At 48.0% G+C, this 143,199-nt stretch overlaps 2 protein-coding genes and 3 non-coding genes across 11 annotated transcripts; 2 read left to right on the top strand and 3 right to left on the bottom strand.

Moving 5' to 3' along the window:
- Positions 1 to 35,623: 35,623 nt before the first annotated feature.
- Positions 35,624 to 68,860, bottom strand: NSUN2 (NOP2/Sun RNA methyltransferase 2). Its single transcript, XM_055554686.1, has 19 exons — positions 68,623 to 68,860; positions 68,378 to 68,535; positions 66,962 to 67,066; positions 61,373 to 61,478; positions 58,074 to 58,145; positions 57,224 to 57,308; positions 55,262 to 55,454; positions 53,330 to 53,404; positions 50,126 to 50,256; positions 47,174 to 47,247; positions 46,460 to 46,590; positions 46,028 to 46,124; positions 42,034 to 42,218; positions 41,671 to 41,763; positions 40,804 to 40,939; positions 39,761 to 39,841; positions 39,403 to 39,541; positions 38,320 to 38,359; positions 35,624 to 36,631 (listed from the first exon to the last, which is right to left on the bottom strand). The coding sequence occupies exons 1-19, from the start codon at positions 68,710 to 68,712 to the stop codon at positions 36,256 to 36,258; spliced, it is 2,367 nt and encodes a 788-aa protein (XP_055410661.1). The 5' UTR covers positions 68,713 to 68,860; the 3' UTR covers positions 35,624 to 36,255.
- On the bottom strand, positions 52,149 to 52,282 carry LOC129633511 (small nucleolar RNA SNORA70). Its single transcript, XR_008705090.1, has one exon. It is a non-coding gene; the product is annotated as a small nucleolar RNA SNORA70 (small nucleolar RNA).
- A 415-nt stretch (positions 68,861 to 69,275) lies between the features above and the next one.
- Positions 69,276 to 109,816, top strand: SRD5A1 (steroid 5 alpha-reductase 1). Of its 7 annotated transcripts, XR_008704832.1 has the most exons (8): positions 69,284 to 69,742; positions 94,162 to 94,230; positions 96,620 to 96,786; positions 100,300 to 100,401; positions 102,229 to 102,379; positions 103,049 to 103,133; positions 105,250 to 105,474; positions 107,716 to 109,816. XR_008704832.1 is itself a non-coding variant. In XM_055554783.1 (7 exons), exons 1-7 carry the CDS (start codon positions 69,456 to 69,458, stop codon positions 107,725 to 107,727), a joined length of 873 nt encoding a protein of 290 aa, XP_055410758.1. In that variant the 5' UTR covers positions 69,287 to 69,455; the 3' UTR covers positions 107,728 to 109,816. The 7 variants fall into 7 exon arrangements, 4 of the variants coding, with proteins under 4 accessions (XP_055410761.1, XP_055410758.1, XP_055410759.1 ...); XM_055554783.1 differs by lacking the exon at positions 105,250 to 105,474 and having other exon boundaries at positions 69,287 to 69,742; XR_008704834.1 differs by lacking the exon at positions 103,049 to 103,133 and having other exon boundaries at positions 69,289 to 69,742.
- Positions 109,817 to 122,835: 13,019 nt separating this feature from the next.
- LOC129633471 (U6 spliceosomal RNA) lies at positions 122,836 to 122,942 on the bottom strand. Its single transcript, XR_008705056.1, has one exon. It is a non-coding gene; the product is annotated as a U6 spliceosomal RNA (small nuclear RNA).
- Positions 122,943 to 128,715: 5,773 nt separating this feature from the next.
- LOC129633472 (U6 spliceosomal RNA) lies at positions 128,716 to 128,822 on the top strand. The gene has a single exon (XR_008705057.1). It is a non-coding gene; the product is annotated as a U6 spliceosomal RNA (small nuclear RNA).
- The last annotated feature ends 14,377 nt before the right edge of the window (positions 128,823 to 143,199 follow it).

Here is a 143,199-nt window from a genome sequence, read left to right as displayed (position 1 = left end):
TCCAGTATTCTTGCCTGGAGAATCCCATGGACAGAGGAGCCTGGTGGGCTACCAGGCTACAGTCTATGGGGTCACAAAGAGTAGGACACGACTGAACAACTAACGCTTTCTGAGTATTCGGTGCACACATCTCAAACTCCCTCCTTCCCCTCGCACTGGTCTGAGGTGTTTTCCAGATTCAGCAGGAGAGCACTTGGAAAGCTGCGGGGGATCAAAAGCCCGGGAGGGACGGAGCCCCAGAGCCACTGCCACCGCTGGTTCTGCGACACGGATCGGGCTGCCCACCCCCATCCCAGCCTCCTTCACTGCACCGAGGTCATAGACCCAGACCTTCAGAAATGTGTCCGCACTAAGAACGCAATAAGCAAGGTATCAGAAAGCATGTGTATCTGTCACGACTTTGAGAAATGCTAATAAAGTGGCCGTGTCCAGGTTATGGCGGGCCGGCTCCAATTTCCAGAGCAGCAGCAGAGGAAAGGAGAGAAAACTTTTATTACAAACTGGAAATTGGAACAGGTAGGAAATTATTCCTCAAAGTCTTCCAAAATGAATATTTTTCCTTTTCTACTGGAGCTGTGAACACAGTTTAGTAAGCTAAGGGAGGAAGTATTCTTCCTGGGAAAACAGCTATCTTTCAATGCTGTCTTATCACTTCTGTTACTGTTCAGTTGCTCAGTCATGTCCAACCCTTTGTGACCCTGTGAACTGCAGCACGCCGGGCATCCCAGTCTTTCACTATCTCCCAGAGCTTGCTCAAACCCATGTCCATTGAGTCAGTGATGTCATCCAACCATCTCATCCTCAGCCATCCCCTTCTCCTCCTGCCCTCAATCTTTCCCAGCATCAGGGTCTTTTCCAATGAGTTGGCTCTTAGCATCAAGTGGCCAAAGTATTGGAGCTTCAATTTCAGCATCAGTCTTTCCAATGAATATTCAAGGTTGATTTCCTTTAGGATTGACTGATCTGATTGCATTGCTGTCCAAGGGACTCTCAAGAGTCTTCTCCAACACCACAGTTCAAAAGCATCAATTCTTCAGTGCTCAGCCTTCTTTGTGGTCCAACTCTCAGATCCATACATGACTGCTGGAAAAAACCATAGCTTTGTTGGCAAAGTGATGTCTCTGTTTTTTAATATGCTATCAAGGTTTATCAAAGGCTAAATGAAGCCATAAAATGACATGAAAGTCGCTCAGTCATGTCTGACCCTTTGTAACTCCATGGACTATACTCCATGGAATTCTCCAGGCCAGAATACTGGAGTGGGTAGCCTTTGCCTTCTGCAGGGGATCTTCCCAACCCAGGGATCAAACCCAGGTCATTGCAGGAGGATTCTTTCCCAGATGAGCCCCAAGGGAAGCTCTGAGGTCATAAAGGCGGGGCCCTAATCTAGGACAGAGCCACCGTAAGAATAGATCAGGTCTCAGACATGCACAGGAGGAGGGCCACGGGAGGACACGGCAGGAAGGTGACCATCTATGCACGGAGAAGCGAGGCCTCAGGAGGAGCCAGCCCTGCCCTCACCTCGATCTCACACTTCCCGCCTCCAGAATGGTGAGAGATGAAGCTCTGAGCTGTCAACTCCTGCACCTGCAGTTCTTGATTCCCAATGAGCCAAGGCGCGAGGCCTGGAGCAGGGCTGGGAGGGTCCACTCGTGAGGCCCTGGCCTTGGGAGCACGGGGCTGGGGCTGCGGGGTAAGAGGTCCAGGGAGGGGTGCTTGCCCGTGGTGGGGTGGGGGGATGCTGCATTTCGGGGGTGGGGGGTGGGGGGTAGGCATCACCAACAGGGGAGCGAAAGCAAGAAGGTGGTGACTTCGGCCTCAGGGAGATTTCCACCCAGGGAGAGGTGAAAGGGAGAGCCAGGACCCCTGCTGGAGCCAGAGCCAGGGAGACCCAGGGCGCAGAGGAGGCTGACACCCCTCAGGGCCCTCCTCTCCCTCGGGGACTCCTGCATTCCGGGCTCCCCGGGGTTGAGCCCCTCTGCCTGTTCCCGTCCACCTGCACTTCTCCTCTGATGGCATGGGGGTGTCCTTGGGGCTCCGTCTGTCCCCCCAGCTCTGCCTCGCCGCTGAGCTCCAAGGAGATGACCGTCTATTGTTCCCACTCCCCCGGGGCTGTCCCTTCCATAGCTCGTGTCCCGCCACCCAGCAGGTGCTCATCACGGAAAAGCCAAGCAGAGCCAGGCATCCCCAGCCCCCTGCTCCTCACCCAAGTCTGCTGGATCCCTCCTCTGGCCACCCAGACTCTCGGGCAGTAACTGAACTTGGGGTCTCCTCCATCCCACCCAAGCCATGCCCACCAGTGTGAATGCCTGCTGGGCCGGACTCAACTATAACCATCACTCTGCTTCTCCTCCCCCCGCTCCCCCACGGGCCTGGGCACTGGGGGCAGAGGTCAGGCCTCTGGGACCACTTTGATCCCAGCAGTCAGGGCATCCAGCAAGCTGTCTAGCACCTAAGAGAGGCGCATCAGTCAGTTTGGGGGGAAAAAAATGAATAAATCCCCAAGAGAAGCTACAGTTCATTACTTCTAGACAATTCTGAAAACCACGCATGAGCATTCTGCTGAATATTAACATTTTAATGTTTACATAAATAAAATATTGATTGCTCTACGGCTAAGAGACTTTCAAAGTGTCCAAGAAAACTAAATTCTGAGTGAGCTTTTTAACATTTCACGGTGTGTGTGTGTGTGTGTGTGTGTGCTAAGTCGCTTCCGTTGTGTCCGACTCTTTGAGAACCCATGGACTGTACCCGCCAGGCTCCTCTGTTCACGGGATTCTCCAGGCAAGAAGACTGAAGTGGGTTACCATTCCCTTCTTCAGAGGATCTTCCCAACCCAAAGATTGAAGCCGGGTCTCCTGCTTTGCAGGAGGATTGTTTACCTGATGGCTCAGTTGGTAAAGAATCCTCCTGCAACGCGGAAGACCTGGGTTCGATCCCTGGATTGGGAAGATCCCTTGGAGAAAGGAAAGGCTACCCACTCCAGTATTCTGGACTGGAGAATTCCATGGACTCTATAGTCCATGGAGTCTCAAAGAGTCAAACACGACTGAGCAGCTTTTGCTTTCTTTCATTTTCTGAGCTACTGGGGAAGCCCCAGGACTGGCGGCTCCCAGAAATGCCAGTTCTGGCTGAACCCAAAACAAGCCTCAGCATCCAGGAGCTTCCGGTTAACGCCTGGAGCCTGACCTCTCTCCTGCCTGAGCCAGTGACCAGCAGAGATGGATGGAGGGCACCGTCTCCCTGGAGAGGAGGCAGCCTTCCCAGAACCCCACTCCTGTCTGGGAGGGTTTGGGGTAAATCAACGCTGAGAGCAGCTTCATGATCCAGACCCGCCTGCCACCTCCTTCCTCCTGTTTGAAGCGGGCCCTGGGTCTTGGCAAACCGGGCTGTTCAGACGCTGGGCCTCTGGCCGAGACAAACTGTTTCTCTAAAGGATCTCGTGGCAGTCCTGGCAGAGATGAAAGAGAACGGCCTTCCTGCAGCCCGGCCTGCCCGGTAACGCTCTGAAGGGCCAGTGACTCCGAAAATTGCCTGAAAGGTTTCCTCCCACTAAGCCTTCGGGTGCCCCGGTTTCCCCCAGAAATCCCACTGAGGCTCAAGGTCCATGATACCAAGAATACAAGGAGGTGAAACCTGACCCGAACCTGAAGTCTGTCCCAACCAGACTCCCACAGGACCCAACCCCCACCCCTTCTGTCACTGGTGCACATGTGATGGACTCAGTCATCTGCAGAGGAGTTGCTGCATTGGCCCCTGGGCTGAAGCCCCTGCCCGCTGAGTGCTCGGGGCGGCAAGCACGTGACACTTAGCGGAGGAACCCGGCGAGGTGGTGGGGGAGGTCGTCTCACTGCTTCTCCCCAGGGCTGTGCAGGGACTGGTCACCTCCTTCCCACCTTAGCTGAAAGGGGCCCTGGAAACACTGATTTTCTTCAGTGGATTTCAGGTTTCCCTGGGTAGGGAAGGCAGAGGTGAACACTAGACAGACAAACAACAGCTCTGCCCCAAAGGGAGAAGGCCCTTTAGCAGGAAACGGGTGCCTAGTGACTCTGCTGCAGGGGTGGGGTGGGATTGGGGGCAGGCTTTCCATCCCCAGAAGGGCTGCAGTGGATACAGGTGACAGCCTCGGGGTGCAAACGGAGAACAGGAGAGAAAGCGCAGTTCCTGGTGGCCAGGGTGGGCCGTGAGCCTTCTCGGGACAGTAATCAGGATGAGGGTCACAGCGTCCTGATGGGGGGCTGGGGAGCTTGCTGGGTGGGGGGCGGGGAGGCAGGGAGGTGGGGAATCGATGACTAATACCCTAAGGACGGGCTTCCCCGGTGGCTCAGGGGTAAAGAATCCGCCTGCCAATGCAGGAGATGGGGTTCAATCCCTGGGTCAGGAAGATCCCCTGGAGGAGGAAACAGCAATCTGCCCCGGTGATCTTGCCTGGGGAATCCAATGGACGGAGGAGCCCGGTGGGCAACAGTCCATGGGGTCGCAAAGAGTCAGGAGCGACCGAGCACACAGGCTTGCAACCTAAGGATGAGGGGGCGGTGGAACCCACCCCCAGACGAGTGCAGGAGGCAGGCCTGGGGCGCTGAGCCTCTCCTTGGGAGTTGGCGGTGGGGGGAGTCAGTGTCTTACCTTCCAGCTCCACCCCAGGGTCCTCTCCCTCTCCCTCTACAACCTCACTTGTAGGGCTTGCCCTGGTCTCCAAAGTGTCTATTTTCAGGCCAAAGCCCTCCGTGTAATCTGTCAGGCCCCAGGGGTGGAAATGGGGGAGAGCGATACCCACGCCTTCCATACCAAGTCTCAAGGTACATCGTGGTTTCCTGGAGCAAACTGCAGTCAAGGCCTGAAGGCCCTTGAGCCAGACGCTGCGGTCTCCCTGCAACTCATCCCTGCAGCATCCGCCCCCCCGCCACCCTCCCTTGGCCCCCCCCAAGCCCTCCAGCTGGGGGGTTCCCGGCAGAGAGATGGGATTCCCAGGCTGTGCTGACCCCCAGACCCCAGCTGGCGCCGTCCATCTGTCCAAGGTGCTTGGGGAACACGGGACCTGACTCACTCCCTGCCTCTCCCCCGTCTCCTGAGTCCATAACGAGGCCTTGGTGTCACTTTCAGTTTGGCTCGATGATCTAACTGACCACCTGGATACACTGGATTGTTCAACAAGCTCTAGTTTCTCACATTGACCTGGGGCCTCCAACCTCCCACGTTGGGGCAGAGATGCTAGGAGACCAGCTGATGGGGAACCAGCCTCAGGATGGTGAGTGGGGAGCTTCCCGGGGCGGGGGGCGCTCAGTGGTTAAGAGCCTCCTGCCAACGCAGGAGACACGGGGTCCATCCCTGATCCAGGAAGATCCCATGTGCCCCGGGCAGCTAAGCCCGTAAACCACAACTGCTGAGTCTGTTCTCTAGAATCCAGGAGCCCTAAGTATACATCCTAGCTCCCGTCCACAGCAGGAGAAACCCGTACAGCGTAACTCAAGTGTAGCCCCCTGCTCGCCCCAACTGGAGAAAAGCTTGCAAGGCGACAAAGACCCAACATAGCCAAAACTAAATACAATTATTTTTTAAATATAGAAGGGGAGCACCGTGGTCCCAGCTGCTCTGCCTTGCAGCCTGAGCTGTTCAACAATAAAAGCTAGAGGAAATTGTCAACTAGTAAGTGTTGCTGAAACTGACATAAGAGCCCCTCCCCTGCCCACCCTAGAATCTGCCCAGTGAGCTGTTTTTCTTATTGTTTCTTTAGTTGCTAAAGAAAGCTGAGCACCGAAGAACTGATGCTTTTGAACTGTGGTGTTGGAGAAGACTCTTGAGAGTCCCTTGGATTTCAAGGAGATCCAACCAGTCCATCCTAAAGGAAGTCGGTCCTGAATATTCATTGGAAGGACTGATGCTGAAGCTCCAATACTTTGGCCACATGATATGAAGAACTGACTCATTGGAAAAGACCCTGATGCTGGGAGGTACTGGGGGCAGGAGGAGAAGGGGACGACAGAGGATGAGATTGTTGAATGGCATCACCGACTCAATGGACATGAGTTTAAGTAAACTCCGGGAACTGGTGATGGACAGGGGGCCCTGGTGTGCTGCACCAGGAATGCAGCAAAGAGACGCAGGGTCGCAAAGAGACTCGACTGAACTGAACTGAACTGAAGTCATATCCAACTCTTTGTGACCCCGTGGACTGTAGCCCACCAGGCTCCTCTGTCCCTGGGATTTCCCAGTCAAGAATACTGGAGTCAGTCGCCGTTCCCTTCCCCAAGGGATATTCCGAACCCAGGGATCGAACCTGTGTCTCATGCTCAGCAGGCAGTTTCTTTACCTCTGAGCCACCAGGGAAGACCGCTGAGCTGTTTACTTCAATACAAATGAGTTGTAGCTCTTCTTAGCAAAACGGCAGGACTCTCCTTTCACCACTTTGAGTCTCTTTTGAGAAATAGCGCCTACACTGTGGGCCAGAGCAGAGAAGCCAGATCGTTTAAGGCATCTTTAAATTTTAAAACGTCCCTTTGCAATTGGGCCTGCAGGCTCCTCATAACAAATGTCTCAGAGAGGTGACTCCCTTTGTTCATTAACACAGTATGCTCTGCCTGGCTCTCTTGGAGCAACATGAAACTGTCTGCTCAAGGCCCCAATATTTGAGCAGGAATGGGTCGCTTTAATAATTGATAATTAGATAACTTTAATGTAGAATGAAGTCAGAGTGAAACAGAAGGTAAAAGCATGAGTAGAAATGAACAGGGTTAACAGCATCGCTGCAGAACAGGCTTCGACTGCCCAGCTGGGCAAGAAAAGGCAGTCACCGCAGACTCCTTCAAGAGGGTCAGAGCGCAGTCAGTCAAGATCAGGGAAGAGAGGGGGCAGTTTAACGCCCAGGAAGGAAGTTCGCTACATGTCAGCAGGGATTTCTTCTTCTGCACACAGAGCACAGACTGCGGCCTCATTTATAGGAAGGCTTAGGGCTTCCCCAGTGGCTTGGTGGTAAAGAATCTACCAGCTATGCAGGAGACACAAGTTTGATCCCTGGGATGGGAAGATCCCCTGGAGGAGGAAATGGCAACCCACTCCAGTGTTCTTGCCTGGGAAATCCCATGGACAGAGGAGCCTGGTGGGCTACAGTCCATGGGGTCGCAAGGAGTGGGACACAACTGAAGTGACTGAGCGTGCGTGCATAGGAAGCCTTGGGGACGCAATGCTACTTCTAGTGCCAGAAGGACCAACGGAGATACTTCCAGGAAATTCTGACAGCAGCCTGACAGCTCCGTGCAGAGCAGCACAGGATAAAAGGGGCATTTGCTCGGGGTGGGGGTGATCAGGACTGTCTGGAAGACGTTTCAAGCCTCATAACACATTTCAGTCTTTGTCGATACACACCCGAGTCGAGAATGTCAATCTCGGAAGATGGATTTAGAAACAGAGGCGAAACCACAAGATTTATAAACCGAGTGTATGTTCCTGGGCTCCTTGGCATTTGGTAGCACAGCTAAAGTAAGGTTTTGCTCCTCTTATTCTCTCTTTTCTTGAAAGTTGGACCTCAGATGCACAGAACTGGGGTCCGTGCATAAGCCCAGGTTCAGGTTATAATGTCATCACTGGTCCATGTACGGCTGTCTTGTTAGGTGTGTCTGTCTGTCTGTATTATACACTGAACACCCTGAACTTACCAGCCACCTGTGTGAGGCCGTTGCAGACGACCAACACGTCCAGACGTGTGCTTTTCCATACGTGCTTATTACCACGTGGCCTCTCCTTTTCCATATGTGCTTATTACCACGTGGACTCTTTCCTCGGAGGCAACTACTGTCTTGCCTTTGGGGTTCCTCCTTGGTTGGGGTGGTGGCGGTGGTGGCGGTTTCATGTCTAAGTCATGTTGATTCTTTCGACCCCATGGACGGTAGCCTGCCTGGCTCCTCTGTCCACGTCATTATTTTGCTTTAAAAAAAACTACTTTGTGGAGTAGGAAGTGGCAAGATACTCCAATATTCTTGCCTGGAAAGTTCCATGGACAGAGGAGCCAGGCAAGCTATGGTCCACAGGGCTGAAAAGAGTTGGACATGACTGAGTACATGCATGCACACCCACCCCCCACCTTATTACTAAAAATTAAAAAGAAATCAAACGGGATAGGAGTAGCTTTGGTCATTGCGTAAAATGCATTCTTGGTTCAGCCTCCTTATTTTGAAACTCACCTTAGAAAGCACCCCAAAGAGGCGAATATGTGACATTACAACACTTTAATTTGACTTTACAGAAAGACCCGAAATCCAAAGGCCTTCAGAATCTCTGTTGGTGAGCTCATTCGTTTGGCCTAGTTACAGCTTCAACATTTGAAGCTTTTCGTGGCAAGGAAGTTCCCTCTGTGTTACTTGGTATGAGGTAAGAGGCTAGCATGAATATGGAATTATCAAGTTGAAAGTTGAATTTCCTCCAGGTAATGGCACCCCACTCCAGTACTCTTGCCTGGAAAATCCCATGGATGGAGGAGCCTGGTGGGCTGCAGTCCATGGGGTCGTGAAGAGTCAGACACGACTGAGCGACTTCACTTTCTCTTTTCACTTTCGCGCATTGAAAAAGGAAATGGCAACCCACTCCAGTGTTCTCGCCTGGAGAATCCCAGGGACGGGGGAGCCTGGTGGGCTGCCGTCTATGGGGTCGCACAGAGTCGGACACGACTGAAGCGACTTAGCAGCAGCAGCAGCAGCAGCAGACCATGCTTTCTACTCTCTAGTATAGTTATAAGGGAGAACTGGCCATAGAAACTTCTGGGTTAGTGGGCTTCTGGCATTATTATGAGTAGAGATTTTAAAAAACGCTTTATTGAGATATAAATCCGCTTATTGTATAGTTCGCCCTTTAGAGTGCCCAGCTGAACGAGCTTCACTGTACTCACAGATTAGAGCAACCATCACCACGGTCATCTTCAGAACTTTCTCATCACCTGAAGAAGAAATCTGCAGGAATTCCCTGGGGGTCCAGTGATTAGGACTTGGTGCTCTTGTTGTGGGGGTCCACGTTCAATGTCTGGTCAGGATTTAAGATCCTGCAACCCACTCGGCACTGCCAAAAGAAAAAAAGGAAATCCTTTTAGCTGTTACCCTCCTGTTCCCCTGCAGCTGCCCCGTCCAGTCCTAAGCGACCACTAATACCATCTTAGTCTATGGGTTTCCCTATTTTGAACTTTCATAGGAATGGAACCATATGGAGTATAGTCTTCTGTGACTGTTTTCTTTCCCTTAGCATGATGTTTTCAATACTCATCCATGTTGTTGCATGTATCAGTACTTCACTCTTTTTTATGAGTGAATCATATTCTATTGTGTGGATATCCTTTTATCTGTTCATCTGTTGATGGACATTTGAATGTTGCCACCTTTTGACTATTAGAAATAATACTGCTATGAACATTCATGTACAAAAAGTAAAAAATACTCTGACTTCCACACAGAGTCCTAAATATTGTGTAGCTGTGCATTTTAAAAATTATATAAAAAGGCTCTCTTACTATATGAAGTCTCTGGCGCTTGCTTTTTCATGGAACCTTACGCTCCCTCGAGGCACCATGTTTTGTGGGGTTTGGGGGAGGTTTTTGTCTGTTTGCCTGATAGCTGTTAATCTTTGGCCGCACCACATAGCATGAGGGGAATCTTCGCTCCCTGGCCAGGAATCGAGCCCGCGTCCCCTGCAGTGGTCCATTTCTCTGGACCACTAGCCATCAAGCTTCCACTGTGGCTGCTCTTCATTCCTTTGTATACCCCTGGGCAGTAGTTTAGTGTGAGTGGACTCCAGTTTGTACAGGCCGTTGGGATGCTTCCAGTTTGTTGCTACTAGAAACAGGATTGCACATTCTTGTTCATGACTTGTTAAACACACTTTCGGGCAGCTCTCTCTTTTTTTTTTCTTTCTTACTATATTGTTTTCCTTTTCTTTCTTTTTTTTTTTTTGTTTGTTTGCTTGTTTTGTGCAAGTGAATCTCTTGATGCTTCCTAGGACTGGAATTGCCAGATTGTAGGGTAGGCTAACTCTTGCCTGGAAAATCCCATGGACGGAGGAGCCTGATAGGCTGCAGTCCATGGGGTCTCTGAGGGTTGGACACGACTGAGCGACTTCACTTTCACTTTTCACTTTCATGCATTGGAAAAGGAAATGGCAACCCACTCCAGTGTTCTTGCCTGGAGAATCCCAGGGGTGGCAGAGCCTGGTAGGCTGCCGTCTATGGGGTCGCAGAGAGTTGGACATGACTGACGAGACTTAGCAGCAGCAGCAGCAGGGTAGACTAATGTCCAAATTTACACAATTGATTTCCTAAATGATGGTAACAATTTACACTCCCACCATATTTTTGAGCCGTTATGTTTTCCTGTTCATGAACAAAATGTATTCAGCCATGCCTTTGGTCCTTCTTTAAGGATCTTCTGTACAGATTGTATGCAAATGAATTTTAAAAATGATTTCTCAGATTTGTTCTAAAGAAACATCAGATTTTTTTTTACTATAAATTTTTTGCTATTCACTTTTGAAAATCAATTTTATATCTAGCCACCTTGCTGAACACCTAATTTTTCTAGTAATTTATAGATTTTTGTTATTGCTGTAGATAATCATAAGCAATGACGTAAATATAAATATTTGCATATTTGTAAATAATGACAAATTTATCTTTTTCTATCCTATGCCATTGATTCCTTTTTATATGTAATGTCAATAAGAAGCATAGAGATACGTGTCAGCCTTGCCTCGTTGATTTTAAAGTGGATGCGTCCATGTTTCATCATTAGAATGATTCATTACGTATATTTAGGTACGCTTCATCGAGTGAAGAACACTAAAACTAACCCTAATTCCTATTTCAATGAGAAATTTTTATTTTTCCATCATGAATGATTAATTTTATGATGCTTTTTCTAACTTCTAATGAGATAATTTTCTCTCTCAAAACAGTGACATTTTCAGATTATCTAATATTAAATCTTCCTTATATTTGTAGGAAATTCCTAGATATTTGTTATTATCATTTCTATACATTTAGGGGTTCAATTTGCTAATAATCTTTAAGGGATCCATCTTCATAAGTGTGATGGCCCAGCAATTTGGCTTTCGTATACTATCCTTGGTTTCAAGGTCACACCTGGCTTATAAAATGAACAATGGCCAGTTCTTTCAAATAAATTAATTTTCTGTCTCCCCTGGTTGACATTCTCAAGCTAACGTGGCCAGCTCAGTAAGCAAGTAAGCAAGATGGGAAGTTCAAAAAGAGGTGAGAGGAGCATTTTAACAAGTTGTTAAGATATAAACAAGTACATGTTTTACAAAGACAGCTTATTTCAGAGTTTCTCAACCTTGGCTGCAAATTAGGGTCACTGGAGAGCTTTAAAACAACGCCTATGACAGGCACACCCTTGCCAATCAGACTCGAATCTCTGGGGTTGAGCCCACTGTATTCACTAAAAGCCCTTTCAAGTAAGTCTAGCAGTGGCCAGGATTGTAAATACTGACACTTAAGAATCTGGACTTTCCTTTCCGTGAGGCAGCCTCACAGATCTTCATCTTATTAAGAGATGAGTCCATTAAGTTAGCAACCAGTGAGAGTTTGCTGGCATTTTCCGAGCGGTGGCATTGGTGCTGATCACAGCATAAACGACACAGACACTCGCCAACTCGTGATGAATAAACTATGGTTCTTTTATTCAGTGAGGCCATCCAAAGAAAGTTCTACGGAGATGTTAGTGATCTGGAGTTCACGCTGATTATGAAATAGGAGGTACTGACCATGACATTGCATCACATATTTAGGGATAAGAAAAAGTTGTGTGGATAAGCAACAAATAACCTCATTAATTGCTAATTGTTGAGAGTAGGAATTGTTTCAGCTTGTTTTTATGGGTTTCTTTTTTTTCACCGGAGGCAGTCTAAAATGCATCAGATGTTCTTGCTGCTACTGCTGCTAAGTCACTTCAGTTGTGTCCGACTCTGTGCGACCCCAGAGATGGCAGCCCACCAGGCTCCCCCGTCCCTGGGATTCTCCAGGCAAGAACACTGGAGTGGGTTGCCATTTCCTTCCCCAATGCATGAAAGTGAAAAGTGAAAGTGAAGTCGCTCAGTCATGTCTGACTCTTAGTGACCCCATGGACTGCAGCCTACCAGGCTCCTCCATCCATGGGATTTTCAGATGTTCCTAGGCAAAAGGAAAAAAAACAATAAATGCAAAAGATGAGACAGTTACATAGTAGCTTATTTTATTGAAGACAAATTCCTTTCAGGGACAGATCCACTCCTGTTATTACTAGCTCCAGCTTCTGTGTGTGGTGCACATACACTCAGGAAGTGAGTGATGTCAAGCTGGCATAAAACCACGACCCCCGAGTTCAGGTGCAGCCCCTTCTCTGGGCTCCTGTCTCCCTCTCTGAGGACCTGCTGCTGCTTCAGAATCCCCAGATGTCCTGTTGGCCCAAGTCCTTGCCAAGTAGCCATGGGGGGATTCAGACTTCGTCATGGCCACACAATCTTTGAATCCAGGCCAGCCCCTTGGGCAAATTGCTAAACCTTCTCAAGGCTTAGTTGTCATCTGCACACAGACACACAATGGGACAAACTCAAATGTTTCTAACAAAGTCCCTGTTGGATCAAAAATATTCAGCCAATTTGAAAAGACCCTGATGCTGGGAAAGATTGAAAGTGGGAGGAGAAGGGGACGACAGAGGATGAGATGGTTGGATGGCATCACCGACTCAATGGACATGAGTTTGAGTGAACTCTGGGAGTTGGTGATGGACAGAGAAGCCTGGCGTGCTGCAGTCCATGGGGTCGCAAAGAGTCGGACACGACTGAGCGACTGAACTGAACTGAACTTTCTACAAAATGTCAAGTGTTATTACAATGGGGCTTCCCAGGTGGCGCTAGTGGTAAAGAATCTGCCTGCCACTGCAGGAGACCCAAGAGACGGGGGTTTGATCCCTGGGTTGAGAAGATCCCCTGGAGAAGGAAATGGCACCCCACTCCAGTATTCTTGCCTGGAGAATCCCATGGACAGAGGAGCCTGGCGGGCTACAGTCCATGGGGTCACAATGAGTTGGACATGACTGAGTGACTAAGCACCTTATTACAATATTTGTTGATGATGCAAGATTAAACCTCAGCATTTCCCAGGAGGCAGAGGACAACAAGCACATTCTGGAGGACAGCAGCATGGACCAGCCTCAGCCTCAGGAGGGCCAGGGAGAGAGGCTGCTGTGCAGAGGGGAGGGCGTGGCTGGAAGGATGGGCTCCCGGGAGGGTGGATGGGTGGGCTGCTGTGGAAGGACCAGGGCCACCTCTGCTCACACCATCAGGCCCTTGCTACGTGCCCCCTCCATTGGCCCATCAGACTTCCAACCTCTTGCTCCAGGAAGGGCTCAGTCCCTTGGTGTGCTTACCTGATTAGGCCAGGCCCACCGGGCTGCCTTGCCTTTTGATTAACCCAAGCTCAAGTGCTCAGTAACCTTCTCACAGGCACAATATTCCATCATAGTCACAGTTTCTGCCTGCAATCTGGGGGTGGAGTATAAAGCACAAGACCACCAGGGGATGGGAATCTTGGGGTAATTTTAGAGTTCTGCGGTGGCACATGCCCACATGTATTAGAAGGCCCACTAAAATAGGATTTAGCCTATGATACCCAGGTGGTACCCTTGCGGCTCTCCGCTTGGCTTGAGGAGCCTCCTGGGGAAGAAGGTTTTACTGTGAGACATAGAAGGAATGAAGAAGTGGGTCTTTACCCTTCTGCAGCGCCCGGCTGGCTTTGAAGACCTCAGGGGCATCATCTGCAAGACACAGGCGGCTGGAACGTGGGGGCTGCCCTGTCTCTCTGTGAAAAGGAGCCCCTTGTGGTTCTCAATTAGCTGTGCTTACTGGCTTCACAGTCTGCTGCCTAGACTTGAAGGTATAAAACTGGGTCACAGGAAATGATTTCGGGCCTGCGGAACAGTTATCTCTGCGGGCCAGCCTGTCTGTGCTCTGGATGCTGTCAGAGCTAGGAGGGGGGTGGACGGTGGTCTTCACCTAGGCTGTCCGTGAGAGCCACGGCGGACAGCTAGGAAACTGGGGCCTGGGCCCCCTCCACCCGGATGGATCACAGCACATTCTCCTGTGTGATCTCAGCGCTGCTCAGGGGTGCTAATGGGCAGCCTGCAGGGAGAACCACTAGACTGGGGAATCACTTGGGGAACAGGTCCTAATAAGACAACAATTAGCATTCAAACTGCTCTCGTTGGAAGGGGATTCAGCCTGTTAGAGCAGAACTGGCACCACGCAGTGCATGGGAAGGCAGCTTGGAGAGAACCTGGCTTTGTGCCATGGGAGATGGGCAGCTTGTTTCCGGGACGTCCAGGGTCAGAGGAGGGTTCACGGGCCAGAGACCAGCAGCAGAGCCGTCGGGAGCCGTGGGCTCCTGGGTGCGTCCGGTGGCCACAGGACGGGTCCGGAAAGGGCTCGGATCCTGGCTGGGTTTTCCTTGTTTTTTTAAAAAGACTAGAACACAACAGGATTCAATGCTGCGGTCTTGTGCTGTTCAGGTGAGAAAACTGTATCATGGTGCTTTAGAGAAGACACACCTTTTTCTCTGGGAATTAATGAATAAAATCATAAACTGTCTCAGGGTTGCTTTAAAATCATCTGGGGCAGATGTAGGGGTGTTTCTGTGTGTGTGTGTGTGTCTGGGCAGGTGTAAAGGGGTGTGTGTGTGTATGTGTGTGTGTCTGGGGCAGGTGCAGGGGTGTGTGTACGTGTGTGTGTGTGTGTCTGGGGCAGGTGTAGAGGGGTGTGTGTGTGTGATCTGTAGACAAAACAAGATAAGGCCCGAAGTGACCTCGGAGTTGAGCGCTGGTTGCCTGCAGAAGGTTCATCGTACCGTTCACCCCACTTCTGTACATTTGAAATTTTCTAGAATAAAAAGTTAACAAAATTAAATTTAACTGATGAACCAAAAGACAGAAGAATAACATACCAATTAAAACTTCCAAAGTATGTTAGGAAGAAGCAGCGGAGCCCTGCAGCTGAGTGAGAAGGCCCCGGAGCCCTGACCTTGGAGACCCGTGCCTGGTGACCTGTCACCACGTGGGAGCCCGCGCGGAGCTGGGTGCTGCAGCCTCGGCTCCCAGCGGGAGACTGCGCTCTGGCCAGGCCCGTCCGCCCAGAGCTCCGACGGCAGGGCCGGGCCTGCAGCGCTTCCACCCCGACGGGGAGACTGCGTCTGGGGAGGGCCACCCGCCCAGAGCTCCGACCGCAAGGCTGGGCCTGCAGCGCTTCCGCCCCTGGGCGCCGAAGTGAGCCGCACAGAGACGTGCCTGGAGAAGCGCTGGGCCTTCACAGAACCAAAACCCAGCCAGCCAATCTCTTCTGCTGCTTCCAGGCCTGGTCAGGCCCTCGCAGAAGACACAGCCCCCTGGGCATCCCCGCTTCCCGAGGATGGAAACGCTGAACAGGGTGGAGACACTGAGACAGCGGGACCGTGGCAGGGGAGCAGGCCACCAGCAGACCCGCCCGGATCTGCGCGGTCTGGGCCAGGGCGGCCGGTGTCTCTCCAGGAGGCGCCTCTGTGGACCAGGCGTGAGTCACGTTAGGGGTGCTGAAGGGGTCTCTGGGCAGTCATCCCCTTCTGAGCACACCGCATGGCGCCGGGCACGTAAGGGTACGTGGTGGAAGGAAAGAAGGAAGGGAAGAAGGATGGCTGGATGGAAGGAGGGAGAGAGAGAGGAGGGGGACGGGAAGGGAGGAGGGGAGCAGGGCTCCTTAGAGGAAGTCACGATATATTCCACACTGGAGACCTTCTATAGAAGACAGACACCATCCAGGATTTGGACAGCTGAATTGCAGTATTGAAAATTCAGGACTCAAGCCCATCCAGGAGAAGTGAACCTTGAAGGAAGAATCACTCAGAACTTATAATAAAAATAGAACTCTGGCCCACAGCCCGATGCAGCCAGCCCCAGAACCAAGGCCTCATCTGCAGTAAGCCGCCCCAGAAGCCGCCTGCAGGATCCACACCGACCATCTGGGGAGCAAACATAATCCCTGTGACCCTCAGCCCCACGTGGACAGCAGCTGACGAGTAACTGGCGGCTGCCCTAACTTTTTTTTTTTTTTCCCACCCTTTCCTACTTAAGCCCAGCCGGAGAAAGCCAGCCGTGCTCCCCTGACCAGTCACACTGGTCCCCCGCCTCCGGCTCTGAGCAGCAGCCTGTGCTTTGCTCACGCCCTTCTGCAGCCCTCACCCAGACCCCTCCTCCGGGCCCTGCCCTGCTGGCCGCATGTCCCCTTCCTCCTCTGTTGCTGCTCTGCGGGTCACACACTGTCTGCCCCTCGCTCCGACCTCTGGGGCATCCCCTCAAAGCCCCTCTGTCTCCCCGCTTCCCCGCCTCCCTGACTACCCAGTCCAGTTCCTTCTTCCCCCCTTGCTGGTCCCTGGACCGAAGTTACCTGATAAAATACAGATGGGAGTCAACTTTGGATTTCAGAGAAACAAGTAATTTTTTAATATACATATATCCCAAATATTGCATGGGAAAAATGTATGCTTAAAAATAAACAGTCATGCTTCATTTTATTGCACTCCTCAGATGTTGCATTTTTAACAAATTGAAGGGTTGTAGCTCTGAGTTGAGAACGTCTATTGGCACCGTTTTCCCCACAGCATTATTTTTAAATTAAGGGATGTGCATTTTTCAGGCATAACTGCGATTGCACACTTAGACCACAGTATAATGTAAATATAAACGTACATGCACTGGAAAACCAAAAAATGTGTGACTCACGTTATTGCCATGCTTGCTTATTGCAGCAGTCTGGAATGGAACCCCGATGTCTGAGGTCTGCCTGTATGCGTGTGGCCTGTCTGATGGTCAGATTTGACCAGGGGTCCTGTATTCTTATTTTCCGAGGCTGGTGAGCCCGCCTTGTGCTCCCCCCGCTGGCCATTTACGCATCCCTCCTCCAGCCCAGTGATGACTTGGGTCAAGAATGAAAAGGCCTCTAGCAGCAGGGCCTATGCTCCCAAGTGTTTCAAACAAGGAAGCGGAGACTTTGGGCTCCGACTACACAGAGGAAGGCGGGGGAGGCGAGCCCCGTGCTAGAAGCCGCAGGAATCGCACCATCTCTGCACCCACCCGCCTGCCCACCCCTGCAAGCCGGGGAGAGGGCTCTGCTGGCTGCTGGAGCCACACACTCATACACGTGTCATGAATGATCCTCCAGTAGACACCGTGTGGTCATTTTTCCACACATTTCAGATGGGGACGCCGGCCTCATAGCAGGGCTGGACCCTTGCTCTGGCACCTCATCCAGGTGACGTCAGGCAGCACACACAGCCCCCTGCTGGCCCCTGACATCGCAGCTGTGAGCTGGGAAAAGGGGAGGAGGGAGGACCCTGACGAGAAGAGAGGCTCCGAAATGCAAGCGCATCCTTCAGCTCACCTGCCAATAGTTACCTCTGTGCCTGGAACACGCGTGCTTTGATTAGAACCACACTTGGAGATGCAGGCAAGTAACTTAGGACCCCCAGGTGACACCTGTTGGGTAGAAGGGATATCCCAGAGCTTATGCCAGGGCTGTTGCCCAGTTTTGCATCTCATCTCAGGCTTCCTCCAGCACCTGCTTCCCAGCTGACTGTCTCTCTGATCCTCAAATGCCCATTAAACCAGCTTCACCTCCTGGTCGCTCTCCTCGCTGCCAAGTTCTAAGAATCATCAGTGAATGATGTGATCAGCAGTGGTTATCCAAGTTCACTCCACACTTGTCTCAGAATCACGCTTTGAAGTTTTTGAAATTACACTTGGATGGACCCCATGACAGCATGCTTGTGCCAACCAGGTTTTTTATATGCAGCAAATCAAGCCATGTTTCAAAAAAAAAAAAAAACATACAGTAAAGGTCTGAAGCTAAATTAGTCTATCAGTTCAGTTCAGTCACTCAGTCGTGTCCGACTCTTTGCAACCGCATGGACTGCAGCACGCCAGGCCTCCCCGTCCATCACCAACTCCCAGAGCTTGCTCCAGCTCGTGTCCATCGAGTCTGATGCCATCCAACCATCTCATCCTCTGTCATCCCCTTAGGCAGGACCCTAATCCCATACTGGGAGCTCTAGTCTCATGACCTAATCACCTCCCAAAGGCCCCATCTCCAAACACCATCATTTTAGGGGACGAGGGTTTCAACACATAAGTTCCGGGAGTACACTAACATTCAGCCCAAAGCAATTGTATTACTTTTGTGTTCTATCCATTTTTAGCAAGTAATACACACAGGACAAAATTTCAAAGTATTCAATGCATTCCCCTCTGATTCCCATCCTCCCACACACTTGTCATTCTGGACACAAGCACAGTGGCAAGTTCCATGGTCATTCTCCAGAGATGTCCATGTAAAGGGGGAAGAGCTGGCAGGAAGAGCTGCCTGGCGTAAGCTGGCAGGGCCATTGTGCACCTTACTTTTCTGCACTTAGTGAGGTATGCTAGAGATGGGTGCGTGTGTGTGTTCAATTGCTCAGTCGTGTCTGACTCTCTGCAGCCCCAAGAACTGCGGCCCGCCAGGCTCCCCTTTCCATGGGATTCTCCAGGCAAGAAGACTGGAGTGGGTTGCCATGCCCTCCTCCAGGGGATCTCGACCCAGGGCTCTAACCCGCATCTCTTGTGTCTCCTGCATTGGCAGGCGGGTTCTTTACCGCTAGTGCTACCTGGGAAGCCCGAGTCTTCTGCCTTGGAGGCAGATTCTTTACCGCCTGAGCCATCAGGGAGCCTCACATTAGAGACACACAACAGTAGATATAGAGCTGCCTTATTCCTTGAGCAAGTCTTATTCCATGGTGGACACACAACAATCTGTTTAACTGATCCCCTACTTAGCAGCTGGTTTCCAATGCTTTGCTCTGACCACAGTATTGAATGGTATGGTAATTAATGGTAATGCCATGGTAATTAATCTGAATACACACCTTTTTCCCCACTTACCAAAATATTTTATTGGATAAGTTCCTGGAAGGATAATTCCCAAGTCAAAGGGTATACGGATTTTGGACTTCCCTGGTGGTCTAGTGGTTAAGAATCTGCCTGCCCGTACAGGGGACAGAGGTTCGATCCCTGGTCCGGGGAAGATCCCACATGCCACAGAGCAACTAAGCTCCTGCACCACAACCGCCGAGCCAGGACTCTAGAATCCAGGCTTCACAGCAAGAGGAGAAGCCAGCACAAAGAGAGGCCTCACGCCGCAACCAAGAGTAGCCAGCCCCCTGCTCGCGGCAACTAGACGAACCCTGGGCAGCCGCGGAGACCCAGAAGAGTCGAGAGGAAATAAATCTCTTTAAAAGGGTACAGGAATTTTAAATTTGACAGGGGCGGTCCAGCGGCCATCCAGAGGACTGAATGTGCACCCCTTCAGCAGGATATCAGGGCGCCTTGCCAACAGTGTTGGGGGGGGAAGACAAGCTACCCCATTGCTTCGGTTCACATTCCAAGACTGGGCGTATTCCACATGCTTGCTGGCTATTAGTATCTATAGATTTCTACTTATTTCTCTGCTTGGTCATCTTTTCCTTTTGATTTGGAGGCAATTTATTAATGAAACTAGCCCTTTGATTGGGTATGCCAATTTATCTTTTGTCTTGACTTTTTTACAGGTTTTTTTGTTTTTTTTTTTTCCCCATACAGGGGATCTTTATGTAGCTGGATTTCTGAATCTTTGCTTTCATGTTTATGAGTATGGGGTCGTGTTTTTTAAAACCCCCAAGTCTGTAAAAATCAACTGAGCTTTAAATGCCCCCTGCATACACACACACACACACACACACACACACACAGACACTCACACACACACATTCACACTGTATTAAACGTAAGTCTACTGCAGTCACATTGCTTAATATCCAGCAATGGAATCACCGATTGCTAGACTGCTGCTGCTGCTAAGTCACTTCAGTCATGTCCGACTCTGTGCGACCCCATAGACGGCAGCCCACCAGGCTCCCGTCCCTGGGATTCTCCAGGCAAGAACACTGGAGTGGGTTGCCATTTCCTTCTCCAATGCATGAAAGTGAAAAGTGAAAGTGAAGTCGCTCAGTTGTGTCCGACTCTTAGCGACCCCATGGACTGCAGCCTACTAGGCTCCTCCATCCATGGGATTTTCCAGGCAAGAGTACTGGAGTGGGGTGCCATTGCCTTCTCCAAGACTGAAGGGAGATCAAAGGTCAACAGGTCTGGCCCCTTGTTTCCATAGTGAGGGAACTGAGGCCCATGGGGTGACCGTCACCATCTGCAGTCGCACAGGCAGCTGGCCATGCAGCTGGGTGAGCAGAGGCCACAGGGAACCCACCCTCAGTCTCCCCAGGATCCTGCCCAGACAGCCAGGCCCGTCTCTCTGGGGAACCAGGAGAAGACCTGGGGTGTAGCTTCCGTTTATACACTTCAATTTGGTTTCTGGGTGAAATTCAATTGATACTTAAATCATGCAGTGCCTGGATTGGGAACTTTGGCAGGAGTTTCAAGATACAGATAAAATCCCAGGAAACAAAGAGGAGACATGCTTTTCCTGCCAACTCTTTTTCTGGAGGATAGAAACACGCGTTCTTGAAATGCCCATCCTGCCGCGTTTTTCCCTGGAAGAAAGACACACGGGCCAGGACAGGGTGAGGAGCTCAGAAGAGAACCAGTCTGCTCATCCGCAGGCAGAGCTGGGAGGGGGCCGGTAGAAGTGGGGAGCACGGACCTGAAAGCTCTTTTGGATGCTGGGACCCAGCCCAGTTCAGTTCGGTCGCTCAGTCATGTCCGACTCTTTGCAACCCCATGGACTGCAGCATGCCACATCTCCTTGTCCATCACCAACTCACGGAGTTTACCCAAACCCATGTCCACTGAGTCTGTGATGCCATCCAACCATCTCATCCTCTGTTGTCCCCTTCTCCTCCTGCCTTCAGTCTTTCCCAGCACCAGGGTCTTTTCAAATGAGTCAGCTCTTCGCATCAGGTGGCCAAAGTATTAGAGTTTCAGCTTCAACATTAGCCCTTCCAATGAATATTCAGGATTGATCTCCTTTAGGATGGACTGGTTGGATCTCCTTGCAGTCCAAGGGACTGTCAAGAGTCCTCTCCAACACCACAGTTCAAAAGCATCAATTCTTCGGCGCTCAGCTTTCTTTATAGTCCAACTCTCACATCCATACATGACTACTGGAAAAACCATAGTCTTGACTAGACGGACCTTCGTTGGCAAAGTAACCCAGTAACTCTTCTCACCTAAGCGAAGCCCCAGCCTTGTCTATAAAATAGAGTTATTCATTACCCATCCCCAGGGGCCAACCATGTCCTAATGCCTCTAAATCAAAGAGCGGTGCTAACTGTCTAATGTGGGTGTGCTCAATCATGTCCGACTCCCTGCAGCCCCATGGACTGCAGCTGCCAGGCTCCTCTGTCCAGGGGGATTCTCCAGGCAGGAATACTGGAGTGGGGTGCCATTTCCTCCTCAAGGGGATCTTCCCCATGACTCAGGGATGGAACCTGTGTCTCTTGTGTCTCCTGCATTGGCAGGCGGATTCTTTACCACCTGGGAAACATGATCTAAAATAGGTTCCTGCGCCCTTCAGCTCCACTGCAACTCCTGGGTGCCCAGGACTCAGAGGGTGGGCCCAGCACCCCAACTCCATGAAGGGAGGGCAGAGCCACCCCCATAGGGAGCTCAGGCCTCTAGTGACCCTCCCTGGACCTGCTTCCACCAGGCAAAGAGGAAACTGGGATGGGAGACTGGAAGCCGGGAAGGGAAGGTTTGTTCAGAGGCCAGCGTCAACCACTGGCCCGATCTTTATTAGTCACGGCATCAGGGTGCCCTGTAGCCTGGAGGCTGTCCCTGTTCTGCAGGAGTTTTAGCCCATACAAGAACTGGTGCCCTTCTAAACCAGAGCTAGGCCAGTCCCAGACAGCAGACACTGGTCCATTATGGAAGGAGCCTCAGGATGCCTCCCGGGATGCCCTCGCCCACCCCACCCCGGTGCAAAGGTCATTAACCCACTCCTGGCATGCCCCAGGGGCTGCTAACAGCATCCAGATGGGGGCCCACCTCCAATCCAGCCTCCAGTTTGCAGTGACTCAGAGGTGCCCCCTGCTGTCCCCTGGCTGACAGCCTGGGAGCTGTGCCAGCCGGCAAGCCACCACGGGCCACAAGGTGTGCTCACCAGTGCTGGGTGGGCATCAGGGCAGCCCCCGGGCCAGAACATCACTTGTTTCTGGAGACACAGGCTGAGAGGAGGGGGTCTCTGCACGTCAGGCACGGCAGGGACCCCCAGGCAGCATGTTTCAGAGAAGCCTTTGCCCTTCCTGTAGGCACCTCCTGCTGCCCCTTCCAGACGGTGAGAGACTCAATCCCTAGGCAGGTTGATAAGAAGTCTGGGGTTCCCCAGGAGGAGAAAGAGGTCTGGGGCTCCCAAGGAGGAGATAGGTGTCTGGAATTCTCAAGGAGGAGGAAAGGACAAATATTCTTTTTCTACATTCCTTAGTAAGGATTATATAACAATCATGCATCCTGCTTGAGGACATGTTTCTCCCTCCTGAAAACCTTCTGACTAATCCTGCTACCTTAAAATGTATATTATGGGAGTAGGTCTAGTAAGATCTTTACAACCTTGAGACATCCTTTTGACTTACTGTAATAACTAATTTAAAAAGGATATAGCTCCCTTGCCAACACTAGCGAGGGGGCACTCTCCACCCCCCGTCTGATGTCTGTGTCAGAAGCTTTCCCTGTCCCTCTCATACTTTAATAAAACTGCTACACAAAAGCTCTTGAGTGAGCAAGCCTGGTCCCTGGTCCCGAAGCTAAATCTTCTTCTTCGGAGATCGCGAATCCGACACCTTTCACCGTAAGCTATCAACAGCAAAGAGGGAGAGGTGGTCAAGGGCTCAGGGAAGCCTGAGACCTACCCAGACTCAGGTGCTGCAGCTCCAGGGGGAGTTTTAAAGTCCTCTGGCTGAACTTGACAGCTCTCCCCTCACTCCCCCTCCTGGAGGTATTGATACTCTGCCTGTTCTGGCGATGGGGATGGGGTGACAGGGTGGGGAGTGCAGGCTGGGAGGAAGGGTCTTCTGCATAGTTCCATCTGCCAAGATTCAGATGAGCTTCATTTTCTGCAATTAATGATTTTTTTCAAGTTCTTTGCATCGTGTTCCAAATGTAAATGCATATTCATAACGCTGAATTTTTGTCATTGTTTTTCAGTTGCTCAGTCGTGTCCAACTCTCTGTGACCCCATGGACTGCAGCACGCCAGGCTTTCCTGTCCAACACAAACTCCCAGAGTTTGCTCAAACTCATGTCCATTGAGTCGGTGATGCCATCTAACCATCTCATCTTCTGTCGTCCCCTTCTCCTCCCGCCTTCAATCTTTCCCATCATCGGTGTCTTTTCCAGTGAGTCCATTCTTCACATCAGGTGGCCAAAGTATTGGAGCTTCAGCTTCGGCATCAGTCCTTCCAATGAACACTCAGGACTGATCTCCTTTAGGATGAACTGGTTGGAGAGTCCAAAGGACTCTCAAGAATCTTCTCCAGCACCACAGTCCAAAAGCATCAGTTCTTCAGTGCTCAGCCTTTTTTATGGTCCAATTCTCATAGGCTGAACAGATAACTACATCCCCACGTGAATCCACAGGGAGTCTCTCACCCTCCATGTGTCGCCCTGGTGAGTCAGGAGAGAAACCCCAGCTCTGACTCTGGGTAGAGCCCTCTGAGAGCTCCCCCTATAACCTCATCCTGAACATGTCAGGCAATGATGCCTCCTGGTAGCCTGTCTCTGGGACTTGCCAGGTGGCACTAGTGGTAAAGAACCCGCTTGCCAGTGCAGGAGACATAAGAGACACAGGTTTGATCCCTGGGTCGGGAAGATCCCCTGGAGGACGAAATGGCAACCCACTCCAGGACCCTTGCCTGGAGAATTCCATGGACAGGGAAGCCTGGTGAGCTTCGGTCCATGGGGTCACAAAGAGTCGGACATGACTGAGCGACTTAGTACAACCTGTCTCCGTGTGAAAGACTTACAGACCCTCAGCCGGTGTCAGCTCAGATGGACGGGGGACCGTGTCGGGGCTGCCCGCCAGGTAGATGCTTCCCAAGCACTGCCTGGTTCAGGCTCCTTGAATCTCATGATAGACTGGTGCCCTAGGGCAGGGGGCCGGGGGCTTGTCTAGCCCCTTCCCTGAGTCCTGTGGCCAACTGGGCAAAGACCACCTCCCCCCAACACACATAGATGAGCAGAGGGCCAGCCTCAGTCCCCCCCCCCAACCCCTGTACATCCACCAGGCCCTGGGGAGGGAGGGGGCTCCCGGTCCTGGTGAAGCCTCTGTCCAGAGACCCAGACAGAGGGAGCCAAGCAAGCGAGCTGAGCTGCCAGAGGGCAGATGGCAGGACAGGAGTCAGAGCCGCCGGGGGGGGGGGGGGGAGGTGGTTCTACACCCCAGGTGAGCGTGCGGGCGGGACCTTGAGGCTTCAGCAGGTGGGAGGGCTTGGCAGAGGGCTCGGCTGACACCTGCCGGCATCGCTGTGGGTTTTGCTCTGATTCCTCATGCGTTATCGTTCCTGGAGAATCCCATGGACAGAGGAGCCTGGCAGGTTACTGTCCACGGGTTGCAGAGGGTCGGACACGGTTGAAGTGACAGAGCACACACGCACATGATGCTAGTGAGAACCTCTACCGAGATGGCCACTTCTGGGGGTCACAGCCAGCCAGGGAGAGGCTGAACTCCTCCCCCCACAGACACACCTGGCCACCGTCCAGAACCGTGAGAGGATACGGAAGACCCCTGTCCACCTGACTCCCAGGCCCAAGTCCTGAAGCCGTCGAATCCCCCGAGATCCACACACCTGACCCAGGCCTTACTCAGCCCAAGTCACAGTGCGGTGCCCACAACACGGCCTCCCCTGGAGTCGGAGCGGCGCCCGGGGCACGCCCGCCTGCACACACCCGTTTCCCACCACCATCACCCCCAGACATAATTACTCCTCCAGCTCTGGTCCCTTCAGTGAGTGAAAGACTGGAATTCCCGGACACCGCAAGCTTGAGTTTGTGCTCAGTTGCACAGCTGTGTCTGACTCTGCGACACCATGGACTCCCCGCCAGGCTCCTCTGTCCACAGGCTTCTCCAGGCAAGAATACTGGGGTGGATTGCCATTCCCTTCTCCAGGGGATCTTCCCGACCCAGGCCTCTGGGTCTTCTGCATTTCAGGTGGATTCATTAGCACCTGAGCCACCTGGGAAGCCCTCGTTGTTACTCTCACGTCTCATTTTTCAAGTCTGAGTGGGGCTGTCCAGGGCCTCATGTACGTCTTTTTCTGCAAATGACCTGTGTCTCTCGTTTCTCTACTTTTCTCTCAAATTGTTCTCTTTTTCGTACTGATTTGAAGACGCTGTTTGCAGATCATGGGTGTGATGCGCTGGCCGTTACATATACGGCAAATACTTGCTCCCAATGTGTCCTTCTGTAAAAATCCTTATGATGTCTTTCATCTTTATTAAATCAGTAAGCTATTTAATCGAGTTTTTAATATCTTTCTAGTTCATCCTTTTGAATTTTCATACATAGATAATTATCTGACCTGCAATAAAGGCAGGTCAATTCTTCTCTTGGTCTCACTGTACCGACCAGGACTGTTGATGTGAACTGAGACAATAGTGAGCAATATGTTCGTTGATTCTAGTCCCTAATATTTTTACCATTAAGTATAATGCTTGATTTATGATTTATGATAAGTATCCTTTTATCAAGTTAAATAAATTCCCTTTTATTCTTAGCTTGTTGCCATTTTTGAAGAAATAAGTCTTGAATTTCATTCTCCTTTAAGCACTTAATATTCCTCTTGATTCCTTATGTAACTATGTATACACTCATGTATAATTTAAATATATACATTCATATATAATTTATTTTATAAATATATAACAAATAAATGTAAATAGGTATATATAACTATATATACATATACATATATATGCACTATATGTATATATAATATGTATATTATGTGTGTATATAATATAGATACACATACTATACATGTATATAAATATATAACATGCAAACTTATAATAACTAACATCTGCAGTATTTATAATATATATGTAATCATAGAGAGACTATAAATCCTTGTGCCCCATGACTACGTCACAGTGGGCCTCTTATTTTAATTCCCTGCTTGTCTGGTCTCTTCCCATTCACTGTAGCCATGTATCGGCAGCTGGGTTTTCCATTCTGTTTTCTGTTTGACCATTTGACTGGGGCAACGTTCTGGCTTTTTCTATGAAATGACTTTAACACAGAACACAGGGGACTCCTGAAGCCTTGCAAAGCTCGCCTGGCAGTCTCCCTGGGCCTCTCCTTGGGGCGAGGGGGTGGGTGCACCTCCATTGCTCTTCCCCTTTGTCTGCGGCTGTTACTCCTGCTTCTGTCTCTCTCCTTTTCTTGGAACAGTGCCGCTGTTTTTATTCCTGCGTGCTTTCATTCACCCACGTCTTCAAATCTCAGGCACAAAAGGAGCTGGGTGTGTCCTCGTACACTTCCGTGTCTGTCCCATCGTGCTACCGGCTTCACTCACTGTCTCTTTCTTCCGTGAGCAGTGGCTAAAGAGGTGCCTGTTTTACTGGTCTTTCCAAAGGCTTCTGAATGACCAGTCACCACTCATGAGTATGTGTTCTGTTTCATTACTCTGTTTGCTCAGGCGTGTTAACTGATACTCACATCCCTATGTTTCACTTTCGATAGATGCTGTTGTCAATTTCCGATAGATGCTATTATTAAAATGTTTTAATATAACTGTGGATTTGTCAGTTTCTTCTCCTATTTGTAATATTTTTGGCATTTTCAGTATTTTGTTGTAAGGTTAAAGGCTGCTATATGTCCTTGATACATTATGCCTTTTATAAATATAAAATATATGAAGTATTACTGTTTTTCCCATTTAATGTGTCTTCCAATGAATTGTTTTGATATCAATATCAAGATATATGGACTTGTGATAGAGTTGGACATGACTTGGTAATGAAGGACCAGAAACAACCCAAGCATCTATTTATATGTTCAGTTCAGTCGCTCAGTTGTGTCCAACTCTTTGTGACCCTATGGACTGCAGCACACCAGGCTTCCCTGTCCATCACCAGCTCCCAGAGCTTGCTCAAACTCAAGCCCATCAAGTCAGTGATGCCATCCAACCATCTCATCCTCTGTCGTCCCCTTCTCCTCCTGCCTTCAATCTTGGCCAGCAGCAGGGCCTTTTCCATTTAGTCAGTTCTTCACATCAGGTGGCCAAAGTATTGAAGTTTCAGCTTCAGCATCAGTCCTTCCAATGAATATTCAGGACTGATCTCCTTTAGGATGGACTGGTTGGATCTCCTTGCAGTCCAAGCGACTTTCAAAGAGTATTCTCCAACACCACAGTTCCAAAGCATCAATTCTTTGGCGCTCAGCTTTCTTCACAGTCCAACTCTCACATCCACACATGACCACTGGAAAAACTATAGCTTTGATTAGACACAGCTTTGTTGGCAAAGTAAGGTATCTGCTTTTTAATACGCTGTCTAGATGGGTTTGGCTAAACGGGGGGTGGATCCTCTGCCCTTTAAGAAAGAAACGAAGCTCTGATGTAGGAAATAACTTCCAAGCTGTGCTATTAAATAAAAACAAATGCTAGGAGCAGAACATTCTGTATATAAGTCATATTATTACTTGTATAAACCTCTTTGGAAAGCTATGTCCAGCTTCTTGCAACCCCATGGACTAAAGCCCGCCAGGCCCCTCTGTCCATGGGATTTTCCAGGCCAGAATACTGGTGTGGGTAGCCATTCATTACCCCTCCAGGGAATCTTCCTCACCCAGGGATCGAACCCACATTTCCTGCTTGGCAGGCAGATTCTTTACCATTGAGCCACCAAGGAAGCCTTATTTGTACAGAAGGGAGAAAACACTGGGTTGGCAAAAAAAATTCAGGTTTTTCCATAACATTGTACAGAAAAACCTGAATGAACCTTTTGCCCAACCCAATACCCACCTGGAATCTCTCTGGAAGGATATACAGAAAATTACCAATGCTCGTGGCTGCTACAGAGAAGAACGGGGCCAGGTGAGGATGGAAGAAGGCATCTTGTGGATCTGAACCTCCCAAATATCAAATTCTGAGTATTGGGCTCTTTCAAACAACACTAAAACAAAACACCCACACCTCCATCTTTCATGAACACTTGCCTGTGTCCGTCTCATTTCAGTTTTGGGGGCTGTTTTGTGTTTTCTGTGTTTCCTTGTTATTGCTATTCTTTTTTCCCTTTCCCCTCCTTCCTTAGACTGATGGAATTCTGTTACTTTTTCCCTCTAGTGGATGGGAAGTCAGTTCCCATTTGTGCTTCTCTAGCATGTTGACAAAGACGGTTCAGGGTGTCGGGGATGCACCCTCCTCTGCTCAGGCCAGACAGTCCAGCCCTGCTTCCTTCCCTGGGCCTTGGGTGCCGATCCAAACTTCCCTGTGTGAAAATCTCCCCCCGGGCTCTGTTTCCCAGGGGACCTGACTACACCACGCATTTGCCGAATCGGCCTTAGAGTTGATGGAAACTGTGACCTCTCTCCCAAGCAGGACAGGTCCTCGGGACACCCCGACCTTCCTCCCTTGCAGGACGTGATTTGCTGAAATCATCCAGAAGCAGAGTCCTGTGTGCGTCTGCATTTACATGTACTTTTTGGCTTCGCCTCTCCAAAGACTGGGTCATGCAAATGGCTCAATGCTAATAATGAAGGATGATCGGTTATTAACAGGTGTATCAGACTGGAGGTGAACATCTTTTGTTAAACTTATCCCCATTCATTTCCCTTCTTTGGATGCTGTTGTAAATAAATACAAAATTGCAAATTATACTACAGCTTGAGGTTTCAAAAAACTGTTGCTTGTTTACAGAAATAGGATAAAGTTTTCTACATTGGTCATAGTATTGTTACTTTATTGAATTAACTTAGCTCTGCAGTTGTTACTTTGGCTTTTTGAAGAGTACTTAAAGTTTTCTATGTATATGATTAAGTATGCTTTTGCAAATAAAAAAATAAATTTTATTTGTTAAAAAAATAATGTCATCATAGTATCATAAAGCCAGTTTAATTTTTTTTTTAAAGGCATATCTGAATGTTGGAGCTGACAGTGTCCCATTAGTGCAGGTTCTGGACACTTTATACTGTTTGTGCTTGTCACTGTTTAAAACTGGCTGAAATATTTAGACACTTTGTTATTGGAAAATGCTATTTACTGCAACAAAAATCCACCTGGAGAAACAAACCACAGATATTTAATTTTAGTTTAAAAAGTATAGTTGTTCTCCTGACACCAACAACAATCTTAACAATATTCTAATCAGAACACAAATTTGCATAATTTCACAGGTGCTCAGATACTTTTAATGCAAGGCTGATATTTTTCAGGTTTTAGGAGTCTTTCATTCATGACTTTCAAACAGTCTTCGATGGTAAATGAAGTTTGACTTTGAGGGTGGAAGGAGCTGATAATGGAAACCAGTTTGAAACCAGAGTAGGGTTAGTGGGGCTTCCTTGGTGGTCCAATGGCTAAGCCTCCATGCCCCCAGTGTGGGGGACCCAGGTTTGACCCCTGGTCAGGAAACAGGATCCCACATGCTGTACCTAAGACCCTGCGTAGCCAAGTAAGTAAAAAAATTTTTAAATGGGGTCCATTACGCCATCCCTATTTCCTGCCAAAACCAGTTCCTGAGGTGCTCCCCTTGACATGAAACACCCCCTCCCTGAGCCTGCAAAAAAGAGGTAAGAGCAGGATCCCTGGAGCCAGGCGACAGGTGCTGGGTGGTCCCCTTGCTTTGCCTCCACATCTGACAGCGTTACTCACTCCCGAGACCGAGGACACAGCCTGTAAGCAAGGCCACGGTTTAAGCTGCCTGCACGTCTCCCAGGTGATCTGTCTGCCCTGTGCATGTGTACTGAGTTACTCAGTCACATCCGACTCTTTTGCGACCATGGACTGTAGCCCGCCAGGCTCCTCTGTCTGTGGGGTTTTCCAGGCAAGATTACTGGAGTATGTTGCCATTTGCTTCTCCAAGGGGATCTTCCTCACACAGAGGTCAAACCGTTTCCTGCATTGCAGGCAGATTTTGCACCACTGAGTCACCTGGAAAGCCCCTGTCTGCTTTGATTGAAGGTTTCATCCAAGAGCAAAAAGAAACACTGACTTAGCAGTGAATGCCTAAGAAGCTAAAAAAAAAATCAGCCTCCACTTTGAAACACTTGCTATCCCACACTGTTTCAGCTTCAGTCTTATCAGGTAGGTGGGTGCCGTCACTCTGTCCATTTCACAGATGAGGAAATGGAGGCTGAGAGATGTTAAGAAGCTGGCCCAAGGTCACACAGTCAGTTGTCTCTAAGTGACTGTATCAGTTATCTGCCACTGTGTAACAAATCACCCCAGAATTTATTTACATTTACTGTCTCATGGCTTCTGTGGGTCAGGATGCCGGATCTGGGCTGGGTCTCCAGCTGCAAAGCGTGCCAAAAGGCTCTAGTCATCTCAAGACTTGACTCTGGAAGGCCCGGCATCCAGGCCCCCCCACCCCACCCTGCACAGCTGCTGGCAGCATTCAGTGCCAGGTGAGTGGCTGCCAGGGTGGAGGTGTGGGGGGAAGAGCTGACCCGGTGGGGCTGAGACCGCTGACCTCAGCAAGGCCTGCACTCTGGGCTGCACTCCAGGAACTTGGATTTCACGAGTGTCCCCTCCTGCCCTGCTCAAGCTGATGGGGAGGGTGTATGCAGATGGTGTCTTGAACACCTGCTTTCCTTGTGGAAGGCTGTGATTTTGAACGAGCCAGGCAGGGGTTCAGTTCAGTTCAGTCACTCAGTCGTGTCCGACTCTTTGCGACCCCATGAACCGCAGCACGCCAGGCCTCCCTGTCCATCACCAACCCCTGGAGTCCACCCAAACCCATGTCCATTGTGTCATTGATGCCATCCAACCATCTCATCCTCTGTCGTCCCCTTCTCCTCCTGCCCTCACCCAGCATCAGGGTCTTTTCCAATGAGTCAGCTCTCCACATCAGGTGGCCAAAGTATTGGAGTTTCGGCTTCAGCATCAGTCCCTCCAATGAACACCCAGGACTGATCTCCTTTAGGATGGACTGGCTGGATCTCCTTGCAGCCCAAGGGACTCTCAAGAGTCTTCTCCAACACCACAGTTCAAAAGCATCAATTCTTCTGTGCTCAGCTTTCTTTATAGTCCAACTCTCACATGCATACATGACCACTGGAAAAACCGGTGGAGGTGCCCTGGTACAAACCCTGGTCATGGGGTATCTGATGACCTTCCTGGTGACACGTGTGTCACAACTGGCTGGATGATTCGGGGCGCCCTGTGCTCCTCCACCAGGAGAGGACTCTTGATTTCCTCCCACCATTTCAATGGCATCAAGTGTTCCTCTGTTGTCGTTGTTGTTCAGTGGCTCAGCTGTGTCCGACTCTTCGCGACTCCATGGACTGCAGCACGCCAGCCTTGCCCGTCTTTCACCATCTCCCAGAGTTTGCTCAGTGGTGAGGGATCATTCATTTCACGGGTGCCCTGGCCACGGACGTCGCGGTCTTTCTGGTTTTCTGTTATAAACAATGTGGCATCAATGATGTGGACACAGCGTTTTGCTCATATGCAAGCACAGGAAGTGGACTCCCTGGGTCGAAGTTATGTATATTGTCATTTTCTTTTTAGGAAATTTATTTTATCCATCTTCTCAAAGACGGATTCCACAGTTCAAAGGAAACAGATGCTTTTAAGCTTTTAAACCTTGCTCTCTCAGTGGCAGCCAAGCAGCCACTATTTCTGGATGTGTGGGTCTCATTCAGCCACGTCCGCTACGTCCTCAGGGGAGGGTTTGTGTCTGGAAGAGAAACCTGTCTTAGGCCAGCTCTGTCTTTTCTCCTTCAACATTCTTCTTTTAGAACAGAAACTCCTCAGCAGAATGTTGATTAGAATTGGAAAGAAACCTTCAGTGGAGCATTCATGTGAAAAACACCCTTGTTAACTTTTATTTTTGGTTTTAAGGGGTCTCATCAGGCTTAGTCATACACCGTCATCATCAAACCTTTTTTTAAAGTCTTTATTGACTTTGTTACAATACTGCTTCTGTTTTCTGTTTCTTGGCTGCGAGGCTTGTGAGATCTTCACTCCTCGACCAGGGATCGAATCCACAGGCCTTGCACTGATTGGAAGGCAAAGTCTTAACCCACTGGACCACAAGGGGGGTCCCCAACTTTTTTAATAAAAGGGACTCTTTTAAAGAAGCTTTCTCCTCCCTGGAAAGTCTGGGCTTCTTCCTGTTGTTTTTTTTTTCCTGCTTGCTTTGATCTCTGTGTTGGATGCCGGAGGTGGTTTCCGAGGCCTGGGACTCCCAGGCTGCCCCCTCTGGGCTACTCGAGGGCTCCAAGGTGTATCAGCTACACGGCTGGGGAGACATGCCAGTTCTGAGGGCAACTCCAGGGGTGCCAGCTCTGGGGAACCCCAAGGCCAGGAACCCTAGATCTTTCCTCTGGAGCTGGATAGGTTCCAGAGAAGAGTCTTCCACAGGTAGACTGTCTGCCCCGAACATTTGGGAGCCGAGGGAAGGGCCACATGTGGCTGGCTTCTCGGTTCTCATCGTGGGCTTAGCGCTTCCCTCTGGGTTCTCTTCTTACTATCTGTCCGCCTGCTTTCCAGCTTCTGAAACCGTGTTGCTTCTGCACTGCCCTCTCTTTTGCTTTTGTTTGCTAAAATAGTTACTGTCGTTTTTACTAGCGTTTGGGGAGGGGGTGCTGTGAAATTAGATGTCTGGATTCAACCCATGCCTCAAACTAGGCAAAGTCTTCTAATTTCCTGCGCTTTGAGAAAAGTGCTCACGTTTCCATCTGACAAAAGCAGCTCAGAGGTTTTAAATAGGCTTCATTTTAAAAGAAGCCAGAAAACACACACTCAGGTATCACATTTGTACCTCTGGAGGTCCACTCTTCTCTGGCAGCTTTGAAAAGCAGCTGAAATCATGAAAACGTGGTCACTGAAAAGCAGCCAGTGCAGCCAGCCCTTGAAAGGGGAGGTGTCCTGAGATGCTCCTCCTGTGGGTCCCACGCCTTTTTAAAAATTGGAATCCTAAAAAAAAAATAAATAAAAATAAAAATTGGAATCCTGGGGACTTCCCTAGTGTTCCGGGGGTTAAGGATCAGTCTTCCAATGCAGGGGACACGGGTTCAGTCCCTGGTCGGGGAAGTAAGACCCCACAGGCTGTGGGGCAACTCTGGAGCCGGCAGGGCACACGGGACCCACCTGCTGCGGCAAAGGCCTTGCAGGCTGCACTATGATCGGATGCAGCCAACAAATACTTGAAAAACTGGAATCCCAGCTTTGTCGCTCACTCTGTGGTATCTGGTAATTACTTAATTCTTTGCTGCAGTTTCCTTACCTGTAAGTAGGGGTAATAATAAGCCCCCCTCCCTTCGGTTGCTGTATTGAATGAGTCACATATCAGTTATCGATTCCTCACCTCAGGGCTCCACTCATCCAATCATCGTCCTCACCTGGGCCCTTGAGACAGTTCTGCCAGTAGAGGGCACCAGAGAGGCACTGCGGGAAGGAGAGATCTTGAACTGTGGTGTTGGAGAAGACTCTTGAGAGTCCCTTGGACTGCAAGGAGACCCAACCAGTCCATCCTAAGGAGATCAGTCCTGAATATTCATTGGAAGGACTGATACTGAAGCTGAAGCTCCAACACTTTGGCCACCTGATGCGAAGAGCTGACTAATTGGAAAAGACCCTGATGCTGGGAAAGACTGAAGGTGGGAGAAGAAGGGGACAGTTCAAAAGCATCAAATTTTCGGCACTCAGCTTTCTCTATAGTCCAACTCTCACACCTGTACATTACTACTAAAATAGCCACAGCTTGGACTAGAGCTATTAAACATTTTTTCTTGTCCCGTTTGCTTCCTTATTCATTTACTTGTATCATGAACTCAAGGATTCCTGTTTTGTTCAGGAAGGTGTATTACTGTCATTGTCCCAGTTTTGGCTGCTGGGACCTGCTTCTAATCGTGACGTCCCTCATGTATCTGTCATGCGGAGTCTCCCCCGGGTCCCTTTATCCTTGCAATGGAATCTGGTCGTTAGAAGCCAAGGTCTGGTATTAGGAGTGCTCACTGCTGCTGGGGTGCTGTTTCGTATAAACCCTCACAGCAGAGAGAACTAGGAAATCAACGTAACTGTCGTGCACACACTGTGTTATGCGTTACCTCTACGTTGTTTAAAACCCTGTCACACCAATACCTCTAGTTTCAACCCGACCCTGGGTTCTCCTGTAGCCCCCTTCCATGTTTACCCTCCCTCCTCTGCCATGTAGGCCACAGAGCCCTGAATTTCCTGTTTGTGTTTGTTTAACATTTGAAGGGACTGCATCACCAACTCAATGGACATGAGTTTGAACAAACTCCAGGAGTTGGTGATGGACAGGGAGGCCTGGCGTGTTGCAGTCCATGGGGTCGCCAAGAGTCAAACGCAACTGAACTGAACTGATGGTAAAAAACTGGTTCAGGAAAAACTACCAAGAGTAATTAAAGTCTGATAAGGAAGAGGGAAGAAATGTGCAAGCAGCTTTAACCTCAGTAAAACTTAACTAGGAAAATCTGTAAGATCACTTCAGGCATTATGGACATTTTTAACATTACTTCTTCCAACCCACGAGCATGGAGTATCTTTCCATTTATTTGCATCTTCAATTTCTCTCATCCACGTCTTAACAGTTTTCAATGCACAGAATTTTCATGTAAGGTATCTCACTTTAAGAAACCGTTACTGTCTTTGGTGTCAAGTTACTGAGCTTATTTTCTAAAGAGAAAAACAGTCCTTATCTTTTGAATTGTTAGAAACGACCTACTTCAAAACAACAGAAAAAGGTGGGAAATAAGCAGAGGTACTAAGACGACTGTGCGCACTGTGAAAGCCGTTGGGGACCTGAGTGTTCACTGTACCGTAATCTTTTTTTAAAATTGACTGCCTTGAAAAGCGGCATCCCCAGCACCCAGAGCTCTGCCTGGCACCCGGCAGGGACTCAGTTAACGGATTAACTGATGCAGCCAGACGGCACTTGCCAGGCGAGCGCAGTGCCCCAAGGAGCAGGCTGTCAGTCCCCAGGCTGCTAAGAGGCCCTTCTCGGCCAAGCCAGACTCACTGCGCTGCAGCGTCAACACCGCCCTCTAGAGGATAAAAGGTGACGTAGGCAAGTCCTCTCAAGTGCTCTCACGCCCAGCCTTGGACTTCATTAAAGAGCTGGACTTCCCCTGTGGCTCAGATGGTAAAGAATCTGCCTGCAACGCAAGAGACACAGGTTCAATCCCTGGGTCGGGAAGATCCCCTGCAGAAGGGAATGGCCACCCACTCCAGTGTTCTTGCCTGGAGAATATCATGGACGGGGGAGCCTGGCGGGCTGCAGTCACGACCGAGTGACTTTGACTTCACGTCTTCACATTAACATTCCCTCCACCAGCTAAGAAGCTTTTAATTCTAACACTTCCATTTGCTCCAAAATAAGTCTGTTCCTTCTACCACACGAAGTGGAGTACAACTTGAGTCACACACATACATGTTTTCATTAACAATTCTTTATTTAAACTTTCCAAGGATCCCAAACCCCATTTAAAAAGTATTTAATTGCAGAGCATTCCAATCAAAGCACACGAAACCCTCATAACTAGTATCACAACTCACAATAAGCTCTTACTGTGAGATAGTTTGTTTTACCCTTTATTACAAAGGCACAGGAAGTCATCTGACACCTCAGATGTTAACCCCACCGCATACTAACGTCACACTCATGTGCAACTCAATACAATTATTAAAGCTGACAGTACAGTCTTCCAATGACCTGGAAATAGTGACAGACTCTCTCTATAAATAACACTTAAAAAGAGGTTCTGGGCCTTAAGACCAATACAGGCATAACAAAGGGGACCTGAAACTTCCTGCCAGGGCAGTTGCATTTCGTGGCAGAGTAAGACTTCTAATGATCCAAGTCTGTTTCTTGCAACAGGCACAGCGGATCAACTTTGCTCAAGATACAAAGTGAGCACTTACTAACAAGCTAAAAAGATACTTTCTGTCAGCTCCACGTGAAGGGAGTCCTGGGATCATTCCGAGACCAGGCCTCCTGTCAGCTCCGTCTTCACAGGCACGTCCTAGATCTGGTCTTCGGGACAACACCGGCGGGGCCCCCGCGGCTCACCGGGGCAGGCCAGCCTCCGCTGGGTCCCCGCCTGAGGAAGCGTCCGGGCCGGCCTCTTGTTCAGCACCGGCCCCGTCTTCCTGCTCCGCGGGGCTGCCGGCACCCGGCCCATCTTCCGGCTCCGCGGGGCTGGCCGCACCCGGCCTGTCTTCCGGCTCCATGGGGCTGCCCACACCCGGCCCGTCTTCCGGCTCCGCGGGGCTGGCCGCACCGGGCGCCGCAGCAGCGCCCTCTCGCTTCTTTCCCACCGGCACCTCCAGCCCCATCATGCGCAGGTAGTGCAGCCGCTCGTTCCTGGGCACGAAAGTCCGCACGGAGGCCTTGCCGCGCCAGCCGCACAGCACGATGGGGCACTGCAGCGTGTCCGGCTTCCTGCGCACAGAGCGGCTCCCGGTTAGCGGTCCTCGTCTGCTCAAGGCAGCCTCAGAGGCCAGCGCAGACGACCGCGGCCACAGCTACCCCCAAGCCGGTCTGCCGTCCTACGGGCGTCCCTCCTCCCGACTCGAATACCGCCAAGACCCTCAGGCTGGCCAGTGTCTCCCTCTACAAACTCGGGGGCGAGCCCCCAGGTCTGCAAACTTCCAGCACTCTCAGCGTGAGCATCTGCAGACACGTGCACCCTCTCAAGTCTGAAGGCCTATCCCTACGCCTCCCTGCCTACTGATTGACAAGGCACGCAGCCCTGTCCCTCACAGCCCATCCGGACACACGAGCACACCGAGGCCCCCAGAGGCTGGATGACACGGCCCGGAGCTGGGATGGCAGGAGCTCAGGGTCGGGGACCAGGGCACCCGCCCTCCCCACACTCGAGGCTCCTGACAACCCAGTCTGGGTCCCCACCCCTGACAACACAGCCCGGACGCACCGGCCTGTCCTAAGGAGGAGGGTGCTGACGGTCGGTGCCACTTGCGTGCCCCTTACCCAGCACCCTGCCTGTCACTGGGGGCCACACGCACTGCTGTTTCGCTCCTTTCGCAGGAGACTCTGGTCTAGTTTTTGAGCTCCTAAGGCCTCATTAAGTAAACACGTGTCCCAAGCCCACTGGCGACAGGCATCAGTGATGCAGGCGGAGCAAGAACCAAACAAGGGTTTAAGTAATAATTAAGAAAAAACAAACAGAAAAAGATGAGAAAGGCCTGAACCAGTAAGAAAAACCACTAAAAGAGAGAGAAATCTATTGGACCTTTCTATTTTTTTAGAACAATTTTAGTTGACTAAAAAAACGATGAGAGAAAAACCTAAGACAATCTCATACTCCAGTTTTCTTCCTTAAAAAAAAACAAACATCTAATTCCTGAAGCTCTTTTCACCTGTGTACTTCAACTGGTAGAAACCAGCGTATGTGGAACACTGAACCCACATCTTAAAACTGCCTATTTTAAATTTTCTGTGAGCCGCCTAAGTACTAATATCTTAAAACTGACCTGCCCCCTCCACCCCGGGCGGTGCAGAGCCCCCTGAGGCCAGGCCACCGCCCCGCTGGCTCCGCCTCAGGGGCTGGGCCCCCAGCTTCCCTCCCACCACCCAGACTCAGGCCAAGGCCCGCCTCGGGAGGAGCTGCCCAAACCGCTCTCCAGCCCAGGGCCTGTTCTCTCTCCTCCTCGGGAGGCGGCATTTTGTCAGAGGCAGCTGTTGAGTGGGGACCATCTGGGATGCAGATGCTGACTTGGCCACCCCCCACCCCGCTGAGGGCCCCAGGCTGGCACTCAAGTGCCCTGTCCCGTTTCTGGCAAGTGCGGACCACCCGGAACCAGACCCTCCTGTGAGGGGTGTCACGGAGCAGTGGTCCTGGGGGCCATGGCGGCTGGCACGGCCACCCCCACGGGCAGGGCAACAGTACCAGACACAGCCGGCAGGCGTGGGAGAACGCAGCCTCTCTCAACGGCCCATCTTCACAATGACCCTTCGCTTTATCCTCCGAACAAACATGCATAGGTGTTTCATAAAGAGTATCATCACGGTGACACCCGGGAACACTGCAGTTCTGAAAGGCTTCTAAGACACAACCCTGCCCTCCCCCACAGAACATGGAGGCTTCGAGGGCGGAGCATCTCACTTACGTGGGGTCCGGCTCGTACTTCAGGACGACGCTGCCCTTGGCTGGAAGAGAAACAGACACCGCTGGTTGAGCCCTCCGGGCCCAGACGCCTCTGCTGCCCTCGTTCATGGGCCCAGAGGAGAGAACCTAGATGCTAGGTCTCAGGGGTCTCGGAGGAGGCCAGAGGCCTTCCTTTAGAAGCCCACCAGGCTGCCCCACACCAGGTACCAAGTGGGGCCGTGGAGACAGTGGAGTCAGAGCGCTCAGGGATTCGGCTGCTCTGCAAGGCTCTTTTGGACGCAGGGAGATGGGGATTAACTGCTTAATTCTCAAAATGCAAGATTAAAAAGATAATTGGTCCAACTCCCAGAAACAGCGGGAAAGAACATATAAAAATTGTCAAAATCATACTGTAATCATCTAAAGGCAGGATTAAAAGGAAAAAAACAAAATTGACTCCAAGCAGTTCCCTTATCCTTGACAACAACCCCCACGGTGAACGTGGCTCCACCCGAGGAGTCGAACGAGGGGAGGCGCCGGGGCCTCAGGGCCGCAGCGTGCCTGCGCGACTTTAATACTGGATCTATACCGTCTCCCTCAAACTGAGCCAGAAACGCGGGTTCAGCGATAAAGAAGGAAGCGAGAACAGAAAGCAAATGCAATTAGAATCCCCGGCGGCCCTATTTTCATTCTGAGCTGAAAACCTCACTAGAGAGATGTAGGGTGGAAGGCTGGGAGACAGGAAAGCCCGGCTGAGCCTGACGCGCCCTGCAGCCCGGGGGGCTGGCCAAGACGCCAAACGAACCACATCCTGTGCTGGCTGCCCTCCTGGGCCTTGGCTTCCTCGCCCACAGATCCCCACCCCATCGGCCGGCCCCACACCTGCACAAGCTGGCCGAGGGGCGGGCCGGGGAGAGCAGGGACTAACCCCCCATCGGCGTGCGGGGCCTACCGCCTCCGTCCCTCAGATCCCTCGGCAGGTGGACGCAGGCCCTGAGAACCGAGCCTCAGCGTGCAGAACATGGAGGCGAGAAAGGCCCAGCAGGCGGGAGCGCCGAGCCGCCCCGGGTGAGGACGGGCTGCGTCTCCGCGTCAGGCCGCTTACCCATGTCCTTGACCTGGCTGTAGGCCTCGCTGCTGAGCTTCCTAAAGAACGGGTTTTCCTGGGTTAACAGAACTTGGACGTCTTCTATCGATACGGTGATGATTCTTGAGTTAATAAATGGATATAACGTATATATTCCCTGGGGGATACAGAGAGCCATCACCCTGACGACCAGTGTGAGGCGGTGCCCGGGGTCCAGCCCCTCACCGCGGCCCCTACCCGGGGGTGGGGGGACCCCAGTGACACGGGGGTCGCACAGGCAGACATACCCCCCAGCCCGGGAGAGCTCAGAAACCACGAGAGCTCCCGCTGGAGGCAGAAACCAGGCCGGCTCAGAAACACCCTTCCACACCCTCACCTCCTGTGCCAACCGGAAAGCACAGTCGAACTCTTCACCGCTGTTATTTCGACACCAGACTTTAATCCCGGTGTTAATCACCTGTGATGGAAAACACAGATGAAACAAATGCATGAAAGTGGAAGTCAGGAAAATCAACGGGAATACTCCCTTCCGTCAGCCCCCGAGGAGACAAAGCTGTCAGCAGCTGCTCAAAGAAAGAAAGAAGTGGCCGCCACGGTCCTCTGACTAAAACAGACACTCTCTCAGCCTGACTGAAATCCTCCAGCGTTCTGCTTTACGTGGCTTATACTAACACTTAGTACATGCGTGTGTACGCGCTCAGTTGCGAAGTCCTGTCCGACTTTTTGAGACCCCATGGACTGTAATCTGCCAGTCTCCTCTGACCATGGATTTCCCAGCCAAGAATACTGGAGTGGGTTGCCATTTCCTTTTCCAGAGGATCTTTCTGACCCAGGGATCAAAGCCATGTCTCCCACATTGGCAGGCGGATTTTTTTTTTTTTTTACCACTGAGCCACCAGGGAAGCCCAATAATTAGCACTTAAATAAGACACTAAAACTAGGAAACTCTGAGAACACAAGAAATGCATGCGGTCCACGGGCCATCAGGAGCAAGGCTGCCGTCACCCTGGAAACCCCGGTGGGCCCCCGAGAAAGGACAGTGTCCGAGCCCTGTTCTGAGAATATGTGACGCCCAGGACCTTCAGACCACACGGAGGTAGGCCGTGTGAAACAAACAGACGAGAGGGAAATGAGCTGGGAACACAGTAAAGCAAGTAAAACGCAGGCCCTAAAGGCTACCGTTAAGGACACATGAAACCAAGGCCCACAGAGCACCAGGCAGGCCCCTGTGCCCCAGGACACAGACTGCGGGAAGGACGCGGCCAGGCCGCCCGCGCCCACTGGCGGCTCTGAGACCCCCGGGCGGGCGGCCCGCGCCCACTGGAGGCTCTGAGACCCCCAGGCGGGCGGCTGGGCCCCGGCCCCTCCAACAAAGCGGGAGCAGCAAGAAAGGACGGCCCTCCGTGGCCGGGACCCCACCTTCATCCTCTCGCTGTTGTTCAGCAGCACGTTTCTCAGCTCCTTGGACACCATGTAGAGCTGCCTCTTCTTTCCTTCCGTGGTACGGGTTAACAGATTCGCCTTTGGGAACGAGGGGTCCAAAGCATAAAACTTCCTGTGAAAGAGACACAGTTGGTTTACGAGAGTTCAGCTCAAACGTGACGCCGGCCTTGTGGCGTCCCGCCCCCTGCACGGTCTAACGTCTCACGCTCATGTGGTTCAGGGCCGGGGGCTCTGCCCTGGACGCCCACTGTCTAATCCTAATGTCCCCCGTTTGGCCTGCACCTCCTGGATCCAGGACCTGCGTTCACAGGCACAGCGTCTCCCTCGAATTCCAACAACACACCTGAGAACACTCCCCCTTCACGGACATTTTAGGAGGGATTTTCACAAACAAAGGCAAAGGACCAGTCATCTACAGGACAGCATATGTGACCACTTTGGTTCACAGACGCTAAATTTAATAGACAAGGAAGAAGTGAACCCGACAGATATCCTGAGCACCTTTCCCCTGTGATCGACCCGGAAACCCCACCCGACCAACCCTCCCTAACCGGCAGCAAGGTGGGGCGCCCTGGCCACGGACCCCCACCGAGGGCTTCCCACTCAGGCCCCCAGTCCAAAGTCCCCATCTCTGTCATCTCTGCCTTCAGGGGTCCAGCATTCTCTGATGACTGCTCACCTTAAACTGAAGGGTTTGGTAAACACCCTCTAAAGCTTCAACCAGCTCTCATAGGCAATTAAAAAGGAGCTAAAAGAACAACTATGGTTACATGTGACCACGTGTGCATTTAACCCCACGGTAAACATAAACGAGGAATTATAACAGGACAAACAAATCCTTACTGGATAGGTGGAAACAGCGGGTCGTCTTCGGGAATAAACACAAAGGGATCTTCCTTAAACCCAAACAGCTTCATTTTCTTGGATGGAGGAGGGCTGAGGCGGGTTATGGGATGAGGGCATCCGTCAGCAAGGGGTCGCAGTAGTCCCTCCAGCCCACTCCTCCCCGCAGCCCCACCCCACCCTGCAGGGACGCGGGTCTGTTCCTTGCGGAGGACGGTTCGAGGCGTCCATCCCCTGGGGTTAGCCCTGGGGCCCACACAGCCAGGACCTGCTCGCCCCTGCGAAGCCGCCACTCGGACCCTGCTGAACCCCGAGGGCTGGGCAGACGCTGGGGTGCGAGGGCCACGACGCAGCGGTCCTCACCCGCACACGCCGTCCCTCTTACTCCCACTGTCGTCCACGTTCTCCGCTCTCTCCACTGCTCCTGTGTCGCTGATTCCAGGTGCCAGCTTGCTCTCCAGCTCCGAGGTGTTGGAGGTGCAGCCCGCCATGGGCTCCGCAGGGCTTGGGGGGACGGGGGCCCGCAGCTCCGCTGGCTCACCCTGCAGCTGGACAGGGACACGCTCGTTAACACCCGGACAGCAACCGCCTCTGTCCTGACACAGGCAGAGAAGATTCCAGGGCCACAAAACCCACCCGAACGAATACAGCAATTCACATGCAAAAGACAGACAACAGGATTCTTTAAAAAAGTATTTTAAATCTGCTATTATAAGCAGAATTCATGGGCACAGAGTCTAGTTTTAACTTCCTGTTTCTTAGCGGGGGCCAGCAACACCGGCCTGTCTTCACCCAGAAATTCTTCCGGGCATCTGCTCTGTGCGGTGAGTCACACACTTCCAGACACGCTACACGGGGCCGAGAAGAAAGACAAGGACTCAAAGAGAGGAGAGTGGAAACGCTCCAGGGCCCGGGGACCAACTGAAGAAAGATGAAGTGCACCTCCCATGATGGAGGGACCACTTGTCGAAAATGAGCAAAGTGTCTTACTGCCGTTACCTTTTTACGTATACCTTATATAAGATCTTAAGACAATAAAAGACCGCGTGACACACAGCACAGGGACTACTGGTAACAACGCTGCTTATATATTTCAAACTTGCTATGAGAGACCTTAAAAGTTCTCACCTTGAGAAAAAGACACACCACAACCAGGTATATATACACAGAATCACCTTGGTGCGCCCCTGAACTGACACGATGGTCTGTGTCCATTACACCTCAACTTGGTAAACTTCTTTAAAACCATATGTCCTTTCTAACAAGTCACCAGACTGGTAAAAGTGGTATTTCCCAACCCTTATGAAGTGAGTTTACAAATTAGGTTATGTACTCAGGAAAGTCCAACACATCCGTCAAGTTCACAAAGCTATTAAGCGGACAGGCTGGTAAGGTTCTGTAACGCTGTGCAACACTGCCTCCCAGAAAACGTGGTTTAATTGTAAAAGAAAAAGGCAAACAAAGAACAAACCCCCAAATCCTCTGCCAAGGTTAGCAAGGCTGTGTGTCCTTTCCAGCCCGCCCCTCACGTCTGGAAACCGCCTGCTTTCCAGAGCCCCCTCCTGCGCCCCTTGGCCCAGGAAGCTCCTTCTGTTGGGCGCAATGCTGGGAGCTGACCCGGCGCGCTCGCGGTGCCAGCAACAGCACTCTGCGCATGCCTCTCCCGCCCGGCTCCTGCAGCGCCCACACTCTGCACCAACCCGACAGCGGCGTCCCGAAGACCGAGGCCCCCAGCAACAGCACTCTGCGCATGCCTCTCCCGCCCGGCTCCTGCAGCGCCCACACTCTGCACCAACCCGACAGCGGCGTCCCGAAGACCGAGGCCCCCAGCAACAGCACTCTGCGCATGCCTCTCCCGCCCAGCTCCTGCAGCGCCCACACTCTGCACCAACCCGACAGCGGCGTCCCGAAGACCGAGGCCCCCAGCAACAGCACTCTGCGCATGCCTCTCCCGCCCGGCTCCAGCAGCGCCCACACTCTGCATCAACCCGACAGCGGCGTCCCGAAGACCGAGGCCCCCAGCAACAGCACTCTGCGCATGCCTCTCCCGCCCGGCTCCAGCAGCGCCCACACTCTGCATCAACCCGACAGCGGCGTCCCGAAGACCGAGGCCCCCAGCAACAGCACTCTGCGCATGCCTCTCCCGCCCGGCTCCAGCAGCGCCCACACTCTGCATCAACCCGACAGCGGCGTCCCGAAGACCGAGGCCCCCAGCAACAGCACTCTGCGCATGCCTCTCCCGCCCGGCTCCAGCAGCGCCCACACTCTGCATCAACCCGACAGCGGCGTCCCGAAGACCGAGGCCCCCAGCAACAGCACTCTGCGCATGCCTCTCCCGCCCGGCTCCAGCAGCGCCCACACTCTGCATCAACCCGACAGCGGCGTCCCGAAGACCGAGGCCCCCAGCAACAGCACTCTGCGCATGCCTCTCCCGCCCAGCTCCTGCAGCGCCCACACTCTGCATCAACCCGACAGCGGCGTCCCGAAGACCGAGGCCCCCAGTCTTCCCACGGGGCCCCAGCAGCGCCACGCTAGGTGGGCTCACGAGTGCTCTGACCAGGTCAAATGCGACCAGTGCAAAGTAAGATGGATCTCAGAGTGCAAAATTCACAGTTTTTAAGTCTCAGAACGAAAGCATACAAACTACTTCATTAGTAACACTGTGACTGCATGAAAATCACATGTAATGTAATCACATGTAATGTACGGCAACAGCTGCAAGATGATTCAGTTGCAGACGAGGTCGGCATTCACATGTTGAGCGCCCGGCTCTGAGCTCCATGCCTCCTCTCCTGACGGGGGGCGAGGGGCTGTGAGAGGCAGGAGCCCCGCCTCCAGGGGACCCTCTCCAGCCTCACGAGCCCCAGGACGACTGCTCGGAAGCGCCGCGTCACCTCGCCATGAGGCTGTGCCCGCAGGCATCTACCTGGATGAGCCGTACCCTAGAGAATGGTTGGCTTCTGTTTCTCCGAAGGCTATAAGCACCATTGGTCCTCATCTTCCCACACGGACCTGAAGGAATTAGAGCCCCAGTGACCCCAGGCCCCGGTCCACGGCAACGGGAGGCATGCTGATGGACGAGCTATCAAGTCCCACCGCACGCTGACAAAGGGGGGTACCGCGCTTCACACCACAAGCCCGAGTTAAGACTCAGAGGCTGCCCTCGGGGTTCCCTGGTGGCTAGGGGTAAAGAATCCACCCGCCAGTGCCGGGGACCCGGGCCTGATCCCAGGTTCGGGGAGACCCCACAGGCCTCCGAGCAACTGAGCCCGCAGGCCACGATTACTGAGCCTGCGAGCCACAACTCACGAGCCCATGCACACTTCCTGGAGCCTGTGCTCCTTGACAAGAGAACCTGCTGCAAAGAGACGCCCCCACACCGTGACTAGAGAAAAGCCCTCACGGCAAAGACGGCCCAGCACAGCCAAAAACAAACAAAATTATTTAAAAAAAAAAGCAGCAGCCGCCCTCTCCCCACCTCTCTGCCTCACGGCCTCCCTCACACAACCCTGGGGGCGGCTGAGGTTCGTTATGATGGATCAGCCCTGCCCACGTCCACCTGAGGCAGGCCTGGACAGCCTGGCATTGCCCCTCACGGCCAAGGGGAAGGCTGCCGGCCTGTGGCTGGCAGAGCTGTCCCAGCTGAAAACCACCCATGGGAACGCAGGGCTCAGACACCACCAGCAGGGATTCTGACTGAGCCACAGAGCGGTCTTCACGCCTCTTCAAGTTTTGTTAAAGAAGCAAGTTGAAGATGCAGAAGGAAGGTGTGTGTATGTTAAGTCGCCCGGTCATGTCCGACTCTGCAGTCCATGTCTACTCCAAGGACCATAGCCCATGCAATTCCCAAACTCCACATTTTCCACTTCCCTTATAAGGTGGCTCAGCTGGTAAAGAATCTGCCTGCAATGTGGGAGAGACCTGGGTTCCATCCCTAAGTTGGGAAGATCCCCTGGAGAAGGGAAAGGCCACCCACTCCAGTATTCTTGGGCTTCTCTGTGGCTTAGCTGGTAAAGAATCTGCCTGCAATATGGGAGACTTGAGTTCGATCCCTGGGTTGGGAAAATTCCCTGGAGAAGGGAAAGGCTACCCACTCCAGTATTTTGGCCCGGAGAATTTCATGGATGGTACAGTCCATGGAGTCACAAAGAGTCAGACACAACTGAGCGACTTTAATTAAAAGTTTTAAGAAACTGCTGCTTTTTGGAAAACTCAAAAATGTAAGGACACCATCACCACCACACACACAAGAACACCCAACTGCCCTCCACCCTGCAAACACGCTCCGTGGTCAGCTTCTGCCTCAACTGCACAGAAAGGCCACACAGCACGCTCTGCTGTCCTGGAAGACGTTTACCTTTGGGGGACGTTTATTCCATGGCATTGAAGAGTTCTTCACCAACACCGCCACAAAGAACCCTCCAGTGTTCTGATGATGTGGTAATATTCTAAGACTGAAAAAGCACACACATACACAATTTACCCTTTTTAACTGATCCAAAATATAATCTCACAACATAATATATTACTCACACAATACAATACACAACCCTCACCAAGAGAATGGCAGTGTGGCATCCGTAAGGAGTTAATAACGCAATGTCTAAAACACCACCATTTATGTTCACACCAGTTTGTTTTTTTAAGTTTACAACACAACTGCTTGCTGCCAGCAGCTAAGAGACACTGAGAACCTTACTTGCTGAAAAGTTCAGGTCCAGGAGTTCAGCCAAGGGCGCAGCACAGCCCATGCAGGAAATGCCCAAGACGCATCTCCCCGGAAACTCACCACCGCTCCAGGTGCATGGCCTGAAGCTTCTCGGGGTCCTTCGGGGGGAACATGGTCGGCCGGATCTGGGTGTGTCTGTTGTGGGGGACATCGTCCCAGGATGCGAACCACTGCCCATCTTTCGTCATCACCTGCAGGGCCAGAGGGTTGGGACTCAATGACCAGCCCATCTGAGAGCAGGGAAAGCCAGAGGAGGGGGTGGGGAAGCTCTCAAGAGATGGCACGTCTCATTTCTCCCCAAAGAGAGGAGGACGGTTTGCAAAGAAAGAAATGACACCATCTTTTATTCCATGAACCAGGACACTCATTCTATGAGGTGGCATTCTCATTTTCCAAGCGGGTTATTTTTTTTTTCTTTTATAAAACAAGCCTCAGACTGTTCCTGGGCTAACACTGAGAAGTGAATTGCTTCCTACTGGAAACAAAGCTTGGAATCCCAGCCAATTAAAAGGAAGAAAGCAAAGCTATACTTGTACATGAACAAAGCTGACTTGTGATTGCAGAATAAAGGCAGGAAAACTTCCACTGCCAGAAATATTTGTATAAACGTACCGTTTGTCATTAAACATAATTCTGAAACTGATTCTAAGTTGCATAATCAAATGAACCATTTATTCAAGTTACCCTAGAGTGGATGCTTTAAAATTCTCACGACTCTAAGAGGCCTAGTAAGTTGACCCGCCCTTTTGAGCCAGAGTCCTGGCGGGAGACTACCTTCCACTGCAAGAGCCCAGGCACCCACTTCAGTCCTGGCAACTCTGAGGACACGTCGGCGAGCTCCAAAGCACCTGCGGGTCAACAGCAAAACAAAAACTCCCGTTATCCCAGTGAAAGGAACAGCTGTAAAAGATCGCACACTGTAAGATCCTGTTTACAGAGACTGTCCCAGGAGGCCAGACCCACCCAGACAGAGCAGATCAGAGACTTCTGGGGTGGGTCAGGGACTGACCGTAAATGAGCTCTTCTCCACAGCGTAGTATCAAGAGTCACTCAAGACCACGGAACTGCACACTTAGAGCAAGTGCCGCCACGTGGGTAAAGGGCAGCACAGGAGCTGCTGCAGGAAGCGGCTGCAGAGTCCACGCTGCGCCCGAGATGCGGCCGCGGCAGGCGGCCTAGAAATGCACACAGGGCTGGACCCCGCGCTCGGCCGGTTCCTGGTCTCCAGTCACACCAAGGAATGATCTGCGTCTACATGCCTTTATCTCGAACAAACATACCGATCCAAAAAGCAACACGATGAAACTGTGGACATTTTTAAACATTCAGCTTCAGGTCCAAGCTGGTTTTCTAAAACGGCCATCAGGACGACAGCCCCCTTCTAAAGCGGTGTTCATAGGAGCGCCATTACAAGAAGCTCTACTCTGGGGCCGTTACAGGAAACCTCTCAGATGAACTACCCACCACAACGCACGGACAGATCCATGGACAGCCTCACAAAAAGGAAAATCCAACACAGCTCCGTGGAAGCTGTGAAAAATGCAGGGCTCATGAAAACAAAGCAGAAGAATCCCCAAGGCGGGGGTCCAACAGTGAGAAACCTTCGACAAAAGCGTCACGCTGGCCGCCACAGTACATCCAAATATTCCGGCTTCTAAATGCGAACACCAGGTAACAGTGCAAACACGGAAACTGGTTTTCTCAATCCAGCGCTGCCTGGGCTCAGCGGTGACTCTCTGCTAGCATCTGGGTCAGAAGCGAGCACTGACCGAATGCCTACTGGCCACCTGTCCCCCCTGCTGGGTCTGAGGATGTTCAGGTGGGGGCCCCACCCCTGCAGTTAAGATCCCCAGCAAATGCAGAGGACAAGACCCGGCAAGAGTCACTGTCTGATGAAGCCACGTCTACACACACGCCTCTGATGGAGCACGGGAATGAGACGCCCACGACGTGGGCTGGAGCAGCCGCGCGCAGAGACAGCGGTGACAGCAGAACGCAGACGGAAGGCCCGCCCGCCCGGAGAGGGTGCTCAGGGGACAGGGCCCTCGCCTACTGTCAAACTGCATCTCCCTCGACCTTCCTCGTCACAGGCCTCCTGAAACACAGCACCACCAATAGTGAGGAGCTTTTCCATACGGAAAACATGACACAGAAATCAAGTCCCAGATAAGAGTAGCGAAACAAAATACGACACAGGAAATTCAAACTGAAAGGACCGCAAAGGTGAGAACAGGAGGGCTGACCTCACAGCACAGGCCTTTCAGCCACTGAGAAGAATGTAACAGAAGCTGAGACAGTCGTGGACACCATCTCAGGAAATGCACACCAGTTTTAGGATCTACATTTCAACCTGTTTCATACGCAAGTAGCATTCTATTCAGGAGATGTAATTAGTTTTAAATTTCCCACTATTTGCTTTAAGGAGAATTTGATGGAAAAGGTTAACATTTCAGCAAAAACATAATAGGAGAAATATTTGACATGAAAACATGAAACGTTATGTCTGGTCCCTCAGCGTAAAACCGTGTGGTAAGACCTCCCTCCCATTGGGATGGTTAATATTCAAGAAAGCAGAAAATGGCGAGTGCTAGTGAGGATGCAGAGGAACTGGAAAACCCGTGCACTGCTGGTAGAGACATAAAATGGTGCGGCTGCTGTGGAAAAAGCATTGTGGGTCCTCAACAAACAAACACAGGATCACCACAGGCTGCAGCAATTTCACTCTCGTATACACCCAAAAGAACTGAGAGCGGGGTCTTTCAAGAGTCGCTGGTATAGCCAGGTGCAAAGCAGCGTTATTCACAGCAACTAAAATGTGGAAGCGACCCAAGCATCCACCGACAGATCAATGGATGAACAAAGTACGGTCTAAACATACAATGAATATCTTCAGCCTTAAAAACGAGGGAAATTCTGAGAGTATATCATCTAACGTGAATAAACCTTGGGGACATGATCCTAAATAAGCCGGTCAGTCACACAAAAAAATGCTGCATGATTCCGCTCAGAGGCGATACCTAGAGCAGTCACACAGAGAGACAGAAAATACAGCAGGGAGGGCAGGGGCGGGGGGGATATGGGGGAGCTGCTCAAAGGGCCTAGAAGTTCATTTGCAAGATCAAGAGCTCGGGAGCCTGGCTACACAAGAGTGAACACAGTTACGCTGGTGAACTGCATGTTTTAAATTAACTGTATAATTTCAAATTACGTGTGTTTTACCACAGTTAAAACTTTTAAAAAATGCAACGGTGTGGTAAAGGATCTGATACCACCTTTCAAACTTATAGAAAGAAAACAGGCAAAACTCATTTCTCATGAAAAATGACAAATTCATTATAGAAGCATGTCTGTAATCAGGGCTACCTCATTCTGAGGATTCCCAAGTGGCGCTAGTGGCAAAGACCCTGCCCGTCAATGCCGGAGACATAAGAGAGGTGGGCCTGTCTGGGAAGTTCCCTGGGAGGAGGGCACTGCAACCCACTCCAGTATTCGTGCCTGGAGAATCCCATGGACAGAGAAGCCTGGACGGCTACAGTCCATAGGCTTGAAAAGAGTCGGACCCAACTGAAGCGACTTGACAAGCACGCATACACCTCATTGTAGGGTTTATGGACTAATCATACAAGCTAATGTCCGTGAACAAAGTTAGAAAAAGTCTACAGGAGAACACACCACAGCAATAAAGGTTCTGAAATACATTTTCTTAAAGATCCGTCATGCACTTACCTTCACTCTTTTCCAGTAGAGACGCTATGACGGCTTCATCCTCGATGGGATTCAGCGAACACGTAGAGTACACCATCCTGCCCCCCTCCACTAGCTGCTCAGCACCCCGTGTTGCGATCCGCAGCTGTAAACTAAGGGCCAGATACCAGGTCACTTTACGCCAAGCACAACCACACGGTGCACACGTCGCAGGCCCTACGAGAGCGGGTCTTCATTAGTTCAGGACAGACTTGGTGGCTCAGACGCTAAAGCGTCTGCCTACAATGCGGGAGACCCGGGTTCGATCCCTGGGTTGGGAAGATCCCCTGGAGAAGAAAATGGCAACCCACTCCAGTATTCTTGCCTAGAAAATCCCATGGACAGAGGAGCCTGGTTGGCTACTCTCCATGGGGTCGCAAAGAGTCGGACACAACTGAGCGACTTCACTATGACAGACCTACAACAAAATACAAAACACTCTCTGTAAAATGAACAATGCTCATTATTATACCTTTTAAGGTTCTAAACGAAGGCAGTGTAAGCCTATTTAAGGTGCTTCGTGCTGATTAAAAACAAGAGTCCCCAAGCCCTGCATTGTCCCTCCTCCCCTTGCCACTGGTGACCACCAGTCTGCTCCCCACATCTGTGAGCCTGATTTCCACCTGTGACAGTCACTAGCTTGCTGTATTTTTTAGATTCCACATGTAAGTGGCATCAGGTGGCACTTTATCTGTCTGGCTTACTTCACCTCGTATGATCATCGCTAAGTCCATCCACGTTGCTACAAATGGCACTATTTCATTATTTTTAACACATCCCAATATAGTTCCGAGGTAAAATTATGGAGAGAATTTGGGAAACCAACTGAATTATTACAAAACTTTCCCTTTTCAAAATGACAATGAAATTAATAAAACCGGGAGGTTGAGGGGACAGAAGATACCAGGAACGTATCTGTAGAAATCCTTCATCTCCCATGTGGGGAGCAACCGATACCCATAAACCCAGAATGTGCCACTCACAAAAATAGTGTGTCCAATCTTTTACAAGACTTTCCTTTTGTTCATAAGGCTCTTCACAGAAGAAATACCTTTTTGAATATCAGGATTTTCAATGTAACTCCATTTAAAAAAAAATTTTTTCAACATAACTCCATTTTATGTTCCTCTGTGAAAGTAAATCCCATCTTCTAAGTCTATGTGACACGCTTCATTTAAAAGTGAATTCTGTGCACTCGCTCATTTTCACTTGAGTTCTGGCTGTGCTAGGCCTCTGTTGCAGAGCACAGGCTCTAGCGCGAGGCCTCCAGCAGCTGCGGCTCACAGGCTCAGCTGCCCCAAGGCACGTGGGATCCTCCCAGACCAGGGCTCAAACCCACGTCCCCCGTGTGGGCAGGCAGATTCTTCATCACTGGGCCACCAGGGAGGTCCAATGCGATGCGATTAATACACTTAACCTACATTCGGTGTGTATACGTGTATGCAGATGGTATCCTCTAAGTGTTGACTATGACTATTTTAGGTGACCTCTGTAATCCTGATACTAATCTATATTGTCTAAATCTATTACTTAACTATTCTGATAATTGAAAAACAAAGTATCTGTAAACAGTGTTGATACTAACCTATATTATCTAAATTTATTACTTAACTATATCAATTCAATGCTTCACATGAAACAGGAATTTAGGTTTAGAATACACCAACTGCTAATAGAAAGAAAAATCATGTATTTGTATGGTCTTTTTAATAGTGAAATTTTCCTAATATATTGAATTCAGTTGTTAGCTTTATGCTTTGCTTGTCCACATGTTGGGAAAGGTTAACAGAACAGTAACAACATTGCTTATGAAAGTGAAAGTGAACTTTCTCAGTCGTGTCCGACTCTTTGCGACCCCATGGACTGTAGCCTACCAGGCTCCTCTGTCCATGGGATTCTCCAGGCAAGGGTTCTGGAGTGGGTTGCCATTTCCTTCTCCAGGGGATCCTCCCAACCCAGGAACAGACTGGGGACAGCAGGCCAGTCATGAATGCCGACTAGAAAGAGTTGTCTCCAAGGCCCCTTAGGGCAACCTGTGCAGGGAACAGGTGCGTACCCTCCCAAGGAGGCTGCCGTCTGCAGCCACTGCACACTGGGCTCCCACGGGGAAACGGGCACAGTCGGCTTAACTGGCTGCAACGCTGCTTATAGATACTTTTTTTTACTTTCATTATTTTTTCTGCACCAGTGGATTTTGGTTTTTTCTCAATTATCAGCATATTTAAGTAATAAATTTGGATAATGTAGATAAGTATCAACATTGTTTACAGATACTTTTTTTTAACTTTAATATTTTTTTTCTGTACCAGTGAATTTTGCTTCCCACCTCCGCCCAATTATCACAGTAGTTAAGCAATATATTTAGATAATATGGATTAGTATCAGGATTACAAAAATATTCATTAGGATACTCTAGATCAGGGCTTCACAGGTGGTGGTTCAATGGTACAGATCCGCCTGTCAATGAAGGAGACTCAGGTTTGATCCCTGGGTGGGGAAGATATCCCAGGGAAGGAAATGGCAACCCATTCCAGTATTCTTGCCTGGAAAAACCCCATGGACAGAGGAGCCCAGTGGCCTGTAGTCCACAGAGTTGCAAAGAGCTGGACACAACTGAGCAACTGAGCACACACGCGTGCACACTCTAGGTCACCCACAGTTCTGCATCTGTGATTCTGATGTTAAATGAAATAAAAAACCAAAGCTCTGTAGATAGTACAATTTAAAAAATTCCTATGCACAGGGAAACACTACAATACACGATGAATTATAAAAATATATCTGAGTTATAAGATTGCCTTTTTCCTTTCAGTTTTAAGAACTTTTCAAAAAATTTTTTAAAGATAGCCATAAATATTTCTGAGATCAGATGTTAAAAGGTAAAATAATTCAACACAAAGAACTGAAAACAGAGAGGAGAAAGATTAGTAAGAAACGGTCTTTTCATGGACAACATGTTTAGAAAATAAAAGGCATTTTTGATACATGCGTACCTGAAATGTATACAATTTCGTGTCCTACTCTTAAAAGGTTTCAGAACCAACTCCTGACAAATATGCAGACTCAAGAAGGCAGCTCCGAGGCTTGCGTCAGCCAGCTGAAGCTCTGCATGCTCAGGGATTCGATCGTAAGCCTTCACTCACCTCCTAGTCGCCCAGGGCCACCAGGTAGGTACAGCTGACTTACCCATGCAGCTGCAGGCTGTTCAAAGTGCTCCACTTCTTCCAGACATCAATGTTTTTTCTCATTGTGCCATCTCCACTGCAAAGAAAGACATTTAAGAACTTAAAACTCTGTACCAGAGGATGACTGGAGCGTAATAATCCAAGCTAAAGGGTATTATGAGTACCACTTAGAAAACAATCTAATTCTCACAAGCCCCAATAAACTTCCTATTTCTCTTTGGAGGACACTCTAATGCATTAAACTTTCTAATTATATTTCAATTTTAATTCAACAAGGAAATAAAAGATATGAGTAGGAAACCTCGCTCAACAAAGAGACAGTAATTTGCTTCCATTTAAGAGAAATACCAGCAAAACACTATCTCCAGACCTAGGAAAGAACTCTGAACACAGATAACAATCTGATCCTGCTACTTAGAAACTTGCTGATGAACAGCAGCATTTTAATCAGAATTACATGAATAATGATAAACTTATAAAGGACTTCCTCAGCAAATTCAGTAAGCCAATTTAATTTCTTTACCACGAGTGTTCTCTGTATCAATTAAACATTTTAAAAATTTCTACTCCTATTTAACAGAAATCATTTCCATGTAAATTTCATAATACAGTTGATCAATTAAGTCTTTTTGTCCGGGTCTAATTTTGAACCCCAGATTTTTTGGAGGAATTCCTGTGTCCGCTGGCTTTCCCTGTAAAATGTAATTTTCACTGTGGTCTAGTCACAGGTCCTTGAGGTGAAGGCTCTGCAGGGTGGAAATGTCCTGTAAGATACAATGGCTTTCAAATGACATCCCCTGCTTGTACTGTGGGGACTAAAATTATGACTGCCGCAGCTTACAACTCAGAGGTCACATCATGGTCACAGTGTTGTATCTCTGATCACAAGAACACAGGGAGCACAACCCAGCGCTCTGTGACCACCTAGAGGGGTGGGAGACGGAGGGAGGGGACAGATGTACACCCGCTGAAGCTGAGTCACGGGAATGTATGGCAGAGGCCAGCACAATGTGGTAAAGCAATTATCCTCCAATTCAAAAAAAGAGAGAGGATAAAAAACCACAGGAGTGGGAAAACATCTAATCCAAAAGAAAACTAAAAACCTGCAATCTGAGATAAAAAAAAAAAAAAAACGAATGCAGCTCATGACCTATTTCAACTTTTCTGAAGGAGAATTCTTCCGGGCGTTTGGCACACAGTAATGCCGCCACTGAGCTCTGCCACCAGCAGTAAAACTACCATTTGTTTAAACAAGACAGGACTTGGTAACAGTGCATCCCACTTAAACGCTGCGTTTAGAGCTAACAAAGCACGATGGCGGGTTCTGTAGAACAGTCTGGCCAAGTCACGTGCTCCGAGAGACACGTTTGACGTCCTCACCTATGGCACTGTCTCCGGGAACTTAGCCACTTTAGTTTTACTCTTTCCTTCTTGGAAAAACTCAGCAATTCAGCTATACCTTGAAATTCTTTTATCAGTAAACTCTACAAAAATCTAACATAATAAATATCAAAGAAAGATACGTGTACAAATGCATGAGTTCGCCAACCTTCACGGAACCCCTGGATGTCCTACTCAGGATTCACCGGGTGTTAACACCGATTATTACGCTGTGACGCTGTATCTACACTCACCGCAAGCAGGCGCTGAACGAACACTCACACCTCACTCCCAGCAGTGCCCGCAACAAGGCTCTATGTGATATCACTGCTCTCTGCTATCGTCTTCACGTTCCCTTTCAAGACCATTAAAACCGCCCCTCTCTGATCTCCTTCAGTTTATCACTAAAACTGTTTCTGTTTTCTGATTTAGGCTCACACTGCCTCTCTCTTCAAACCAGCTGTGACCGATTCACTACCCACGTGCAACTTCACTTTAGACTCTGACTTGCTTTCTCGTGGGGACGCTGGGCTTCCCGGCCTCCTGACGGTACCTGCAAGGGACGTCACAGAGGATGCGGTCGTAGAAGAGGACTTCCTTCCTGCCGTTGACGTCCACCTGCAGGCGCGGGATGCAGGACGCGTCGTGGTTGACCACCATGATGCAGGGGCTGCCCAGCCGCTTGGCCTGGTGCACCAGCAGGTAGCAGCGCTTGTTGTCCACGTCGTTGGCGATGACAAAGCCCTCTGCGAGCGCAAAGGGCGGCGTCGGGTTAAAGGCAGCAGACAGGGAGCAGTGCTCGCCCCCAGGCCGGCAGGTGAGACCAGCAACCCAGCCTCAGACTTGCCGGAACTGGGGCCGCGGTCCAGGAGAAGGAAGCAGGCGGCTTGGCAGGGGTTTCAAGTCCCTTAAAATGTCAAATCTTCAAAATTCATCTCGCCAACAGTTCCTCACTTTGGACGGCTTATTCTGCCCAAACTAGCTTTTCTACCATTGACTATTAACAAAAAAAGGGCGAGCGAGGAGAGAAAGATGTGGAAACTAAGAGAGTCTCCTGACAAGTGTTTAAAATAGGCCACACATGCTGGGGCTCCACTACAGACCCTGAGAGTCAGCTCCCAGAGTGAGGTGAGGACTAAGGCTCCTGAGGGTCCACTTGCCGAGGAGGCTCGGACCTTTGCCATCGACCTAATGTCCTCCAAGTTCAAGACGGAAGCCTCGTTTCCTATGTGGAGCCTGGAAACGTCACATAATTCACCTACCAGACGCTGGTGGGATTTGAACCTGGGGAGTCTGACAGTGGCTCTAAACGACATCCTCCCGCCTCTCACACAGGTACCAACTGTCAGAAGAGAACCAAAACCCCAATGTGGGACGGGGACTCCTGAAAATTCAAACTGAAATCAACCTACTGGGGCCCCCCTTGGGGTCTGGTGGTTAAGACTCGGCCTCACCATGCAGGGAACGTGGGTCCAAACCCTGGTGGGAGACCTGAGATCCCACACGCTGGGGATCAACTCCTGGGCCTAGCACCACAGCGAGGGCAGGCTCGCCGTGATGAGAGATCCCGCGTGATGTAACCAGGGTGCGAAGCAGCCAGAGATTTTCACCAGGCAGATTAAAAAAAAAAATCTACCTACTGTGGCTTCTAAAAGAAACATCACATGCTTTTACAGAAACCATGCGTGATACTAAACTGAAGGCCCCTCTCCACGGGGCACGCGAGGGCACAGATGACGGGGTCAGGCACAGCACCCAGCTCTGCTTTCAGAGACAGGGAACCCAGCTGCCTGACGCCTGTACAGACAGTCAATTCCTAGGCAGGCTGACAAGAAGTCATGGGTACCCAGGGAGGAAAAAAGATCTGGAATTCTCAAGGAGGAGGAAAGAACAAACACCTTTTCTTTTTTTCTCTACATTCCTTAGTCTTAGTCACGTAAAACTAAGTTTTTGTGTTTTTTTTTAAGCCTGGAACTGATGATTACACAACAAACAACCCAGTTTAAACTCTGTCCTAGGAATTATATAACAACAATCCTGTGTGAGGACAGTGTCCCCTTCCTGAAAACCTTCTGACCAATCATGGTATCTTAGAATGTACATCATGGGAGTGGGTCTGGTGGGACCTTTGTATTGTTAAGTTCTAATTCTATTATCGTAAAATGTAAATTGTGGAGTGGGTCTCGTAAAATTTTTACAACCTTGAGGCATTCTTTTGATTTACTGTAATAACTAATTTAAAAAGTATATAGCTCCCTTGCTAACACTAGCGAGTGGGCACTCTCCGCCCCCCTTCTGATGTCTGTGTCAGAAGCTTTCCCTGTCCCTTTCATACTTTAATAAAACTCTGCTACACAAAAGCTCTTGAGCAATCAAGCCTGGTCCCTGGTCCCGAAGCTACATCTTCTTCGGAGATCAAACCGTTCACTGTAAGCTATCACTGTGTTTGCTCTTTCCCTCATCCACCACCCACCAGAGCAGCACCCCCACCCCCAGACCCCAGCCCCACACATACCTGGGAAGGGAACGTTCATGTCCGCATGCAGCATTTCAATCAACTGTGTGGTCTTTGACCCGGGAGCTGCACACATATCTAAGATCTAGTGAAAAGCAAGAAAACGTTTGATGTTTTTCTTTATATAACTCAACTATCCTACATCTAACTTAGAACAATTTAAGATTATTTTTCATTTCTACTTTAGGACCTAAGCACATTTATTTATAAGATAAATCTATGGCATATGTTCTATTTGTCAGGATGCCCTAATATATATCGCCCCCAAACCACAGAAGGAGAAAGATACTCGCTCCACAAGAAACAGGAACAAAAACAGCACTAGAAACCGGCAGAAAAATACATTCAGGGATGACGAGTAAAGATACTAAATGCAAAAAGCATTGTAACAGAATGCTAGGGGGCAGAGTTCGCTGGGTTCCAATCTCAGTTTGGCCCCTGACAACTAACTTCTAACTTTAAGCCAATTACCTCCGTTTTTCTTTGCCTCCTTTTTCTCATCTGGAAAAACAGGGACAGTGATAGCATCTGCCCTCACAGGGACGTGTGTGCAATAAAGAATTAATTCACAAAAAGAACAAAGAACCATGGTTGGCATTCAACAAGCCCTCGGTATGGGTTCACTGTGATTTCAACCTGACTGAGTCAGAGACAATGAAGATAATCTCAACAGCAAGTAAAAAAACTGAGCTGTAAAAATTGCAAAGAGAACCTAAAGTAAAATACGTATCATTTTCCACTTCACCCAAAGTGAAAAGGAAAAATAAATGATGAACCACATTAAGATAAAAGGTCTCAACAAAACAGAGAGAGATGAATACCAGCATTTTCCATGTAAGGCTCAGAGTACCTTATGGTGAGGGTGAGCATTCAGCAACAGCGGGGGAATCATGCTGACGGCTTCCTGACGGCTGATGTTTCCCTTGAAAATAAAATTGTTAAAAATCAGCAACGACATTAAAAACAGCAGAAAAAATTAATATTGGGCATTACTTCCAATGCATTAAGAAAATACTGTATAACCATACACAGAACACCAAAGTTAGTACCATCACGTATACAGCAAGTGAGACCGATTTTTCTACTAGTGGATAAATGGCCACTATCAAAAGACAGTAATCCCTGTCCCTCAGAATGACATTCAGTTCAGTTCAGTCGCTCAGTCATGTCTGACTATTTGCGACCCCATTGCCTGCAGCACGCCAGGCCTCCCTGTCCAGCACCAACTCCCGGAGTTTACCCAAACTCATGTCCATTGAGTCAGTGATGTCATCCAGCCATCTCATCCTGTTGTCCCCTTCTCCTCCCGCCTTCAATCTTTCCCAGCATCAGGGTCTTTTCCAATGAGTCAGCTCTTCGCATCAGGTGGCCAAAGTATTGGAGTTTCGACTTCTGCATCAGTCCTTCCAATGAATATTCAGGACTGATTTCCTTTAGGATGGACTGGTTGGATCTCCTTGCAGTCCAAGGGACTCTCAAAAGTCTTCTCCAACACCACAGTTCAAAAGCATTAATTCTTTGGTGCTCAGCTTTCTTCACAGTCCAACTCTCACATCCATACATGACTACTGGAAAAACCATAGCCTTGACTAGACAGACTTTGTTGCGCAAAGTAACGTCTCTGCTTTTTAATATGCTAAGTTGGTCATAACTTTTCATCCAAGGAGTAAGCGTCTTTTAATTTCATGGGTGCAGTCACCATCTGCAGTCATTTTGGAGCCCCCCAAAATAAAGTCTGCCACTGATTCCACTATTTCCCCAACTATTTGTCATGAAGTGATAGGACCAGATGCCATGATCATTTTCTAAATGTTGGGCTTTAAGCCAACTTTTCACTCTCCTCTTTCACTTTCATCAAGAAGCTCTTTAGTTCTTCTTTACTTTCTGCCATAAGGGTGGTATCATATACATATCTGAGGTTATTGATATTTCTCCCGGCAATCTTGATTCCAGCTTGTGCTTCATCCAGCCCAGCACTTCTCATGATGTACTTTGCATATAAGTTAAATAAGCAGGGTGACAATATACAGCCTTGATGTACTCCTTTTCCTATTTGGAACCAGTCTGTTGTATCATGTCCAGTTCGAACTGTTGCTTCCCGATCTGCATACATATTTCTGAAGAGGCAGGTCAGGTGGTCTGGTATTCCCATCTCTTTCAGAATTTTCCACAGTTTATTGTGATCCACACAGTCAAAGGCTTTGGCATAGTCAATAAAGCAGAAATAGATGTTTTTCTGGAACTCTCTTGCTTTTTCGATGATTCAAAGGATGTTAGCAATCTGATATCTGGTTCCTCTGCCTTTTGTAAAACCAGCTTGAACATCTGGAAGCTCACGGTTCACGTATTGTTGAAGCCTGGCTTGGAGAATTTTGAGCATTACTTTACTAGCGTGAAACGAGTGCAATTGTGCGGTACTTTGAGCATTCTTTGGCATGTCTTTGGCATTAATGTCAGAATGACATTAGTTCGTTAGAAACTCAAGTACAACATGCACAGAGGACAGAAAGCCCCCTAGAAGTGTCCCCTCACAGGTGAAACCGTAACTTCTATTTCCTGGTTCTCCTGTCTCCAGGAGCAGCCCACACCTGCTCTGTATTCCTGGACACCGCCCCGTCAACCACTGCCTCCTCAGCGGAAGGCAGACAACAACTAAACCTCCACACTGATCAGCCATCCTCCAGACCTTCACCCTTGGGTCAGGACATCTGTTCACATGTTTGACTGTTCAAAGATTCTTTGAAAAATCCAGCACCTGTGACACTCACAACTCTATTTTAACAGCTTAGGACTGAATGCCCAACAAAAAGCCAAAAACTGTCAGCTGCCAGGAGGCTTCTGCTCCTTGACAACCTGGGCTTCCTGTCTGAACAGCCACCCCGCACTCGTCAGTCACCTCACATGGACGCAGGATGACGAACGCTCTGCTCAAGTGCAAATCTGCACTTTCGCTGATGGTTCACACACTCCTGGAGATTAAACGCCAAGCCAGAGAAGCGCTTTCTGCACAAGTCTGCGTCAACAAGGGGGCACGGGCGGTGCCCAGCACCCTGTGCTGCTCAACACGGCGGGAGTGGGAAACCAGGCCAACAGGAGCCTGCTTACCAGCTCACCCAAGTGGACGGGAAGCCTGAGAGCAGGCAGCTGTGGACTGAGATCATCAGAACTGAAGTCTGCGCCAACAAGGGGGCACAGGCGGTGCCCAGCACCATGTGCTGCTCTACACGGCGGGAGTGGGAAACCAGGCCTACAGGAGCCTGTCTACCAGCTCACCCGAGTGGACGGGAAGCCTGAGAGCATGCAGCTGTGGACTGAGCAGATCAGAACTGAGTGAGGTGAAGCGCTTCTAAACTGGCCGTGGCTTCAAGGCAAGAATCATGGGAAGCAAACAGTCCCGCCAGGCGGACAAAGAAGCTCAGGGCAACAAGGAAACAAAACCATCTGGTGGCACTTGGGGGTCCTGGGCCCGGCAAAGGAGGCTAGAGAACAGGAAGGGGAGCTTCCGATGCCGTGCGTGAGACAGAAAGGAAACCGCAACGCTGCCAACGCCCGTTGCTCGTGGGCGCTCACTCAGTCACGCACTGCATGCGGGGGCAGTTGTTTGCTGGGGAAGATGTGGTGCTAAAGGTAAGAAGCTTAGTGACTGAACGGCAATCAGGCGGCGGCTGAGGAACCAGGGGGCAAAGACCATGTCGTTTTACAAGAACCAAGCCTGTCACATTTACATGGTGTTCTTCTGTTTGGCAAAGGTGGAGTATAGCACTTTTAATCAAATAAAGACGGCCATAAACACCCATCACCTTCTCTCCAAGGGAGGCACCCGGCATGTGCAGCCCAAAAGGACATGAAAGCAGACAGAATATGCTCCAACGTGGGGGCCGGGGAACAGAGTGCCGGGCCCAGCCATGGCTGCAGTGAGCGACACCAGAAACAACCCGGACAACCGTACCGGCGCCCCCGGGACTCGGCGTGATCAGAGGCGCTACTAATACCTACGTTACCAGATGTTACAGGGGCGCTCACAATGAGTTCAGGGTGCTTTTCTATGTGACGTATCTACCTAATCACTGCCAGCGGCAAGCGTGGTTGAAATAAAACTGCGATACTAAGGCTTCAAGGAAACCAGCAAGCCTGAAGTCATCTACTCACAGATTCAGTTTCGCTGACCAGAAACTGGTGAAACTTTTCCAGCTGTGGAGACTTTCTCAAGATTTTTCGACTTAAATTTGTGTGCCAGGCAAGTTCTTCAGGATACCTGACCGAAAGGAAAGTAAAACACGTAAGGGTTACACATACTAAAGCGGGCTCTTCACAGCGCCTTCATCACACAGCTCATGGGCCAAGTGAGACGCCCAGCCGTGTGCTGGCCGCTCACACCCCTGCCCCGTCCTCCAAGGACGAGCAGCAGGACGCAGAGGCTCGCCGAGACAGGGCCTCGGCCCTGGGCGCTAAGGGACACAGCCCGGGACGGGGCTGAGGAGCTGTGCCGGTGAATGGCCGAGAGCAGAGGCAACAGGGAGAGCCTGATGGCCCCCCTCTCCACCGCGGGAACCTGAGGGCACACAGCCCAGGAGAAGGCAGATGACGACAAGCTACAGCGTGGCTCACACAGAATGGAAATAACACCGCAGGGCAGCTATCAGCACGGCCGATGTTTGATTACAGTATTTTTTTTTTTTACTGTATTTTTCACTATTTTTCAAACCAAGCAGTCCAATAATATCGTGAAATGTTCTACATACACCCAAACCTTGGAAATCAAAAACATATTAATCTGAGGTCCCAGGCTGATGTTTATACAGACCGAAGAACAGAGCCTCTCCTGCTGTCTATGTAAACATACTTCAACACTGTGAACGATGCCATCACAGATGAGGAAGTGTGTGGTTTCTTCATCGTCCCGTGCGCCTGTCCAGCCACTGAAGTCCAGCCGCACGGGTCAGTACATGGACAGGACACGTGGGGCCATGCTCAGCGTCACGTGGCACTCAGCGAAAAACCTTACCGCACTTAGCGTTAACTCTGAGCCATAACGATGAGCTCAATTTAACAACACGGGTCACAATATTCCATGGGTCAAACAGCAGCTAAGGTGACAGCCGTGAAAATGGAACGGAATGTTTAAAAAACACCACGTTTGCTTTGAAAATCCGAGTGACTACCTGACAGAGACAAACTGAGGCTTAAGATCTGAAGAAACTACTCAACTGTCATTTTATCATGAGCTATATCTGATAAGTGCTTTCCACCAAATTATGAAGGTTAAACTGGCTGAACCTGTTCATGGCCACCCTCAAAATGTCCTGGAACTTTTGTTTCTATTTCTTATGCTTGCTTCCCTCTTCAATATTTAACCTGTTTCAAAAATACAAAACGAAAGTGCAATCATACTTATTAGACAATTTTAAAAACTGTTTAGCTTTAAATACTCCCCGTGGCCTCACTAGAGGTGAACGGCAGGGACTCATGCGGTTGGCTCTAGCTGTGTGACTGAGCAGAACCTGCCCCCTCTGCAACCGTTGTGTGTATTTATGTACTTGTGCTCAATCATGTCCAGCTCTTTGCGGCCTCATGGACGGCAGCTCACCAGGCTCCTCTGTCCGTGGGATTTCCCAGGCAAGAATACGGGCCTTTGGTGATAGCCAAACATCTGCTTTCATAAGATTCCTGGCAAACGGAATTGTCTGTGATCAACAACAGCACACGTGCCAGTAACTACCTTATCAAATCACCAATCGTCACTAATTTGAATGCTGCCTGCCATTATTTATTGTACAAAGCTGAATTTTCATTTTCTAATAGAGAGCAGACTCCAGGTATAACTTGAGAGGAATATTTCTTTATGTGCTTTATTGGTTAAGTTTCTACTAGTTAAAAATGTAAATTTGTTATTACAAGAATAAAATCTGACTGTAAGCTATAATTACGAAAGCTTTTCATCTTATGAGAAAAGTATTTAACTTTCAGTTAACTACAAAGACAGACTGAGTTAAAAAGAAAAGTCTCTCTCTATATATAACATCTAGGATAACTCGTCATCAACTCAATGAAAAGAACATAAACAGAATGACAATAAGGTGCATTTGCAAGAACTATCAAAACAAGGCCTTCTAAAAAACGCTTTAACCCCTTGCAGTTCCCAGTCTATGAAAGATAAGAAAAAAAATGAAACCTGCACACGCTGTAAGTCCTATACATGACATTCCTTCTAGAAAACCTGGGCCCCCAAAATACTTATACATTACATCCCACTATGTCTCAAAAAGTTAAAAGACTACTAAGATCTATTTCTGCAATTTCCACAATATAAAGAACCACCAGAAAGTATTTTATGTTTCTGCTTTATTTACTGATTTATGGGTATCCCACACCTGACCAGTGAATTTGATTTAATGTTTATAGAATACAACTGTCTCACAGTTGTCACTGATAATGAAAAAAGGGTGAGTATTAGGAACTTGTATCTTACAACATGTTGCTCAGACCCTTCATCTATGTTCAGAAAACTGGATGAAACAGTATCATGAAGAGAAGGCCGGGCTGTTACTGGGGTGACTCCTTGCATTCTTCACCCACAGAATACCTGCAGGGCCTTTCCAAGAGGTCTGGAATTGACTGGTCCTGCCCTGAGATCCAAAGTTCAACAATCAAGAGTGAAAAAGAGCCATTATACATTCAATGGGCCAATTAAACCAAAGTCCCACTGTAGTTTGCAGAGAACAATAAAAAAAGACTAATTCCGTGTGGGTTGGGACTGTGGAAGAAAACCACCAGGACAGCCCAGAGAGAGACACCCTTTCCCCAGGGGGCCGGCTCACCAGCTCCTCTTTCTGCCCAGAGGCAGAGAACCGGCAGAGGCGGCCGCACCTGAAAAGCTGAACTTCTGGACACAGGGTGGAAGGAATAAATGTTTCCAGGTGACTGTGTGAGGCAGCAAAAGCAGGAAAGATTATTATGCATAGAAATGTGCAAAGACAATCCTAAACCTGCTTTTGAAAACATCAAACACCCCAACTTTGAGCACCGGGGGCCATCCCCCAAATCTCCACGTCATGGCACAGGCCAAGAGCTGAGGGCACACCCCAGTGACTGAGAGGGGGACCCGCTCGTCACGTGACGGCCACCACGCTCGCTGATGCTGCAGACACAGCAGGGGAGACACCTTCCTTACCTGCTGGCCTCAGCACCTGGCCTCAGAGTCCTTTTCCTGTTCTCTAACAGTCAAGCTTCTCAACTCTGATTAAAACTGTTTAACAAAAAAGCCATCATGGAATTTTTTGGTGTAATACTGCAGGCTTATTCCTGTATCCCAGAAATGCGCTCTGAAATGGTGACATTTGGTTTTGATCTGATTTAAGCATCTGGCCACTCAGTTCTCATTCCACCATGGATTCTGTGCACATCTGTGATACGGACACTGAACATCCAAACGGCCAACAAAAGAATGAAAAGCAAGCAAATGCACGGACCAGGAACAATGAAAACCTCATTTTGGCTTGTGATGAACAAAGGTTGGCCAAAAAGAAAAGATACATCAAACACTTGAACAGTCAAAACTTCAAAAGCTGTCAGGAAACGCTGCTTAAATTCATCTTCTAAAGCAGAAAGTGAAGAGGAACTAGAGTGCCTTGATGAGGGTGAAGGGAGAGTGAAAAAGCCGGCTTAAAACTCAACATTCAAAAAACAAAGATCATGACATCCAGTCCCATCACTCCGCGGCAAACAGAAGGGAAACAGTGACAGACTTTATTTTCCTGGTCTCCAAAATCACTGCAGACAGTGACTGCAACCATGAAATTCAAAGACACCTGCTCCTTGGAAGAAAAGCTATGACACACCTGGACAGTGTATTAAAAAGCAGAGACATCACTTTAAGGTCCATCTAGTCAAAGCTATGGTTTTTCCAGTAGTCAGTATGGATCTGAGAGTTGGACCATAAAGAAGGCTGGGGTCCAAAGAACCAATGCTTTCAAATAGTATCACTAGCTCAATGGACAAGAATCAGCAAATTCCAGGAGATGGCAAGAACAGGGAAGCCTGGTGTGACGTAGTTCATGGGGTCACAGAGTCAGATGCGACTGAACAATAAACTGCCAGACAATGATGGTTAAATTCACCTTTTTATAGTAATCATTTAAAACGTGCTGTTGTCCTTTTGTAAGAATTCTCAGTGCCTTAAAGTTGATAATCTGCAATGTGTAACTGTTAACAACTTCTTGACTTCCACAGCCCAGGCTGTGAGACTATTCAGTCCCTTGGACTGCAAACAGATCCAACCAGTCCATCCTAAAAGAAATCAGTCCTGAATGGCCATTGGAAGGACTGATGCTGAAGCTGGAACTCCAATCCTTTGGCCACCTGATGCAAAGAACGGACTCACTGGAAAAGACCCTGATGCTGGAAAAGACTGAAGGCGGGAGGAGAAGGGGGCGACAGAGGATGAGATGGTTGGATGGCATCTCTGACTTGATGGACATCAGTTTGAGTAAACTCCAGGAGTTGGTGATGGACAGGGAAGCCTGGCGTGCTGCAGTCCATGGGGTTGCAAAGAGTCAGACACGACTGAGCTGAGCTGAGCTGAACTGATGGCCCCAGCCTTGGCACTACCACGGTTTGTGCCTGACTCTCTGGGCCATTCACGAGACAGACGGGACCGCTTTCACACACCTAAACTGGATCAAGACACACAAATGAGCCACAAGACACTGAAAGGACAGCGAGGATAAAAGGAGGGTGAGCATGGGCCCTGGAGACAGAGACAGACAGGACAGCTAATGCAGCCCCTGCTGAGTCTTTGCTGGGCGAGGAGCTATGGTGTGATTAATAGTCATGGGAATCCCACTCATCTTGTGGGATTTTGGGTGATCTTGTGACTTTGGGTGATGTCGAAGAGTTTGAAATGGAGGCATAGGGGCCAATGTGAACCTCCATGAGGACTGTTCGGAAACATCCGCCGTTTGGTAACGTCTCAGAAAGACACCGTGGGAACAGAAGGGGCGACTGATAGAGAGGAGGTCTCAGATTATCACTGTTAAGACATCCACTGTCGGGATGCTTTAAAACACTAAGACGGGGGCTTGAAGGTTCACTGTCAAAGGACCTGAGGCTGCAAGATGAAGGAATTGTTTCACAGATGCCACTGGAGGTGCTGTCAGAGCAGACGGGGACTTCCAGCTCACACTTGTCCCAAGGCCCAACTGCAGGCAGGGGACCGACACTCATGCCGAGTCGCCTCCTCCATCACCCCCTTTCCTTTCCTTCTCTGCGTGACTAACTTCTGTTGTGCAGTGTGTTCGTATGCAATAAACCAAGCAATTAGCAAAATGAAATGTTGGCTACACTCCATGTGTCTCCCAGCCTCTGACTCTTACCTGGTCTTATGCCTGGGCCCTGCAAAACAACATTAAGTCTGCAACAGTTCTGACATGAAGACAAGGGGTTTAGGTAGAAATGGTGGAAATGGTAACATCGAGGAAGAAGAGAACCTGGACTGACTTGGAAAAATTGACAGAAATCAAGACTTCAATACACAGAGCTGCAAGTCACAAAGGAAAACTTGCACACGCGTGTGAAGTAACAGCGAAAAAAAGCACTGGGAATAAGAATAGGAAAATGTCTCTAAAGTACATTTAGGTTCTTTCGTGCCAAAATCAAACGGGCTACCAAGAAATAAATTCAAGCGACAAAGACTAAAATCCTAGAGACATATCCAACAGAATGAAGCCGTGTTATACCTACCAACTCAAGGGCTGTGGAACTTCAACTTTCTGCCCATCCACCTCCAGGTCCTCCAGTTCCTTGAAATACTTGTTCTTTAAGCAATGGAGAATCTCTTTTGCATGGCTATCAAAAAAAATTTTTTTAAGTTTCAAATCAATCTGGAAAGCTAATTCAACACACCTTATCTCTTTATAAACCCAAGATTGTGTTTTGTAACAAAAGCCATCCTTGTGTGCCAAGTGAAGACATTCTTTCATTACTACCATTTTACTGTATTCTTTCAAAGCTTAAACAATCCTTGTCCTTTAATCCCTAAAAGGTGAAAAACTACATACAATACTATTCTATCCCTTCTCTCCTAAACATTCCTCGAGTTCCATCTTCATTTTCAGGTCCTCTTCAAAAGGTACAACTGCAAACATATCCTTAAACTTACACACTAAAGGTTCGTAAGGAAGAAACAACTTGATTAAATGACATCTCTAGGCTCGTTTCGAAGAAGACAACCGAAACAGGATATGGCCACAACAGTCCTAAAGGCCATTTTGCCCAGTAGAGGCACATCAAAGGACTAACACAGCCCACAGCAGGGACGGTCCCTGGCGGTCCAGTGGTTAAAACTCTTTTTTTTTCCAGTGTAGGGAGTGCAGGTTTGATCCCTGGTCTGAGAACTAAAATCCCACATGCCATGGGCCGAGGCCAAAATATTCGTAATAAACATTTTTAATAAGTTAAATAACGCACAGTAAACTTTAGACATCACAAAGTGAAAATCCACAACATGTAACAGACTCCCCACCCCGAAATTGCACATAAAAAGGGATGAAGCACAGCTGAACCTGCAGGGGACTCTTGAAACTTAGCTTTAATTTCCACCCATCATTCCAGTGCCCCCCTCCTCCACTTATTCCCTACTTCCATGGATAAATACCCTGCTCAACAGCTGACGGGAAAGCTGATCACTGCCTCCTGTCTCCTTGCTTGACTATCCTGTAGTAAAGCCTTTTCGCTTTCTGCAAGACTGCTGCCTCCGTATTTGGTCTTTTCATTGTGCAGCTTACAATAAACCCACGTGCTCAGATACACGACTCAAAAAAAAAAAAAAATGAAGAGAGAGAACACCATAAGCTTCACTTAAAACTCACTAATGTCACAGGTTCTCATGTGTTCCAAACGGTGGGGCATCGTCAATGGGCCCCCAAGAGTCAAATGCTTCTCATCTTGCACACTCGTTTCTGATTCTAACCTCCCAACTTGCCAGGTCCTCCTCCCCGTACTCCGTTGGGACACCCGTGCTCCCTCCTCTCAAGGCCTCCAGGCTCTAGCATCCACACCGCTGACGTGTGCTTCTTGGGAGAAATACATTTCCGTTTTAAACCCGGGACATTCTAAACCCCAACTCTCAGAGAAACGTGAAAGGCACGACCCCCTTACCTCTTGTAACCGGTAATTCTTAAAGTGGCCGGGAGAGGCTCCCTGAGCGCTCCCATGAACTGGTCCCACTCGCCCTCGGGCACGATCTTGAGCTCCTGGTAGTAGTGCTCGAACAGCTTGTTCTCCTTGACGATCTCGGGGTAGCCGCCTTCCCAGCCCTGAGGAGTGAGAGAAACTTGGCACCCGGGGCCGCGAAGCCGCCCCGCAGGCCTCGGGGCCCCGGCCCACCCTCCCCCGGATCCTACCGCCCCATTGCGCTTTCCGCCGTCCTCCGCGCTCCCGGGCCGCTGCTGCTGCTGCTGCTGGAGCCGCCGGCCCCGCGACCGCCGCCCCATGGCCCACGCGGCCGCGCACGCCGCCCGCACAGCTCGACCCGCCACCGTCGGCCGCAAGCACTTCCGGGCTGCAGCTCGAGGACCCCACGGGTCAGCACATGGCCTCCCCGGGACCTGCAGGGAGGGAGGGACCTGCAGGAACGCAAGGATTTCCGCACCGGCTCAGGCAGCGATGCGGACAGCCCGAGGTCGCGCGTGCGCACCGCGGCGACGACGCTCGGTCGGGAAGGGCCCGGAGTGGGCGGGGGCCCAGTGGGCGGGGCTCTAGGAGCGTGGGCGGGGCGGGCGGGCGTCCCGCCCCGTCCCCGGCGCCCACCCACGACTAGGTAGACGGTCTTGGAGTGCCCGGAGTGGGCGGGGTCTAGAGGGCGGGGCCTGGTGGGTGGGGGCTATAGGCGCGTGGGCAGGGCGTGGGCGGGGCGGGCCCGCCTCGCGCACCCAAGACTGGTGAGACGGTCGGGGAGGGCCTGGAGTGGCGGGGTTCTTGCCGTGTGGGCGTGGCGAGCGGGCGCCCCGGGCGTCCCACCCCGTCCCCGGCGCGCACCCAGGACTAGGGAGACGGGTGGCGTGTGGCTCCGGGGCCGCCCGCACAGGGCGGATCCGGGCCTAGGCTTTGGCCGCGGGCGCCAGCCTCAGGTAACCGCGCCTCCCGCCCCCCACCCCACCCCGCCCGCAGCCGCCGCCGCCCTATATGTGGCCCGACGCAGCACCCGGGCCATGGAGCACGCCTGCCGTCGCCCACCATGGAGCTGGCCGAGCGGTTCCTGCTGGACGCGCTCGCCTACCTGGAATGCGCCCTGGGCGTCGTGTGCTACGTGCTGCTGAAGCTGGTGGGCTCGCCCTACGGGCGCTACGCGTCGTCCGGCTCTGCCTTCGGGCTGCCGGCGCGGGCCGCCTGGGCCGTGCAGGAGCTGCCCTCGCTGGCCCTGCCGCTCCTCGCGTGCGTGGGCGCAGGCGCGCCGGCCGAGCGCCTCAACCGCTGGCCCAACTGCATCCTCCTGGCCATGTTCCTCGTCCACTATGCGCAACGGTAAGAGCGGGCGGCCCCGCGCTTCCCCCAGCCGCCCCTGGTGCGCCCCCTTCTCTCCGCCGCCCCTGGTTGGTGCGCCCCCTTCTCCCCGCCGCCCCCGGTGCTCCCCCTTCCCCCCGCCGCCCCTGGTGCACCGCCCTCCTGCCACCCCGGGCCGGCTCCCTGCACCTGTACACCAGGTCCTGGCGCCCTCTCCTTCGCCCCTGCTCTCTCTCCCCCAGCGCCCTCTTCCTACTTTTCTAGTTCCATGTGGACTCTTTGTTTAGGGTGGAGGATTGTTTCCCCCAATCAGATGATCACTTGCACCTTAGTCTGGTTTCCAATTACTGAATGGGTCACGTTCAGGGACTTTCTCCTCTATAATATAGGCAGGTGCCTCCAGCACTGTGAAAGTAGCCTTCCAAGAAATAAGCGGTAAACACACCTAAGGTCTTTAAGCTAACTTACAGATGTTTGGTTTTTGTGAAGAAGGCTCAATGGCTGTGTCTGTACTCTTCAGGTCTGTAACAAGTTGGGACTCTCTCCAGGTCTTAGGCTTTGGCTTTTGCACAACTTAAGGGCTTCCCTGGTGGCTCATCTGGTAAAGAATCTGCCTGCATTGCAGGAGACCTGGGTTCGGTTCTTGGATGGGGAAGACCCCCTAGAGAAGGGAATGGCAACCCACTCCAGTATTCTTGCCTGGAGAATCCACGCGGACAGAAGAGCCTGGTGGGCTACAGTCCATAGGGTCGCAAAGGGTCGGACACAACTGAGCAACTAACATTTTCACACTTTTGCATAGCTAAACCAAATAGCTACTCGAAAGCTTAAAATCAAAATTTGAAAATTTGTATTCAGACTTCTTAAGGCTACCCAGTGTTAAAAGGGATGTTCTCTACACATCAGGGACCTGATCTCAACTGCTTTGGGAACGTGGGCAGGTTACTTGACCTCTCTGGTTGTGGGTCCCATCTTAGGACACCCACTTCACAGAGCAGTAGAAGAAGTCAGTGCGGGTGTCTCTGAGCCTCTCTTGAACCCCTGGGCAGCTGCATCCCAGTCTGCTTTTAAGTTTTAAGCAGACACTGGGAATGGGCAGTCAGTGTTCCACAAAGTCTTTCTGAGTGCTCTGTACCTGACAGTCCTAGAGAATTCCCGTAAGCAAACTCAGTGACAGACTCATCAGTGCATTTCCCAGTCACATCCGACTCTTTGCGACCCCATGGACTGTAGCCCTCAAGGCTCCTCTGTCCGTAAAATTCTCCAGGCAAGAATACTGGAGTGGGTAGCCATTCCCATCTCCAGGGGATCTTCCTGACCCAGGGGCTGAACCCAGGTCTCCTGCATTGCAGGCAGATTCTTTACCGTCTGAGCCACCTGGGAAGCCCGAGTTTGCCATAAATCCGTACCAAAGCAGGGAGCCGATCGATGACTTGCAGCACCTAAATCTGACCAGTAGTTTCATTCATGAAGAGAGGAAACCTCTACAGCAAGGGTGCCACCCACAGTTGCTCATATTATTGTACACATAGCCCGTGTGGTATGGGGACATTTAAGTTTTCCAAACTTTCCAACTTGAGCAAACTCCAGGAGATGGTGAATGACAGGGATGCCTGGTGTTCGGCAGTCCATTGGTTGCAAAGAGTCAGAGTTGACTGAGCAACTAAACAACGGCAAGTTTTCCAAATAGAAGAGATAAACATCTTCCATTCTACCCAAGCAGCTAATTTATTCAACGGTCATTTGACCTAAGTCAGTGAGCACTGTCGACTAAAAAAAAGATGTACAACTTGAGAGTTGCAAGTTAAGTTTTATTTGGGGCAAAATGAAGACTGTGGCCTGGGAGGCAGCATCTCAGAGAGCTCTGAGAGACTGCTCCAAAGTGGCAGTGGGGGGAAGTCAATATGTAAGGTTTTGGTGAAGGGGGAGTTCAATGCCATGAAGCACTCATTTTACAAAAGGTTTTTGTTAGTCATGAGGATCTGATGTCACCATGAAGGGATTTAGTGCTTTCTCTAGATATGAGAAGATGCAAAGATTGAGATCATAAAATCTGTTCCTAAAAACATCCAGCTATCTAAAGACCTTTCCCTCTAGATCCTCTGGAGCACAGAGTGCCTCACTCCACCCCGAACTCCCTCAGGGGTTGTTGAAGGTCAGCAGCTATAGCAGCCTGGGGTTCAATTTCCCTGCAGGCAGATGGCAGTGATCTTCGTAAGTGCCAATTTGTAGTTGACACAGCCCCCTTGTGGTCATAAATCCAGCCATACATTGAGGGGCGTTTCATAACCATTTTGTCCTGCCTTGCTGGGAACGCTCATTCCCAGTTCTGAAGAAGGTTTTTGCTGATAAGCCACTTAGTGTGCCATTACTGGACTAGATCTTAGCAGTCAAAGATGTCGGGACACCTGTCTTCTAGTTATGGTCCAGGAAAGTATTCCCTCTTGTTGCATGAAAATACCTACAGTTACACTATTACAATCATTGATTGCCGGGGTCCAGCCCCAGCTGATCCAGGGTATTCGAAGGAGAGACAGCATAGGCGAGGGTCAGGAAACAACTGCTTAATTAAACGTTAATTAAGGATATAAAGAGTAATAGAATGAGGATAGCTCAGTGAGGAAATTCAGTGGAGAAAAGCGGCTGAAATAAGGATAGCTCAGTAGGAAAATTCAGTGGAGAAAAGAGGCTGAGTAGCTTGGTTTACGCGGGGGACCAATAAAACTTCAAGACAAGAAGTTTGCACCACTTACGTAGGCCGCAGGCGTCCTTCCGTTCTCCCGAAGGAGAGGAGACACTGAGGCCTCCCCGGTCGGATCTTAGAAGCCCAGGCATAATTAGTAAGCATGGTGGGTTCCGCGCTCCAGATGGAGACTCAACCAGAGTGAGAGAGAGAGAGACATGGGGAGACCAGTCTTTCGAGGAACTGATCCCAATTCTTTATTTTCCATGGTCTACTTTTATACACTGAGATGTTATGCAAAAGTCACGCGGGGTCAGCAGTCCTGACTTTTATCAAAGTCAGGTGCTTCATACAAATGTATACAGAGGTCTTAGGGGTGTTACATCATCTTCTGGCCAGGGGGCCTGCTGACAATTTACGACCCTCTCCTTGTGACAGCGGTCAGTCAACCAGGACACTTATTTCTCCAGGGGTGATTATTCTTAAAACAGACGCCACCCAAATAAAGTTACATTCCTATAGGGTGAGGGTGTAGTGGGTTTTAGTTAAGGAAAGAATTTACTTAGCCTAAGGTCTAACGTGATTGATATCAAAGGTTAATACTTATTTCTTTTATATATTCATTAATGTGTGTAAGGGCAGGGGATGTGGAGACTTAGCAACAAACATTGGCTCAACAAATGAAAAAACCCTTCACCAATACAATTTCTAATCAGCCCATTATACTTATACTAATAATTTTCTAACTTTTCTAAGGAACCTGTTTTTAGAAGGTTTAAAGCATCTTGTGCCTCTCATGGTTGGGAGGCTGTGAGCAATCACATGTGGCCGGACAAGCCTGTCAGGCAGGCTAGAGAACCTTCAGAGGAGTTTGTAGGTTAAAACACTCCTATCACGCCCAGGAATTATTATTAACTGGAGCTCTAAGTTAACTCCTTCTCCGAAAGAGGTGGTGGGGGACAGCCCCCCGTAAAGCCAGAGGTGTAGGTGAGAGCACAAAGTAGTAAAGTAGGCAGGCTCTGATTATGGGGGTAGATGCTCGAGGATTTCCAGGGGGACTCCTGAGGCTCGATCCCGCCTTTGCATATGTCAAGCCTCCTTCCTCATGACCTTTGCCATGGGCAGAGTGCCTCACGCCGGCCCCCAACAATTGATCGTATATTGAGCTATACATTTGATCAGCTGCTTCAACTCTAATCATCATTTTCATTGGAGGCTTAGTCATACACCCGGTAATACAAGAAATAATAATTTTGTGAAATAAGCAAAATGCAAATGGTATAGTTAATAACATTAGTGGAATTAAAAGTAAATAGTTTAGCCATGAACCTCCCACAGCAAACCAGTTTTTTTTTTTAAAAGATCATCAAGACTAGGGAATGGGTCACTGAACGCAGAAATCTGACTTTTCATATGGTTCACCAAATGTGTTATTTTAGAGAATTCATCAGGTATAACAACGTAGGATTTGGTTTGAATTATGGCGCAGGTGCCTCCCTGAAATGCCGTAAGGATGTCAAGGGCCATGCAGTTGTGTAGCACTGCCTTTTTCATCATAGAGATCTCAGAATTCAGTAGGCTAATAGCCCGATTACTATCGTTTAAAGCTTACGAAAGTTGTTAAGGCTTCAGTTCAGTTCAGGTCAGTCGCTCAGTCGTGTCCGACTCTTTGCAATCCCATGAATCGCAGCACACCAGGCCTCCCTGTCCATCACCAACTCCTGGAGTTCACTCAAACTCATGTCCATTGAGTCGGTGATGCCATCCAGCCATCTCATCCTCTGTCGTCCCCTTCTCCTCCTGCCCCCAATCCCTCCTATCATCAGGGTCTTTTCCAATGAGTCAACTCTTCACATGAGGTGGCCAAAGTACTGGAGTTTCAGCTTCAGCATCAGTCCTTCCAATGAACACCCAGGACTGATCTCCTTTAGGATGGACTTGCTGGACCTCCTTGCAGTCCAAGGGACTCTCAAGAGTCTTCTCCAACACCACAGTTCAAAAGCATCAATTCTTTGGTGCTCAGCTTTCTTCACAGTCCAACTCTCACATCCATACATGACCACTGGAAAAACCATGGCCTTGACTAGACGGACCTTCGTTGGCAAAGTAATATTTCTGCTTTTGAATATGCTATCTAGGTTGGTCATAACTTTCCTTCCAAGGAGTAAGCATCTTTTAATTTTATGGCTGCATTCACCATCTGCAGTGATTTTGGAGCCCAAAAACATAAAGTCTGACACTGTTTCCACTGTTTCCCCATCTATTTGCAATGAAGTGATGGGACCAGATGCCATGGTCTTCGTTTTCTGAATGTTGAACTTTAAGCCAACTTTTTCACTCTCCTCTTTCACTTTCATCAAGAGGCTCTTTAGTTCTTCACTTTCTGCCGTAAGGGTGGCGTCATCTACATATCTGAGGTTATTGATATTTCTCCTGGCAGTCTTGATTCCAGCTTGTGCTTCTTCCAGCCCAGCGTTTCTCATGATGTACTCTGCATAGAAGTTAAATAAGCAGGGTGACAATATACAGCCTTGATGTACTCCTTTTCCTATTTGGAACCAGTCTGTTGTTCCATGTCCAGTTCTGACTGTTGCTTCCTGACCTGCATATAGGTTTCTCAAGAGGCAGATCAGGTGGTCTGGTATTCCCATCTCGTTCAGAATTTTCCACAGTTTATTGTGATCCACACAGTCAAAGGCTTTGGCATAGTCAATAAAGTAGAAATAGATGTTTTTCTGGAACTCTCTTGCTTTTTCCATGATCCAGAGGATGTTGGCAATTTCATCTCTGGTTCTTCTGCCTTTTCTAAAATCAGCTTGAACATTTGGAAGTTCACGGTTCATGTGAACATCCAAATGTTGGAGAATTTTCAGCATTACTTAACTAGCGTGTGAGATGAGTGCAATTGTGTGGTAGTTTCAGCGTTCTTTGGCATTGTCTTTCTTTGGGATTAGAATGAAAACTGACCTTTTCCAGTCCCGTGGCCACTGCTGAGTTTTCCAAATTTGCTGGTATATTGAGTGCAGCACTTTCACAGCATCATCTTTCAGGATTTTAGATATGGCCAATTACATCCTCTAAGGCAATGGCACCCCACTCCAGTACTCTTGCCTGGAAAATCACATGGATGAAGGAGCCTGGTAGGCTGCAGGCCATGGGGTCGCTGGGAGTCGGACACGACTGAGCGACCTCACTTTCACTTTTCACTTTCATGCATTGGAGAAGGAAATGGCAACCCACTCCAGTGTTCTTGCCTGGAGAATCCCAGGGACGGGGGAGCCTGGTGGGCTGCCGTCTCTGGGGTCACACAGAGACGGACATGACTGAAGCGACTTAGCAGCAGCAGCAGCAGCCCCATTGAAGGTGCGTGCATGTGTGTGGGTGTGCACACACACAATAGCTGCTAAGCAGTCATACCAGTAGAATACAGATCAGTGACCCACTGGGATCATACCAATGGTAGATTCACTGGGGTTACCTCTAATTTGTTAACATGTATGACCTTAAGTTCATGGGAATCCCAGGCTACACCTTCGTATTCATCCCTGTAGATGTGATGGCCATAAATTAGTCCGACAAGCCCACTGAGTTCCATACCAATCACTCTAACAGTAATGATAGACATAGTTCATAAAGCACCCAGTCTCGTCTCAAAATTACCAGGTTGATCATTTTTAGTATGATTTAACCCTTCCCAACATAGAGGAGCTTTTAAACTAAGATGACCATAGCCTGGTATTAACCATGAGGATCCACCCCATAACTGTGAGAGTTTTCCTTTCAATAGATGAGAGGTTAATTTTTTATAGAGACTTAGCTCATCACTCCGACTGAGTTTGAATGACCCTAAGAGAAAACTTAAGTGTATGGCCAGCATCAGAGCTGCTGCTAAGTTGCTTCCGTTGTGTCCGACTCTGTGCGACCCCATAGACTGCAGCCCACTAGGCTCCCCCGTCCCTGGGAGTGGCTAGCATCAGAGCAGATATTATTAATTGGCCATGTGAGAGGATCCCATCTAGTAATATTGTGAATAGATGAAATAGGACTGAACATTCATCTAAAATAAATTTCCTAGTGGGTATCCAGTCAGAGCCCTAGAGAGCAGAAATCCACCAAAGTAACCCAGAAGTACTAGACACAGGTAATTGGCTACAACCCAACAATTGGATTGAGTTTTAAACTAGCATAGACTCATGTCCATGATAGAAAGCATTTGATTAATAGGCATAGGTCCAAGGAATCAAGAAAACATTATAAATGATCATACAAGTCAGATGAGCATCTTGGGCAAGCTGTCTACTTCTGATGTCCTCTTCTTCTTGTCCTAGTGGAGTGTAATTTCCTCTATTTGAACATTGTTTTAAGGTAAGTTGGGATTTGCCTGGTGGCAAAGATGGTAAAGTGTCTGCCTGCAATGTGGGAGACATGGGTTCAATCCCTGGGTTGGGAAGATCCCCTGGAGAAGGATATGGCAACCTACTCCAGTACTCTTGCCTGGAAAATTCCATGGACAGAGGATCCTGGTAGGATATAGTCCATGAGATCGCAAAGAGTCAGACACGACTGAGTGACTTCACTTGAACATCACTTGAGGTCAGCAGGCATCTCTATAGACCAGTCCAGCTTAGGGGCTTTTGGAAGTGGGAGTTAACCCAAGAGTCACTTTCCCTTTGGTTTCACTGGGCATGAGCTAGTTTAGAGTACCTGATAGAAAGGTCCTTCCATCCAGGTTGGAGAAAGTTCCTTAAACTATGACTTCTTCCAATCTTGGTTGGAGGTCATGCGTGAGGCATCTGATCTTTATCCAAAGACAGATTACTAAGATAAGCTTCAGAAACAAACCTAGAGTGTCCTTTAATAATTCAATTAAATTTTACATTAATACACCCTAACAACAAAGAACTATCCAGAAAGTAAGTCTTAGTAGAAACAGACCTCCATTAACAAGCTGGGATTTAACATTCATTGGAACATCTCTTTCTCCCTAAAATCACCATCATTTTTACCGAATATAACCAAATTAACACCTGTTTGTCATATAGGTCTGGTCTCAATAAACTTGGCCTGATGACTTATATAACCATAATTGATCATAGACTTTTTTGCTTTGCTGAGACTTTTATGGAGTCTCAGATTGAACTTTTAAAATAAAACCTTTCAGGGCTAGGAAGAAGAAAAAAGAAGTTGCTCAGTTGTGTCTGACTCTCTGCAACCCCATAGACTATAGCCTACCAGATTCCACCATCCTTGGGATTTTCCAGGCAAGAATACTGGAGTGGGTTGCTGTTTCCTTCTCCAGGAGATCTTCTCAACGCAGGGATTAAACCCACATCCCCGGCATTGCAGGCAGATACTTTGCCGAAGGCTTATCACAGAATTTGCCTAGTCAGATCATCAGTCGCTCAGTTGTGTCCAACTCTTTGCGACCCCATGAATCGCAGCACACCAGGCCTCCCTGTCCATCACCAACTCCCGGAGTTCACTCAGACTCACGTCCATCGAGTCAGTGATGCCATCCAGCCATCTCATCCTCTGTCATCCCCTTCTCCTCCTGCCCCCAATCCCTCCCAGCATCAGAGTCTTTTCCAATGAGTCAACTCTTCACATGAGGTGGCCAAAGTACTGGAGTTTCAGCTTCAGCATCATTCCCTCCAAAGAAATCCCAGGGCTGATCTCCTTCAGAATGGACTGGCTGGATCTCCTTGCAGTCCAAGGGACTCTCAAGAGTCTTCTCCAACACCACAGTTCAAAAGCATCAATTCTTTGGTGCTCAGCTTTCTTCACAGTCCAACTCTCACATCCATACATGACCACTGGAAAAACCATAGCCTTGACTAGACAGACCTTTGTTGGCAAAGTAATGTCTCTGCTTTTCAATATGCTATCTAGTAATAAATGTTTCAATATCGTATTTTATTTGGAAAATGACTTAGCTATTCATAGACTTCCAACACTTAGTTAAGTACAACCCTTAGAAGTTTAAGTTACCCCCAGTCTGCAGAGACTATTTTAGACAGACATTCCTGAAGCATAATTATTCTTGAGTCTATCTAAAGGTTCATATCTCATTTGCATTTTGAAGAAGTTTTTTCACTTGAGAGAATTTCCTTGCTGACAAACTTGTAACACATATAATAATATTTAACTTCTGTTAAACCTAGGTAAAATGAAAATATGCTGCTTAATGCTAATTACTCTTACACATGTCTACATTATTTAGATCAACAAACAAACATTAATATCAGGTATTTAATACTGAATATTTCCAAGTTCACATGAACATGAAATTCATTTAGGTTAATTTCTCTTGTATTTAGAATTATTTGAATTGTACATGCCCACTTTTTTTTTTTCAAAGCCAATAATATTAAACGTCATTTACACACTGATCTCAGCAATCAGCAATATTATCCAAAATACAAAGATGCACACTGAGACATACATTTATCCAAATAAATGGATAACAAAGTCATGTTTTCCAAACTTAGTTATGAATCAGATAATCACGATACAAAACACACTAATTGTAAAAATGGTTGGAGTAAGATTTGAAAAGGCTTTGTTCCCCTTTTTTTCTTTTGGTTTCAGGAATTAGAGATGGTCTAGATAAGTGATCCAGAGAGCTCTGGTCTAAAGGTATGGGAGGAATTATTTCCTCATAGCAAGAATTCTTAGATAATTTTGTTCATCAAGCTTTCTCTGGAATCTAAAGAATATTGTGAGCACATTGTCAAAAATTGTGTTTTTCTATGATCATAGTTTTATAGCCAAACTTTAGACCAGGTATGCTCAGCTTGGCCCTGATAATAAGGGCCGATTGGTCCCAGCAGGGATTGTGCCTCTGGGGAAGTGGGGGCCTCCGTTTGATCTGCCCCAAGCTGTTAATTACGGAAGGAAGTGGACAAGAACAGGAGTGCACGATGGACTGAGAGCTTGTCCCAAAGCATCCCGCCAGTCGGGAGAGGTCTGTCGCCCCTGCTTTGTTGGGGCTCTGCCAGCCAGCCCAGACTGAGTAAGAAGGGATGTGTGAATCCCAACCTGAGTCAGACTGGTGGTGGGAGAAACACAAACCACGGGACTTGGGACACGTGCTCGGGAGATGCAAGCCCGAGTAACTTGGTGGCCATCTGCCGAGGCCCTGGGCTGGGTTGTGGGCTGACCCTGCCCTAAGGGAGCATTAGCATCGTGAAGAACCAGAGCCAGGTGGAGGGGCTTCCCGTGGTCTGTGGGAAGGGGTGTCTGCCTGCATGTTTTTATAATCTTCCTTTAGCACACCTTGTCCGAGGATCCACTGACTCCCTGCTCATTGGTGGGCTTGTAGATGGAGGCAAGACGTTCTCTGAAGACGTCGGTGAGGATGAGAGAAACTCTTGTACTTTTGCTAAGTACAAAGGTAGAATCAACAGGACCTCTATGGAGGAGAGCCGGGGACGGCGGGGCAGGCCTGCCTAGGAACGAGGCAGGGACAGCTGTCAGAGCACACCAAGGCCCTGACCCCTGGGGATGGACAAGGATGTTTGTAGGCATTTTTTTTTATCCGTGGCAAACCGCGTCATTGTGCCAGCGGCCCTTGCATAGGGTCAGCGCGGAGGTCAGCTGTTGATCTCAGGCCTCTGAATCCAGAGGGCACTGTCCACACCCTGTCACATCACCTTGGGTTTTGTTTGTATGCAGAGTGCGACCTTTCACCTGCTCACCCCAGGCACGTGTGTGCTGGAAATGAGCAACTTTCGGTTATCAGGTCTGCTCAGAGCCTCTCCACGCCGGGGTCCTGGGGTGGCGCCCTCAACCCTGTCTCAGCTCGTGTTCTGCTTTCTGTCAATCCAAGCAGGGACTCAGTGTGACCCGAACCCAGGGTGCCTGTGTCACTGATTCCCACTGGGCAGTCAGGGAGCGACTCACTGCATCATTTTTTCATCAGCCCCTCCGTGTAACGGTAGTCACAAACCCAAGTCCCACTGGAGCGCAAAGCTGTTTATTTGCCACTGGGGCCCCCAGTTACCACCTTTACCCTGAGGCCACAGAGGAAGGGGGCCAAACACTCCGCACCCCACCCCCAAGTCCCAGAGTGCGGACTCTCAAACGCCCACCACAAGGCATGTGCTCAGCCAGGTCTGTGACCCCGTGGGATCTTGGTTCTGTTGTCATCCCTCACAGTAGCACCTCAAAGCATGTCACCTGCTTGAGGTTCAGCTTCCCTCCTGCTGGAATCCATCAATGACCTGGGGAAAGCCTTGGTCAGCCTCTCTTTTAAATGTGTCATAAGGGACTTCCAGGGATTCCCTGGTGGCTGAGATGGAAGACCTGGGTTCAATCCCTGGGTCGGGAAGATCCGCTGGAGAAGGAAGTGGCAACCCACTCCAGTATTCTGGCCTTAGAAATCCCATGGACAGAGGAGCCTGGTTAGCTACAGTCCACAGGGTCGCAAAGAGTCGGACACTGAGCAGCTAACACTCAACACACAAGGGGCTTCCCAGATGGTGCTAGTGGTAAAGAACTCGCCTGCGAACGTAGGAGACAAGGGTTTGATCCCTGGGTCCGGAAGGTCCCTTGGAGAAGGAAATGACAACCAGTTCTAGGATTCTTACCTGGATAATCCCATGAACTTCTCTGATAGCTTTGCTTACAACGCAGGAGACCTGGGTTTGATTCCTGGATTGGGAAGAACTGCTGGAGAAGGGATAGGCTACCCACTCCAGTATTCTTGGGCTTCCCTTGTGGCTCAGCTTCTACTGTACAATCATAATGGATTTGAATTAGGTCATACCTGAGTGGTCTAGTGGTTTTCTCTACTTTCTTCAATTTCCGTCTGAATTTGGCAATAAGAAGTTCATGATCTGAGCCACAGTCAGCTCCCAGTCTTGTTTTTGCTGACTGTATAGAGCTTTTCCATCTTTGGCTGCAAAGAATATAGTCAGTCCGATTTCAGCATTGGCCATCTGGTGATGTCCGTGTGTAGAGTCTTCTCTTGTGTTGTTGGAAGAGGGTGTTTGCTATGGTTAGTGCGTTCTCTTGGCAAAACTCTATTAGCCTTAGCCCTGCTTCCTTCTCTACTCCAAGGCCAAATTTACCTGTTACTCCAGGTGTTTCTTGACTTCCTACTTTTGCATTCCAGTCCCTTATAATGAAAAGGACATCTTTTTTGGGTGTTCGTTCTAGAAGATCTTGTAGGTCTTCAGAACCATTTAACTTGAATTTCTTCAGCATTACTGGTTGGGGCATAGACTTGGATTACTGTGATATTGAATGGTTTGCTTTGGAAATGAACAGAGATCATTCTGTCATTTTTGAGATTGCATCCAAGTACTGCATTTCGGACTCTTTTGTTGACCATGATGGCTACTCCATTTCTTCTGAGGGGTTCTTGCCCACAGTAGTAGATATAATGGTCATCTGAGTTAAATTCACCCATTGCAGTGCATTTTAGTTTGCTGATTCCTAAAATGTTGACATTCACTCCTGCCATCTCCTGTTTGACCACTTCCAATTTGCCTTGATTCATGGACCTAACGTTCCAGGTTCCTATGCAGTGTTGCTCTTTACAGCATCGGATCTTGCTTCTATCACCAGTCACATCCACAACTGGGTGTTGTTTTTCACTTTGGCTCTGTCTCTTCATTCCTTCTGGAGTTATTTCTCCACTGACCTCCAGCAGCATATTGGGCACCTACCACCCTGGGGAGTTCATCTTTCAGTGTCCTATCTTTTTGGCTTTTCATACTGTTCATGGTTTACCATCCCCTTCTCCACTGGACCACGTTTTGTCAGAACTTCCACCATGACCTGTCCCTCTTGGGTGGCCCCAAAGGGCATGGCTTAGCTTCATTGAGTTAGACAAGGCTGTGGTCCATGTGATCAGATTGGTTAGCTTCCTGTGGTTGTGGTTTTCAGTCTGTCTGCCCTCTGATGGAGAAGGATAAGAGGGTGATGGAAGCTCCCTGATGGGAGAGACTGACTAAGGGGGGAACTGGGTCTTGTTCTGATGGGCAGGGCCATGCTCAGTAAATCTTTAATCCCATTTTGTGTTGATGGGAGGGGCTGTGTTCCCTCTGTTCTTTGACCAAACTATGGTGGAGGTAATGAACACAGTGGTGACCTCCTTCAGAAGGTCCCATGATGCACTGCTGCACTCAGCGCCCCCAGCCCTGCAGCAGGCCGCCGCCGACCCACGCCTCCGCCAGAGACTCCTGCAAAGTCTGGGTCAGTCTCTTGTGGGGTCACTGTTCCTTTCTCTTGGGTCCTGTTGTGTACAAGCTTTTCCCTTATGCAGTGGAAGTGACAAATAGATTCGAAGGATTAGATCTGATAGACAGAGTGCCTGAGGAACTATGGACAGAGGTTCATGACATTGTACAGGAGGCAGTGATCAAGACCATTCCCAAGAAAAAGACATGCAAAAAGGCAAAATGGTTGTCTGAGGAGGCCTTACAAACAGCTATGAAAAGAAGAGAAGCAAAGGGCAAAGGAGAGAAGGAAAGATATACCCATTTGAATGCAGAGTTCCAAAGAATAGCCAGGAGAGATAAGAAAGCCTTCCTCAGTGATCAATGCAAAGAAATAGAAGAAAGCAATAAAATGGGAAAGACTAGAGACCTCTTCAAGAAAATTAGAGATACCAAGGGAACATTTCATGCAAAGATGGGCACAATAAAGGACAGAAATGGTATAGACCTAACAGAAGCAGAAGATATTAAGAAGAGGTGGCAAGAATACACAGAAGAACCATACAAGAGATCTTCAAGACCCAGATAATCATAATGGGGTGGTCACTCACCTAGAGCCAGACATCTTGAATGCAAAGTCAAGTGGGCCATAGGAAGCATCACTACAAACAAAGCTAGTAGAGGTGATGGAATTTCAGTTGAGCTATTTCAAATCCTAAAAGATGATGCTGTGAAAAGTGCTCCACGCAATATGCCAGCAAATTTGGAAAACTCAGCAGTAGCCACAGGACTGAAAAAGGTCCATTTTCATTCCAATCCTAAACAAAGGCAATGTCAAAGAATGCTCAAACTACTGCACAACTGCACTCATCTCACATGCTAGCAAAGTAATGCTCAAAATTGTCCAAGCAAGGCTTCAATAGTACATGAACCGTGAACTTCCAGATGTTCAAGCTGGATTTAGAAAAGGCAGAGGAACCAGAGATCAAATTGCCAACATCTGTTGGATCATCGAAAAAACAAGAGAGTACCAGAAGAACATCTACTGTCCTACTGACTGCTCCAAAGCAGTCAGTGTGTATCACAACTGACTGTGTGGATCACAACAAACTGTGGAAAATTCTTAAAGCAATGGGAATACCAGATACCTGACCTACCTCCTGAGAAATCTATACGCAGGTCAGGAAGCAACAGTTAGAACTGGCCATGGAACAACAGACTGGTTCCAAATAGGGAAAGGAGTACATCAAGGCTGTATATTGTCACCCTGCTTATTTAATTTATATGCAAAATACATCATGAGAAATGCTGGACTGGATGAAGCACAAGCTGGAATCAAGATTGCTGGGAGAAATATCAATAACCTCAGATATGCAGATGACACTACCTTTATGGCAGAAAGTGAAGAAGAACTAAAGAGCCTCTTGATGCAAGTGAAAGAAGGGAGTGAAAAAGTTGGCATAAAACTCAACATTCAGAAACTAAGATTATGGCATCTGATCCCATTACTTCATGGTAAATAGATGGGGAAATAGTGAGAGACTTTATTTTTCTGGGCTCCAAAATCACTGCAGATGATGACTGCAGCCATGAAATTAAAAGATGCTTGCTCCTTGAAAGAAAAGTTATGATCAACCAAGACAGCATGTTAAAAAGCAGAGACTTTACTTTGCCAACAAAGATCCGTCTAGTCAGAGCTATGGTTTTTCCAGTAGTCATGTATGGATGTGAGAGTTGGACTGTAAAGGAAGCTGAGCACAGAAGAATTGATGCTTTTGAACTGTGGTGTTGGAGAAGACTCGTGTTCAGTTTTATTGCTATAAAAAATAACGCAATCATTCAGCAAATGATTTGACCCTCAAAATAGAAGCAATTGGACATCATCTCCCAGGGCAGCTTATAAGGTAACTAACCCAAGTTTGAGGAACACTTAAGTAGCCAACTTGGGTGATCTGGCAGTAATAGGTAATGGTGGGCTTCCTCGGTGGCTCAGTGATGGGAAATCCACCTGCAATACTGGAGACGCAGGTTCAATTCCTGGGTCAGGAAGATCCCCTGGAGGAGTAGATGGCAACCCACTCCAGTATTCTTGCCTGGAGGATCCCACGAACAGGGGAGCCTGCTGGGCTACGGTCCACGGGCCATAAAGTCAGACATGACTGAGCATGCATCTACTTATCTACTTATTAGGAAATGGCAGATCTAACCATTTTCAAATGTTTAAATGAGAATTGTTGTTAATTTTAATAATTATTGGTTTCACTTCTTTCTCAACAATCTGACATCACTGTAATCTACAGCACTTCTAGATTTGGATCAGTTCCTTTTGCTTATCCTTCCTTCTGTAAAAAGAAAGGAATTTAGTGATTACAGTGATTAAACTGCGATAAAGCTACATACTTAAACAAGGATTTTGCCCTTTCAAGCTGAGGCTGCAAACACAAAGAATACTGTACTGTCAGTCACTCTGTGAAAAGTGAAAGTGAAGTTGCTCAGTCATGTCCAACTCTTTGCAACCCCATGGACTGTAGCCCACCAGGCTCCTCCATCCATGAGATTCTCCAGGCAAGAATACTGGAGTGGGTTGCCATTTCCTTCTCCAGGGGATCTTCCTGACCCAGGGATCGAACCCAGGTCTTCTGCATTGCAGGCAGACGCTTTAACCTCTGAGCCACCAGGGAAGCAGGCTGGGCCAAGACTGGATTTGGCTTCTTCGAAGTTTTCTTGAAATGCTGCTTTTAATAACAGATAGTATGAGTTTTCTAGTAGCAGAAAGTGAAGAGGAACTAAAGAGCCTCTTGATGTGGGTGAAAGAGGAAAGTGAAAAAGCTAGCTTAAAACTCAACATTCAAAAAACTAAGATCATGGCATCTGGTCCCATCACTTCGTGGCAAATAGATGGAGAAAAGGGGACACAGTGACAAATCTTTTCTTGGGCTCCAAAGTCACTGTGGATGGGGACTGTAGCCATGAAATTAAAAGACACCTGCTCCTTGGAAGGAAAGCTATGACAAACCTAGACAGCATATTAAAAAGCAGAGATGTCACTTGGTCAACAAAATGTTCATATAGTCAAAGCTATGGTTTTTCCAGTAGTCACTTAGGGATGTGGGAGTTGGACCATAAAGAAGGCTGAGCACTTAAGAATTGATGCTTTTGAACTGTGGTATTGGAGAGGACGCCTGAGAGTCCCTTGGATTGCAAGGAGATCAAACCAGTCACTCTGTACTTTGGCATAAAAGTTTTCCACATGGCAAAGGCCGAGGATGTGGTGTGCCCTTCTTGTTCTCCAGTTTTCTGCTGTGTTCTCATGTTATACATGCCTTGTTCTTGCATGCATGCTTAGTCACTCAGTCATGTCTGAGTCTTTGTGACCCTATGGACTGTAGCCCACAGGCTCCTCTGTCTTTTTTTAGGATCTTTTTTTAATTTAAGTCATTCAGTCCTATCCGACTTTTTGCAACCCCATGAACTCTCCAGGCCAGAATACTGGAGCCTTTCCCTTCTCCAGGGGATCTTCCCAACCCAGGGATCAAACCCAGGTCTCCTACATTGCAGGGGGACTCTTTACCAGCTGAGCCACAGTTCAGTTCAGTCGCTCAGTCATGTCTGACTCCTTGCGACCCCATGGACTGCAGCATGCCACACTTCCCTATCCATCACCAACTCCCGGAGTTTACCCAAACCCATGTCCATTGAGTTGGTGATGCCATCCAGCCATCTCATCCTCTGTCGTCCCCTTCTCCTCCCGCCTTCAGTCTTTCCCAGCATCAGGGTCTTTTCCAATGAGTCAGTTCTTCAACATCAGGTAGCAAAAGTATTAGAGTTTCAGCTTCAGCATCAGTCCTTCCAATGAATACTCAGGACTGATCTCCTTTAGGATGGACTGGTTGGATCTCCTTGCAGTTCAAGGGGCTCTCAAGAGTCTTCTCCAACACCACAGTTCAAAAGCATCAATTCTTCAGTGCTCAGCTTTCTTTATATGAGCTGTTGGTTTCAATGATATTGTGTTGGTTTCTACCAAACATCAGCATGAATCAGCCGTGGGTAGCATATGTCCCCTCCTCCTTGAACCTCCCTCCCACCTCTCCGCATCCCACCCCTCTTGGTTGTCACAGACCCCAGTTTGAGTTCCCTGAGTCACACAGCAAGTTCCCATGGGCTGTGTATTTTACACATGGCAGTGTACATGTATCCGCGTTACTCTCTGCATGCAGCCCGCCCTCTCCTGCCCCCACCCCCGTCCCGTCTGTAATTCTGTTCTCTATATCTGTGTCTCCACTGCTGCCTTTGATTTTGCCTGAGTCTTTCAGGTTCCAAGAAATCAGATTTCTCCTTGTCACTCATCAGGTCTCTTCTGAATGTATTAGGGATCAGGGCTTAAAATACACGTCTACGTATTGTGTGCAGAAGAACCTGTAGTTGAGACACATGCTCCTTATAGAAAACTTATATAAAGTGCGGAAGAATTTAAGGAAACAAAAATAAACCCACCTAGAATTCCACCCCTCAGATAACACTGATAGTATTTTGAAATATCTCTTTCCCATCCCCGTCACTGTTTTTTTTTTTAAATATAGACCATTTTATTTTAAGTCTTTGTTGAGTTTGCTACACTATCTCTTCTGTTTTATGTTTTGGGTTTCTTGGCCCCAAGGCATGTGGGATCTTAGTTCCCCGACCAGGGATCGAACCTGCACCCTTTGCATTAGAAAGTGAGGTCTTAGTCACTGGGTCACCAGGGAAGTCCCTCCTTCATTGTTTTTTTATAAGTTTTGGATCATTTTTTCTCAAGTAGTCACGATAACAACACAGATATATAAGCACACAAAATCTTATATCCCACTTCCATCAATTCACATAAGTACTGTCCTAGCTTAGTAGAAATATAAAGAAATAAAGATGACTTCTAAAGCCTAATGTGCTGCGGCATGAGTAGACAGAGACAGCCCTGCCTGGTCCTGCTCCTGGCTGACCCCTTGGGATGTGGTGGCTGACACACTGGGGATGTTGCCATGGAGGGGGCCACCTCCTGCTGTCTCCCTCCATCATCACCCAGGAGAGAGTTCCGCCGTGTTCCCTTGAGCCTCTGGTTCTCATCTTTTCATCAGGTTAAGAGTAATGGTTCTGACATGTTAAAAAAGGCATCTGTAGGATTAGGGATTATGGAGACCATTCTGTCAGAAACTATGAGAACTCCTCTTCTGCTGTCTAAGTGTGTAAACTCACCCCCAAAAGGAGGTGGACCGCAAGCTGCCTCAAGCCATCAAAGCACCACGGAGATTCCAGCATCTCAGAGATTTAGGTTTACCTGGTCATCAAGCACGCCCGTGTTCCTGATTGCCTTACAAACACCAACTTTATGGAAAGGCCATATTCTTTCTTGACAAGGAACAGAAAGAAAATGAGCAAGCTGTAACACAATGAGGAACGAAGTGTCAGGTTTAATCCCACACCCCTCCTGATAATTCAGGAAACAGGATTTCTTCCCAGCTCCTCAGGACCTGGCGGTTGTGTATGCAGAAGAGGAAATGGCTTTATACCCTGGTTTCTCCAAAGATGCACTTCATGGTTTCTCAAGAGATGATTTCTGTGCTAAGGAATTTTCAGTCTGACTTACACCTGTTTTCCAGGAGGGGTACTGTTCGTGTCCCAAAGGCAATGGTGAGAGTGAGGTGGTGTGTGAGATTGTTTGAACACAAACACGCTCCATAACGAGGGGACCTAGGTTCCAGACCTGGCTCCTGGCAGGAGCTGTGTCTGCCCAGCAGAGGCGCCCGCCTCCCCTCCTGTCTGAGCCTGGACCTTCCCCTGGATAAACAGCTGGGGTCACCGCCAACTTTGAGCTGCTCTTGTCCCTCCAAAGTCTGGAGGGAGGTTCAGGAAAAGCTGTGTCCAGAGGCTGCCCCTTTGGCCCAAGGCAAAGGAAAACGCTGCTCACAGCAGCTGCATGGCTTTCCAAGGAAAAGGAAATAACCCAGAAGGAGAAATACCACCCAGAAGATGCCAGGAGTGGGCACGGCGCTCCCCTCTGGAAGGCGTGTCGCATCTGAGTGTCCAGCCGCTGAAGACCTGGGCCCCGGCCTGTGAGCCAGGGCGGCCAGTCCCGGGGTCGTTCTCAGCCTCTGGGGAAGGAGAGGGTGGGGAGGACGATCTCAGCTCCCTGCTGGAGGTCTGTGGTCCTGGGTGGCATTGCTTGGGACAGTTTGTTCCAACCTCCTGGTTTTGTGGACATCAGGGTCCCCGCTGAGCCCTCCAAGGACAGAGAGCAACAGAGACCTGTGTCAGCCTAAGGCCCTGTCTCCAGTCCTGGCCCCTTTCCTGACATCTCACGTGAGACCAAAGAGAGAGAAATCCCCTCCCCAGGTCGTTTGTGACCGGCTCCCACAGGCACAGGGGTCAGGGCACCCTTCCAGGCCATCCGGGGAACAGGGCAGGTGTGTGCAGTCCCCACCGGCCACCGGCCAGCCCCGGACCGCAGTGGCTGTCCAAAACCCGAGTGCTGGGGCCACAGGCAAGAGTGCTTTCTAAGAACACCCAGTTAACATGTCCAGATTAGATCTGCTGTTGTGATCTGGACTAAGGACTATGAACTTCCCTGGAAAGGGCCAAGTGTGTCTGCCCAGCTTTCTGGCCCAAAGGGCAAAGGAAGATCCTTGGTGTCGGAATTGATAAGAGGAAACAGACGTTCACAGAAATTGTGTCGAGAGAATTCAAAATATAATAACACCTCAATGCAGTTTTGGTAATAGAGGTGTAATGAGAAGAATGGGATTCTTTTTTGTTGTTGCTGGGGAATAAAATTTAACTCGTGGCTTCCCTGGAGGCTCAGTGGTAAAGAATCCACTAGCAATGCAGGTGAGGGATCGATCCCTGGGTGGGGAAGGTCCTCTGGAGAAGGAAATGGCCACCCACTCCAGTATTCTTGCCTGGGAAATCGCACGGACAGAGGAGCCTGGCAGGCTGCAGTCCATGGGGCCACGGACAGTCAGACATGACTTAGTGACTAAACAACAATAACAACAACAAATTGGTGGCATAAGAAAGTGAAAGTGTTGGTTGCCCAACTGTGTCCGACTCTTTGCGACCCCATGGACTGTAGCCCACCAGGCTCCTCCGTCCATGGGATTCTCCAGGCAGGAATACTGGAGTGGGTTGTCAGTCACTTCTTCAGGGGATCTTCCCAAGCCAGGGATCAAATCCGGGTCTCCCACGTTGCACGCAGATTCTTTACTGTCTGAGCCACCAGGGAAGCTGGTGTAAGAGATGGCTTAAAGGCCTTCAAGTTTCACAAGCTTTGTAAATTTGTACCTTGTCTATCGCACGCATTTTTACCACCATGAGTTACAACATCTCAGCAGATTCCACCGTAGATTGCACTGTACTGAGCCAGTTGGTTGCTCAACTTCTTTGGAAGTAGCCTCACCTTTAGTTGTTCCCCACAGACTGTATACAGCAGCCTACCCCAGCCTTTTCAGCATCACGGACCAGTTCCACGAAGGACGGTTTCTTGGCAGACCGGGATGATTCAAGCACAGTAGGGGTCAAGCTATTATGAGAATCTAAAGGCACCGCTGTGGAGAAGGCAATGGCACCCCACTCCATGTACTGGACATGTACTCTTGCCTGGGAAATCCCATGGACGGAGGAGCCTGGTAGGCTGAAGTCCATGGGATCATGAAGACTCAGCCATGACTTGACTTTCACTTTTCACTTTCATGTATTGGAGAAGGAAATGGCAGCCCACTCCAGTGTTCTTGCCTGGAGAATCCCAGGGACGGGAGAGCCTGGTGGGCTGCTGTCTATGGGGTCGCACAGAGTCGGACATGACTAAAGTGACTTAGCAGCAGCAGCATCAGCAAAGGCACCAGTGATCTAACAGGAGGTAGAGCTCAGACTGTAAAGTGAGTTAATGGGGGAACAGCTGTAAAATACAGATGAAGCGTCACTCGCTTACCTCCTGCTTTGCATCCTGGTTCCTAACAGGCCGTGGACCAACACTGGTCCATTCCCTGGGGGTGGAGGGCCCCAGGTTTAGAGAGCCTGAGCCCTCAGCCACTCCAGCCTCAGCACCAACCCCTGGAATAAACAGCTGAGCCATCGCAGTGACGCCCATGGACTTACCAGGCACCAAGGATGCCCGCTTGCGCCGCCTTCTCCCTACATTTTTAACTATCAAGTGTCACTCCTGGTGTCCTAACTCCCCAAGCCACTCTTCTTCCCAAAAGGCTAATAATCCTGTTATACAAGATTATATTCCCTGGATGTGTTTCTTTGGCTCCTACAATTAATTGACTCACCATCAGTCTACATGGTTTTCCATGCTAGGCTAGCAAACTGAACTGCTTGGTAGCTTCCTGAGGCTGTAGCCTCATTTTGATCCATTTTTTTAAAAGAAGTTCTGTCCTGGGGTGCTGTTTTAAACTCTCGGATTTTCCTGACCGCCGCTTTCCCATGAGTTGGGGACACTGTGATGACCGCCGAGCCTGGCAGTGGGGGCCTCTGTTAGAGTCTGCCACAGCTGTGCTGGAAGTGAGCTCCAGGGATGCTTTGCCAGCTGGTGAAGTTCTCAAAGGGGTTTCCCAGGTGGCTCAGTGGTAAAGAATCCACCTTCCAACGCAGAAGATGCCGGAGTCAGGGCTGATTCCCTGGGTCAGGAAGGTCCCTTGGAGGAGGTCATGGCAACCCACTCCAGTATTCTCGCCTGGAGAATCCCTCGGCCAGAGGAGCCTGGCAGGGCTACACAGTCCGTGGGGTCGCACAGAGTCGGACACAGCTGAGCACGCACGTGCACGCTGTAACAAAACAGCCCACGCTCCACTTAGCATCAAAGCGCGAACTGCCCAACCACTTTCCTCGTTCTGACGCGGTGGGCGGGCTCGCAGATCCCGGCAACTCTGGACAACACCGAGCTCAGCGAGCCCTGCGCAAAGATGAGATCGCCACTCGCATGGCCTGTCGCGCCCCGAACTCCCTCCAGGCGAGACGTTAACAGAGGCCCGTGGCCGCCTTCCAGGACAGCTTTATTCACGGACACTGAAATCTGAATTTTGTACGATTTTCATGTGTCATGGAATAGTCTTTTGATCCCCCCCACCCCGGCCCCCGCCGCCCACCCAACACACACACTATTTACAAATGTAAAAAGCGTTCTTAGCTCCCAAGCTGTAGACAGCGGGTGGTGGTCTGGCCTCGGCCCGGCGGCTGTGTTTGCCGGCACCTGATCCATACTCACACTGGTGTCACAGAACGTTAGTGACCCAGGAGAACGGTCAGAAAGGCAAAACGAGGCAGCTTTGGGCTCCACCTTTATGGCGTGCCAGCCAGTAGCTCAGACGGTAAAGCGTCCGCCTCCAGTGCAGGAGACCAGGGTTCGGTCCCTGGGTCGGGGAGATCCCCTGGAGAAGGAAATAGCCACCTACTCTAGTATTCTTGCCTGGAGAATCCCATGGACAGAGGAGCCTGGTGGGCTATAGTCCGTGGGATCGGAAAGAGTCAGACACAGCTGAGAGCTAACACACTCACAGCCAGTGTTTGCCCATGCAGAAGTGGAAACCAGAGGGGAGAAATCTTCAGGTTACAGAAAGTTACAGAGGTCTCCACCTCCGCAGCATTTCCTCAGACTTGGCGCTTCAGCACTGCATAAGTCTATAACCTAGAGATGTGTGGCGACTAGCCTAGAAATTTGCCTTCAACTGTAGTTGTTTTTTTTTTTTTTTTTTTTTTTGGCCTTACCATGCCGCATGCGAGATTTTAGTCCCCTACCCGGGGATTGAACCCATGCCCCCTGCAGTGGAAGGTGAAGTCTTAACAATTGGACTGCCAGGGAAGGCCCCTTCAGCCACCTTTTGCTGCGCCGCTAAGTTGCTTCAGTTGTGTCCGACTCTGTGCGACCCCATAGACGGCAGCCCAGCAGGCTCCGCCATCCCTGGGATTCTCCAGGCAAGAACACTGGAGTCAGTTGCCATTTCCTTCTCAACCACTTTTTAGGACCTGGTTTTTCTACTCTGAGCTTCCTGGGTTTTTTTCCTCCACTTTGGATCGTGCATCCCTGTTAGCCCGTGTTGAACTCTGTGTGGATTCTGCTCAGGTCAGCCATCCCAGACTCTCAGGACCTGAGCACTCTGCAGGCATGTTTCTAAACCCAGCCCACACCCCCTGCATCCCCCACCAGTCTTATTTCCTGCTCACTTTTCTTCCCTCCATGTTTCTCCAAACTTGGAATTCTAACACTTTCTCAGTTGGTCCTGCAGTTTCCTTCGTGGAAAATTCCTTGAGACCGTAGCTTCCCGAGAAGTTTTTTTCCCCCAACTTTCTCACCATACTGTCCGCTTCCTGCTTTCCCAAAGCTCGGGAATCCCCTGAGCTGACTTGGGGAATGAGATCGCTTATTCCTGGTGCTTCTCAAGTCTGGGCACTCAGGGACAGGCTGAGAACCGGTCTGTCTTGTCATCAGCCGCTTCCTCTGGCTCTAACACAGGGCCCTCGGCCCCGGCTGAGAATCCAGGGGGAGCAGAAAGGCGCCATGGCAACAGTGCCCGGTCGCAACCCCTCAGAACCCCTGCCTGTTTCTGAGGGAGCCTGTGCTGGGACCCCCAGTCAAGACTGAGCCCTGGTCTTGCAGTGTCGCTGTTTGCATTAGCCTGCATCCCAGTGCCAGTCAACTTGTACCAGCTGTCTGCCCAGGTAGGAGCCGTGGTTCCCCGACGCAGAGAGAAATGGCTGTTCTTTTTGTGTACCACACAGCACGTGGGCTTCCCCCATGGCTCAGCGGTAAAGAATCTGCCTGCAAATGCAGGAGATGTGGGTTTGAGCCTTGGGATGGGAAGATTCCCTGAGGAGGAAATGGCAGCCCGCTCCAGCCTTCTTGCCTGGAGAATTCCATGGACAGAGGAGCCTGCTGCTGCTGCTGCTGCTAAGTCGCTTCAGTCGTGTCCGACTCTGTGCGACCCCATAGACGGCAGCCCACCAGGCTCCCCCGTCCCTGGGATTCTCCAGGCAAGAGCACTGGAGTCGGGTGCCATCTCCTTCTCCAATGCATGAAAGTGAAAGTGAAGTCACTCAGTCATGTCCGACTCTTCGCGACCCCATGGACTGCAGCCTACCAGGCTCCTCTGTCCATGGGGTTTTCCAGGCAAGAGTACTGGAGTGGGGTGCCATTGCCTTCTCCCAGAGGAGCCTGCAGAGAGCATCAAAAAGAGCTGGACACCGTTGAGCACACATGTACCTTGGGACACAGCGTGTGGATTCTTCCCACCCAGGGAGCGAACCTGTACCCCCCTGCATTGGAAACGTGGAGTTGTTACCACTGGGCCACCGGGAAAGTCCCTCCCTGTTCTTTTTGAGGGGCTTGTGAAGGGGGCGACAGAGGACGAGGTGGTTGGACGGCATCACCGACTCAGTGGACGTGAGTTTGAGTGGCTCCCGGAGTTGGTGACGGACGGGGAGGCCTGGCGTGCTGCCGTCTGTGGGGTCGCAGGGCGCGGCTGAGCTGCCGGCCCTGTGGTTCCCAGGCAAACAGCCGCCCCACTCGTGGTGTCATCGCCTGATGGACGCTTCCCGTCCAGCTCGTGCTTTGCCTAAACTTACACAAGGTCTCTGCGGGAAGTGGCTGAACAAGATGAGAACCTGCTTGTGATTCCTGGGAAAGCTCTCCCGAGATGGTGAGTGAAACTATTGGGGAGAGAATGCCTTGAGGATGTAACTTCGCAGTACTGTTATTGTGCTCTTACTGTTAACAGTCGTTTGTGTTTTTACCCTGGAGCAGATGGCCAAAATGGAAACTATAAGTGTGCACATGTCCCGTTTTAAGCTGTCATTTACGTAAATCAACTTTGATTTGATCAGTTTTGGTGATTGGATCAGGTTGTGTGGTCATCACCACAATCCAGAGATACAGGACGTCGTGTCCCCATACATGTCCTTTGTGCTTCTTTGCTGCTGATCCCTTCCCCTGACTCTAGTTTTGGCTTTTCTAGAATTCCTTGCATCTGAATTCTTTTTCCTTGATAGAGGGATTAAAGTTGTCACTTTCTTCTTTGGTCAGTTTTGGTCACCTTTGTCTTTTAAGAATTTTGTCTGCTTCATCCATGTTGTCAAATTTGTTGGCATAAAGCTGTTGAAATCGTTTCTTATTATCCTCTTAAAGGCTATAGGCTATGTAGTGATGACCCCCTTTTAAATATATGACATATTGATTTTAAAGAGAAAATTCACACACAACATAAAGTTTACATCCGTATTTTTCCTACATTTCTAGTTTCTTGTCCTTTTAATTTCTGTCTTTAAACTTCTACTGATGTGCACTAAGGGCTTCCCAGGCGGCGCAGTGGTAAAGAATCCTCTTGCCTATGCAGGAGGCACAGAAGACAAGTGTTCGATCCCTGGGAAGGGAAGATCCCCTGGAGAAGGAAATGGCAACCCACTCCAGTATTCTTGTCTGGGAAATGCTATGGACAGAAGAGCCTGATGGGCTGCAGTCCACGGGGTTGCAAAGACTCGGACACAACTGAGCAGCTAAGCAACAGTGTCCACCTAAACCAGGCGGTACAACCAGAGAGCACGGGATCCACCTGCAGTGCAGGAGACCCGGGCTCCACCCCTGCGTCGGGAAGGTCCTCTGGAGAAGGAAATGGCAACCCACTCCAGCATTCCTGCCTGGAGAATCCCACGGACAGAGGAGCCTGGCGGGCTGCAGCCCATGGGATCACAAAGAGTCAGACGGGACTGAGCAACCCTAACATTGTTGTTCAGTCAATAAGTCACATCTGACTCTTTATGACCCCATGGACTGCAGCACGCCAGGCTTCCTGTCCTTCACTATCTCCCTGAGCTTGCTCAGACTCATGTCCACTGAGTCAGTGATACTATCCAACCATCTCGTCCTCCCCTTCTCTTCCCGCCCTCAATCTTTCCCAGCATCACCGTCTTTTCCAGTGAGTCAGCCCTTCGCATCAGGTGGCCAAAGTATACTTAAACTCAGCCACTCACCAGCCCTTGACCTTAAGCAGATGACTGGAGCACTCTGAGTCTGAACTGTGTCCTCTGTCAGGTGTGGCGACAGCGAGTCTGTGCAGGTAGCTGGGAGGCCTTGCCCATGGTGGGCACTAGGGACATGACAGCCATCACCATGGTGACAGATAATGTACTGGTGGCCCCCAAATTCAAACACCTTGGACCAGACTGAGTCACCGGTGTTAGGAGGATGGGACCTTCCATTCTCTCTCATTCCGTGCGTCTGTTTCACACTCTGTATAACTAGAACCCTGAATTTTTGCACAGTGGTGTACATTATTAAAACACAGTTAATTCTTTAACTAGAAATTCTGCTTTCAACAGATATAGTACATCTGTGCAAGTATTCCTAAGAATGGCTTTTATATAAAAATCAAGATTAAAAATCCAAGGCATTTAGAGCAGAGCTTCTCAATCTGTTTCTCATTATAGCACACAAGGTACATGACACATCTTTAGCATATAGTGGGATAATCTGACAAGAAGACTCCCTGGGAAGACATAGCTGTTCCGGAGCTCTGGCCCCCCCCAGATCCTGCCCTGATCAGCTGGGGGGCTAAGGCAGCACCGCTCCGGCACACCTGTAATTCGGTGTTGAGCTCCTCTAGTTGGAAAACTCTGCAAGACATCTGGGACAATTAGACATAATAGTAATAGAATAGCCAGTAAGTGAAAGGTGCTCAGTCATGTCCCACTGTTTGCGACCCCATGGACTGTAGCCTGCCAGGCTCCTCTGTCCATGGGATTCTCCAGGCAAGAGTACTGGAGTGGGTTGCTATGCCCTCCTCCAGGGGATCTTCCTGAGCCAGGGATCGAACCCTGGTCTCCTGCATTGCAGGTAGATTCTTCACCGTCTGAGCCACCATGGAAGCCCAAGAGCCAGTTGAGGAAATATCTAATCGTTGCTGCAAGAAGAAAATAAAGAAAATCTTCATGCTTAAAAAGAAAAAAAAAAGTCTAAGACATTAAAGGAGAATTGCAGACATTAGATTCTTTATCATTGTTGCTTTAAAAAATATATATTTCTTGTCTCTGAAGGACCTTGGTTTTCCCATTTCTGATCCGAGGAGGGAAGCCCATGCCGCTGTATGCCTTCCTGTTGGCATTCATCTTCTGCACTTATAACGGCTACCTGCAGAGCAGGTACCTGAGTCAGTACGCAGTGTACGCGGACGACTGGCTCAGCGACCCCCGGTTTCTAACAGGTGAGTGTCCTCAGTGACACCTCCCATCCCTGTGACCTTCAGCTCGGTGTTCACCTTCCAGTAGGGTCCAGTTAGAAAGCACACGCGTCTTGAGAAAACAGAGAGTCTGCAAAGGCCCCTTGACCTAGGCCAAGGGGCTGAGCGCTGGCGGGATGGAGGGTCAGGCTGTCCCCGTGACGCAGGCGCCCTGCTCCCTCGCTCACTCGAGCGCCTAAAGCACAGATACCTGTTCTTAAGGTGACCTAAAAATAGCAACAAGCTGCAGCAGACTGAGCAGGGGACCGAGACTGAGGCCTCTTGGGCACTAACGGGCCGTGTAATCTAAGACTGTCATCAAACCTCCTACAGTTTGTTCTGGAAAGCAAGAGAAAGTCATCTTCAGCGAGGCAGTTAGACTTTACACTCTGAGGTTTATGAGGTTTTTGAAAAATTTTTTTTTTTTCAATTAATATAAAGTAGCACATTTTCCAGGCTTCCCTGGTGGTGGCTCAGACGGTAACGAATCTTCCCACAATGCAGGCGACCCGGGTTCCATCCCAGGGTCAGGAAGACTCCCTGGAGGGGGGAATGGCAATCTGTTCTAGTATTCTTGCCTGGAGAATCCCATGGACAGAGGCCCTGGCGGACCACAGTCCTTGGGGTCGCAGAGTCAGACAAAACTGAGCAACTAACACTTTGACTTTCCTAGTACATTTTCTGGTTCTAATTATAACCTTACAATTTCTAAAAACAAAAATGGTAAAAAAAAGTCATCAAAAATATTTGCAAGGATGTTAAAAATATGTAATTTGGGGGCTCTTGTCTATAAGGAAATTTCTATATGCTTACCCTCCTAATGTTTAGAAATTCTAGCACGTTCAGTTACAGCTTTCTCCCAAGGTAGCTAGTGGGCTTCCTGGGTGGTGCAGTGGTAAAGAATCTGCCTACCCATGCCAGAGACGTGGGTTCAATCCCTGGGTCAGGAAGATCCCCTGGAGAGGGAAATGGCTACCTGCTCCAGTATTCTTGCCTGGAAAATTCCATGGAGAGAGGAGCCTGGCGGGGAGGGGAGGGGGGAGAGTCCCATTCAGGGAGTTGCAATAAGTTGGACACCACGGAGCTACTGAGCACACACACACGCACAAGGGCAGCTCCTAGGAGTCCATCAACTTTTCAAATTGCCCTGAAGCCCTTTAAACTATACAAAGTAACCTTAGGACTTCCCTGGTGGTCCAGTGGTTAAGAATCCACCTGGCAATGCAGGGGCCATAAGTATGATCCCTAATCTGAGAAGATTTCACTTGCCTGAGACCAGCTAAGCTGGTGTGTCCTAGAGACCGTGGTCTGCACCAGGAGAAGCCATCACAGTGAGGAGCCGGAGCACCGCACCTGGAGAGTCGCCCCCGCTCCTCGCGACCAGGGAAAGCCACGTGCAGGAGTGAGGGCCTAGCACAGCCAGAAACAAATTAAAAAATAAAGTGACCCTCCATTTCTCCTTTTTTTTCCCTCCACATCTATGAATTGGTCATAATAGAGAAAACCTAGTGTTGAAACTCCCGGGTGGCACTAGCGGTAGAGACCCCGCCTGCCAGTGCAGGAGGCGTGAGGGACGCTGGCTCAGTCCCAGGGACGGCAAGACCCCCTGGGGGAGGCCCGGCAACGCGCTCCAGTGTTCCTGCCTGGGAAACTCCACGGACAGGGCAGCCTGGTGGGCTACAGGCCCCAGGGTCGCACGGAGGTGGACATGACTGAGCGACCTAGCACACACCCACGCCAGCTCCACAATCTGTGCCTCCTCCAAACACCAGACTGAGCTGTTGCATTTGCTCCCTGCCCCCAAACACGGTCTTCATTTACCTGCTCTCTGACTATCTGGTTTTCTTCTGCCCCAGTTATCAGAAGGAGGAAGGAAACAACAGGCTTGGCCCATTGCCAGGGACTGCACCCACGCCTCTGCCTTCTGAGGTTCCGAGAAGGGCCGAAGTTAGGTCCGCGTCACCTGAGGAAGGAAAGGTCAGAGGGTGAATCAGGCGGCCCCAGACCTCGCCTGAGTCATAGCAGAGTAGTGGCTTCACCAGCCCCTAAGAGTAGGCAACCAAGGACAGAGAAAGGGAATGTTTTTCTTTTTTAACTAAAAGATAACAGTTTTAAATGTTTATTTGGGTGGCTTGGATGGTGAAGACGCTGCCTGCAGTTCAAGAGACCTGGGTTCAATCCCTGGAGTCACGAAGTTCCCCTGGAGAAGGGCATGTCTACCCACTCCAGTATTTGTGCCTGGGGAATCCTGTGGACCGAGGAGCCTATGGGCTGCAGTCCGTGGGTCAGCAAAGAGTCAGAGACGGTTGAGCAACTAAGCCTAGTACTACTTGAGGTTCTCATGGGAATTGCTTCTGGGATGGATTGTTTGAAAATTGTTGATGAACAGCAAAAAAACAAAAGAATTCTTTGGCCTGTGCATTTAAGTGTCATTTGAAGTAGTTCTGCAGGTAGGCCTTGTCCCCTGCAAACCCTCTGAAGCTGGTCTAAAGTTTAAGACATTCAGTAAATTGTATATAGACTTCTTAACTTCTCCACGATTGAATAGGAAGAATTGAAAATAAGAGCATATGTCATTGAGAAACAATGCAAACTTTTAACTGATGAAAAACCTCTGAAGTCGTTTAAGAATGGGAGAGAAAGCATTCAGATATATCAGGACTGATATACATATATTAGGAATATCTACCCAGAGCCAGGCAGCTGGCAGTTGACAGTTTTGTTGAGAGTTGAGTACACGAACAGACCCACGAATGCCAAATGATGAGCAAGCAGGAAATGAGTAGGGGAGGGGTGTGGATCTACATTAAATTGTTACATAAAATTATAGAGAAATGAGGACCAGCTCTCAGCTCCTGGGAACCACCCCCTCAAGGGCCTGAGTGCAGCCGCCCTGGTAAAGCACACCCTGGGGACTCCCTGCCCCACGTCTGCCCATGGGGGTGGGGGGGCGCTGTGCTTCTGTGTCTGTGACGTCACACGCCGGGGACTCCCTGCCCCACGTCTGCCCGTGGGGGGCGGGGGGCGCCGTGCTTCAGCCAGTGTCTGTGACGTCACACGCCGGGGACTCCCTGCCCCACGTCTGCCCGTGGGGGGCGGGGGGCGCCGTGCTTCAGCCAGTGTCTGTGGCGTCACATAAACTTGGTGGGCCGACCCACGGACGATGACAACTCTAAGGCTTGTGCCTTAGTCATTTTCTAGTCATCCCAGTCATCCTGAAAACATAGATTGTGACCATCAGATCAAGCTATTTTAAATAAATTGGGTAATTCAGTAGTGTTTTTAGAAACACAAAACCCTATCTCACAACACCTATAAGTCATCTTTCTAAATAAAGCACAGTATTTATTTCCATGATTTTTACTATCGGTCAAGGCTTATATGTTATGCCTCTAATGATATTGTGAAGGATTACAATAATACTGTTCATTCACACCTGGGTTTGTGAATTCTGTGGCTTAGTTACCATAATACCCTTGTATGTTTTATCTTGTTTAGGTTCTGCCTTATGGCTGATAGGCATGCTGATTAACATCCACTCAGATCATGTCCTGAGGAACCTCAGGAAACCAGGGGAGACTGGCTATAAAATACCAAGAGGTATGTACTGAAAATGGGGAATTTATTCTAATATTGACTGCCTGGAGAATTCCATGGACAGAGCAGCCTGGTGGGCTACTGTCCATCGGGCTGCAAAGAGTCGGGCACGACTGAAGCGACTTGGCACGCATTCCAAGATTGCGTGGCGTGCCGCCGCGCTGCTTTGGTTTTGCCAGAGCTCACAGCTGAAGCACACTGCTCGTCACCGCAGGCTTCCAGTGTGCCGCTGCTACCAGCAGGAGCGGTGACTGATCATTGTTTTATTAAAATGATAGAAGAACCAGTTCTGACTAATGGAAGCAAAAAGGAAATTCTAGTTATATCTGTGTTTGGAAAGAGCGTATGAGTAAGAATTTATGGTCTACGAGGGGTGTCCATCACTTCCTTTCTTGTCATAGATTAGAATTGATACCTTGACTCACCCTCTTTCCAAAACACTTTAAAATGTTGAGTAAAAGTTTTAAATGCATCAGTATGGTATCAAGAGCAGACGTGATCATCAGAGGGCAAAATCTAAGTGAGGGCTAAAGCCCCGAGTGCATCTTGGTTGAATCAGTGACTACCCGCTGACCCTGAGGCTGGCTTGTAGCCCAAATACATGCCACTTGCCTGATCTGAGAAACCATCCAGCCATGAATTAGGATCCTTGTGGTCCTCGGGGTGGTGGGCTCACACCCACCATCAAGGCAAACCCGGATTCCCAGAGAACCGGCCTTCCATGCAGGCCTCGAGAGCCCAGCAGACCCTACACCGCGGGAGAAGTGACACAGTCAGAGGTTGCAGAGCCCATGAGGAACAGAGCCCCATGATCAAGGGCGTCATTGATGTGAGCGATCTCAGAGCTTAGAATTCAGGTACAGGTTATAAACTTTCATATTTAAAACTTAAATATTTAAACCATAAAGGGATTGAAAGTATGAGTAAAGGAGTAGCATACTATAAAAAGAACTAAATAGATATGGAAGTTAAAAAAACAATAGAGCTTCTAAAAAAATTTTTTTTAATCAGTTGGTAAAGCTAAAAACTTAAAGAGCAGAGGTGAACAGCACAAACAGCAGCATTCGGGCTGGAATCCTTGTGTTTATCTTCCTTGAAACCGTACAGAAATAACAGTGGAACAAATAACCAGAAAACCCCATGAGCCTCAAATTGCTTAAGCTGTGGCCCTGGGGTTATCCTTGCAGTGTGCCGCTGTGGTCTCTGGCCCAAGCTCCTTCCAGCCCAGCCCCACTCCCAACCCACTCACCCTGCTCTGCCCCTTGAGTCCCCCACACCCTCCCTGGGGCGTAATAGCCCAAATGTGGAGCAAGCAGTCTCATCCATGGAGCATCCCACATCCTTAGAAGAAGGTCTGGCCTGTCATGTAGACTTGATGCATCTGGGAAGACTTGATGAGTGAACGCACAAGTGAATCTGCCCTTGAACATTAGTATTTCCTTCCCTTTTTTGTCTAGGGGTTCCTAGAAGTCCCTCTTAGCCAGACTATCACTGTTAGTCTGTGCTCCCCATCCCTGTTTAAGTTTTGTCAGCTTGACTCGTTAGCTAGTAAAGCAACATATTGAAGTATGTTAAAGCCATAGCATTTTTATAGTCAGATAAACAGGTGAATATTGATATAGGCATGCAGGTACTACCAGAAGTTGTAGTATGAAATAGTAAAGCTGGTCTTATTGGAGGCGTCTCATCGATACAAGTTCTGTAAAGGTCGTGTTTTTCCAGAGTTGGTTTTTGTGTTCTCCCTGCAGGTATCCACAGGTCTCTCTTCAGTCAAGGTTTCGTTAGGCATTGTCTTTTAGTAAACGTGCTGCTGGCCCTGTTTTCTCCTAGGGGGCTTCTTTGAATACATATCTGCAGCCAACTACTTCGGAGAAGTCGTGGAGTGGTGCGGCTATGCCCTCGCCAGCTGGTCCATTCAGGGCTGGGCTTTTGCTGTGTTCAGCTTCTGTGTCCTGTTCACCAGGGCTCAGCAACATCACAAGTACGTTCAAAAGCACGTTCGGCATTTTTAATTTGTTATCTGATCTCCGTAGAGCAATCCTCAGGTTAGATTTTAGAAGCATTCATACTAATTTGTCAAACCCCAGTTTATACCAGGCGTTAGCTAGACAAAAGGGCTCTCCTGGTGGTTCATACATTAAAGAATCTGCCTGCAATTCGAGAAAGCCGGCTTTGATCCCTGGGTCAGGAAGATCCCCTGGAGGAGGAAGTGGCAACCCACTCCAGTATTCTCGCTTGGAGAATTCCACAGACGGAGAAGCGTGGCAGGCTACAGTCTATGGGGTCACAAAGAGACTAACACTTCTAGCTACATTAAAACAGAAAAGCACAATTGTCTGAAGAAATGCCTAGCTGTAATCGTCAGGCATGTGTCAGCATCCTTGTTTGCTTTGCCCTGTTCTGGCATCTTCGATATGCCATGGCTGGGCTCCATGGTCAAGTTCAATGTCTGGCGGGGGATTCAGGGTCTGCTGTGGACTCGCCCATGACAGTGGGGGATGCTGACCAGGCAGCAGTAGTTGGAAGAGTCGGCATCATGCCCTGGCAAGAGTCCCATCCCATACGTGTGCCCCACCACCCGGGCCTGGGGTCCCCAATGGGCTCCAGGTTACCATGCCCCGAAATCACATCATTTCACATCATTTTCCAGAGTGTGGGGCCTCGGCCTTTATCAGATCCCCGAAAAGGCCTGTGATGCATTGGACCATCAACATAAAAAACAAAGGGTGTTAAAGGTGAGGTGATCTTGAAGGCCATCTGCCCAGTCTAACAGGTGGGAAACCGAGGCTCGGGGAACAAAGCCTCGGGCAGGTTGGAAGTCATGTGTCCTGCGACGGGCGGGCTCCCAGACTGGCTCAGCACCGGGACAGTCCCCCTGATGCCACAGCGATGCTGGGAGTTTGGCGTGTGTCGGATTGTGTCCTGACCCTGAGAGCGGAGTCTGTGCGGATGGGGCTGGTTCAGATGGGGTGGCACTGGAGTGGGACCCAAGGACTGGTGTCCTTATGAAGAAGGGAAACCTGGACATAGACAGGCAGAGAAAAGATGGCCACCAGCAGACAGACACAGAGGGAAGCTGGAGGCCGAGAATGCAGCGATGCCGTCACGGACCGAGGCACCCGAGGCAGCCAGAAGCTGGGAGAGGCAGCACAGGCTGTCCCCTGGGGCCCGGGAGGGAGCGTGCTCCTGCCCGCACCCAGATGGCGGGCTTCTGGCTGCCGGGCGGTGAGAACAGACGTGCTGTCATTTCAGGCCCCAGGTTTGTGGCTCTGTGTTGCAGCAGCCCCGGGAAGCTGACACACCAGCCCTTCTGGGATGCAGTGTCCACGGGGCTGTGAGCACAGGCAGGGAGTCTGAGACGCTCGGTTTTCTCCTCTGCTGGTTGTTCCCTGCCACCTCAGGCCTATGAAACATTTTGCCCAGAACCAGAAAGACCCATGCTTTCCACAGGCCTGGCTGAAACCATTTATCATCATCTCTTTAGACTAAAAATATCTAACGTCTTAGAAAATACATTAAAAAAAAAATTAGATTCTTGGAACAACAGTGTATTTTGTAAGACCTCGATAAAGATCTGTGATTTGTTTCCACTTGGAAAGTGTTTACTCACCCATCAGTGACCCGTCCTTGGCAGAGGAGTGCTTCTGGAAGAGAGATTGGGAACACGAAGCTTTTCATGAGCTAGAAACACAGACACGCACATGGTTACAGGGTTATTCCGCATTCAGCAGAAAGGCAATGAGACGTCAGTTCAGCCTCGACAGTAATAAATTCAAGACAAAGAAGTGATATCCAGCCCTGCTTAGTGTCACATACGCTTTGATTCTAGGGGTAGAAAAATGAACGAGAAAAGTAACAGAAATATGCTGCTTGTCCTTTTAAAAGTGTCTATGGCTGGATGAATCACAAGCTGGAATCATCTTGTGGGAGAAATATCAACAGCCTCAGATAGGCAGATGTTACCATTCTAATGGAAGGAAGTGAAGAGGAACTAAAGAGCCTCTTGATGAAGGTGAAAGAGGAGAGTGAAAAAGCTGGCTTAAAACTCAACATTCAGAAAACTAAGATTGTGGCAGCCTGTTCCACCAGTTCATGGCAAATAGAAGGGGGAAAGTGGAAGCAGTGACAGACTTTATTTTCTTGAGCTCCAAAATCACTGTGGACAGTGACTGCAGCCATGAAATTCAAAGACCCTTGCTCCTTGGAAGGAAAGCTATGACAAACCTGGACAGTGTATTAAAAGCAGAAATATCACTTTGCTGACAGAGGTCTGTATAGTCAAAGCTGTGATTTTTCCAGTAGTCATGAACTGGATGTGAGAGTTAGACCATAAAGAAGGCTAAGCGCTGAAGAATTGATGCTTTTGAACTGTGGTGTTGGAGAAGACTCTTGAGAGTCCCTTGGACTGCAAGGAGATCCAACCAGTCCATGCTAAAGAAGTCCTGAATATTCTTTGGGAGGACTGATGATGAAGCTGCAGCTCCAATATTTGGCCTTCTGATGCAAAGAGCCAACTCTTTGGAAAAGACCCTGATACTAGGAAAGATAAAGGGCAAGAGGTAAAGGGGGTGATTGAGAATGAGATGGTTGCATGGCATCACTGACTCAATGGATATGAGTTGAGCAAATGCCGGGAGGTAGTGAAGGCCAGGGAAGCCTGGTATGCTGCCATGCATGGGACCACAAAGAATCAGACACAACTGAGCGACTGAACAAGAAAACACATATATAAAATGTGTATGTATATATATGTGTGTGTGTGTGTGTGTGTGTGTGTGTGCGCTGTACAGCATGAGTGATCTTAGGGGATCTCAGTTCTCTGACCAGGGGTCAAACCTGTGCCCCCTGCAGCAGAAGCACAGAGTGTTGAGCATTGGACTACTGGAAGACTCCTTGTAAGCAAGGCTCCAGCCTCTGGGATCTGATGCCTGATGATGTGAGGTGGCGCTGATATAATAATAAAAGAAAATAAAGTACACAATGCATATAATGTGCTTGAAGTATCCTGTAACCATTCCCCTGACCTGGTCTTTGGACAAACCATCTTCCACGAAACCAGCCCCTAGTGCCAAAAAGGTTGGTAACCTCTGCTTTGAAGTCTTTTCTTGAGGTGGATTTGAGGTCTCAGTGGTTGAACAAAGTAGAACAGCTTCCTGGGCCACACAGTGCTTGGAGCTGTCCTGAGGGCTATGCAGGTGAGGCTGTCCTTGTTGACTTTGGACTGCTGCTCGCCTTTACTCTTGCCCTTCCGAGGCCACTGTCCCCAGTCCCCAGGCAGGGTCAGGAGAGGGACTCACCTCCTGCCCTCCTGGCCTGGTGTCTGCCCTGCTGAGCCATGGGAGGCTCTTAGGAACCACCTGGTTCGTGTCCTGGTGCCCGAGCAGGATGTCTTAGTCCATTCAGGCTGCTGTAACAAACATGCCATAAACCAGGGCCTTATAAACAAGGGACATCTGTTTCTCCCAGTTCTGGAGGCAGCAAATCTGAGATCTGGATGCCACCAGCAGGGCCAGTTCTGGGGGAGGCCCTCGGCTGGGTCGCGGATGGCGCCTACTCGCTGTAAACTCATAAGGCGGGAAGAGGGAGGGGCTCTGGGGCCCCTTTAATCAGGGCACTGACTCCACTCTTGAGGCTCCACCCTCATCACCTCCTGAAGGCCTCACCTCCCAATACTATCATCACCTTGGGCCTTAGGTTTTTAACACGACTCTGCAGGGTTCACATTCAAACCGTAGCACAGGCGAACATGAGTCAACACATGGATTGTGCACGTACTCGGCTCCGCTGCTATGTGTAACCCCTCTTGTCTCCAGGCACATTGCTGATCTGGAAAAGTCCATGGTTACCATGGCCTCTAACCCTTCTTGTCTCCAGACACCATCACTGATCTGGAAGTCCATGGTTGCTATGGTCTCCCAGGGGGCTCAAGTGGTAAACAGTCCACCTGCCAATGCAGGAGATGCAAGAGATGGGGATTTGATCCCTGGGTTGGGAAGATCCCTTAGAGAAGGAAATGGCAACCCACTCCAGTATTCCTGCCTGGGAAATCCCATGGACGGAGGAGCCTGGCGGGCTACAGTCCACAGAGGGACAAAGAGTCGGAGACGACGGAGCGTGCGCACACACACACACACACACACACACACACACGTGTCAGGGGAGGGGACGCTTCATCCAAGACCCACTGACCATCTTCTCGGGGTGCTTCTCTTGATGTGCCTTTTGGGGATACAGAAGAGCGCATGAAAGTACCATGGCAGTCTTCCGTGTCGCGACTCCGTGCGGATGGCAGTGTTGAATTTATGTAAAATCAACAGGGTTTTACTGGCTCACTTCCTGCTTGTTGTCCTCATATATTTCTGCCATCTTTATAACAGGTATATTTCATATATTTCTGCCATCTCTGAAAATAATAGCTAATCATTTTCCATCGTTGTTTTCGGTCTGTTTAACCTTCATTGTGGTCAGGGAAGCTCCCTTTTTCCCTCTATTTCTCCATTTTGTCCGATTGTTTTTTCATCTTTACTCCATCCACTTAGCTGCAACCCTTCCCACAATGAATGAGTGTGCCTTGGTTGACTTCATTTATAGTCAAAACTGAAAATGCCTGTTTGAGTGGAGGGCCACATTATGAATGACCCCTGTTGCATGTTCCTAGATTTGTTTTGAGAGTTGCCCGGCCCGTAGCTGCGTGCTCTTGCCACAGATCCTGGGCCCTAGCTCTCCTCCAAGGACTGGAGAAAACTCGCAGAGTCACCAAACCATAGTCAGGACACACCTGCTTGGTTCCCCTCCCCTGCCGCAGTCTGTCTGCTTCTAGGGTCTGCTAAGGCAGCCCCCAGTGTCCTGACCAGCGTGTTTATCGCATGCCTGTGCCTTTCCTTGCCGATGTACAGGTGAAGCCCCCGTGTCCTGACCAGCGTGTTTATCGCATGCCTGTGCCTTTCCTTCAATGTACAGGTGAAGCCCCCGTGTCCTGACCAGCGTGTTTATCGCATGCCTGTGCCTGTCCTTCAATGTACAGGTGAATTACAGGTGTCGCGTCTGCTCGAGTCACGCTGGACCATCAGATGCAGATAGATATTCATGATGCCAACAAAGTCAAGCTGTGTACCTGAGATGCCAGAATGTTTATTACTCTTTTTTGATTGGAGTCTGTTTCTTTATCAATGCTGTGTTCATTTCTTCTGTTTTATTAGTACTTTTGAAAAGGTCAGGATCCCTTTATGAGGAGACTATTGTCCATTTTGTTAGCATCTGTCAAACGTTTTAGTGAGAAAAGTAACTTTTTTAACGTATTTTTTTGTCTTGTTTCAGGTGGTACCATGAGAAATTTGAAGATTATCCAAAATTCAGAAAAATCATGATTCCATTTTTGGTTTAAGTTTGTCGTCAGTGGAATTATCTTTGACTTGAAGCTTTTCGATGATGTTTCTCTTGGGACCATGTAATGAACTGATGTCTCTGTAATTTTTCTGGTACTTCACTGTTTTAAGATTTGCTCTAGGATTTTTTTTCCCTAGCAAATGTGTAAGCTGCCTAATAACAGTCTAATCAAACTGAAATCACAGGCTGAAGTATGATGCTGGCCACCAACCAGGTCAGGAATCTGAACTCCTCTGATTTGGGGTCTGCTTCCATGGAGTGGGGCTTGGTGGCTCAAATGGGAAAGAATCCGCCTGCAGTGCAGGAGACCTGGGTTCCGTCCATGGGTTGGGAACATCCCCTGGCCCAGGGCATGGCAACCCACTCCAGTATTCTTGGCTGGAGAATCCCATGGACAGAGGAGCCTGGAGGGCTACAGTCCATGGGGTCGCAGAGAGTCAGACGCGACCGAGCGACTGATACTTTCACTTTTCACTTTCACTTTCCATGAACTGAAACATTTCTGTACCCCTTACACAACCTCTACAGCATGAGTTTAAGGTCAAACGTGACATCCACCTCCCCCCCACCGGAGGCATGTTCTATCTTCATGTCCCTCGTCCCGCCAGATCAGACAGTTCTGGGTACCCACGGTGTACCCACAGCCTCTCACAATTGGGTGCTGGGTGGGCAGAGAAGTTGAGCCTGGAGAGGCCCAGTGGAGGCTGGTACCAAAGGCCTCTGGCACCTGCTCCGGCCTGATCCACCAGGTGACCTCACTGGGAGGCAGGGGGCCAGGGGCATTCTTCAGGAGCAGGCCGCTGTATCCCCCCCAGGAGGACTTCTGGTGGCCCTCGGCTGACGGCATGAAGGTACCTGGGCCAGCCCTCCCATCATGTCCTTCACCAGGCGCTGCTGGCCTGGGATGGCTTTCCTTCCTCCTTTGAGGGAGAACTAGAATTTTTTCAGGCACTTTTTTTTTTTTTAATTACTTTTCAAGATTGCACACCTGCAACTTGAAGCAGAATTTCTTATTCTCGATGCTCCTAACTCTACGGAGATCAATGGCAGTAATAACATTGACTAGGTATTGCCAGATATGTCAAAGGAGCCTCCCCTTTGGAAGGCTGTTGAGTCTCTGCTGTGAAAATGTAATGAACATGGCAAAGACCCCCTCCTCTCCTCTGTTGCTTCTGCATTTGCAGAGCTGGGAACTGGAATGGGGGTGAGTGGAGAGAGTTCCTGTTCGCTTATGATTGCTGACCATGCTGAGTGACAGGGGACTCCAAGACGCACGATGTGGTGTCTTATGCATTCTTCAGCTGCTGCCTCCTGGCAGGGAGCATGCCCTCTGGCCCCTGCTCTCCGGGCCCCTGGGCACCCCATCGGATCAGCCCCCCTCTCCCCTTCTCCTGGTTCACCTTCCCAAGCAGGGGCTCCCTCCGCATGGGTTTTCATGTAGAAACTGTATTCTCGGTGTTAGTGGTTTGTTACAGTCTCTTGGGGTTTTCGAAAAGCTTTTCCTGATGTGGTTGTCCTTCATTTTAACTAAAACTGGAATGCTTTTGCAGGGAACTTTTATGATCAGATAAACTCTGTGCTTCATTTTAACTAAAACTGGAACGTTCTTACAGGGAAACTTTATGATCAAATAAACTTTGAACCTTTTTCTGACTGAATAACAACTTGAAACTATGAAACAGTAAATATTTAGAGTGTCCTCTGGAAAACTCAGAAATCTGAGCAAGCCTTAACTGATTTGGGCTCTGGGTCCTGGAAGGCGTACCTGGCCAAGAAGAGGCTTGTCTGGGAGTCAGAGAGGCCCGCTGGGGATTCTGCGTCTGTTGGTGCTCCTTTTTTGTGATCCAGAATTTGGAGTTCAGTGGGGATTTGATGCTCGATCCCTGCTTCACTGGCATGCACTGTTTGACACAGGAAGAGATCTCAGTGTGTCTCGTCTGCCTGTCTTCCAATTACTAGACACTGTAACGTAGCAAGTTATGACAGTTCGTTATTGTGTTCAATATAAAAATAAAGGAGATTAATAAAATTACCATTGAAGGCTCAGTCATTTTGTTACTCTTCTGTGTGGACAATTCTTCACACTAGAAGTTTAGACGATAAACGTGAGTTTCAGCCCTGCAATCTCCTTCCCACTCATATTAGCATTTCATGTGTGTGTGTGTGTGTTAGTCGCTCGGTCGTGTCCGACTCTTTGTGACACTATGGACTGTAGCCCGCCATGCTCCTCCGTCCATGGGATTCTCCAGGCAAGAATACTAGAGTGGGTTGCCATTTCCTTCTCCAGGGGATCTTCCCGACCCAGGAATCGAACTCCAGTCTCCTGCATCGCAGGCAGATTCTTGACAGTCTGAGCCACCAGTTAAGCCCTTACATTTCATAGTGCCCAATATTTTCTGTCTCGCGATAGAGCTGTGTAACATTATTTATATAAATTTTATGCATTTCTGCTAGGGTTATTTTTAGATATTTTATTCTTTCTTGTGAATGAGACTATGTCCCCAAATACATTTTAGAACCAGGATGAATGAAAGGTATTCACAGTGATAAAGAATCCACCTGCTAGTGCAGGAGACTCAGCTTCAGTCCCTGGGTCGGGAAGATGCCGTGGAGAAAGGAATGGCTACCCGCTCCAGTACTCATGTCTAGAGAAGCTCATGGACTGAGGAGCCCGGCGAGCTATAGTCTGGGGTCACAGAGAGTTGAACGTGACTGAGCACACGCGCCCACACACTGATGCTTCTGTACTTGTCACATCCAGCCATGCTTTTGTTTAGTTGTAAGTCACGCTGGGCTCTCGGTGACCCCGTAAGACGGCAGCACTGCAAACTTCCCGTCCTTCCCTGTCTCCTGGGCTTTGCTCAGTCTCATCCCACCATGCTGCTAAGAGTGTTTTAAGAATTCCAGCTTTTTGTTGTCGTTACTCTCAGGTTCTGCAGCTTCGCAACATCCCATTCTCAGATACCTTACTAGCTCTTGCTTTGCAGTATTTGAGGCTATTGGTACTGTGTTGTCCGCTGCTTATATTAGCAAGACATTCAAGAGGAGGATTAAATCATAGAGGTGATTGCTATGATTTTTGCATAATCTTAACAGGAACTCCTAACTCAGAATTATTATTTTGATCACTTTTATTTTCTTGTGTGGTTATTGTTCTGTTTTTCTGCTTTAGCCATTGGGATCATGTCTTTGCTGTTTCGGTTCATTTTCTGTTTACTAAGATTTTCTTTTTTTTTTAAATATATTTATTTTATTGTATTTTTTAACTTTACAATATTGAATTGGTTTTGCCATACATCAACATGAATCCACCACGGGTGTACACGTGCTCCCCATCCTGAACCCCCCTCCCACCTCCCTCCCCGTACCATACCATCCCTCTGGGTCGTCCCAGTGCGCCAGCCCCAAACATCCAGAATCGTGCATCGAACCTGGACTGGCGACTCGTTTCATGTATGATATTATATATGTTTCAATGCCATCCTCCCAAATCATCCCACCCTCTCCCTCTCCCACAGAGTCCAAAAGACTGTTCTATACATCACTGTCTTTTTTGCTGTCTCGTACACAGGGTCGTCATTACCATCTTTCTAAATTCCATATATATGCGTTAGTATACTGTATTGGTGTTTTTCTTTCTGGCTTACTTCACTCTGTATAATCGGCTTCAGTTGGATTTTCAAATTCACTTCACACAGATGAGAAAGGAAGACAAGGATTTCCCAGCCGGTGTAGAGGAGATGACAGGCTAAGACTAGGTTCACGTGGACATTCTGATCTTGCAGCTCTTCACTGGTTGCTCTCAATGCTTATCTTTTTTTGTCTGTTTTACTCTAGCTTTTTATGTATTTATCTATTCTTGGTTGTGCTGGGTCTCTGGTTGCAGCATGCGGTCTTTCCCGAGCTTCAGTGCTCAGGCTTCTCATTACAGCGGCCTCTCTTGTTCGGGAGCACGGAGCTCCGGCCTCAGGAGCCATGAGGCACGCATGTGGAGTCTTCCCGGGCCAGGATCGAACCAGTGTCCCCCGCATTGCAAGGGGATTCTTCACCACTGGACTATCACAGAAGCCCTGATCTAAATGCTTTTGGAAAACCAGTCTTTTTGTTTGCAGTGGTGCTTTTTACTTTTCAACCATTTGGGGGAATTTTATTTAAACATTTTTTTTGTTCTTTTCCCATGTGTGGGTGTACTGGAGATTATTATCTGTGCAATTTCTCCTTTGAGGAATCTGAGTTTTCCTTTGTAACCTCAAACCTTTTTTTATAAAATACATCATTTTAAACATTGGTACCATTTGCTCTGTGGTTAATTCAGATACAGTATTTATACTGTTAGCATTCTCTGCAACCTTTTCTTCCAGATCACGTTTTCATTTTACTTCAGACAGTTCTTGCTCTATGTTTTGATGCTGTTTTTCATAGTTTTTCACTCTATAATCTGTACCTGCTATCAGTATAAGATAAGCTACCTGCTGCATGCTTTTTGTCTTAATTCTGCTGCTGCTGCTGCTGCTACTGCTAAGTCGTGTCCGACTCTGTGAGACCCCATAGACGGCAGCCCACCAGGCTCCCCCGTCCCTGGGATTCTCCAGGCAAGAACACTGGAGTGGGTTGCCATTTCCTTCTCCAATGCATGAAGGTGAAAAGTGAAAGTGAAGTCGCTCAGTCATGTCTGACTCTTCGTGACCCCATGGACTGCAGCCTACCAGGCTCCTCCATCCATGGGATTTTCCAGGCAAGAGTACTGGAGTGGGTTGCCATTGCCTTCTCCGTGCCTTAACTCTACTTTGATTAAAAGATGGCCACAAAGCTCTTTTTGTTGATAAGTTCATCTGACATTTCTTTACCTGTCTCCTCATTCCAAATTTTAAAAATCTTTTGTTTCAGTTATCTTTACCAACCTAACAAATGGACTTTGCCACTTAAAGCTCAAATTCTTTTACTAACTGAAATGTTCTTTTACACTGAAATGTTCTTTTATCATATTTTATGCTTTTATTACTTGTTTGCAGCTTCTTTTGTTTACTTTCTATAGTGATCTGGAAAGGAGAGTTCTTTTTTTTTTTTTTAAGCATCCTTAGGAATGGTTTGGGGCTTCCCTGGTGTCTCAGCAGGTAGAGAATCTACATGCATTGCAGGAGACACAGGAGATTCAGGTTCGATCCCTGGGTCAAGAAGATCCCCTGGAGGAGGAAATGGCAACCCACTCTGGTATTCTTGCCTAGAAAGTTCCATGGACAGAGGAGCCTGGCGGGGTACAATCCAAAGGGCCACAGAGAGCTGGGCACGACTGAGCACCAAGCGTCCAAGGAATGGTTTTATATTTTTAGGAGTACACTTAGAAGTTCCCAGTTAAATATGATAAGCTGAACATATGCTTTTACTTCGCTCTGCCGCATTTTGACCCCCATTACAGTCCCTGTGAAGGAGTTTAAGGATTGGGGTTGGCCCCGTCAGGAAAATGAGATTGAGTCATTGCAGCATATCCACAGCACGTGTGGGAGTGGCGACAGGTAGAATCGAGTAGAGGCGCTGTGATATGCACGCGTGCTCAGTCACTTCAGCCGTGTCCGACTCTGAGACCCCGTGGACGGTAACCCACCAGGCTCCTCTGTCCATGGGGATTCTCCAGGCAAGAATACTGGAGTGGGTTGCCATGCCCACCTCCAAGGGATCTTTCTGACCTAGGGATCGAAACCACGTCTCCCACATCTCCTGCCTTGGCAGGCGGGTTATTTACCACTTGTGCCACCTGGGGCTGTGATGGTGGTCGTCCCTAAATGCCAGAGCTGATGGGAGGGTGGAGGGCCAACTGCATAGAACGGGTAACAGTGCCTGCTCCCCCTGCTCCTCGTAAAGAGGACGCAGAGCCCAGAAATCAGCTCTGTGCCCATCCCCAGGGGAGAAGCATGGTGGGGGCAGGGCTGGGAGGCCTCTCCAGGGAGAGCCGGAGCAAATAGGTGCTTGCATCCTAGGAAAAAAGGCCTCCACGTTTGGGTCTTCAGGAACCATGCCATGTAGCGTGGTGGTTGCCACCTTCTGCCTTGGGCTGTGTGGGAACCCGCGTGGGGTGGTATTGCCGCCTAGTGACAGCTCGTGCTCTGCTTTTCTGGTCCTTTTCTAAAGGTGTGAACTGATGACCGAGAATCGCCAGATACTTAGAAAAGTCCCTGTCATGAAAAGCAAACAGCTCTGGAGAAAACCTCATTGCAGGAACAAAAGGGAGATGTTTTTTGTTTTTTTTGTTTTTTGAATTGTGACATCTGGGCAACTCAGCATGCACAGATGAGTGGACATGTGTGGGACGGTTATCATGCACTGAAATGTGACTCAGCGCCGTGAAGGGGTGGGTGGCTGATGGAGGCTGACAAACCACATCCGATGGACGTTTTATATCCAGATATGTCAAGACCTCTCAAATCTCAATAATATTTTAAATATTTTTTAATGGGCAGAAGGTTTGAATGGCCACTTCCCCAAAGAATATGTACAAATGGCAAAACGCACATGCAAAGATGCTTACCATCTTCCATCACTAGGAAAACACCAGTCAAGCCGCAATGAGATACCTCTACCCACCTCTTGGAATATCTGAAATTAAAAAGGATGACCAACCAAGGCTTGGCAAGCACGTGGAAGCCCAGGAACCCTCACAAACTGCTAGTGGGAATGGGGGACGATCTAACCACCTTGGGAAGCACTGTGACAGCTTGTTAAAAAGTTAAACATATGCTTCGTGCATGATTCAAACAGTTCACTCCTAGGCATTTACTCAAGAAAAAAAAAAATATCTATACAAAAACTTTTACATGAATATTCACAGCAGTTTTATTTATAATACCAAAAACTAGAAACAATACAATTGTCCACCAACAGATGAATGGTTTAGACATATTGTTGTGTGGCCATACATGGAATACTACCCTGTACTAAAAAGGAATCCAGTATGAATCTCCACAACAGCATGAATATATCTCAGAATCATTTTGCTTGCTGAAAGAAGCCAGTTAATGAGTGCCAACTTCATTGTGTGCAGATAGACATTTGCCTGGGAATGCAGGCAGGGGATGGCATCTTACAAAAGGGCATAAGGAAATCTTTGGGGTTGATTGTGTGAAGAATCCACAGCTGGATGCATCAAATTATACACTCTTAAGTATATGCAGTTCATTGTATGTCCCTTATATCTCAAGCTTAAAAAATACATTATTACACTCACAAGACAATATGTGTAAATGAAATTATTGGAGAACAGTGAATCTAGTAACTCAGAAAATGAGAATTTGATAGAAGAGGTAGAAGGTTACATCAAGGTTGTCCTAGAAAATATAACTGAAGACCAAGAACAGGACAACACAGCACCATGTAGGAGGCCTCACATTTGATTGTACATTTGAAACTAGGGGAACTCAGATTAGACAAGAAGCCGGGGTTAGCTTTCTGATGAAGGGAAGAAGCAAGGGGAAAACAACCACCACAGAGTGATACGGAGTTTCAAGTTGAGAGGGAAACACAGAGCAATTTATCTGTGGAGAACAGTGGGCAATGGAAGTCTAAACACGGATTGGACACCCAGAAGTCCCTGACTGGGAGCAACATCTCTGATCTTCAAAGACAAGAGAGACTGGAACTCAGCCGGGAATCAAGAAGACTTCAGTGTTCCAGAATGGGTACTTTTTCTTCTTTGTTTTAAACATCTAAAGCAAATACATCACATCTATTTTTCAAGTATTAATACTCATGCTGGGTGGCTATATTTTACTTTGTGGTTTTATGTGTTCTTTTATATTTTCGTTAAACAAGAAAAGAATACAGAAATGGACAGTGGAGTCTGGATGGTGAGGAAAGTCAAGTCAAGATGCTGTGAAGAGGAAAGGAGAAGGTGGGCAGTAATCGCGGCGTGTCTTGAGTCGGACCCCCCAGGCACAAGGAGACTCCCAGGACCATGGAGAGCTCCCCGCAGGCAGCCCTCTGTTCCTAGGACAGAGGGTCTCACACTTTCTTTTGTTGCCATCTTTTTGGGGGATTAGAGGCAGCACAGGTTGCTGAGAGCGCTTTTGAGATTTGATGACCATTCTTGCACACTGAATGAAGGAGTGTAATGGGTGGCAGACACTGTATCGCTGTATCCCAAGGGAGAAAAACCAGGATGAGGTGACTCAGTACATCTCTGGAGTAACCTGTGTTCCACCGTGGCCAAGCACTGTATTAGACAAGGGGGTTAAAAGGCACAGGCTTCCCAGGTGGCTCTGGGAAGAGCCTTCAGTAAAGAGCCTTCAGTAAAGAATCTGCCAGCCAATGCAGGAAATGCAAGATGGGCAATTCGATCCCAGGTGGGGAAGACGTCCTAGAGTAGAAAATGGCAACCCACCCCACAATTCTTGCCTGGGAAATCCCATGGATAGAGGAGCCTGGCGGGCTACAGTCCATGGGGCTGTAAAGAGTCGGGCATGACTCAGCAACTGAACACACACATAAAGGGCACAGTACAGTTTTTAAAGTAATTTTATGTATTTATTATTTTGGGGTGTGCTGGATCTTTGATGCTTTGCATGGGCTTTCTCTAGTTGCAGCAAGTGTGGGCTACTCTTCCTTGTGGTGCTCAGGCTTCTCACTGTGGAGGCTTCTCTTGCCTCAGAGCACGGGCTCTAGGCACTAGGGCTTCAGGAGTTGCCGCACTCGGGCTCCGTAGTTGTGGCTCTGTCTATAAAGCAGGGGCTCAGTAGTTGGGGCACATGGGCTTAGTTGTTCTGCAGCATGTGGAATCTTCCTGGACCAGAGATCGAACCCATGTCTCCTGTATTGGCAGGTGGATTGCTATCCACTGTGCCACCAGGGAAGTCCCACAATGCAGTTTTAACCCCAGCAGATCTGGGGTCTCGTGTGAACACCATACCGCAGGTCTGGTGCAGAAGGAAAATACAAGGCAATGTTTGCGTTATGAGAAATGGAGAAGAACAGAGGGCCCTCAATCTGCTCAGAGAATACAGCATTTTTTTTTTTTTTACAATTCAGGAAGAAATATTCTGGGCTGAGCCCATACCCATAGAGGCCAGAAGAGTGAAGGGCAAGGAAGCTTCTGGGACCAAATTTAGTCCAAAGTTGGTGGAAATAAAGTGAGAAAGGGGGAGTAGGGAGGGGCTAGGATAACACAGGAGAGGAGCATATGAAGAGGACACCATGCACCAGCCAAAGGACGAAAGTTCCGTCGTTCAGGGCCCACCGGAGGTGTCTGAGTGGGAAAGGGACCACGTCGGACCTGGGGGCTGCCGTGGTTTCTCCATCGCGGTGAGCCAGATGCAGAGGAGATGGCAGGAACTGGAGACGGCTGGGCAGTCACGAGGAGAGGAGAGGAGGATCTGCCCCAGACAAATGTGGGGGTGGGGATGAGTATGATGAACATCGAGGAGTGGAAGATGAAAGGCTAGTGGTTTCGAATTTTCTTTCTTTAATTTTTTTCTTTGGCCATGGCTCACAGCTTGAGAAATCTTAGTGCCCTGACCAGGGATGGAACCCGGGTCCCTGCACACTGAGTCCTAACCACTGGATGGCGAGGGAATTCCCATGAAAGGCTGCATTTTTAAAGGAAACCACAAATATACCCCCACACATGTGATAGCAAGGCTCTGATTAAAATCCGACCATGCCAAGTGTCTGGGAGGACTTGAAGCAGCTCGGAGTCACACGCACATGGCCGGCGGGAATAGAAACTGTCAAGACCACTTTAGAAGAAAAGCAATTTCCTTCCTTTCTTTTTTCTCTTTCTCTCTCTCCTCACCCTACCCCTTTTTTCATTTCTTCCTTTCGTTCTTATGTTCTTTTTCTATTTCCCTTCCATTTTTTCCTCCTCTTCTTTTTGGATTGTCAAATAGTTAATGTTAACTAAAGACCAAACATCTCACTTTTTTTTATGATTTTTTTTAGTTTTGGCTGTGCAGAGTCTTTGTTCCTGCATGTGGGCTTTCTCTAGTTAAGGTATGCAGGCTTCCCACTGCGGCCACTTCTCTTGTTGGGAAGCACCAGCTCTAGAGTTCAGGCTCAGTGGTTGTGGCACATGGGCTTAGCTGCTCCTTGGCATGTGGCATCTTCCTAGACCAGGGATCAAACCCATGTCCCCTGCACCGCAGGCTGAATTCTTAACCACTGGACCACCAGAGAAGCCCAGTCTTATGTTTTAATCACTATTTGGTCATGAACAGCAAGCACTGTTGGCCCACCACATACCATCTATCTAAATATAAAAAAACCTTTAACATACCCTTTAGTCTCAATTCTGAGTTTGAAAGTTAAGCTGAATTTTAAAAAATGTTGACTATAAACAGTAATTGAATTTCTTAAATTTTTTCCTTGTTCTTTGTGACGACCATTCACTGAATTTCTACTGAATTTTAGGAAATGTTGATTATAAACAGTAATTAAATTTCTCAAATTTTTTCCTTGTTCTTTGTGAAGACCATTCACAGTGCAAATTTAGTAAACACACACTTGCACATTTTAGAAGTTATGTTCCTAATACTTACCTTGCCTAAAAGACTTAAAATTAGTGAAGGCTTTCCTTCATTGTCAAAGCTCAGAAGTCTTCATCCCATGGCATGCTGAATTAAAAACGTGATACTAAAGGACTTGGAAATCATTTATCACACACTACAACCATAATACCATAAGAGACTCCAGTCCAAGTTGGCAGGCAAAACATAATTTAGATTTAAGGTGCTGTATTTAAAAAGAAAATACATTTTCAATTTGGATAAATAACAACAATTCCATTTTCAAAGGCTCAGCACCACCACAGAGGACAGAGTGCGCATGCACCATTATTCACAGTGTCCTGTTCTTTCTAGAGATTTGAAGCTACTCAAGTAGTAAATGAGAATGAACATTTTTCTCTGTGAGATTCAGAAGTCATAACTTATTTATCTCCCTCCATTAAATAGTGCTCCATTTTCTTCTAATCATTTAAAACTGGGACTGCTCAATGTGGAGCTCCTCCAAGTACAATGCAAAATGGTTTGACCAGACAGAAGCAAATACTTACTAAGAATATAATCTTTATTAACAGCATTGAAGGTCCTGTATTTAAAAAGAAAACAGCATTTAACCCTCTTTTTTTTTTCTTTATTAAAAAAGCTAGTCCAAAAATGATCTTATCCTGTAAAGACACATCTCTTCCAAACCACAGGGAAAGAGAGAAGAGTAATTTTCTATTTTATTTTTAACATATGCCCTTAGAATTCCTCACAAAATCACTCTCTGATGCATCAGAAAAGCATTTGCAGATTGTGTTATGGGGATGATGGTGTATGAGGCTGTCAGACACATATTCAACAACACCAGGAGGCTGATTGTTAACATGCTGAAAGGATTCAGACATCAAATGGGTGATTGCTCGTTATTTACACAGAAGGCTGATTCACCAACCACCTCATTCAAGGTCCAGAGGGTTAACTCTTCTTCCTTACTTTCTGCAGGCCAATCTTCCTCTGATAAAATCTTATGCCTTATTAGGATAGAAATCTCTGGCATTTTCCCAAGTGTTTTCTGAAAGCACGCTACGCTAAGTCGCTTCAGTCGTGTCCGACTCTGTGCGACCCCAGAGACGGCAGCCCACCAGGCTCCCCCATCCCTGGGATTCTCCAGGCAAGAGCACTGGAGTGGGTTGCCATTTCCTTCTCCAATGCATGAAAGTGAAAAGTGAAAGTGAAGTCGCTCAGTTGTGTCCGACTCTTAGCGACCCCATGGATTGCAGCCTAACAGGCTCCTCCGTCCATGGGATTTTCCAGGCAAGAGTACTGGAGTGGGGAGCCATTGCCTTCTCCGGAAAGCACGCTAGCAGCCCTCATAAACAGAGACGGCAACCTCAAGTGTTCCATCCACCTCAGGCTGATCAATGCCCTGGGAGCTGGGTGCCAAGGGTTACATGTGCACACAGCTTGGTCTTCCTGGCTTACATTATATCCACTCCACCTCCCAACAGTGCTGCCTCAGGGGCTCATCCATCAAGATCCACCTGAAGACCTGGTTGGGAACCTGGGACGGAGTCAGGGCTCAAAACACACTTGTTAGATGAACAAAACAACTCCCACATTGCTGGTCACTCAGCACAAAAGCCAAGGTAGAAAAGCTCCATGCTTAAGAGAAAGTCTGGACGGGATGACATGGACCAAAGGACCTGAAACTTGTGTCCTGTAGGGGGTTTGTGGCTTTCACATGGACAACCTGGACCCTGTGCCTTTCGCTGCCTCTGGCTGGAGGTCACTCAAGTTTATTGCCAAACACAGCTGGCCTGAGTATTTTCGGACCCATAACAGTCTTGGAAGCCTGCACCCTCAGAAGCAAGTGAGGGCATGCACACGGCAACCTGTGGGGTGTCCCCTGGGGTCCCTCTTTGACAGAAGCAACTTTCAGAAGCGTCAACACCTCCCTGGGCCAGCTCGGGGCTCACACACTTGCCTCTTTGGTCTGTTACTTGACCTTATTCTCAAAGTGCTAGCTCAGCCCCAACCAGCGTCACTAGCGAGATTAGGGGTGTGTGTGGGCTATGAAACCAAGATTGCCAAAGAAGTCTAAAGCCCCAGTGTGATTCAGGAGTCCCTGGGTCCTTGAGCCTTCTGCAACACCCCTGGGGAGGCTCCACTGTCTTCATTTTTCCAACTGAACATGAGTTCCCCCACCCCCACTGGGACCAGCTCTAAGCTGAGGTTCAGTGTGGGACCCCGGTGCCCACCCAGCCCCGGCAGGAGGCTGGCCCTGGGACTGCAGTCTCCCCTCTGGCAGCCTCTTTCTCTGAAGAGGGCAGCCCTCCCTCCTGGTTCAGGACCCTGGGGGACCCAGGTGCCCATCCCTGGCTCCTGTGAGCTGCCCGCTCGCCCACACCTGGGTGCCCTCTGCCAAAATCACTCTGCTGCAGCCGCCGCAGGGCTGGGACAGGGGCCCAGGCCCGTTCCCACTGCACTCTCCTGCTCATCCACTCCTGCCCCCGGGGGCAGGTCTGCAGGTTTCTTCCTTCCTCCCTTCCCTGTGCCCAGGGCTGGAAGGGACCAGGCTTCCCATGCTGCCCTTGCTTGCTTTCATTCTGCCCTCCAGCCTTGTGGCTAAGTCCTGCTGTTGTGCAAGGTACAGCCCACAACTTAGGACTGGTTTCTCTTGAAGGGGCTGAAGTCAGGTGGTATTCTAGAAACTGTCATCTTTCATGATTGCCAGCTGCCTTCTTTGTTTTAACCCCAAGTGACCGTCCCTTAGCCCCAGCAGAGGATCCTGTTCTTTTACTGATTCAGAGTCCTTCCAGCACCCACCCCGCCAGTGTGCAATGCCAGGCTTCTCCTGGCTTGACCTGGCAGCAAATGGCACTCTCCCTGGCAGGGACTTCTCTCTCTACCTTTTACCTGCTTTGCATCCAAACCACCCCTGTTCCAGTTTCCTCTGTCCCATGACTGCACAGCCTTAGTCATCAGCTATCTGCTCAGTTCTTTGTGAGGAAAAACCATCCAGTGGCTATCTTGGCTAAATCTGAAATTTAGCAAGACAGAGGGCTTACTATACTGTGCCCACGTCAAGAATGCTTCTCCAGGGCCGGGTTTCCTCTCTTCTCAGACTCCTCCTGTGACTTTCATGTCTGCTAGATTCAGGGGAGAATGTCTTCCCCAGGGTCCAAGGCACAGCAATTTGAATCACTCTGCCCGCTAATTCCATCCCTAGAAACATGTCTTATGGGTGGGACCCTCTTGGCATTACACCTCTGAGAGAAGAGAAATGCCAAAGGCGATGGATACCCAACAGGTCAACCCGGTAGGGAAGCCCTCTCCAGTCAGCCTCCACACCTTCCCCAGTAAGCCCATGGTCAGGGACAGTGCCTATGGATCAAGCCCACTTCCCATACATACTTACAACTCATACTCTGTGATTGGCAGTTACTATGCCTTGTTGGTGGCTCAGACGGTAAAGCGTCTGTCTACAATGTGAGAGACCTGGGTTTGATCCCTGGGTTGGGAAGGCTCCCCGGAGAAGGAAATGGCAACCCACTCCAGTACTCTTGCCTTGAAAATCCCATGGACGGAGAAGCTTGGTGCAGGCTACTATCCATGGGGTCGCAAAGAGCCGGGAACAACTGAGCGACTTCACTTTCACTTTCATGGGGAGTTGGAGAAGACTTTCAGCTCAAAAAAAAAAACTCCTTTGAGTCAAGCTTCCACAAAATCTAGAGCCGAATCCATAGTTTTTGTGTCAATAGCATAATTAGCATAACTTTGTGATACAGTTGAAACTCAAGAAGTGTGGTGCCTCTAACCTTGTTCTTTTTCAAGATTTCTTTGGCTGTTTGGGGTGCCGTGCAAATTTTAAGATCGTTTGCCCAATTTCTGTGAAAACGCCATTGGAGTTTTTAACAGGGATTGCATTTATTTGTAGATTGCTTTTGGTAGTATGGACATTTTAATACTGATTTTTCCAATCTATGAGCATAAAATATCTTTCCATTGTGTCTTCCTCAATTTCTTTCACTAATGTCTTGTAGTTTTCAATATACAAGTCTTTCATTTCCTTGGTTAAGCTTATTCCTAGGTTTTCTATTCTTTTTGATACAGTTGTTAAATGGGATTAATTTCTCTTTCTGATAGCCTGTTATTAGTGTACAGAAACACAACAGACTTTCTTTTTTTTTTTATTTAAATTTATTTATTTTAATTAGAGGCTAATTACTTTACAATATTGTATTGGTTTTCCCATACATCAATATGAATCCGCCACGGGTGTACACGTGTTCCCAATCCTGAACCCCCCTCCCATCTTCCTCCCCATACCATCCCTCTGGGTCATCCCAGTGCACCAGCCCCAAGCTTCCTGTATCCTGCGTCGAACCTGGACTGGCGATTCATTTCTTATATGATATTATACATGTTTCAATGCCATTGTCCCAAATCATCTCACCCCTCCCTCTCCCACAGAGTCCAAAAGACTGTTCTATACATCTGTGTCTCTTTTGCTGTCTCGCATACAGGGTTATCGTTACCATCTTTCTAAATTCCATATATATGCATTAGTATACTGTATTGGTGTAAAAATATGGAGTGCTTCATGAATTTGCGTGTCATCCTTGCGCAGGGGCCATGCTAATCTTCTCTGTATCGTTCCAATTTTAGTATATGTGCTGCCAAAGCGAGCACTACAACAGACTTTCGTGTGTTGATTTTATATCCTGCAGTGTTACTGAATTTGTTTATTAATTCTAATAGTTTTTTGATGGAGTCTTAGGGTTGTCCTATATTTAATGTTATGTCCTCTGCAAATAATGACAGTTTTACTTCTTCCTTTCCAAACTTGATTCCTTTTATTTCTTTTCCTTGCCTAATTGCTTGGTCTAGGACTTCCAATAATAGGTTGAATAAAAGTGGTGAGAGTGAGCATTCTTATCTTGTACCTGATCTTGGAAGAGAAGGTTTTCACCACTGAGTATGTTACTGTAGGCTTGTCATCTATGGCTTTTTTATGTTGAGGTATATTCCCTCTATACTTGCTCTGTTGAGAGTCTTTATCACAAATGGATGTTTAATTTCATCAAATGCTTTCTCTGCATCTATTGAGCTGATTTTTTAAAATATAAATTTATTTATTTTAATTGGAGGTTAATTACTTTACAATATTGTATGAATCCGCCACAGGTATACATGTGGCGTATATTTTTATCCTTCATTTTGTTTAATGTGGTGTATCAGATTGACAGACTCGAGGATATTGAATCATCTTTGCACCCCTGGAATAACCCTCCCTTGTTCATGGTGTATGATACTTTTAATGCATTGGTGAATTTGGTTTGCTAATATTTTTTGAGAATTTTTCCTGTCTATATTCATCAGTGATATTGGCCTGTAATTTTCTTTTTTTCTGTGGCACCCTTGCCTGGTTTTGGTATTAGAGTAATGTTGGCCCCATAAATGAGTTCCAAAGAGTAACTCCCTCTTCTATTTTTTGAAAGAGTTTAAGAAGGATTGGTATTAATTCTTCCTTGAATGTTTGGTAGAATTCATCAGTGAAGCTGTCTAGTCCTAGATGTTGTTTCTTGGGAAGCTTTTGGCTTCTGATTCAATTTCTTTACTAGTCATTAGGGCACATAAGACTGTAACACTTACCTTGTGAGATGCTCCCCCGATGGCTTTGAAGAAGCCAGTTGCCATGGTGGAATCTGCCCTATGGAAAGGCCCACATGATGGGAGCTGAAAATGGCCTCTAGCTGACTCACAGCAGGAAGCAGAAGCCCACAGTCCTACAACCACAGGAACTGGAAGCTGCCAGCCAGCATACCAGTTTGGAAGAAGAGCCTTGATAGCAGAGTCTCTGATGGGACTCCAGCCCAGTGGACACCTTGATTGCAGCTGATGAGACCTTGACCAGAGGGCCCTGCTAAGCTGTGCCCAGAGTCCCAACCCTCAGAAACTGTAAGGTCATAAATGTGTGTTGTTTTGTACCTTAAATTTTGTGGTATCATTGTTATGTAGCAATAGATAACTGATAGCAATTATACAGAGTAGGATGGTGTGCTTTTTTTGTTGTTTTTTTGAAAACTGCAGTTGACTGGGGACAAAGAACTTGTCAAAACAACTAAGACAAATATGTATGTGTCAAGACATCTTCTTAACCTCAGAAAGAACCAGCAAATTTTATAAGACTACCTTTTGTCTCAAGAGGCAGATCAGGTGGTCTGGTATTCCCATCTCTTTCAGAATTTTCCACAGTTGATTGTGATCCACACAGTCAAAGGCTTTGGCATAGTCAATAAAGTAGAAATAGATGTTTTTTCTGGAACTCTCTTGCTTTTTCGATGATCCAGCGGATGTTGGCAATTTGGTCTCTGGTTCCTCTGCCTTTTCTAAAACCAGCTTGAACATCTGGAAGTTCACGGTTACGTATTGCTGAAGCCTGGCTTGGAGAAATTTGAGCATTACTTTACTAGTGTGTGAAATGAGTGCAATTGTGCAGTAGTTTGAGCATTCTTTGGCATTGCCTTTCTTTGGGATTGGGATGAAAACTGACCTTTTCCAGTCCTGTCGCCACTAAAGCAGAGACATTACTTTGCCAACAAAGGTCTGTCTAGTCAAGGCTATGGTTTTTCCAGTGGTCATGGATGGATGTGAGAGTTGGACTGTGAAGAAGGCTGAGCGCCGAAGAATTGTTGGAGAAGACTCTTGAGAGTCCCTTGGACTGCAAAGAGATCCAACCAGTCCATTCTGAAGGAGATCAGCCCTGGGATTTCTTTGGAAGGAATGATGCTAAAGCTGAAACTCCAGTACTTTGGCCACCTCATGCAAAGAGTTGACTCATTGGAAAAGACCCTGATGCTGGGAGGGATTGGGGGCAAGAGGAGAAGGGGACGACAGAGGATGAGATGGCTGGCTGGCATCACTGACTCGATGGACATGAGTCTCAGTGAACTCCAGGAGTTGGTGATGGACAGGGAGGCCTGGAGTGCTGCGATTCATGGGGTTGCAAAGAGTCGGACATGACTGAGTGAACTGAACTGAACCTGAACTGAACCTTTTGCCTGTTCTAACTCCAGGGCTAACACCACAATGTCCTGGCCACATTGACACCACAATGACATTGGCCACAATGTCCTTGCTGCTTTAAGTCATTTCAAAACATAATTTGTCAGAAGAAAGTACATGGAAATGGCAAGTCAGTAAAATAGTTTTTTTCTGAACTTCTAGGACCTTGGCCACAGAATGATGGAATGTAATTATTAATAATACTATCAATCAACTAAGAGCCAGTTTAAAAACTGTTGAAAGCAGGCCATTTTCCCAGGTTTTTAAAGATGAGATTCTCTACTCTTCCCTGAAGAAAATGGGACTGGGAAGTCATATTTATATTGCCACCGACTAATGGAATTCAGAGGAAATATTTCAGAATGTTCACCTTCATTTATAAAAGCTTCATCTCGGTGGCCCGGACGGTAGAGGATCTGCCTGCAATGCAGGAGACCCAGGTTTGATCCCTGGATTGGGAAGATACCCTAGAGAAGGGAATGGCAATCTACTCCACTATTCTCGCCTGGAGAATTCCTTGGACAGGGGAGCCTGGTGGGCTACAGTCCATGGAGTCTCAAAGAGTCAGACATGACTGTGTGACTGACATCGTATCCTCATCTTTGTCAAATGCAACACAAATGAAATATTAGGCAGAAACTTCTTCAATTCCTAGATCTCCTAAGGCAGTCAGTTTTTACCTAAAATGAAGATATGTCTAATGAACCAGTGTAAAAGTCCCTCAGCATTTAGTGGCCTGTCTAGACATCTGTTGGCAAGTGGACAGGTGTCTGTCTATAGGGAAGAGCATGAAAGGTTGAACACTATTCACCTGAATTCAGGAAGGATGAAGGAGCTCTCTATCCCACCAGAAATGAAACGGGATGAATTCAACAGGCCTGGAGCATGGAGAACTGACGGGATGTGGAGGTTGTCCGGGGGGGGGGCGGTCCTAGCATTAGGCTGAGGATTAGGTGTTCACATCACCCATGCGATAAGTCCCATGGTGACCACTGCTTCTGTTCCAGATGGGAAAGGGGAGGTGGGAACTCCTGAAGATTCTCTATATGCAGTCCTCCTGGTCAAAGAGACCCACCCTTTGCCAGAGTACCTCCCTCACTTTGCATTTCCTCTGGGAAGATGCTGCAAACCCAGTTGCTTTATAGATCCCATTGGAAGAATAGATTTTTTTTTTTTAATATCTATGAATTAGCTGGTTGCGGAAGAATGAATGAGATGGTCAAAACTCTGTCTTTTGGAGGGAATATTTGCAAAAGTTTTATGTAATACCCAGAACGAAAGTGAAAGTGTTCGTTAGTTGCTCAATCGTGTCTGACTCTTTTTGACCCCATGGATCCTCTGTCCATGGGATTCTCCAGACAAGAATACTAGACTGGGTAGCCATTCCCTTCTCCAGGGGGGTCTTCCTGACCCAGGGATTGAACCTGAAGGGTCCTTGGGCTAAAGACAAAGTCCCAGGATGTTAAGGACATCTCACTTGCCGTCGTGTTTCACAGAGTAATGCTCATCAGAGCTCGGCTGGGATGAGGCTGAGGAGGAAGGAAGCTCACAGACTAGTTCCCCAAACTTGGATGCATTTGGGAAGAGTCTCACCCAGATTCCTAGAAATATTGACTCAGACATTGCAGAGAACCGATGGTTCATTATTCGCCAAAGCTTCAGGAGGGAAAAAACAAGCTGTGAAGAGAGAGGGTCATCTAGGAACCATGGTGCCCACACATTGACCATTGCTAGGAACTGTTGAGGATCTTGGACAACCAGTCACTGGGTGCTGTCATGCGGTCCCATGAGAGAGTTCCTTCTTCAGGGTGACATGCCTCACAGCAGACAGCTTGAATCATCAGTGTCAAACTAGAGACAGAAGGAACTCAAGAGTCATGGTCAAGCTGGAGGTTGAAACTCCTGGCGAGTGCATTCCTGTTTTAGCTGTTTGCTGGCCCTGCTGTTGCCTATGTGTTAATCCCATCTCCCCAGCAAGGTGAGGAGTGAGCCACTGGCCTTAGCTCTTCGCATCTGTCACTGTGGCTGACAGGTTGTCCTTCGGAGATAATGTCAAGGACTCAATAAATATTGGCTTGTAGAGAAACTGCTGGAGCAAGCACAGAAACTAAATTAAATTCTTCAGTTTGACAGAATTAAAAACAAGCCAGAGACTTCCCTGGTGGTCCTGTGGCTAAGACTCTGCACTCCTAATGCAGGCGGCCTGGGTTCAATCCCTTGTCAAGGAACCACATGCAGCAGGTAAGACCCAGCACAGCAAGATAAATAAATATATATTAAAAAAAAAACCAGTCAATTCTCTCAATGAGGTGATGAGTGCTTTTCTCTAAAAAAAAAAAAAAAAAAAAAAAAAAAATCTGACTTGCCTGACCTAAAAATATACATGTGAGAAGCAATATTGTAGGAAGATCTCAAATTAATTAGTGTCTAGCTCTTTGGAGAGTTTTCAACAGTCTGGATTGGTTGCTTCCCACAATTGCAAAGCAGCAAGATTTGGTCTCAAAGGCTCCACATGGCTGAGAAAACTCCATTGCCGACTGGGATCCCCTGGAGGCCCTCGATTACTCCCTATTGATCTAACACTGATAGTGCTGTCTATCTTGAAAGCACCTAAAACAGAAAATGTTCCTTGGCATGAGTATCATTCCCCATCACTTTTGAAAGATGTGTTAAGGGAATATTTGGCCCAAACAGTCTACAAAAAAAATATTTCTCCCATAATGGCAAGCTAAATATTTCTGCTTTGAATAAGGAATATCTCCCTTAGGCCCATAGGGAAAAAGTGAGGGACAAGCTTATGAAAAAATGCTTGATAACATATGTCATTCAGATCAGAGTGCAAATTAAAACAAAAGTGACATACCACTGCACATCCATTCAAATGCCCAGAATCCAAAACACTAACAATACTAAACGCTGGAGAGGATGTAGCACAAAAAAGCTCTCATTCATTGCTTGTGGGGATGCAAAATGACACAGCTGCTTTGGAGGACAGCTTGGTGGTTGCTTACAAAGCTGAATGTACTCTTACCAAACCAGCGAACGTTTTTAGTCCTAGATGTTTGCTAACCTACATACCAACCAGAAATTACACTCCTAGATGTTTGCTAACCTAGCTGAAATGAACTGAAAATTTTTGTCCAGTTCTTCTGCCTTGACTATTCTGCTGTTGATTCCCTCTACATTTGCAATTTACACAGCAAAGGAAATCATAAACAAGATGAAAAGACAACTCTCAGGATAGGAAGAAATATTTGCAAACAAAACAACTGAGAAGGGATTAATAGCCAAAATAAAGAAACAGCTTGTGTAGTTCAAAATTAAAAAACAAACAACCCCCCCCCCCACCAAAATGGGCAGAAGATCTAAATAAACATTTCTCCAAAGAAGACATACAGTGCTCGCTTCGGCAGCACATATACTAAAATTGGAACGATACAGAGAAGATCAGCATGGCCCCTGCGCAAGGATGACACGCAAATTCTTGAAGTGTTCCATATTTTTGTATTACTCAGCCATTAAAAAGAATACATTTGAATCAGTTCTAATGAGGTGGATGAAACTGGAGCCGATTATACAGAATGAAGTAAGCCAGAAAGAAAAACACCAATACAGTATACTAACGCATATGTATGGAATTTAGAAAGATGGTAATGATAACCCTGTATGTGAGACAGCAAAAGAGACACAGATGCATAGAACAGTCTTTTGGACTCTGTGGGAGAGGGAGGGGGGGATGATTTGGGAGAATGGCATTGAAACATGTATAATATCATATAAGAAACAAACCACCAATCCAGGTTCGATGCAGGATACAGGAAGCCTGGGGCTGGTGCACTGGGATGACCCAGAGGGATGGTATGGGGAGGGAGTTAGGAGGGGGGTTCAGGATTGGGAACACGTGTACACCCGTGGCAGATTCATGTTGATGTATGGCAAAACCAATACAATATTTTAAAGTAATTAGCCTCTAATTGAAATAAATAAATTTAAATTAAAAAAAAAAAAACAAGACATACAGGTGGCCAAGAAACACATGAAAAACTGCTCAGTATCCTAATTATTACAGAAATGCAAATCAAAAGTATGATAAGGTATTATCTAACACTAGGCACAATGGCCATCATCAAAAAACCTACAAACAATAAATGTTGAAAAGGATGTGAAGAAAAGAGAATCCTATTGCACTATTGGTAGGAATGTAAATTGATTTCACCACTATTGAGAACAGTATGAAGGTTCCTTTAAAAACTGAAAATAGAACTACCATAGACCCAGCAATCTTATTCCTGGGCATATACTCAGGGAAACCCATAATTCAAAAAGATGCATGCACTCCAATGTTCATTGCAGCACTATTTATAATAGCCAGGACATAGAAGCAACCTAAAGGTCCATCAACAGAGGAGTGGATTAAGAAAATGCAGTATGTTTATACAACGGAATACTCAGACAAAAAGAGGACTGATATTTTGCCATTTGTACAGAAATGAATGGACCTAGTGACTACCATAAGACTGAAGTAAGTCAGAAAGAGAAAAATAAACACTGTATAATATCATTTATATGTGGGATCTAGAAGAATGATTTCAGTTCACTTCAGTCACTCAGTCCTGTCTGACTCTTTGCGACCCCATGAATCACAGCACGCCAGGCCTCCCTGTCCATCACCAACTCCCGGAGTCCACTGAGACTCACATCCATCGAGTCCGTGATGCCATCCAGCCATCTCATCCTCTATTGTCCCCTTCTCCTCCTGTCCCCAATCCCTCCCAGCATCAGAGTCTTTTCCAATGAGTCCACTCTTCGCATGAGGTGGCCAAAGTACTGGAGTTTCAGCTTCAGCATCATTCCCTCCAAAGAAATCCCAGGGCTGATCTCCTTCAGAATGGACTGGTTGGATCTCCTTGCAGTCCAAGGGACTTTCAAGAGTCTTCTCCAACACCACACTTCAAAAGCATCAATTCTTCAGTGCTCAGCCTTCTTCACAGTCCAACTCTCACATCCATACATGACCACAGGAAAAACCATAGCCTTGACTAGACGGACCTTTGTTGGCAAAGTAATGTCTCTGCTTTTGAATATGCTGTCTAGGTTGGTCATAACTTTCCTTCCAAGGAGTAAGCATCTTTTAATTTCATGGCTGCAGTCACAATCTGCAGTCATTTTGGAGCCCCCAAAAATAAAGTCTGACACTGTTTCCACTGTTTCCCCATCTATTTGCCATGCAGTGATGGGACCAGATGCCATGATCTTCATTTTCTGAATGTTGAGCTTTAAGCCAACTTTTTCACTCTCCTCTTTCACCTTCATCAAGAGACTTTTTAGTTCCTCTTCACTTTCTGCCATAAGGGTGGTGTCATCTGCATATCTGAGGTTATTGATATTTCTCCTGGCAATCTTGATTCCAGCTTGTGCTTCTTCCAGCCCAGCGTTTCTCATGATGTACTCTGCATAGAAGTTAAATAAGCAGGGTGACAATATACAGCCTTGACGTACTCCTTTTCCTATTTGGAACCAGTCTGTTGTTCCATGTCAAAGCAGAAATAGAGACACAGATGTAGAGAACAAATGTATGGTTACCAAGGTGGGGGGGGGATGAATTAAGAGATTGGGATTGACATATATATACTGCTGCTGCTGCTGCTGCTGCTAAGTTGCTTCAGTCATGTCCAACTCTGTGTGGCCCCATAGATGGCAGCCCACCAGGCTCCGCCGTCCCTGGAATTCTCCAGGCAAGAACACTGGAGTGGGTTGCCATTTCCTTCTCCAATGCATGAAAGTGAAAAGCGAAAGTGAATTTGCTCAGTCGTGTCCGACTCTTAGCGATCTCATGGACTACAGCCTACCAGGCTCTCCGCCCATGGGATTTTTCAGGCAAGAGTACTGGAATGGGGTGCCATTGCCTTCTCCGATATAAATCCTAGTGTGTACAAAATAGATAGCTAATGAAAACTTACTGTATAGTGTTGGGGTGCTTTAATGGACCAGAACCTGGTGGTCTGGAGTCGACAATAAGAAAGTGAAAGAAAGAAAGAAAGAAAGAGGCTAATATTCCCTGAATTACACAGAAAACCAATAAAGCCCTTGGACAGAGCTTGTTCTGCTCACATAGGCACAGGGCGCCCTCTCAAGAAGTCTTGAGAGGTCTTGGAAGCCCGGGCAGGAAAATGAGCTCGGCAGGCCTCCGCGCTCCATGGACTCAGCCAGAAAGAGAGATAGAGAAAGAGAGAAAGAAGGGCACGGGGACCCAAGTCTCTGGTGGAACAAGGGTGCCTTATTGAATTCTGTGTGAGTAATATATACCATATTATAAGGTAGCTTCTTCAGATAAAGATCAAAAGACCAGACTTCACAAGTTACCAAGGAAACAAGGAGCCATAGAGCCCATACGGCCAAAAGGCAATCCATATCAAAAGAGGGTCGGAAATAATCCCTTTCACCATATGGAAAAACTAATGAAGGAAATCCTATACAAGAATCCCATCTCTTTGATCTCAGTCCTGGGAGTGGCTTGCCACTCTGCTCGCTCCTCTCAGGAACTGATAAGGAACAGAGGGCTCAAGAGAGATAGGAAACAGCACACAGGAATCCCACTGTTAAACATTCCCTGACAATTCCCCCTATTTTATTATAGTTGTAAAAAAGGTCCTGACCATTCGACTTTGTTTAAACGATTTTTGCAGAAAGGCAACAGTAAACAACAAATATAATTGCCAAGACAATCGCCAGAGTTACAGTTCCAGACCTGATGCTGTGGGTGATGCTTTTAAACCATCCTCGTGGGTCTAGCCCAGATAATTGATCAGCTAGTTGTTCAGCTAAAATTTCCAGATGGGGGGTGAGGGCAGACATTTAGAGAAGGTTTCAAAGATTTCTTTTTGCAATAATTGTACATTCAGAGAGGCATTATCATGTATATTTTGTAAAGGAAATTTGATTTGCTCCCAGTTATAGGCACTATGATTGAATTGAACAAGAGTAACACAAAATTGAGAATTCCAATCACATTTTTGTATCACTTGTTTTTGTACATCTATTCATTGATCTCCAACCCATCTGATGGCTGTTTTTAGTTCCTGTATTTCATCTTGAATATCCTCATCTATCCGAGCCTGAGTGGCCCACATAGTATGAGCATCTTTAGTCCAATTTTGGATAAAATTATGTGTTTGAATTGAGGTTTGTAAAGCAACGCCAGCAACAGGCAGCAGTAGTGCAAATAGCTATTTATCCCAAAATGCCAAGAATCAGCCATCCAATGAATCATTTACAGCATCGGAGTAATTCATTAAGTAACTGGGAAGCAAGCCTGGCCATGGGACCTTCTTCCCAGGGCCGTTGGAGATTTACTGATAACCACAAATTATATTGAGATTGAAGAATCAAAAGGGATTCATTTCTTAAGGAAATATAAGAGTTAAGACAGGTATGTAATTTGCAATTTATACAAGTTACAGAATGTAAAGTCTTATTGAATTATAAGTTTCCTATGGGTAAAACAAAAGGAAGGGAAATACAGGCTTGTATGAAATATGATTGATTATAGCAAAAGCAATAAGTACTATGACTATGACTGGTTCCTGAGAAATGTCTGGTCTAAGTTCCAAGTTCTTCGGTGCTCGCAGCAAGTTTCCATATGTCCCATTGTTCAGGCCCAATCTGTTTATTGAGGACGATCGGGTGCCATTCCACCGTCAAGCCAGCCAAGAAGTCCTTTGTCATGGTAATGTTCCATTGTAGTGTTAGTAACTTCCCAAGCCACTTGAGTAGCATAATCACACACAATGCTATTAATATCATCTGAGCAGTTAGACAACCACATACCATGGGGTCCCCAGTCGACAATGGTGTGGCTCAGTCAGTTCAGTCGCTGAGTAGTGTCCGACTCTTTGCGACCCCATGAATCACAGCACGCCAGGCCTCCCTGTCCATCACAAGTCCCGGAGTTCACTCAGACTCAAGTCCATCGAGTCAGTGACGCCATCCAGCCATCTCATCCTCTGTCATCCCCTTCTCCTCCTGCCCCCAATCCCTCCCAGCATCAGAGTCTTTTCCAATGAGTCAACTCTTCGCCTGAGGTGGCCAAAGTATTGGAGTTTCAGCTTTAGCATCATTCCTTCCAAAGAACACCCAGGGCTGATCTCCTTCAGAATGGACTGGTTGGATCTCCTTGCAGTCCAAGGGACTTTCAAGAGTCTTCTCCAACACCACAGTTCAAAAACATCAATTCTTCAGCACTCAGCCTTCTTCACAGTCCAACTCTCACATCCATACATGACTTGATTAGTAAGGGTTTTTATTTGTCCCCAAGAGGGGAGGTCATAAGGTTGATGTCACTGAGGGCGGTGCGGAGATCTTTAGAGCCAACATGACCCGTATTGGAATTTCTTCCTCCTGGGTTTTTTGTTGTTTCATCTGCATTTTGAATGCTGGGGGCTCCCTTGGGTTGAATCTTCTGAAGAGGAAGCCATGTGAGTTGGTTGGATCCATCTGGGGAAATACATGCATACCCTTTTCCCTGTAAGATTAATTTCCCAGATTTCCATTGTTTATTGAACCCGTCTTGATCTCAAATGGGCAGAGGAAGAGAAGTGTCCTTCCTCCTCGAAATGTTTTTCTGATCTTGTCAAGATATCTCCCTGTGGTAAGTTTAAAAAATTTAAAACAAATAAAGCTGTATTAACAATAGTTATAGGTTTAGAGAATATCTTATGTAGGAATCTAGTAGAGTCTGCTTTAGAAAGGGACGATAGCAATGTTCCAGTGTATTCCCCCCTTTTAACTTTTTTTATTTGCAATTTTAGTGTGTGATGTTCTCATTTGATTATGCCTTGCGCCTGTGGATTATAAGGAATACCTGTGATGTGTTTAATAGAAAATGATTGTAAAAATCGTCTAGAAATATAGGCAGGGCCATTGTCTGTTTTAACAGAGCTAGGCATTCCCATTATGGCAAAACAAGCTAATAGGTGAGTTATAACGTGTTGTGTAGCTTCACCGCAAAGAGGTGTGGCCCAGATAAAAGAAGAATTTGTGTTGATACAGTAATTCGAAAAAGAGTTGTTGAATAATAGGTTGATTGGAGTTTATGGTGGAGGTTTCTATATTTTTTAATATGAAAACTGAATACAAGGAATCAGAGACTATATTAATGGGATAAGGATGTAGGCAAGTAACTTGAATAAGAGCATATAATACTATTTGCTGAGCAGAATGGAATTTAGTGTAAAAAACTTTATATTCTTTCAGAGACCAGAATGAGGCTTTAGCGTTCTTCAGTTCAGTTCAGTCACTCAGTCGAATCCGACTCTTTGTGACCCCATGAATCGCAGCACGCCAGGCCTCCCTGTCCATCACCATCTCCAGGAGTTAGCGTTCTTAGTCCCATCTATATAGAAAACTTCAGCTTGAGGTATAGGCTGTGAGCTGACGATGTGGGAAATAATAAATTCAGTATTTTTGAAGAAATTCCATACCTTGTTAGAAGGATAATGAATTGAAATTTCTCCAAAGTATTCCAGAAAAGCTATTTGGAAATCAGTAGAAGTTTGTAAGGCATTCTCGAATTGAGATTTAATGAAAGGTATCACAATTTTATGGGGATTAGAGCCAATTAGAGTTTTAGTCCTATTTCTTTCATTGATAATGATTAGAGCAATTAAATCAAGGTAGAGTGTAAGTGACTTCACTCCTCTAAAATGGGTAGAGATCCGTTCTATTGGGTGTTCTTGTTGGGCAAGAAGTCCAGTGGGAGAATGAAGAAGGGGAGTATAAATAGTTCTAAAGGTAAATCTAGTCTAATGTGAGTAAGAAATTGCTTTTGTAATTTATTTTGTACCAAATAGAGTTCCTCTCGTGCCTCTTGAGAAAGTGATCAGGGGCTATTTAAATCAGGATCTCCTTTCAAAGTATTAAATAGATTAGTCAGTTGATAATTAGCAGTGCCTAAAGAGGGTCTGTGGAGAAGGAAATGGCAACCCACTCCAGTGTTCTTGCCTGGAGAATCCCAGGAAGGGCAGAGCCTGTTGGGCTGCCGTCTATGGGGTCCCACAGAGTCGGGCACAACTGAAGCGACTTAGCAAAGAGGGTCTGAGCCATTAGGGAAGAAGGGCTTTCCTAGTTGGCTCAGACGGTAAAGCGTCTCTCTGCAATGCAGGAGACCTGGCTTTGATCCCTGGGTTGGGAAGATTCCCTGGAGAAGGAAATGGCAGCCTACTCCAGTATTCTTGCCTGGAAAATCCCATGGATCGCGGAGCCTGGTAGGCTACCGAAAAGAGTCGGACACGACTGAGTGACTTCACTTTCACTTTTCACTTTCAAAGAGGATCTAATCCAATTTATATCACCTAAGAGTTTCTGAAAATCATTTAAGGTTGATAATTTATCAGTACAAATCTGAGTTAGTTGGGGAATAATACATTGTCTATTAACAACAAATCCGAAGTAATGATAAGGTGTAGAGGTTTGAATTTTTTCAGGGGTAGTGATTAATCCAGAGTTTTTTAAGTATTGTTGAGCTATATCAAACACGTGTTGAATTTCTAAGACAGATGGAGCTGAAAAAAATATATCATCCATATAATGAATAACAAGAAAGTCAGGAAATTGTTTTCTCACAGGCTCAAGGGCTTCAGCTAGGTAGTACTGATGCATGGTGGGAGAAGTCATCATTCCTGAGGCAACACAGTCCATTGGCATCGTTTATGAGGCCGATATGATTAGGATAAGAGAGAGAGAAAGCGAATCTCTCTCCGTCTAAAGAGTGTAGAAGTATATTAAAAAAGCAATCTTGCAAATCAATAATAATGATGTGCCAATTTTGAGGAATAGTGGTAGGTGATGGGATTCCTGATTGTAATGCACCCATAGGTTTCATAGATGCACTAACTTTTCTAAGGTCTGTTAAGAGACGCCATTTGTTAGATTTCTTTTTTATAACAAAAATAGGAGAGTTCCAAGGAGAGCAAGATTTCTCGATATGTTTCCATTCTAATTGTGTATCTAAAAGTTCTTTAGCAGTCTGTAGTTTCTCCTTTTGTAAGGGGCCACTGCTGTGTCCAAATAGGCTCGTTGTTCTTCCAAGTTATTTTAATAATTGCAATATTTGTTATATGAGTAGTGGCCCCTAGGAAACATGGGGAATCTATATCTAAGTTTGCCATTGCATAAGTAAATCCCTTCCTATTAAATTAAGGGGTGTATCTATCACATAAGGTTTTAATGTTGTAGGTTGGCCTTCTGGTCCCTCATGTGGGTAGATTTGAACACTTTGATAAACTTCTTGTACTTTGGTTTGAGAAATTCCTGAAATCTGGCAAGAGATTTTTTGTTATAGGCCAGGATTTGGGCCATAAATGTTTGGATATAATAGTAATATCAGATCCAGTATCAAGGAGACCAGAAAATCTTTTACCATTAATTTCGATATATATTTGGTCAGGCATATTCAGTTACCAATGATGTCCATAAAGATTGTTTTTTATCTGTACTGCCAAATCTGCCTGTCCGTATATCATTAGAGAAGTTAATAGAAATGTCAGGTAAAAGAAGTAATTGAGCAATTTTGTCCCCCCTTTTGAATTGCTATAAAATCTTAGATGACATCATAATTTGAATTGTTCCTTTATAGTCCGAATCAATTATTCCAGGGTGAACAGTAATTCCTTTAGAAGTCAAACTAGATCAGCCAAGTAAAAGACAGAAAGTTTGTGGGGGCAAAGGCCCAAAAAGTCCGGTAGGTATCCTAGAAGGGACTGATTGAGGGTAAAGGAGAAAGTCACTTAGGGCTGGGATATCAACAGCAGCACTGCTGAATGTTGAGGATTTGCGGGAAAAGATGGATTTTGTCCCTGGTTTTTGTTGAAGGGGACCTGGGGGGGTCCCCTGCTTGGAGTTTCCTGAAATTGGTTTTCCTTCAATATCAAATTTAGACTTATACTCTGGCCCAATGCATTCCCCTACGGCAGCTGGGGCAGATTTTTGGAGGTTTTTTTATTAGCTTTTTTAGGTCAATCCCTTTTTAAATGGTTCTTATCCCCGCATGTAAAACATCCCTCATTTCCCTTTTTAAAGCAAACAGCCATTGTCTCAGGTAGCATTTGCATTTTTTGAGTTTCTGATCCTAGATTGAGACAAGCCTTCAAATAATCAATAATAGTCCCTGTCTCACGAGTTGGGGCTATAGCCTTTTGACATTCCTGATATGCATTTTCATAAGCAAGTAATTTTTCTAGTTGCCTTTTAGCTTCTTCTCCGATTACAGTACGGGAAATAGCAGTTTCTAATCTAGTTAAAAAATCAGCATAAATTTCATTCAGTTCAGTTCAGTCGCTCAGTTGTGTCTGACTCTTTGCAACCCCATGAATTGCAGCATGCCAGGCCTCCCTGTCCATCACCAACTCCCGTAGTTCACTCAGACTCACGTCCATCGAGTCAGTGATGCCATCCAGCCATCTCATCCTCTGTCGTCCCCTTCTCCTCCTGCCCCCAATCCTTCCCAGCATCAGAGTCTTTTCCAATGAGTCAACTCTTCACATGAGGTGGCCAAAGTACTGGAGTTTCAGCTTCAGCATCATTCCTTCCAAAGAAATCCCAGGGCTGATCTCCTTTAGAATGGACTGGTTGGATCTTCCTGCAGTCCAAAGGACTCTCAAGAGTCTTCTCCAACACCACAGTTCAAAAGCATCAATTCTCCGGCGCTCAGCCTTCTTCACAGTCCAACTCTCACATCCATACATGACCACAAGAAAAACCATAGCCTTGACTAGACGGACCTTTGTTGGCAAAGTAATGTCTCTGCTTTTGAATATGCTATCTAGGTTAGTCATAACTTTCCTTCCAAGGAGTAAGCGTCTTTTAATTTCATGGCTGCAATCACCATCTGCAGTGATTTTGGAACCCCAAAACATAAAGTCAGCCACTGTTTCCACTGTTTCCCCATCTATTTGCCATGAAGTGATGGGACCAGATGCCATGATCTTCGTTTTCTGAATGGTTGAGCTTTAAGCCAACTTTTTCACGCTCCTCTTTCATCTTCATCAAGAGGCTTTTGAGTTCCTCTTCACCTTCTGCCATAAGGGTGATGTCATCTGCATATCTTAGGTCCTTGCAATATTTTAATGTAGCTACCTGTAGGTTCCCCTTGAGGAGTAATTCTATCCCAAGCTTCAAGGTCCACTGTTTTTAATTCTTCATGCAACAAAGGAAGGCATTGTATTTGAGCTTCTACAGCATCAAATTGCCTGGTGCCAGTTAACATTTCAAAAGTAATTTGGTTTGGGAGAGCGCCAGCTCGAGCGTTTTCGTTAGTATGATCTCTGGCTGTATCTTGAAACCACGTTGTGTATTGAAGATATTCTCCTGGTTTAAGGAAAACTTTTATTAAAGTTCACCAATCATAGGGAATATAGGTTCCAATAGAAGACACCATAGCATTTAGAATTTCTCTAGTAAAAGGCGAATGTGGGCCACACATAGTTACAGCCTTTTTCATTTGTTGCATGTGAGAAAAGTTAATACCTTCATATTAAGGTATTATTTGCCCTTGAGCGTTAGCATTTCTTAAAACTGGGAAGGAGGAAAAAGCATCAGCTTCAGAGACTTGTGATTGCAAAACCATCAATTCAGAGAGCCTCTGTCATGAAGGAGAGTGAGTAGGTAGCATTTTTTTTTTTTTTGCAAATATGAGTTTGTGCTAAGGACTTATTATTATTATTATCCAGAAAAGTGTTGCCAGTTTTGGTGTCAATAAGTGTCTCAGGAGAGTCGTTGTCAGAATCATTCAGTTCAGTTCAGTTCAGTTGCTCAGTCGTGTCTGACTCTGCGACCCCATGAATCACAGCAGGCCAGGCCTCCCTGTCCATCAGCATCTCCCAGAGCTCACTCAAACTAATGTCCATTGAGTCGGTGATGCCATCCAGCCATCTCATCCTCTGTCGTCCCCTTCTCCTCCTGTCCCCAATCCCTCCCAGCATCAGGGTCTTTTCCAATGAGTCAACTCTTCGCATCAGGTGGCCAAAGTATTGGAGTTTCAGCTTCAGCATCAGTCCTTCCAATGAACACCCAGGGCTGATCTCCTTTAGGATGGACTGATTGGATCTCCTTGCAGTCCAAGGGACTCTCAAGAGTCTTCTCCAATACCACAGTTCAAAAGCATCAATTCTTTGGTGCTCAGCTTTCTTCACAGTCCAACTCTCACATCCATACATGACCACTGGAAAAACCATAGCCTTTTACTAGACGGCCCTTTGTTAGGAATGTCTCTGCTTTTGAATATGCTATCTAGGTTGGTCATAACTTTCCTTCCAAGGAGTAAGCGTCTTTTAATTTCATGGCTGCAATCACCATCTGCAGCCATTTTGGAGCCCCAAAAAATAAAATCTGACACTGTTTCCATGGTTTCCCTATCTATTTCCCATGAAGTGATGGGACCAGATGCCATGGTCTTTGTTTTCTGAATGTTGAGCTTTAAGCCAACTTTTTCACTCTCCACTTTCACTTTCATCAAGAGGCTTTTCAGTTGCTCTTCACTTTCTGCCATATGGTGGTGTCATCTACATATCTGAGGTTATTGATATTTCTCCCGGCAATCTTGATTCCAGCTTGTGTTTCTTCCAGTCCAGCGTTTCTCATGATGTACTCTGCGTATAAGTTAAATAAGCACAGTGACAACATACAGCCTTGACGAACTCCTTTTCCTATTTGGAACCAGTCTGTTGTTCCATGTCCAGTTCTAACTGTTGCTTCTTGACCTGCATATAGGTTTCTCAAGAGGCAGGTCAGGTGGTCTGGTATTCCCATCTCTTTCAGAATTTTCCACAGTTTATTGTGATCCACACAGTCAAAGGCTTTGGTGTAGTCAATAAGGCAGAAGTAGATGTTTTTCTGGAATTCTCTTGCTTTTTCGATGATCCAGCAGATGTTGGCAATTTGATCTATGGTTCCTCTGCCTTTTCTAAAACCAGCTTGAACATCTGGAAGTTCATGCTGCAAAATGACAGGATACTGAAAGGGGAAGTCCCTGGGTTGGTAGGTGCCTAATATGCTACTGGAGATCACTGGAGAAATAACTCCAGGAAGAACAAAGGGATGGAGCCAAAGCAAAAACAATACCCAGTTGTGGATGTGACTGGTGATAGAAGCAAGGTCTGATGCTGTAAAGAGCAATATTGCATAGGACCCTGGAATGTCAGGTCCATGAATTAAGGCAAATTGGAAGTGGTCAAACAGGAGATGGCAAGAGTGAACGTCGACATTCTAGGAATCAGAGAACTAAAATGGACTGCAATGCATGAATTTAACTCAGATGACCATTATATCTACTACTGTGGGCAGGAATCCCTTAGAAGAAATGGAGTAGCCATTATGGTCAACAAAAGAGTCTGAAGTGCAGTACTTGGATGCAATCTCAAAAACGACAGAATGATATCTGTTCATTTCCAAGGCAAACCATCCAATATCACGGTAATCCAAGCCTATACCACAACCAGTAATGCTAAGAAGCTGAAGTTGAACGGTTCTATGAAGACCTACAGGACCTTTTAGAACTAACTAATAAAGATGTCAGAATCATTAGGTTCTAGCAAAGGAGAGACTTTTGGATTCATGCCTGTTGGCAGAGGAGGAGCATTTGGAGTAGCCGGGGCAGGGCTTATAGGAAAATTCTGAAGTATTTTATGTTGTTCTAACTGGGCCTTTTGTAAAGTTTCATCATCTAACTCATATTCATGTAATAAGTGTTCTATCTGTTGTTGAATATCAGGAGGGCTAGAATTGCCTTGAAATGGCAGAATTACAGCTTTAATGAGAGCCCACAGGGGCCAGAAATCAATTGGAATATTTTTTCCCCATGTGGTGGCTCGTTCAACATTCTCTTTGACCTGGTGCCAAATTTCTAAATCAAAACTGCCTTCATCAGGGAACCAGGGATTATGTTCAACTATTGTTTGAAGGCAAGCCTCTATTTGCTGGGGCAAAACCGAAAATCCCTGAACTTTAAGTAAATGATGAAGTAAAGTAGAAAAGTGATGGGGCTTTCCAGCTGTTTGATGCATGTCCTTGTACTTACCGACCTCAATAGGCCCTGAGTCACTCCATCCTAAGTGCCGCATGTACCAGGCCCCTGTTCTGGGGGGCCACTTGTTGGGGTCATTTAATGGGCCAGAACCTGGTGGTCCGGAGTCGACGATAAGAAAGTGAAAGAAAAAAAGAGGCTAATATTCCCTGGGTTACACAGAAAACCAATAAAGCCCTTGAACAGAGCTTGTTCCGCTCACATAGGCACAGGGCGCCCTCTCAAGAAGTCTTAAGAGGTCTTGGAAGCCTGGGCAGGAAAATGAGCTTGGCGGGCCTCTGTGCTCCATGGAATCAGCCAGAAAGAGAAAGAGAGAGAGAAAGAAGGGCACGGGGACCCAAGTCTCTGGTGGAACAAGGGTGCTTTATTTGAATTCTATATGAGTAATATATACCGTATTACAAGGTAGCTTCTTCAGATAAAGATCAAAAGACCAGACTTCACAAGTTACCAAGGAAACAAGGAGCCATAGAGCCCATACGGCCAAAAGGCAATCCATATCAAAAGAGGGTCGGAAATAATCCCTTTCACCATATGGAAAAACTAATGAAGGAAATCCTATACAAGAATCCCATCTCTTTGATCTCAGTCTTGGGAGTGGCTTGCCACTCTGCTCGCTCCTATCATGAACTGACAAGGAACAGAGGGCTCAAGAGAGATAGGAAACAGCACACAGGACTCCTCCTGTAAAGCACAGCATAGCACAGGGAACTCTGCTCAGTGCTCTGTGGTGACCTACGTGGGCACGTGCATGCTCAGTTGCTTCGCTCATGTCTGATTCTCTGTGACCCTATGGATTGTAGCCCGCCAGGCTCTTCTGTCCATGGGATGCTTCAGGCAAGAATACTGGAGTGGGTTGCCATTCCCTTCTCCAGGGGATCTTCTCAACCCAAGGGTGGAACCTGCATCTCTTATGTCTCCTGCATTGGCAGGGGAGTTCTTTATCACTCGTGTCACCTGGGAAGTGCAACCTAAATGGGAAGGAAATCCAAAAATGAGGGTATATATGTATACATATTGCTGGTTCACTGCTGTATGCTGGAAACTAACAATACTGTAGAGCAACTCTACTCCAATAACTGAAATTTTTAAAAATAATATTTATGTCCACACAAACTCTGAACATGAATGCTTATAACAGCTTTACTTATGATTATCTAAACTTGGAAGCAACCAAGATGTTTTTCAAAAGGGGAATGAATAAAGAAATTGTGGTACATCCATGCAATGGAATATTATTCAGAGATTAAAAGCTACCAAACCATAAAAAGACATGGAGGAAACTTAAATGCATATTGCTAAGTGAAGCCAACCTGAAAAGTCTACATACTGTATGATTCCAACTATATGATATTTTGAAGAAGGCAAACCATGGAGACAGTAAAAATATCAGTGGTTGCCAAGGTTTGAGATTCAGGGGAGTCTTGAGTAGGCAGAGCACAGAACATAGAATCGGGTCTGTTCTGAATGACACTATAATAATGGATGCCTGTCATTATACGTGTTCAAACCCATGGAATGTACAACATCAAGTGAACCCTAATGTAAACTATGGACTTTAGTTGATAATAAACTATTATTATTTTATTATTTGATTAATAATTTAAATGTTAAATGTAAATGCTATCGAGGGCTTGCTTCCCTGATGGCTTAGATGGTAAAGAATCTTCCTGTAATACAGGAGACCTGGGTTTGATCCCTGGATCAGGAAGATCCCCTGGAGAAGGGAACGGCAACCCACCCCAGTATTCTTGCCTGTAGAATCCCATGGACAGAGGAGCGGGGTTGCAAAGTCAGACACAACTG

This window comes from Bubalus kerabau, chromosome 18 (assembly GCF_029407905.1).
Source record: "Bubalus kerabau isolate K-KA32 ecotype Philippines breed swamp buffalo chromosome 18, PCC_UOA_SB_1v2, whole genome shotgun sequence".
In the NCBI taxonomy this organism is placed as follows: Eukaryota; Metazoa; Chordata; class Mammalia; order Artiodactyla; family Bovidae; genus Bubalus; species Bubalus kerabau.
The sequence above is the reverse complement of the archived record's forward strand: the minus strand, read 5'-3'. Positions and strand labels throughout refer to the sequence as shown.

Excerpts from the sequence above, each read along its gene's own strand:
- NSUN2 (XM_055554686.1), bottom strand. The coding sequence starts at position 68,712 with ATGGGGCGGCGGTCGCGGGGCCGGCGGCTCCAGCAGCAGCAGCAGCAG. Across the intron at positions 67,067-68,377 it reads AGAATTACCGGTTACAAGAG|CCATGCAAAAGAGATTCTCC; the intron begins GTAAGGGGGTCG and ends TTTTTTTGATAG. Across the intron at positions 39,842-40,803 it reads ACAACAGCGAGAGGATGAAG|GTGATTAACACCGGGATTAA; the intron begins GTGGGGTCCCGG and ends TTTCCATCACAG.
- SRD5A1 (XM_055554783.1), top strand. The coding sequence starts at position 69,456 with ATGGAGCTGGCCGAGCGGTTCCTGCTGGACGCGCTCGCCTACCTGGAA. Across the intron at positions 69,743-94,161 it reads CTCGTCCACTATGCGCAACG|GTCTCTGCGGGAAGTGGCTG; the intron begins GTAAGAGCGGGC and ends AACTTACACAAG. Across the intron at positions 102,380-103,048 it reads AGGGCTCAGCAACATCACAA|AGTGTGGGGCCTCGGCCTTT; the intron begins GTACGTTCAAAA and ends ATCATTTTCCAG.